At 41.8% G+C, this 144,179-nt stretch overlaps 1 protein-coding gene across 7 annotated transcripts; it reads right to left on the bottom strand.

Annotated features, from left to right (window-relative positions):
* Positions 1 to 45,332: 45,332 nt before the first annotated feature.
* Positions 45,333 to 130,638, bottom strand: CCDC85A (coiled-coil domain containing 85A). Of its 7 annotated transcripts, XM_054180045.1 has the most exons (6): positions 130,518 to 130,638; positions 129,786 to 130,288; positions 126,259 to 127,174; positions 63,133 to 63,209; positions 54,114 to 54,233; positions 45,333 to 47,317 (listed from the first exon to the last, which is right to left on the bottom strand). In XM_054180045.1, exons 2-6 carry the CDS (start codon positions 130,002 to 130,004, stop codon positions 47,228 to 47,230), a joined length of 1,422 nt encoding a protein of 473 aa, XP_054036020.1. In that variant the 5' UTR covers positions 130,005 to 130,288; positions 130,518 to 130,638; the 3' UTR covers positions 45,333 to 47,227. The 7 variants fall into 7 exon arrangements, with proteins under 7 accessions (XP_054036020.1, XP_054036021.1, XP_009900836.1 ...); XM_054180046.1 differs by lacking the exon at positions 54,114 to 54,233; XM_009902534.2 differs by lacking the exon at positions 130,518 to 130,638 and having other exon boundaries at positions 129,786 to 130,315.
* Positions 130,639 to 144,179: the final 13,541 nt, after the last annotated feature.

Below are 144,179 nucleotides of genomic sequence, written 5' to 3'. Positions count from 1 at the left end.
CACCCAGGTCACACTGGTCACCTACAAAACTTTCGGATGTGGCCTAAGTTTGGGCCATCTGACAGAAGAAGCAGCTCACCTACACAGTTCCGCTGTCCTCTGCGGCTGTGCTCAGATGTGGTAAGTTGTCCAGTTACTCAGTGGATCACAGATGCCAATTAAAGTCCAGAAAACACTCCCATTCCTCAAAAGTATAGTCAAAAATTAAAGAATAGCTTGTTGCATATCAGCAAGTAAACAGTGAGATGAATCCCCATGTATACATCCCCTCACACTGATAATGAGCTTTGCTATACAGCCTCCATGTGTTGCCTGAGCTGTGTTTGGGGCTACCACAAGCAGCATTTTGGGAATGTCTAAGGCACCTCTTTGCCCCTGGAGCTGAAAAGATTGTGTAGACAGCAATGCTATCCAGTACCAGTGGCAGCTGATGGAGGATCAGCTGTGAAAGATCTCACTCCCATGTGCAATACGAATGCATCGATCTGCCTGCTTGCTCAACACAGATATTTGTAAAACACCATTCTTGGTTGTGGTCAGGATTTTTTTTCTTTTTTTCCTTTTCATCATACAGATGTTCCTCAGTTTGTAAACAGTTCTGGAAAGCCATAAAAACGAGGAGGATTGGAAAAAAAGTTAATTGAAGATATTTGTTGCACCAGGGTAAGCGATAACACATCACTCTGGTGCATTGTCTCACGTGGAAATAACTAGGGAAGATTTATTGTGTACCCTCAAGAGTAGTGGAAGAAATAAAATCTGAAGCCGAAGGCTTTCCACTGAAAATACCCACATCTCTGCCTCTGTTCAAGAAGTCTTATGTTTTCTAATATTTGCAAGGAGGACAACAGCTTTCACCACACTAGAGACAGGACATTTCTGGTTTAAGGACATATGTGACCGTTTGACGCTGTGCCTTTAAGGAAGGGGCACACCGGCTAAATGTCTATAAAATATTTTGGTATTTTAAATGAATTTCATTGGCTGATTAAGGTCTTGGACCCAGGGGAGCTGGGACTTTCTCTTAGTTTCTCTTCCTTCGCTGTTCCTTTCGGCTGGACTGCTTCTGGGCTTCTGGCCAACTAAGATAAGATAATAACTAACTAACTCCCTGTGCATAGGCCTCTGTCTGCTGTGCTAACTCCCCTTTTTTCTCTTTTTCTACCTCTTTGGGGGAGAAGGGAGGTAGGGGGGTGAAGGGGGCACAGGGGGAAGCCCCCTCTGTTGGGGGGCTGGTTTCTGACTGTGTTTATTTGCTGTATATTTCTGTACACATTGTAAAATACCTGTATTTGTTGTGTTACATATAATCTGTTTCCTTGTAAAATATAGTCAAATTTCTCCGACTGGGTTTTAGCTGCAGTTTCTTTCTTAGTGGGGGAGGGAAAGCAGAGCTTTTTCCTTTCAACCCACCACAACATACTACACACCAGTGCTTCCATACAAGATGTGGGGAGTCCCACGTTTGCAATCACTCCTCACCCTGCCAGGGAGTGACTCCATTCCCCAGGTCTTCAGCAAAATCTTTGCCCCAGCACAGTCCTTTTCTCAGCAGCACCAAACTGATAAATAAGCAAACAAGAAGTGTGCCTTGTAATGAACCCATTATTGTTACTGTTCCAAAAGGTATACTGTGCCTAGTTCTGGCACTGCTCAAACACTGTAACAATCTTTTTATTGCAAATATTTCCCATACAGCTCTTCTTAGCAATTGATTTCTGGGAAAAAGAGAAGAAAAGAGAAGAAGGGGGAAAGGGGGAAAGAAAACAAAACTCTAACCTTAATGTCTTTTTATTGGAAGTCATGGCTAAACACATAAGACAGGAAGAAAACTAACCTTTGCAGACTGTGGACAAACTCTAAATGGTTTTGTTTAAAACCTAAACAGTTTTAATTACAAATATTGTTGCCAGTTTCATTAGGACAATCCATCTGCCTTCCATGACTTTCATCTAGATATCCAGAAATGGAAGAAATAAATATATGTTCCAGTGAACTGCAGAATTTCTGTGGAGCTTTTTTCACTTTATGCTGAGTTCCCTCTGAGCTCCTACCTCATCTATGCCAGAAAGGAAAGTAAGCTATGATACAATTTACTGCATTTCAAACACTGCCAAGCTTTGGGGTTAGTCTATGCTAAAAACCAGCTGTGAAATCTAGGTTTGTGTTTGAGCTTAAACATAAATGATTTACAGGGAGAGAGAGAGGAAGGTCTTTTCATCTCAGCATTTTATCTCAAGATTTCCTATCCCCTCAGCAGGAACAGCAACCTGCTAGATGAGATCAAAATCTTGTTTGGAAGCACTCAGATAAGAACAATCAACCACCATTTATTTTACAGACTTAAACTATGATAAATTACATTGTACCGCAACTCTCTATGGCTTAATATAAGCTTGACTACTTCCCCTACTGATTATAAGCCAAATCCTTCTGCTTTTGCCTTGCCAGGGACAGTTCAGAGTGCTCCAGGTCAAACAGTGTAATTCACCTCAGTAAAAGCAAGTCCCTCCAAAGTGGCACTGGCAAAGGCTGGGGAGGATTAAGGACCCATGCCTGGGCTCTGCCCTTGCACAAGTACTGGGGAGGGCTGCTTTCCTCATGTGTGATTTAGTTCACCAGTTCCCCAGGACACATACACTAAACACAGACTCATGCAGAAACAATATTTCCAGCTTTTCTCTGTAAGAATGTCCTGGGTTAACACAGCCTGCTCTCACAAGGCCCTCTACCCCAACACAGAAGGGAAAGTAACGCAGAAAAATGAATTCTGGGTTGTGATAAAGAGCTTTACTACAAAGGAGATAATACAATGCACAATTACATTAGCCTATTTGCAGAAAAGAGCAGCAAAATGCAGAAGAAGCAGCAGAAGCCAGCAACCTGTACTCCCTCTCTCAACCCACAGCAGAAAAGACCAACACCTCAACCCTGGAAACCAAAAGCAGCAACTGGGACAGGAAGCCTCTCATGTTACAATCTGAACTTCAAGCCCCATAATACTTTGCTCCAGACAGCATTTTGAAGATGGCAGCCTGGTATTGAATATCTGAACTTCAAGCACCATAATATTTTGCTCACCTCAGGACAAAGAGCCAGGGTAAGGGTAAGGGTTCCTTACCCTTTCATATTTATGTCTGTCCATGGAATTACTCAACCACAGAAAGGAAAAATTCCAGCATAAAGGGCGTACATAATGCTCCTCAAAGCTAGTGAGCAGAAGCTCATACAAATAGTCCTGCTTATCCTTCATGTAGAGTTCCATCCAGAAACTCACCACTGGCCTTGGACAGAGAATGAACTGACCTTTGAAGTCCTCTTCCCCTTCCTGGCCCAGGACAAACCCCAGCAGCAAGTAGAACAGCTTGCCAACAGCACTCCTGCTGAATCCATCTTCTGCAATTTTGTAAATTTCTGGTTTACTTCTGTTTTCAAACCCCTTCATCAGAAAGGCTTGCTAGCAGTTAATATGAAAATACAAGGCAAACAGATTGTTGGTGCAGAGTAAGCTCAACTACCAAAGTGCACAACCATGCAAATAAAACCTCATCACAATCCCTTGGTGGACCAAAAAACTAGCACTGATGGAGTTCAGCCATGATTCTGCAGAAGTGCCCTGTGGCTTTGTGTAAACCTAGGGGGCAGGGATTGCATGGGGGGTTGTGACTGGCCCCTTGTGATGATATGATGAGCTGGTTGGTGTCCATTCCATCAAGGCCAGCCTGCAGAGCAGCAATGCAGGTATCGCATCATGGGCCAGCCTCATGGTTTGCATTTTCTGGAACGAGTCTGCTCTGCTGCTGAATCCAGCCAGAGCACTGCCTCCAATGCATGTGTTGCTAGGTGTGTGGAGATCAAACAGTTTTTGTGATATGCACTGTAAAATTAGGTTACATCATCTGGTGCATTTGATCATCTCTCACTTGAAAACAGTTACAGCTTTCACAGACTGTGGTCTGTTCCTCAGCTGGGAATCACCAGCTTTCAGTGCTCTTCTCAAATAGAAAGTGCTATTTCCACAATCACAGGAATGACAAAGCAGCAGGAAAAGCAGAGCACTTGTACCTAAAATACAATCATCTGCAAGAAGAACAAGTATCAATGCACACACTGATTTCAGCCATAAAGATGATGTTCTTTGCTCCCCAGCACAGCCCTTCCCTCATGACAGCAAATGTCTAGCCCTCTCCAAGACCATCACTTCAAAGCCACACTTCCTGTGCAAACCACTGCATCACTTCTTAAAACCCCCCACATTACCTGCCGGCATCTCCAGAGGGTTAAAATCCATATAAAAGATGTGCTTCTTTGTATGTAATGCCCTAAAGCACTTACCAGGTCAGATATTCTCTTATCTTCTATGTGGAGGGCACTGACCCTCACAAGACTGGGAAAAAACCCAAATCACTCTAATCTTATTTTGTTGTGCCATTGGTTGTATCTACCTGAGCACATACATGCATTAAACACAAGGTTGGATTGGTTTTCTTAAGAAAGAGAAGTGCTGCAGGCAGTCTTTAAAATGACCGCTTGAACTGTGAGGAAAAAGTTGGCAGAGACATGGGAAGCTTGGCAGAGTGTGGCAGGTCAGAGCACTGCAAACAGATTTCCTTGAGACATCCTCTTTTCACTTGCAAAGGGAGAACGTTTCTGCTGAGAAATACAAGTGCAATCCAACTGGTCAGGAATAAGCAGCATCCCTTTCCCACTGCCACTTCAAGACAAAGACACAAAGTTGATATTTACTTCCATCAGATGTCGCAATACAAGCTCAGCGTGTGACACAGGGGCAGAGATCCCCTTTACATGCATATTGCCCTGGTTTCTGCTGTTTACAGTGCCCAAACATGCAGCTGACAGCAAGAGTTGCAGCACAGCAAATGGTGAGAGAACATGAGCAGAGGATGATCCAAAGCCACAGGAAACTCAGGGAAAATCTATGCTTCCTTCAATGTACATTGGGTACTCCAAAGTGGGTGTGCAAGTAACACCTTGGTGTAACCTAACCAGCACCATCACTCTAAAAAGATGGAATATTTCCTTTGCTCTCCATCTTAAGAGGCACCATATAGTATACAAAACAAAGTAGTCAAATGTTTATAAATCACCATCAATTTAACACTATCCAGCAGGGAATCCATGTTTGATTTGATGCAGTTTATAGTTTGCCTCATGCTTATTAAATATGAATAGAAATAAGTGTTCTTTATTTTCTGTTAGACAACATCCTTTCTAGAGACAATCTTCATCAACTGAGGCACAGTTTACCATATCTGATACCTCAGTATAGGACTAGATTTTGTGCTTGTTCAAGCTAATGTCTGTGTTGCTGGCAGGAGGGCAAGAGCCAGCTGGGGACCTACTCCCACCAGCCAAAGCAAAGTCTGCCTCGTGCCAGTTTACAAAGCAAACCAAAACTTCATCCACGTTTGCCATCATGAAACACCAATTCATGGAGAATTCAAAGCAGCCCAAAGAAAACTTTTCTCTCACCGAAGTATGCAATGTGAGCATGTACAGACAAGCCTTACAGAGCTTCCTCTGAAGCACCAGGTATGGCTGGTTCAGTCAGGGTTCTGAGGAGGAGGAAGTGCAAGTGGGAAGCACGCCAGAGTGGCTGCCATCAGAATCACCACATCGTCTTGTCACATGGGCTCAGAAACCACCCTGTCCTTTAGGCTGCTCGTTTGCTACGGAGAGGCTTCCCAGCTGCAACAGCATTGCTTTCAATGCACATTATATTCTACACAGTATTCAAGGTACAATGTAGAGGGCAGTTGTCCAAACCTAAGCACTCTCTCTGCCCAGTGCCTGTTAACAGAAGGGCACTCAGGTTAGGGTAAAACAAGACAAGACAAGAAATGGAAAAATCACCTGTAAGAACAAGAGGGAAATGGAGATTGATGTCAGAAATATGGAGATTCATTGTTTGGGGAAACAAAACCCCACTGTATAGTATTTTTCTTTTTTGCTTGTCAAAAATGTCAGGACCTTTTTTCTCCAAAGTGTTTTCCAAGAGTATTTTATTTAAAATTAAAAAAATATATATTTCCACAGACAATTCTTTAGAAAGTTCATCACACCTCGCCAGCAGAACTGATTGCTTATGTAATTAGCATTTCCCCCCCTCCTTTAGTGACTGCCAGCTGATTTTCTTACAAGTCTCATGCCATTTTCAATGTCCGTGCTGCAGGAAAGGCTTTGCAGAAGACCATAATCAACTATGAGGTATAAATCCAGGAGCAATCAGACTCTTTATTTAGCTGCTTTTGCAAAGCTGAGCTGAGCCCACTGCAGTTGAAGATGTCTTTTGAACATCCCAAAGCTTTAATAATCTGCCATCCTGACAGCCAGCATATAGTTCCTACTGTAGTGCTCAACAGGGTAGATTCTACCATAGGCTGTCAGCATAAGGGAAAAAGTTAGAAACATTTTTAAAAGGTTCATATTTGGCTGAAAAAATGTTGTTTGCTTAATGCATTTGATTTTGCATATCTGTGTGTGTCTAATGCATGTAACCTTCTGTTTTGAACTGCAAAAAAATAAAGCTGCTTTGAGAATGAAGTAAAAAAATGCCAACTGTCAGAACTCTCCTCTCAGAGAAAGGTTTATTTTCATAGTCTGTCACTATAATCAGATTAGTGTCTTCCTCTCACTGCACTATCCATACATTTTACCTTGACAGTAACAGTAGTCGTGATAACAACACAAGTCAGAAAGACATCAAAGACAGCTTGGTGGTACAGCACAGAGTCTGTCCCCAGCGTATGGCTGTGCCCATCTGCTGCAACTTCAAACTTCCCTGGGAACTCCCCAGGGAGTTGTGTCTGCGCTACCAAGGCACACAGATGCATTTCAAAAACCTGAGCTTCATCCTGAAGTACAAAATTTCAGGGTGTTTCCATAATCTCAAAGTTCTCACAGAGAATGACTTCAAACCATCCTGAGGAGAAAAACAATTAAAAACATTGCTTGCCCTAAAATGCTTAAGCTCCAGCAAGGACACCAGAAATAAATACATCAAGATTAGCCCTTTAAGTGGTGAGCTGCAGCTCCTCTTCCCTGCCAAAAGCTTCATAAAGGAAATTGGCTTTGTGGGACCAACACAAAATAATTTTGCTGAAAAGGGCCAAGCCAAAACATTTTTCAAACCACTTCTTAGGTAAACTTCAATAGGTAAGCTGCAAATATCACTGTCAAAAAGTGGGTGAAGCTCCACCAGACTGCCAGTAGTGACAGATTTGCCAGTTAAAAACTCTGGTCAAAGACTTGAGCATTCCTCAGGTGCAACAGTGCAAAATAGGCAAGATCATAATCAGATCACATCTGAAAACCAGCTAATACCCTTGAAAAGGTGGAAAAGAAGAAGCCACTTCTTTTTTTAGTATTTGGTTTTACTTAAAGGGCACTCTTAAAATAAAAAATTCTGTGCATTTCCCACATTCACTGATTATCCTTTGCCTTCGAGGGCAGCCAAGGTATCCAGTATCTGTTTATGCACCTTGGGGTAGCTGAAGCATATGAGTCAAAAGAAGCCTCTAAATTTATTTTCTTGTTTCCATGAGGATGCTCAGAGAGAAAAAAATTCATCCACTTAGTTATCTTATAAACACCCCACTACTATAGCAGCTGCTGGCATCCAGTCATCCTCACAGCATACCTCTGAGAGGTGAAATCCCTATGCACAAACCTGAGGCCAAGACAGGAGTTCAGACCAGAGAATGGATTAATTCCCCCAGCACAGGATCACCCTGCCTGCCAGGTGCAGGAGCCCATCTATTTCAGCAAGGCCTGTCCTGAGTTTTCAGAGTGCAAAGGCCTGTTGTTCATACTTGATTGCTACTTTTTTAGCACTCCGAGATACACTTTCCTCTCAAAAACATGTTCTATGAGGACACACCTTCAGTACAGTTTTGGGGCCCTCACTACAAGAAAGCCACTGAGGTCCTGGAGCAGGTCCCTTCACCCTGGTGAAGCATCTGAGAATAGGTCTTATAAGGAGCAGCTGAAGAAGTGGGAATGTTTAGTTTGGAGAAAAAGAGGCTGAGGGGAGACCTTCTCACTCTCTACAACTCCTTGAAAGGAGGTTGTAGTGAGGTGGATGTCTGTCTCTTCTCTCTAGCAAGAAGTGATAGGACAAGAGGAAATGGCCTCAAATTGCACCAAGGGAGGTCTAGGTTGGCTATTAGAAGAAACGTCTTCACTGAAAGGTTTAGCAAACACTGGTATAGGCTCCCCAGGAAGGTGAAGGGCCATGAATATCATCTACCTGGACTTCAGTAAAGCTTTTGACACTGTCTCCCACAGCATTCTCCTTAAGAAATTCATGGCACAAGGTTTGGATGAGCGCCCTCCGCACTGGATAAAAAATTGGCTGGATGGCTAGGTGCAAAGAGTGGGGGCAAATGGAGTTAGATCTGGCTAGCACCTAGTCACTAGTGGTGTCCCCCAGGGTTCAGTACTGGGGCCTATCCTCTTCAATATCTTTATTAATGATCTGCCTGAGGGAATTGAGTGCACCTTCAGTAAGTTTGCAAATGACACCAAACTTGATGGCTGTGTCAATCTGCTAGAGGGTAGGGAAGATTTACAACAGGATCTGGAGAGGTTAGACCAATGGGCCAAGGCTACCTGTATGAAGTTCAACAAGGCCAAGTGCCAGGTCCTCCACCTGGGTCACAACAACCCCAAGGTAAGCTACAGACTTGGGGATGGGTGGTTGGAAAGCTGCAACTTAAAGAGTGACCTGGGGGTATCAGCTGGCAGTCAACTACTTGCAGCCAACAATGTGCCCAGGTGGCCAGGAAAGCCAATGGCATCCTGGCTTGTATTAGGTACACTGTGGCCAGCAGGAACAGGGAAGTGGTCAGCCCTCTGAACTCAGGACTAATGAGGGTACATCTTGAGTACTGTGCTCTGTTCTGGGCCTGAAGCACATGACCTACGAGGGAGCTGGGGTTGTTCAGTGTGTAGAAGAGGAGGATGACAGAAGACCTCATCACTCTCTACAACTACATGAAGGGACATTGGAGCAAGAAAGGGGCCAGACTCTTCTCTTTAGTGTCAAGCCACAGGACCAGAGAAAATGGTTACAAGCTGCACCAGGGGAGGTTCAGGCTGGATATTAGGAAATACTTCTTCCTAGAAAGGATTATCAAACATTGGAACGGTTTGCCCAGGGCAGTGGTGGAGTCACCATCCCCGGAGGTGTTCAGGCAGCTTGTGGACCTGGTGCTTAGCAACATGGTTTAGTGTTGACCCTTCAGTGCTGGGTTGAGGGTTGGACTGGAGGATCTTTGATGTCTCTTTCAAACAGATATATTCTATGATTCTGGGATTGAATCAGCATCCCTGGAGGTGTTTAAAAGATGCATAGATGTGGTGCTAAGGTTCATGATTTAGCACCAGACTTGGTAAGAGTAAGATAAGGGTTGGATGAATAATCTTAAAAGGTCCTTTCCAAATGAAATGATGCTATGATTCTTTTAACAAAGACTATTGTATAGCAGAGCTTTCCTCCAATTCATCATTTTCACTGCCACTTGTGGGTTTACAAAACTCATACCACCTTTAAACAATCCCTTTGCCACCAGATCCTAAGAGCCTCAATTAATACTTGTCTCATCCCTTACTAAGTTCTTTTTAGCTTTTATAAAATGTAGACCTCCAGAAAATATTTTAGCTTAATGCCAGAATGGCTTGAACTCCAGTCTGGAGCCAGTGATTTCCAACGGCAGCTGGAGGAAGCTGGGAAGGAGATCAGCTGTCCCTGTACTGAAATGAAGCTAACAGAGGCAAAAGTGCAACTCTCTTTTAATCCAGTCTCCTTTCATCAGGGGTATTAAGGATTGATTTTCAAGCACTTATGCTCTTTTATTTAATCTTCCCTTACCTCCTGAGTGGTCCTAGAGCTGCTTCTCTGATTTAATAGGGTGCCTCACTAATAAGCTCAGGAACAGCTCTGGAGCACACCATTTTGGAAAGGCCATGCAAGGTGCTCCTCAGCCCTCTCCCAAAGCGCCTAATGCAATTGCTTCCCATTGCAATGCAATATCCACAGATTCATCTGCTACACACTCAGCAATCACACTTGCATCATCACCTGAAACCAGAGTACAAATCAACTTTCAGAGGGTGCAAGTCTGGGCACAGTGGTCCCATGCTTGGTCACTGCACTGGATGAGTGAGGACAGGCCACAGGCTTGGGGAGAATAAAGGGGCTAGGTTATCACCTAAAAGCTGGTGCCTGAAATGAAGCAGAATACAGAATTAACCAGGTTGGAAAATGCCTATCACCCAACACCATCTAATCAACTAAACCATGGCACTAAGTGCTTCATCCAGTCTCTTCCTAAACACCTCCAGTGACGGTGACTCCACCACCTCCCTGGGCAGCCCATTCCAACGGCCAATCACTCTTTCTGTGAAGAACTTCTTCCTAGCATCCAGCCTAAACCTCCTCTGGCACAGCTTGAGACTGTGTCTTCTTGTTCTGTTGGTGGTGGCCTGGGAGAAAAGGCCAACTCCCACTTGGCTACAACCTCCCTTCAGGTAGTTGTAGACAGCAATAAGGTCTCCTCTGAGCCTCCTCTTCTCCAGGTTAAACAACCCCAGCTCTCTCAGCCTCTCTCATAGGGCTGGTGCTCCAAACCCCTGCCCAGCTTTGTTGCCCTTCTCTGGACACATTCCAGCAACTCAACATCTTTCCTAAACTGAGGGGCCCAGAACTGGACACAGTACTCAAGGTGTGGCCTAACCAGTGCAGAGTACAGGGGCACAATGACTTCCTTGCTCCTGCTGGCCACACTGTTCCTGATACAGGGCAGGATGCTATTGGCCTTCTTGGCCACCTGGGCACACTGCTGGCTCATGTTTCACCTACTATCAACCAGTACCCCCAGGGCCCTTTCTGCCTGGCTGCTCTCCAGCCACTCTGATCCTGTAGTGCTGCATGGGGTTGTTGTGGCATAGAACCCAGCACTCAGATGTGTTAAATCTCATGCCATTGGACTCTGCCCATCAGTCCAGCCTGTCAAGGTCCCTCTGAAGAGCTCTCCTATCCTCTAACAGATCAGCACCTGCTCCCAGCTTGGTGTCATCTGCAAATTCACTGATGATGGACTCAATGCCCTCATCCAGATCATCAGTAAAGATATTGAACAGGATGGGGCCCAGCACTGATCCCTGGGGCACACCACTAGTGACTGGCTGGCAGATGGATGTGGCACCATTCACCGCCACTCTCTGGGATCAGCCCTCCACCCAGTTCCTAACCCAGCACAGAGTGCTGCTGTCCAAGCCACGAGCTGACAGCTTGGCCAGGAGTTTGCTGTGGGGGACGGTGTCAAAGGCCTTGCTGAAGTCCAGGTAGACTACATCCACAGCCTGCCCCACATCAACCAGGCAGGTCACCTGATCATAGAAGGAGATCAGGTTGGTGAGGCAGGACCTTTCCTTCCTGAATCCACGCTGGCTGGGCCTGATCCCTTGGCCATCCTGTAAGTGCTGTGTGACTGCACTCAAGATGACCTGTTCCATAATCTTGTCTGGCACTGAGGTCAGGCAGCTACTGGAGATCTTTGGCTGATGCTTTTATTTGTTGCTGTTGAGGGGTCTACCTGACCTTGCTGGGTATTTTTAGCTCTAATCTTTAGTTAGGCTGCAAGACTTCTCTGCACTCACATTGGGGCTCAGGAATGGGCTGCCCGAGGAGGTGGTGGGGTCGCAGTCGCTGGGGGTGTTCAGGGCGAGGCTTGACAGGATGCTTGGTTGCATGGTTTAGTTGATTAGGTGGTGTTGGATGATAGGTTGGACACGATGATCTTGAAGGTCTCTTCCAACCTGGTTTATTCTATTCTGTGCTATTCTATTCTATTCTATTTCCTGGAGACAAAGCTCTAGCCAAACCAGTAAATCTCATGTGCTGGTTTCTTGACTCTGGTATTACAAGCTGTCTCTTTTAACAGCTTCAGCAGGAGATCCCTTTGGGAAAAAAGTTGGAAGAGAAAGATGAAAAATGGCAATGTGGATTTTTGCAAGGGTAAAGAGCAGGAAGGCAGTGCTGTCCTGGCAGGGCAATGAGACACAGGAGAGCATCATAAGAGCCACAGAAAGTCATATGAGGTACATACTCACTATGTAGGCAGCTCAGGCTGTAAACCAGGTTTTATCCCAGTCCTCCTTCCATCCACCTAGCCTGGTTTTGGAAGTGCCTTGCTAATGGACACAAACTAGAGCTGGATTTGAAACTCTTTGCTCAGGAAAGGGAAACTCCTTTTTTCACAAGACAATGCAGTTGAGTTGGGGAGGGTCCCAGATGCTCCCCAAGTGAGACATCATCATACCTTCCACTAATGGGACCAACCAAAAATATTCATAAACCATAAAACAGCATAATATATACCCCCAAAAAATTTAGGTGGCTACAGAAATAGTGAGGACACGATAATTTAAGGAGGGTGTAGGTACATCTACACTCACTCAGTGCAGATTACCCTCAGCATTTGATTAGAGTGCATTATGGATAACTGGAAGAGAGCCTCACCCATAAGCAGTAAAATACATTTACCTAAGGGTTATGCTTCTACAAATCTTAGCACAAAACCCAACCAACCAACAAGCAAAACTTCCTGTGACTTACTGGCAGGCTCAAGATATGAGAAAACAGAAGACAAGTGAAGGCAAGCACCACAATAGTGTTTCCAAGTGTCAAATACTAAAAGAAGAAAATCTAATACTCTTGGGAAAAGGGTCGCAGGCTCTATGTTTTCTCCTAGCATGAAAAGTCCAGTTCTGGGCCCCTCAGTTTAGGAAAGATGTTGACTTGCTGGAGCGTGTCCAGAGAAGAGCAACAAGGTTGGTGAGGGGCTTGGAGCACAAGCCCTGTGAGGACAGATTGAGGGAGCTGGGGTTGCTTAGTCTGGAGAGGAGGAGACTCAGGGGTGACCTTATTGCTCTCTACAACTACCTGAAGGGGGGGTTGTAGTGAGGCAGAGGTTGGTCTCTTCTCCCAGGCAACCAGTACCCGAACAAGAGGGCACAGTCTCAGTCTGCATCAGGGGAGGTTTAGGCTGGAGGTTAGAAAGAAATTTTACACAGAGAGAGTGATTGCCCACTGGAATGGGCTGCCTGAGGAGGTGGTGGGGTCGCCGTCGCTAGGGGTGTTCAGGGTAAGGCTTGACAGGATGCTTGGTTGTATGGTGTAGTTGATTGGGTAGTGTTGGATGATAGGTTGGACACGATGATCTCGAAGGTCTCTTCCAACCTGGTTTATTCTATTCTATTCTATAACAGTATCTCAAGATAGAGTTCATACTGCTTGCGAGACAGATGGAAGACCTTTTGCAATTTTTTAAACTTTTCTCAGCAAAATCACTCTTTTACCAATAATTCCTTTTTTATTTTCCACTGGCATTTGTGTTCTGATGTAATATAGAAAAAGGATTTGTAGAAAATAAGAGAATACAGAGTTCTTTCAGAAGTAATCATGCCTCATTTGACTGGGCATTGCATCTCTGCAAAGTCTGCAGCAATGTTAACAATGAAACACCAAAGACACTCTTCAGCACCTCCCAAATATCTTCTACATGACTATCTCATTTAAGGCAACGTGTAACTGTTTTAGTAAATAAAGGTGCTAGGTAGTTGTGAAGCATGTCTGAATTCACTGAGTGTGAACATCCAGATCAGGGTTGTTCACATGCCAGCTCAAAAGCAAAAGGACAGAAACAGCCACTCAAGCCCTCCTTTCTACACAAAAGCAGTAAATCAAAACCAGTAAATAAGTCATGTGGCAGAAATCCACAGGCTGGGATGGAGTAATCTGTGCACATAGAAAAATAAATAAATAAATAAACTGACTAAACTAAACCAAACCTCCTCCATGTCAAGTTGATTTTCTTAAGTAGAAATGGAGATCAACAGTTAACTAAACCTAGAACCTAATTGCAGAAAAAAGCAATGGAAAAACTCTGGTTGCACTGCAATGTCTTTAGATGTGGGCCATCTACTGTGCTGTCTTGGCAGAATTAGTCATATTTACACTAGTGAAAATATCCACAGTTTGGCAAATACTCTTTTTTGTGCCCGTCACACCTTATCCCAGATACACTCTAGAAGTACCCTATACTTACCACAAAGCATGGCACTGAAATTATAGTCATTTAGGCAAATTATACCACCAACAGGGCATCTGGAACCCAGAATAACTTCCTTCTCCAGCTCCTTATCTATTCAGTGAAGCAATTCTCTCCCCACAAGTACACTATCATCTGCATTTTCACTCCTAGACATTTGAATAGAAACCAATGTCATTCTGCAATTCATCTGTCTATTGTATAGCTCATACACTGGTACTTTTATGAGTATTCAAAAGACAAGCACCTACAATTTATTAACAAGGATATTTTAGCCTGTGAAAAACAAGCTCTATAATCTCCACATAAAAATTCTGAAAGTTGGCACCTTAGTTGCTCCCAGATTTTTCGGTGACCTGATTTTATTATCAGGTGCTTGAAAACATCATCCTCACTGGTATTTAACTCCGAAGTGGAGCCATTAACTCAGCGCACAGCCAGCTTGTACACTTGGGACTGTACCTGGAACTAGAAGCAAAAGCTGGTCTCACACTAGTAAATCTAAGCAAGGTCTTGAGCTTCGGGAAACTTGATTAGACTGAGATAATTTCACAACAGACAAGGCCAAAAACGCATGATGTATAAATTCAAGCAGAGGGTAACGAAGAACTTAATTTTCAATCTACAAAAGGGAGTTTATTTCAAAAGCTAGTTGATAGTAATAGCAAAATCAGCACTTCAAACACTGAAGAGATGGAGGGAGGGGCTTTTTGGCATTTTACCCCCACTTTTTTGTTAGGTTTCAACATGTTGCCAAAATGTCTATACATTAAAATTTGGGAGAAACCAAATATAATTCAGTCTGTTGTAGTGTTTCACACATATATGCAGTATCACTTTATCTCTATTTGGGAAGAATGTAATTGTCCCTTTTTTTGCAACCCAACATTAAATTTTCACAGAAATTGTTTTCCTTCATGTGCACCACTAGAAACCATAATAGATTAGTTTTTTCTTCCTCTATTTCCATAAAGAGATTAAATGCAACCGTTGCTGGAATTTGTCTTACTTCTCTACAGAATTCTTATAGGAGACAACATTTTCACTAGACTTAATTAAAACTCATGTTAATAAGTTAAAATGTAGTGAAGCAAATATAGCAAATACTGAAAGAAAATATACATTACTTTTACTATATTGGCTAATACTATGTATTCATTATATATATTTATATTTAATATAAATAAGAGTGTGTGGTTATTAAGTGTTAAGTATATATACAATACACTTAACACACATATATATACATGTTTAAATGTAAGGAAATCGAACATAATTACTTTCTGAATTGCTGCTTTCCCTTACAGTAGGTAAAGAAATTAGTTACTGATTTATCGTACAGCTTAAGCCAATGTGTCAAGACTCCAAGCTTGTAAATAAGTATTTCTGAAGTCCCTGTGCTATCATTGCACACCCAGTGCAGCCTGTGCTGTGCTGTGCTCTGCTCAACCACTGATTATTCCTTGCAGCACTTTGAAGGCAATTAAATAAGATTTATTTAAGCCCCCTGAAATGTAAGGCCACACAGAAGTACCACAGATTATTAAAAATTCAAATTACTGCTGAAAATATAGTAAATTATTCCTGCTGAATGATATACCTGGTTTGATTGGGACATGCACAGAATCACTCCCTTCTCATAGTTTGGCCCAGTTTTCACCATGTGTACAACAAACATATTGACAGCTGCCTGGGCTGCAAACATATTTGCTTTTGAAGTCAGTATCTCATGAAGATACCATCTGCTCTGCAGTGAAGAGCAAACAGCACACAATAAACAGGTCTGGGATAACCAGGCAAGCTCCTTTCCTGTGCCTATTAGCTGCAGCTTGAATCACTCCTAGAAGCAATATTGTCCCTGCCTTTAAAACTTGGGGTTTGGAGTTAACAGGGTGTCAGGAAAAGCAATCACTCCTAGGTGTGTTTTGGCAGCTCACCCTCCTCTTCTTACCCAGGCAGAGAACTGCTTATGACTTTTCTTTTTTTGCAGTTGTTTGTGTGTGTTCTTGTCTTTCTCCAGGTTCACTCTCTCCACAATACAAAGATGTAATTTTCCCCACAACAAAGACAGAACTTGCATTTGCAGCAACCCATAGGAAGCCAGGTCTGGTTTAGACTTCAGTCCAGTTAAACACCGCAGGAAAACCTGGATTACATGGAACATGGCAAAACTGTCCTTTTTACCGTTTTGCTGAAGGGGCATCACCATCACGGTTTCTTAAGCTCATTCCAACTTCTGGCCTTCACATGGACCACTTACAAGCTAAAGCAAACATAGCCCCTCATATCTGGGTCTGAGCAAATCAAGTTGAGATATATATTACAAGTGTTGACAGAGGTGTGCTGTCAAGAACACCTATATTGTTTTAATGGACATAAAGGGGGAAATGTGCTGTAATAAATTCTACAAGTTAGGCTTTTGCACATCTAGATGGCCACTTCAGAAATTTAAGACCTCACCTTTAAAAGGCAAAACAACTAAGCTATAACTCACATTTATTTCACTCTTCCACTGTCCCATCAAAGACTTTCTCTTCCATAAACAACACTCTCTTCTTTTTTTCAAAAAGCTGTCAAGAATATAGGAAATTTTGCCTTACAGAAAAACACACGATCATTCCTTGGTGTCCTGAGATAAAATAGCAAATGTTTCAATCCAGACTGGGCTGCAGTAATTGCAGTTATGTAGATTATATTTACTGAGATTTCATCAAGGCAGGGAATGATTGATTTAGAAGAGAAAGGCTAAAGCTCCAGAAAGGATTCTGGAAGCTTTACCCACTTCAGCCTTTCCAAAACCATAATTTCGTGGTTACAGAGTGGAAACATGCAACATATTGTTTGACTAATTTCTGAGCACACTCCACTTTGGTTCATTGTTGCAGTTGTCATTTCTACACTTGTTTTTTTTTGTTCTCCAGGCAGAAGAGCACCTGAAACATTGACATTTCCAACGAGCAAAGTCACCTCTCTCTTGGACCATGCCCAGTGCTTTTCATTTCTGCAGCAGCCCATTTCTATTGACATTTGGTGTTGGTATTGAAAGGTGTTTTCTCACAACTCTGAGTACCCTCATTTCTCTGCAGAGGTTGTTCACAGAGTTTTACTAATGCAAAGCCAAACAAAGGCCAGAATGCAGTTCCTTCACTATAAACTTAGGAAGCAGAGAAACTTTGCAGTTCCTTCACCTTGGATGATTCAAGGAACGCTTCTGCTCCGCTCAGTTTAACCCCTGCAGGATTTTATTGTAGTGTGCTTCACAGGTTCATTCCTGTAAGACTGCAGACTCCTGTGAAACGCTGAGTGGGTACCTATTTCTCCTGACTTAATCCAGGGTCATGCATAACTTTATAGAGGAATTAAAGCTTTTTAAGACCCTAGCCCTTTGGGTCCAGTTTTGCCTTGGGTAATGCATTCTCTCAAAGAGTATATGGGCTTGTGCTTCCTCTACCAATCAATGCACTATAAAATACATGCTGAGAGCCAAGGTTTACAAAAAGTTACACTCGCGACCCCAGTCAGCCTCCCAGCATCGAAGCAGAGCCTTTCGGCAGCACTTCAGCTTCCTTTGTGCCTTTTGCCTGCAGAGTCGGCTCCTGTGGTGCCCTCAGCTGGAGGACAAAGCTAAGTCATTGCAGAGGGTTACAAACAAGCAGCTGATTACAGTGCACAATTAAGAAGCAGCGTGCAGGTCCCTGCAGATTGGTACACAGTGTAACCTTCCGTGGTCAAGAAGTCAAACAAAGTGAACAAGTTGGGAAGTTGGATTCTTGTCATCTGGGAAGCTCATGGCAAGCTGATTCCTTGTCTTTTGGGGAATGCATGCATATACATTTAGATGTAATTGCAAATGGCAAGCCTGTATGCCAACAAGAGGACAGCAAGCTAATCCACTTCAAGCATGTGAGCTTCAATCACCAGCCCAACCCAGTAAAATACCAACAACCTTATAAGCCTGGAAAGGTGATAAACTTTTCCACAAGGGTATAAGGCTGTTCCTTAGCTGCAAGTGTGACTTGCATATATTTGCTGGTTTTGAGACATCTGTCTTATAAATACAGCCCTTACAGCACGAGTCTGACGTGGCTTCCATTTACACTGAATTTGCAGCACTTTTCTCCTGAGATTAATGATATTCTAGTTTGGAGGAGCAAGCCTCAGCGTGAGTTTTCAGATTTATGCAGTTTAGGCATATCCTCTCAAAATTTTAGGTTACTACCTGAGATGGAGGCTTATCAGATTACAGCTCTATATGGTCAAATACAACCAACAAGAATAAAAGTGAAATGGTGAACACAAAGATCTCCTGAATGCAAACCCAAGCAGATATTCATTATACCTGCACACCATAGGTACTAAAACTGAGGCTGATGCTACAAACCTCACAGGATTTGTTTCTGTAAATAAAACCTGTGGTATTTTTAAGCTGAACAACCTTTAGCACCTTGATCCTGCCTCTGGGGATGATTATTTCCCTTCCAGAAGCCATCCTGAAGTGTAATTCACACAGAACCACTAAATGCTGAGGAAAATCATTGGAAAGAGCAGGCAGTCTTGCACCAAGTCTGCCTCAGGAGGTGAGCACCACTCTGCAAACCCCCTAGCTACTGCTGAGATTCATTGTAACCTACGATCTTTGCTCCATTTCTGCAAAGTTCTCATGCCAGGATCTAAACTTTGCTAGATTCATTGTATGTTCACTTAGACTATTCAGTGAATGAAGTCATATACAATTTTCCTTCTTCCTTGTGTCTTCAAGGGGTGATTTTCAAGGGTTTGATAAAGTCTGTGCTGACATCTGGGCCATCTGTTGCCAGATGCTTAAACCTGCAGAGTAACCCACAATTCAAACTTGAACTGGTGGGTTTGTGCAGTCTGACCAGAGGAAAAAAACTAAGGCACTTGAAAATACATCCATTCAACCTTCCTTTTCTGTCTCAGAGGAATAAAGCATTTTTCACTGAGGTTGCATTTCCCTCTTCCTGATGACTTCACTGGAGAAGAACTCTCGAAAAAAACCAGCTATGCCCACACAACATAATAGAGTTACTGCAACTCAAGTATCAAAAAGCTGATTTTCTCTTCATTTTATGGGTCTGAGTTGTTCTCTCATGTTTAAATACCCATATTGCATTATTAATTCACAAAGACTAGAAAAGCACTTGCAAACCCCCAGTCCCTGTGCTGGATGTAGGCAAGTCCTGCATGGGCATGATGTGCTGGCACCCTCTGGTTCAAATTGTACAAAGACGGTTATATAAAGTCAACCTTCAGATCTAACATCAATAAAAGAGGGATCAAAAACAAAAATCAGAAGATTTAGAATTGAAAGGTAAGATGAGGACACAGCACAGACTCAATCTGTAGCTGACCTCACACCCTCAAAACTGCTCAAGTTCTGACTGAAGCACATAAACCAGTCCAAATTTCTTTTCCTTCAGCTCCACTGGTAGCAGGGACTTTAATGCAGAGTAAAAAACTTCGGAACATATTAAAGCCACTAAAGTACCCCAGGGTGATGGAGATGTCCCCTTACATACTCTTTCCAGCAGTGCTGACAGCATTCCATGCCCATGGAAGGGATTTGGGCATAAAAGTAGCAGATCATAGAAGTGGCCAGCTGAGATATGCAACCCTACCAATTACTGTAGCTACATTGCTGCTGAGTTTGTCTAAAGGAAATACAGAATCAGAGAATGATTTTGGTTGGAAGGGACCTTGAAGATCATCTAGTTCTAACCACACTGCCATGGGTAGGGACACTTCCTACTAGACTAGGTTGCTCAAGGCCCCATCCAGCCTGCCCTTGAACACTTCCACAGCTGAAGCCTCCACAACTTCTCTAGGCAACCTGTTCTAGAGCCTCACCACCCTCATGATGGTATTTTCCTACTAATGACTAATCTAAATCTATCTTCTTCCAGTTTGAAACCCTGAGCCCTCATCCTGTCACTACATGCCTTTGTAAAAAGTCCCTCTCCAGCTCTCCTGTAGCCCCCCTTCAAATACTGGAAGACTGCTAGGTCTCACTGGAGCCTTCTCTCCTTCAGGCCGAATAACCACAACTCTCTCAGCCTGCCCCAGGAGAGCACTCAAACCCACTGTCCATATGACCAACCCCATTAATTCTTTCTTTTAATGGAAGCTGTAAATACTGCCTTTTGTGTTTTGTAAAAGTCATAACAATACACTCCTAACATGCATTTTTAAAATGTCTTTTATAATACCTAGGACCAGAAGTATACAGAAAGAATTTTAAAATGCAGAAACAGATGACCTGCTTGTTCTTGCCAAAATGCTGCTCCAAATTCCCCAAGAAATATATTTCCTCATAAAGCACAAGTGATATTTTTAATGAGTTTAAAATCCCATGAAAGCTCACAGACACACTTGTGCTTATGGACATAGGGCCCCATAACATCAGGGGAAAATCCAGGAAGATTTCAATGTATTTTTATGCTCCCAGCACTGTATGCAAAGTCCACAGCTTGTGTGGAGCCCCATTCTCACATCCTTATCCACAATGTGGCAAATCTGACACTAATGGGGTGTTTAAGTTACCACAGAAGCAAAAGCGCAACATCCCTAGCACATCTCCTTCCAGGGCAGAAATGAGATGTCATTTATAAACCAGAGACAAGCCCCCAGTACCTCACAGACCCAAGGGCAAGAGTGTTTCAGGAGCTGAACACAGGGATATGGCATCAAAAAGTAGTAACTTCTGGCTGCACAATTATAAGCTGCATCATTATGTATGTGCACAATGGAAGGAGAGGACAAGCTGAGGTCAATCAGAAAACTTTGATGCTGGCATTTCTTCACCTCCAAGTGTCTGACTTTGCAGCTTTAATAATATTCTTGTCATGAAGGGGGTTTTGTTTAATTTATATATAGAGTATGGGTTGCTGCCTATTGGCAGGCATCTGCAGTACTGGCTGGATGCAGTTTAAACTTTTCCCTCTGCTGAAAATACTTGCTTTAGCTAGAAAATAATTTCATTGCAAGTGTTACTTACACTGAATGAAATAAGAGCCTAATTTTGAGGCTATAATATGCCCAGGGATGACAGCAGCCTTTAATGTATCCATCAAAAGATACTAACTTGATCATAATTGAATTGGGAATGGTGCAGATGACCTTTCTTTCAAATTACCATCACAGACTTTTAATGGGCTTCTCAAAAGTTATTGTTATTAACATGAATATTATAGGAATGAATTCAGCTTGTTAAAGCCAGTAATCACAATGCTTAAACAAAACTGATAGCTTCAAATACTTTGCTGAGGTATCAAGAGTTTTCTTGTCCCTAAAGAAGGACTAGATTGAGACAAAGATATTGACTGAAAGAGCTAATGATAATGATATCAACAGAGTTAATCAATTGTTTTACTGAAAGTAATAGAGAGAGTGAATTGAAGTGGGGATATGAAGTTACTTTACAGCATGTCCTGTGGTTAATAGGCATAAGCTGATCTTATGCATCTTCCTCACCTGGTTTGCTCGTGACGGATATTAGCTGTGTGGTGCAGGGTACTGCCCTGTTACAGATGCTGTGAACCTGCAGCTGTCACCACGTGAGATCCTGCTGCCATGTATTATTGTTAATATCGGATTTGCAGGCAAGGTTACTAAGCAACACAAGGGGACAAATTCCTAAGCCACTGATAACCTCAATAAGTCAATATTTTTGAAAATGTTCCTTTTTATTCTTATTTCCGATTCAGGAGTGAATAAACTGTTCAGTCACTCAGGAGGAAGGATGAAAACTCAGTCATATCTAACTCCCTGCTAATTTGCTATTAATCTTTCAATGCTCCAACACACCTCAGCATCTTCTGTGCATGTATTTCACTTTTTTTGCTCACTGGAGGAAAAACTACAACAGTGGGTCCGGAAGATGTCTGCTTAATACACACAGGTGCAATACACACAACAGTGAGAAACACTTTCCTAATGATTTCCTCAACATGAGGAGAAACTTCTTTACAGTGAGGGTCATGTGATGGAGCACTGAAACAGGCTGCCCAGAAAGGCTGTGGAATCTCCTTCTCTGGAGACTTCCAAAACCCACCTGGATGCATTCCTGTGTGGACTACCGTAGGTAATCCTGCTTTTGGCAGCGGGGTTGGACTCGATCTCTGGAGGTCCCTTCCAACCTCTAACATTCTGTGATTCCCCTTAAAGCAAGTCTGAGTCCCAGGCTGAAGGGACCACCTTTAGGTTCAAGACAAGAGTTTGTGCTTTGTCATGTCCTGCTAAGAAAGAGGCTAGCTCTGATGCAGATTTTGTTATAATAGCCTCCCATTTCTCATAGTCCTAGTATAATTATCAGATCACTGCCTATCAGATCACTGTTATCAGATCCGTGATGCCTAAGCAAGAAGAGAGTCCTGACTGCCTGTCATGGTCCAATAGCTCTTTGTTCAATACTCTGCTTGATTTAGTATGTTAAATGCCATCCTGTGAGCTAAAGTACCATTTACAGAAATCAATGTATACCTAAGTTACTAAGTATGTGAAATTGGCTACAAACAGCAACAACATTCCTCCAGTGAGGATTCAAATCTTTTCTACTATGCTATAGTTTCCACCTATTATTGTAATTTCTTAAGTATAATTATATATAGATGGTGCTCAACTGAGTGTACAACCTTCTGTAATTCCTTTTTGTTTCCCCTGTAATTCTCATTTATTTTTTTCCTGCCCCATAAAGTCTAACTGCCAATAACATGAAATATCCACCCCATTTACAAAGAGAAAGCCATTATACCTAATTCCACAGATATATCAACCTAAATACCATATATTTTAACACTGGGCACTGGGAAAAGATACTTATCTGTGTACTATGCTATCTACACTGACTCAGGATATGCAATGGCTGCGTAATACACGTTACTAAAGATGCCAAAAGCTGTTAGAAATGGAGCGTATCAGGACGGATGAAGCACTATGCCAATAGCCATGTATTATCTGCCTGAGCATCCAGGCTTTCACCTGGCATTTGTCCAAACCCAGTAAAACTAATTACCATGAGATACTTTCTTACAAGTGGAAACACTGCGATTAGATACAATATGAGTGCTCCACACTGAGCCCCATGCATCAGGTGAATAAATAACTGATTTCCACCCCACCCCCCCGTGGAGAAAGTGGCTATTTGCTCCTGCTCGCTCCCACAGAGAGTCACAGCTCTCTTCTCTGGATCTGCTGTTCTCGGGAAACAGCAGCAGAGGGGATCTGCCTTGTACCACTACAAAAGAGACAACTGTCCCAGTGTTTTTACTGAAACACATACCTGAAGATCCCCTTTCATTATAGGCAATTTCTGGTTGCTTTTTTTAGATCATATTTTCACACATCCTTTGTAATGTTACCAGTGCTTGGTTTCATCTAGTCAAGTCCAGCATGCAGTCAGAAAATTTGCTGTTACAGAACATCCCAGACGCCTTCAACCCAGCATTTAGAATAGAATAAACCAGGTTGGAAGAGACCTTCGAGATCATCATGTCCAACCTATCATCCAATACCACCCAAACAACTAAACCATGGAACCAAGCATCCTGTCAAGCCTCGCCCTGAACACCCCCAGCGACGGCGACCCCACCACCTCCTCGGGCAGCCCATTCCAATGGGCAATCACTCTCTCTGTGTAAAAGCTTCATAATAATCATCTGTCCTCAGCAAGAGCCACTGGATTTCACATCGTAGTTGATCATACAGCTTACAGTCTTGCTGCAACTTGCTTTTGGCATGTGGCAGGGGGCCACTGGCATGACACAGGGTTCCTGACAGGGGGCAGAGGCATAAGCAAAACTTCTAAGCAGCACCAGTCCTTCCAGCCATCACCCTGGTCAGTCCAGCTACCACCATAGCTCATCATGGTCTCATGGCCAGAAGTGCATTGGCACCACAAAGCACTCTTGATATTTATCCTGATCCTCTGAAAAATTAGTGACAGAGGAAATGAAATACCAACAAGGAATAAGAGTCTTAGCTCAGGATGACACAAACAGGGAAGTTATTTGCTCAAGAGAGTAAAACTGTCTCTTGTGCTGCTGAAGATATTTTAGATGGCACCAAGAAACTATTTTCACCATGCCAGAGACACTCTTGTTGGTCTGTGACTACAGAAAACACATGAGGGGCAGTTCCTACACAACTCACATTTGCACTACCAAAACTGTAGTATGGCAGCTAAGTAGCTGCATCACTTTCAGTCTGCTGCCTCACCCTGGGCCTGAACTCAGCCTCCTGAATTTGGGCTGGGGCTACCCACTGCTTCCCACACATACCTGCACTCCTACGGCTTTTGGAGAAGTCATCATTCATTGCTGGAAAGACAGTTGGAAGTCCTGGTATGTTCAATTTATCAAGTTCTTTAAGCTATATGATAGTATTTACTGGAAGGTGTTGACCCAAGGAATTTCAGTTTTTCACTTATTTTCCTTAATCATTACCCACATCCTAAGGGTTCTGCACTCAGCCCTCCCAGGAACCCATCAGAGACATGTCCTCTTCTGTCACAACTAGCCCAGGAGTCAGTGGCTAGTAAAAGGCAAAAGCCATCAGTCAAATTAAATGACAGATTAATAGCAACATTTAGCAGAGGAGAAATATGAATGTCCTTCTCCTTGAATGAGAGACTCTGCATCTGAGAATGCGTATCTGGCTGTACTAAGAGGTGGGGGGGGTGAAATAAAGTTTGGTATAAGGAAGAACACACACAGAGGCTCTCAGGAATGAATTGACAGAGAAAGAATCTTTCCATGAGATTCTACAAAGAGCATTTCTTGCCTCACCTGCTGCTGTGCGGGTCACAAGAAGTCAGCTCAGAGTGCTCAGGCACAATTGAAGACATTTTCAATCACCAGTCTCCAAAGGAGTGCATGGGTTGCACTGCCATAGACACCTTCAGACCCCAGGGGCTCTGCTCAAGATCTGTCTCTTCTGCAAAGCTTCAACCATGTTCCCTTTCTCCCTCTGTATGATACAAACAGGGTTGCCTGAGCAGATGACTGCACCATTTTGGAGCACTTTTCCCACTGCTGTGGGCATTTCTGCTAGCTGTGAGTACTTGGGCTCAAGTTTTCACCAAAGTCATACGAATTTTGAAACAGTGACAATGCAGCCTTGGCCAAGGATTTCAACTGCATTCCCCACGCATTATGCTCGCGCTAAAAGGCACCTGCAAAGCATTTCTTTGTGATATTTACTTTACAAAATTAAAGCACAAGGAGAGAAAAAAAAGAAAAATCAGTTTCTCTCTGCTATTCCTCAATTTGTGTAAGCAGTCTATGGTAAATGTCAAACGCTAGTACATTACAAAAAGATCACACTGAAGAACTACCTCTTGAAGGCCAGAGCCCAAACTCCTCATCAGCCCCAAGACTGCTCTGATTTCACATCCAACACTCTACATTAGGATCATGTATAGTCATATTTAATTTAACCATCACAACTCCAGCAGCATTGGGAGTTAGAGGCTCCAAGAGCACGTATGCAGAGGATTCACCCTATGCTAAATTTTTGGCAGTGTGCCTCTGCTTCAGATAGCTCTGTCCGTGCTCAAAGGGGTAAACAGGGAAGACTGTGAGATCCAAGCTCATTAGAAGAGCAGGTGGGGATGTCTGCAGCTGAATAAGCAGGTTGCTTCGGGAATAACATGAAACAGATGTCCTGTCTTCACAATCCCTGAACATTTTCTGCAAATAAATTGCAAGTTCAGGGTTTAAGGCTGAGTCTGCCATTTATCTTTTAAGCAACTCCTCTGTTTTCTTCTTCCTGTTTTTTTTTCAAGGTAGCAAATCTTTTCTGCAAAAGAATTACTTTAGATGCTAGAGAGCAAAAAATGCTTTTTGATTGAGTGTGAGAAATGAAGTGACTCCTGCTAAAAGATTACACTAAAGTTTCAGGTAAAGAATACTGTGAGGTGCTCTGCACATGGTCAAATACAGGTATACATTCAAACCATGTCAAAGCTTATTGAAGAAAACCACATCCTTGGCTTTACTAAGGGGATTTCCCTTCAATACATTGTCTCAGCAACATTTAGTGTTCAGACTGGGAAGAGCGTGCATATGCTTGATATAGCTTGTGGTCTGTTATTTCAGCACAGTAATGTGCTTATTCCTTAAGAAGGACATCGAGACACTTGAACGTGTCCAGAGAAGGGCAACAAGGCTGGGGAGAGGCCTTGAGCACAAGCCCTATGAGGAGAGGCTGAGGGAGCTGGGATTGTTTAGCCTGGAGAAGAGAAGGATCAGGGGTGACCTCATTGCCCTCTACAACTACCTGAAAGGTGATTGTAGACAGGAAGGGGTTGGTCTCTTCTCCCAGGCAACCAGCACCAGAACAAGGGGACACAGTCTCAAGCTGTGCCAGGGGAGGTTTAGACTCGAGGTGAGGAAAAAGTTCTTCACTGAGCGAGTCATTCGTCATTGGAATGGGCTGCCCAGGGAGGTGGGGGAGTCACCGTCCCTGGAGCTGTTCAAGGGGAGATTGGACATGGCACTTGGTGCCATGGTCTAGTCATGAGGTCTGTGGAGACAGGTTGGACTTGATGATCCTTGGGGTCTCTTCCAACCTTGGTGATACTGTGATACTGAATGTCTGAAATACAAGAAGGGACACCAGTTCTGATTATATGCCCATGTCCTCGGAAATACTCAGGCAGATCTAGAACAATTTATAGTTACCAAAAACATTCTAAGCAAAAAGTTACTCAAAGCACATGTAAAATCATGATTTTACATTGAAAGACCAAAGCACTCAGCCTTCTGCAAACTGACAATGTTTTGTTTAGAGACATCACCCCAGCCTCTGCCAGAATGTAGCTACTGATCAGAAAGTCCCTACCACTCACCATCTAGAAGGGTCTCAATGGGCATCCTGGTCATTAGCTGCAATGCCTGCATGCACGATTGTTTTCTTGCATATGAATTAATCACACTGTATATTAGGGAGAGACCTGCTGAGCCCTTTAGTACATAAAGTATTTTTTAGATGTTATGAGAAAAGCTGGTTTGGAAATATGCAATTACATATCTATTTGTACACTTGTATTTATCGCTTCTCTTACTGTCAGTCTGCATCAAGCTAAAGAAAGACATAGGGTTCTGTTTACACAGATGGATGTTTGGAGTCATTATAGGCATGTTTACAAGAAAGCAACAGTATTATTCTTATGAAAGGCCATACATTTTTTAATCCATGTTACAGAGCAGCTGTTTGGCGTAAGTAGATTTTTCAAACTATTTTATACAGCATCTCGACTGTGATATACATCCCAGTTCAAAACCCAGGAACACAGAAAATCCATATTCAATCTAGGCCAGGAATAGAGTCAACAACCTCCAAACGATGTTGTGTGCTAAATCTCACCTATCTGCAATATCTCAGTCAGTCTGGAGCCCTAAGAAGCCCTTTGCAAGTCAATGTACCCAACCCTCTGTCTATCAATGTACATCCCCCGTGTAAACTAAGCATTAGTCTCCAAAAGAAATTAAATTTTTTGCTTTGCCCTTTATGGGAAGACACTTTTGCTTGAAGCCCTCTTCCAACTGACACAAAAAAATGCACCGAGTGGTACTTTACATACATAGAATAAACCAGGTTGGAAGAGACCTTCAAGATCATCGCGTCCAACCCATCAACCAATCCAACACCACCCAAACATCTAACCCACGGCACCAAGCACCCCATCAAGTCTTCTCCTGAAAACCTCCAATGATGGTGACTCCACCACCTCCCCAGGCAGCCCATTCCAATGGGCAATCACTCTTTCTGTATAGAACTTTTTCCTAACATCTAGCCTGAACCTCCCCTGGCGCAGCCTGAGACTGTGTCCTCTTGTTCTGGTACTGGCCACCTGGGAGAAGAGACCTGCACCCAGAGCTCTCCTTCCTCTCCATTGTTCATTCTCGATCTGCTTATAGACAACAGCATAAAGTGTCCAATCAGCTCTCAAAGTGAGACTTGCGCACTGAAGTTTGGGCTACAGCTTCAGTTTTGTTAACAAGTCAGACAAGAATCATTTCCACACACAGGGGTCTTCACTTTGTTAACATTATTAAAAGCAGGAGAATAACAGAATATGAATTTCACAGCCCTAACAGTCTTATGAAACTTGTGAAACACAACAGACAAACCAGTTTTGCTCAGGCACCCACGCACCATGCTAATAAAGGTTGATGCAAGGGCAGCAGACCCGAGTGCTAAATGGATAAAATGGCATCCCCAGCAGATTTTTTCCTCATTCATTATCAGTGCATTTTTAGTCACCACATAACCCTGTCCACCTCTCCCCATGGGGATATCAGTATCGAGTCATTTGTCAGCGGAATATTGTCACATTTTACAATATCACCCTTAAATACAAGAGGCTTCAACAGGGCAGTATTGGAGGTTATTGATTTTGAACCACTGATGCAGCAGAGAGCACCTCCCAGGCAGGAGAGATGCCCAAGGTCAGATGCCTTCTTAAAATAGACATTTGGCTACTAGGAGTTTCATTAAGTCCAATAAACCATCAGGTATTGACTGGTGGCACTATTTATAAATAATCAGCCTGTACAGTGCTGAGCCCTTTTTGATTTAATTAAATTTGTTTTCTCTTGTCAGTGTCAGGTATTTTGAGTTAGCAATACACTGTGACCTCTCTCATGCTAAAAATGAAAGTGTGCATAAATCCTGTCAGAAAGGCCCAGCAGGAGCAGCAGCTCCCGGAAATCTCATGTATCTATTTAGGTAACACAAACAAGATGTCAAATCTTTACAAAGCGTTAAGCTGCTAAACCAAGAACCAAGCCATCCATAAATGTTTGCATACCACAGAGCAAGAGCAAGCTCCTTCATTCAGCCTCCTCTAAATACATATTAAGCACAAGCAAAATTTGTGGGATTGCAGCAGTGACAAGTCACCCTGAATTAACGTATTCAGGAATTGAAGTTCTCTTTCTTTGCATGTTCTTCAAGGGAAAGAATGTCCCAAATGCAGTATCTCGTGCACAGGAGCTGCCATGTCTGTAGGTCCCACTGGAGGGTGCTCACCAGGGCCGAGCTTCAGCAGTCACTCAGCCCTGAGTTCCCTTCTCAACAAGAACATCCTGCTGTGCTCAAGACCAGATACTTTCCGGTTCAAAATTGCTTTCTCCTCCTTGTTCCAGAACTGGCAGGAGCTTTAGCTGCTGTAGGCTAGCAATAACTAATTAGTAATAACTAATTTTTAATTAATGGTCCTTTATTTCCTTATGTACTTAATTTATATTCTTCATGCTGCAGTGGCAGAGGTAGGGATCCCTCTTCCTCCTGCTTCGGAGGTAGTTTGATCACCTAACCTTTAAAATCTCCTGCACTATCCATAAATGGGGAAAAAGTGAAATCAAAACAAAAAAATACAGGAAGCATAAGCTTATCACTCCAGGCCATACTATATTTAGCAGTTCCCTGGTGTGCTGCTATGTTTCTAATTGCCATTGTCAGAATGTACGCGGGAGAGGGTGTTGCTGTGCTAGGAAGTAAGAGCCTTTCACACCGAGGTGTTAACTGCATGACAGTCATCCAAGCAGTTAACAGGAGCATGAACTGTCAGGGATACACACAGCACCTAGACCCTAAACCCTAAGGTATTGCTCTGCCATACTTGACGTGAGAGTTGGTTGGCTTTGTTTTTGAGCATGTGCACACCCACTTGCACAGCAAAGGGTGTCTTTTTGGTCCATGCATGCGTATTTGTATGTATCACATCACACTATTCTGATTTGCAAGCAAGCACTCTTCAGTGATGCAACATTTGTCATGAACAAAGGGGGTGCATAAAGACAGAGTTATTACAAGGGAAGATTAAAACTTTTGGGCTGATCTGTATTGATTTGATTTTTGCCATGCTGTCTGCCTGAGCATACATCTTCCCATTTCCACTCTGCTGCTGGGCAGGAGGTGGTGCGTGATTCGTCTGAGGCTACAGAGCGTGGCCTGCATATGTGCAGCAGAGAAACCACCACAGGCATCCTGGAGTGGTTATAAATTACAGACCTCTCACTAGGGGACCAGGCTGGAGCTAGGATCCAGCTTTCAGTGTGCCAAAGCTGAACACAGCTAAATTATATTCTCATCTGCATTACCAAACAGCCACTGTGGCAGAAGCAGTCTCCAGTAGGTCCTCACCACGTGGCCAAAGTCACCTTGTGTGGCCACATGCAGAAACCACAGAGGGGCAGTGCTGCAGGAGGGGGGGCCTGTTTGTCTTCTGCCATGCTCAGATCAGTTTTAGGCCTTATACAAGTGCCTATTCACAGGAAAAAGCCAAAATCACCTTGGGAAGAAAAACACAAGGGTTGCACAATGCAAGTGCCAAGAGGGAGAACTGACACCTCCATACTTTGCAGCTACAGTTGCTGCCATGATGCCTTTGCCACTGCACCAGCACAGAAGTCTGTCTCTTTGCAACTCAGTAAAACTAATAATCCAGGAGCATCTCTGTGTGACCAGCCAGTTTCCACCTCTCCTTACAAACTGAAAAGCAGCAGATTACTTGAAAGCAGAAAGCAAACACATCCACATCACCTTTTCAAGCTTGTTAGCATTTGCCAAGCATTATTTCAACCCTAACATTATAGATGTTTAACAGGTCCATGCTGAAAGTCTTTGAACCCTGCAATCAATACAACTGAGCCACTGCACAAAATTCACCATTGATCTGTATTTTACTTCATCAAATGTTAATTTCACAAGGTTTAAAATGGGTCTGCTTAAAATTGTTTAACAACCTGTGGTTGCATCATCAGCCGTACTAAGGAAGGAAAAGTCAGTACAAAGATGGGAACAGGCTGGTACTAGGTTATGTCCTCAGCTTGTGCATCACATAGGGGCAGGGCAGTGGAGTCATCTTCTCTGGCTGCTGCTGCCTGAGCTCAGCTGTGGTTCAAGCAGAGACTCTTTAAAATTCTTCAAACTCAAATACAAATATTTTTTAAAACATACCAGCTTCTCTGAAGCAAGGAGGCACAAGTGCTGCAGCATGTGCCATAAAGACCACATAATCCTGACGTGGACTAAGCCAGATTTGTAGCTGTATTAATGCACATACTCAGCAAATTAAAAATCAGTTCTGCTTTTGGCTCCTCTTTTTTGATCCACTGAGTAAAGTGTGAAACAGAACATCTTGATTCCTGCTACACCAGGATGGCTGAGAGCATCTATCAAGCCGTTGGCACACAGGCAACACTCTGCATGGGATAAACTATGAGGGCTGAGACCAAACCATCACTCTCTTACCACTATTAAAAAAAAATGTTATTTATCTTCTAGACAAGTTTAGTATTTTAGTGCAAATGGTTTTACATAGTAGTATTTCCTCATTTTGATGGCCTTGGGTCACCAGCCTCTGTATTTTTACTTTCAGAGCCAACAGCTAGCAATGGAGAAAAATGTTGTACATTCATTACAGGGATGGGGGGGGGAAATGTTCCACATCAACATAATTCCTTTGTGCTCTGGTTAAAGGTTGGAGTTTCCTCTTTATTCTTGTCTCCTGTAATTTATTAAGCCCTCTGCCACAATAAAATTAATAGCAAGTCTTGGAGTAGGTCAAAAGCTATTTATGCAAACAACTGATATATTGCACAAACCATCAGATAAGAATCAGCACTCTTTAAAATTAAAATTTATATATCTTTAAAGCATGTCATTTGATGAGGTACTCTGCTGCTAACCACTTGCAGATGCATTGGGCAGTCAGCCCTAGGCAGAAACCTCCTTGCTGCCCCCCTATCTGGGAGCTGCTTTACAAATGGAATGTTTTGGAAATTACTACCCACTTTTGGTTGTGCTGAGTACCAAGTTGCAAGGCCAGCAAATCAGGGCTCTGACAACGCCAGGGTGTACTGCTGCCTCAGTGCAGCACTGAAGCCTTTGGAGGAAACATTTCAGTCTAAGAAAGGGGTGTTAGAATATTAGGCCAAGGTTACAGCCCAGAATTAACAGCTCTGCTGTTCACAAGGCAAAGAATTAGACATCACAAAACCCACACTGGTTTTCCACTGGTGCTACTTATCACAAAGGTGTGAACTGTCCAATACAGAAGTCACCCATGGAGAGTTTTTGAGGTGTTAGACTCCAGTCACTACTCATTCCCTCTGTGAACAAATAGGCACTGGTAAATTGGAAGGGAAAACTTTTTTCCTTGCTACAAGATCCATGGCCAGGAGGGGGACACATGAACATGCAGAGGGCTGTATTGCACACAGTGACCAAAACTAACCGGCAATTACATCAAAAGCAGTTTCAGAGTAGCCACTAAAGTAGCATTAGAGGAGGTGTTCAGGAAATTATCTATTTTTTTTTCTCTCTGTTCCCTAGTTTTGCTTTGAGCAGAGGAGCCCCACTGATGACAGAGTCTGGGAACTGTCCTTTTGACTTAGCTAAAACATCATACAATGTAACATTTTTATTGTCACTCTCTGCAGAATAAATGGTATTTCTCTGTCAGACTGAAATTCATACCCAAAATAAACAGATAAAAGGAGTGGTGAGTTGTCTGGTCACAGATCAGCATGGTTTTGCAAAGCCCCATAGCCTCTGCCAATTTGCTTGGCACAGCCACCAAGCCAACTGCAGCATCAGAGGGAGAAAGGAGAACTGAAATCAGTTTTCATTTGCAAAGTTTTATTCCTCTGAGCATCAACAAAATGCAGATGGTCTTTTCTCTGACAGAAGACCATTCTGCACCTGGAAAACTCAAGTCAGGAAGAGAGACCAGAAGGTAAAGGGGAGAAATCCATTTGTACAAGCACTTTGCAAACTGAGCCATACCCCTTTAATCAGCAGTGAATGCTCCTGTGCACAGCAGGAATGTGTGCAAATTAAATGTTTCTCAAACAAATGAAGACATTTCTTCATGTAAATATTTTGTACTGGCTTATACAAGAACAAAGCAAAACAAAACACCTGCACAGAAAAACCCAAATAACTGTTGGAATTCTTAAAATCAAGGCGAAAGGTGTTAATAATAATGGTGTTAATAGGAAGGAATAGGGTTGCAGTCAGAAGCATGTTGGAGGGGCCTTCCCCCAGGACTGGAGTTCAAAGAGCAGTATTTTTCTGAGCAGTGTTCCCAAGACCACCAGGCACTCACACATATCTACCAATAGTACCACAGACAATGACCCCACATCACATCCTAAGATAAACGCAATGCTAGAACCAAATACACCAAGTGTGTGTTTTAGCACCAGGCTCCACAAACCCACTGTAAACCCTGTAGAGACTTACCTGTTTCTACCAGTGGTTTGGAAGGAGCCATCACTAGGCATGTTTACAGGGTTACACTTCACGGTGTGAACACATCCCATCTGATAGAATCGCCCCTAACAAGAAGTTTAGCTATAACCAGTGTATCACAAATTGACATGAAATGAATTTAAATTCCCATGAGCTGAGGAACACCTTGTCCAGGATGGTGCCTTATTTGCATAAAACTATGCCTGTTTGATTTCCACTCTCTCATCAAGCTGTCCTGAGCTGCATAAATTAGTAACACGGGGGTGAACAGGGAGATACCTGACAGATCCTGTAAATTCCCTGAAGCCCTTAAAGAAATCTAAGCTTCAAAACGAGGAAAACTTGTTTTTAAACTCCTTTATGGTGATTTTTAATAGCAAAATACAGGTCACTGCACTTCAGCCAGTAGATTTGTTGTTGTTGCCACAAGATAGATGTATTTTGTTGCAATTCAACTAGAGTTGTGTAGCTTGTCAAGTACCACAGCCTTATCACTTTGATAAAAAAAAATTAAAAACTAATTGTTCTACTAAGCTCTACCTAGTTACTAGTAAGAGCAAAACCACCAGCAAAGTACAACCATTTTTGATCACAACTAGATATCTACTATTTCTGGACCAGCTTTTCCTAAGAGGTACAGAGAGGAAAAAAATCCACTTACAGTTGTGGTATATCAAACAGCATTAGTTCAGGAGCTTACCTAGTGCTTTTTATTTATTTATTTATTTATCTTTTATTGGAAGATCTTAGTCACTTGCTTTCAACACACATCATTTTTACCACAGTTACAGTTTTACGATCTCTGGTTCCCTCACTCGGCCTTAAGCCATTCCCAGCAGCCACTGATGATGGCAATTCACCATTAGTCACAAATTACAGACACGTTTCCACCAACTGCGGTAACCATTGCTGCAAGATAAACACTGCTTCAGGTGTTCTCACCATAAGAAAGGACTTGCAAGGTTAAATTTAATATTAAAGCTTTTTAATTACTAAATTTTACAATTTGCATATAGAATAGAATAGAACAGACCAGGTTGGAAGAGACCTTCAAGATCATCGCGTCCAACCTATCACTCAACCCACCTAATCAATTAAACCATGCAACCAAGCACCCTATCAAGTCTCCTATAATTAACTTACTTCTTGGCACATTACCACAGACACCAAAAAATGCATCATCATTTTGAGATAATTTTCCAGTCTTTTTTTATACCCACGAAATCCCAGTTAACAGGACTGTGTCTGTAAAACATTAAGGGAATCAAGTCCTTTCTTTTAAGTGAATATCCATCCAGCTAAACTGGCACTACCTTTCCTGGTGAGTTTAAATATTGTACAGATCACTCAGGTAATTGAAAACAGACTAAAATAAATGGGTTTGTGTGCAGTTATAGTTCAGCAAAAACTCCAGCCTTGCAGTCATATACCCTTTGGGCATATTTATTTCTCTGTAAAGAATGAAATCTTACAGGACACATCTGCACAGAGACCGAGACAGAGCATTATTTTGGACTGGCTATGCAGTTCTCTTCTAGTTCTATCCCTTAATTTATGTAATTTTAGCTCCTCTCATTCAGGCCACCAGAATTCAGAGCCTAACAATGTCTGAAATAGGAATTACAAGTGTGGTTAACAGGCGGTTTAGTCAGAAACCTTTAGAGAACATAGTTAATTTCTCCTCAAAGTAAGAAACATGAATTTGCCTCATAATTCCTCCCCATCCAAACAAATAGCATGGGGTTTTGATTTACAGGCTTTGCTGTTTGCATAGTTTCTATAATGATAAAAAAACTAAAATGCAGCAAATATGACTTAGAATATATTCTTTTTAACTGCTGCACTCAAAATGTTTTCCTCACTCTGATACCAATAGCTGCTGAGCACACACAGTATCACAGCATAACCAAGGTTGGAAGAGACCCCAAGGATCATCAAGTCCAACCTGTCCCAACAGACCTCACAACTAGACCATGGCACCAAGTGCCATGTCTAATCTCCCCTTGAACACCTCCAGGGACAGCGACTCCACCACCTCCCTGGGCAGCCCATTCCAATGACGAATGACTCGCTCAGTGAAGAACTTTTTCCTCACCTCGAGTCTAAACCTCCCCTGGCACAGCTTGAGACTGTGTCCCCTTGTTCTGGTGCTGGTTGCCTGGGAGAAGAGACCAACCCCTTCCTGTCTACAACCACCTTTCAGGTAGTTGTAGAGGGCAATGAGGTCACCCCTGATCCTTCTCTTCTCCAGGCTAAACAATCCCAGCTCCCTCAGCCTCTCCTCACAGGGCTTGTGCTCAAGGCCTCTCCCCAGCCTTGTTGCCCTTCTCTGGACACGTTCAAGTGTCTCGATGTCCTTCTTAAACTGAGGGGCCCAAAACTGGACACAGTACTCAAGGTGCGGCCTAACCAATGCAGAGTCCAGGGGCACAATGACCTCCCTGCTCCTGCTGGCCACACTATTCCTAATACAGGGCAGGATGCCATTGGCCCTCTTGGCCACCTGGGCACACTGCTGGCTCATGTTTAGGCACCTGTCAATCAGCACCCCCAGGTCCCTCTCCGTTTGGGAGCTCTCCAGCCACTCTGACCCCAGCCTGTAGCTCTGCATGGGGTTGCCGTGGCCAAAGTGCAGCACCCGGCAGTAAGTACACAGTAAGTGGAGGAACATGTAGATGTTCCTGGCCAAGGAAGCAGTCATTTCTGTGACACAAAGAGTCACAGAAAATCTCCAGACTCAACCCAGTATTTTCCCCTTCAGACTTGCACAGCTCAGCTAGCAGAGGGAGAGGGCTGTGCCCTCACATGCCCAAAGTTAGAGAGGTCTCAGTACCTTCCAAATCCAAAGACCAACTTGGGGAAATGCTTGCAAAGGAGGATGGTTTTGGGAAGGAGGATCTGGCTTTTTGCCCATGGCATAGGCTGGGCACTGCAGACCTTGTCTGTGAGGGACGGGGAGGTAGTTCAGCCCCCTTGGGAAATGCAGAACTTGTAGTAGACACTCCATACACCCCTTAGCATGAAAATTCAGTGAGACATTTTATATTTATCATGAGTACCTGTTCTGTCTGTGGGTGCCAGGACATCAGCTGCGCTCTGAGGGGAGGCAGAAGCTGCCCACTGCCAGGCACTGCCAGTTCCGGCTGGTTCCAGCTGGTTCTAAAAGGTTCCGGCAGCCCCACACCATGGAGCTCCCTCAGTTTCACTTGAGGCACCTCATGGGAAATGGGCTTGAGAACAGACGAAATGGCACCCAGCAGCAAGGGTGAGGGAAAACATCATGAGAAAGAGCCCCATGAGGGCAGAGGCAACCCTCCTGGCCTTGCTGTCCCCTCCAGTTCTGACACACACAAGAGACAAAACACAGCAGCATGGCCAGATCAGAGCTGGCACTCAGGGGATGTCCTGTGGTGACAGGCAATAAAACAGAGTTACCAGCCATGCAGATGTCCTGACATGATCCCAAAATCACAAAATCTTCACCCCACAGCAAGAGTCCCCAGGGTCTGCTAAGTGGCTCCCTGGGATGGAGGTGAGGGCAGGAACAAGCCCCTAAGTCACTTCAACAACAGCACAGAACTGAAACAGAGAGGAAACTTTTAACTGACACTGCTGAAGGATGCTGAGCATTAATTATTTCATCAAGATCAAAGATAAAATCTTATCTGCACTATCTCAGCACCTCTCAGTAGCAGACCAGATCATTCAATGCTATCAAAAGCCATCTTCTCTCTATTGTTCCTTCTTCCTGCTAAGGCAGGGATATTAGCAGGGAAAAAGTCAAGTATGTACCTTTTATGTGAGAAAAGGAAGAGCTTCAAAGGGCCAAGGGAAGCTACTCAGTCTGAAGTAACCACCTTTTTTGGTGTGGGCTTTTTTTTTTCCTGTTAGTTTGGGTTTGGTTTTTTTGTTATTGTTGTTGAGGCAGTCACTTATCTTATCTAGGGCTGAGGGAGTCTTCACCTCTACTTAGCGCTGGTGAGACACCCAAGTGCTGGGTCCAGTTTTGGGCTCCCCAGATGGACCTGAACATACTGCAATGAACCAAGGGAGGCCACTAGGATGGCTAAGGGCTGGAGCACAAGGCTGTGTCTCTTCCCAGAGGTGCCCAGTGAAAGGATGAGAGACAAGTGGAAAATTGTCTGGGCATATATTAGAAATACTTTTTCACAATGAGGATGATTGAATAGGTTCAAACACAGAGCAACACTGAAGTTGATAAGGGGTGACCAAGGCACAGGGAGAAAACCCTGCACATCTGGTATGATCTATCCTAAGAGACTGGTCTGTACAGCTCCCTGCTGGCACGTGCCACAGGCAACAGTTTCCCCTGCAGATGATTGCAGGCCACTCCTATCCTGTTTACTTGTTAGGAATTGTTTCAGCATGTTTTTCAAAGTCTGATTAAATTGTGGCAACAGCTTGTGTGTTCACAAGTGGCTTGTCAAGGTCCTCAGGTGCCTGACCCATTTTCTCTGCTGTCATGGGTAGTCAGGCCCCAATGTGTCATCACTGGGCAGACCTGCTCCAGCAGACAGCTTAATTGCAGCCACATGCTATTGGGGTCAACCCAGAATTTAGATCCTGAACTCCAGGTAGCATATGGCATAATTTATGATTACAGAGATACTGGTGCCTTCCTGCCTTTCTTCCTTGTCTACCCAGTTATGTACACATCTGCAAAACACATATGGGGCAGCCCTTTCCAAGCAGGTGAAGGATGGTGGCAGTTCTACTTTGCCACATTGAGCCTTCAGTCTGGGGATAAGCTGGCCAAGTTTTCCCTGTGGGATGCAGCAAGGGTGCACCTGAGCTATTGGGACTGCTGGCCCTTCCTAATGGTCTGTGGTACTTTTACATACAGAGTAAATATCTTCCTGTAGAGGAAAAGGAAAAAAAACACCAAACAACAACAACAGGAATGTGCTAATTATGTTGCTCTGTTCTTCCAGTGAAGCCATCTCTGAGTATACCACCTTCTACATCTATTTAATTTTTCCCCTGATGTTATTAATAGGATTCATGGAGCCAAGGTTTAATCATCCATCATTATTTCACCTTTTATCCCCACTTTGAAAGCTATTAGTAAACCAAGATGAACATTTAAAAAAAAAATCTAGATATAATTAATTTCTAAATGGCAAAATCTTTGGTTTTGTTAAACGAATTATTTATTTACTGTGATTAAATGAAGAAGTTTTGGAGTCCTTAGCTACAGGTTACCTCATCTGGACACGAAGTGCTCTACCTCTCCGCAGGAAGCAGACCATTCCAAAGGAGCATGGTTTACTTTGAAATCACCCATTTTGGTGCCACCAAATGGCAAGACATAAATAACCAGTTTGGTTACAGACCTTTTTGCTTTGGGTTCTCCTTTTAACTGTTTGGTACCACTATCCTGATCAGGAAAGCTAAGAATCTCTACTGGGAAACTTACTAAGAGAAATCCACTGTCTTTTGATCATGATAGCAGAGAACAGATTTTGCATTGTTATGAAGAGCTATTATCCATCTTTTTTTTTTTTTCCTTCCCTTTTTTCCCCTTAAAGTGTTTTCAGCATTAAAAGGCATCTAAGAAATGGAGTCATTCCAGCCCTAGAGAACTGTTGGCCATGTAAAACTGCCGGCAGTACTGTCAGCAAGGTGCAGTGCCCTGGCACATAAGGGTAATACTATGTGTACCAACAGACTACTGCTCCTGCAGGAAGCTGATGGACAGGGTGCCCAAAGGCAGCTAAGCAACAGCAGAGGGGATCATGGTTCAGTGAGACAGGAACTGAACTACAAAGCCTACAATTTAGAGGCCTCCACACTATTTATGATATCTTTTTCCCTTGGAGAGAAGATTTCATCCCATGCTGTGGAAGATTTGTCTTTCTAGACAGCACCATTCAGAGGAGGCAGCCTCCAAGGAGCAGTTTTTGTACTGAATGCATACTCAAAGCTTGATGTAAAGGGAAGCTAAAACAAAGCAATCACCAGGACCTGCTACACAACAGTAAGCAGTAGCCTTCAGTCACAGACATTTCCTTGTCCATCTTTTCTCCACTTCCTACAAACTTGCCCACATATACCTGTAAGTTCATCATCATATTTGAAAGTTCATCATCACTCCCCTTTTCTACTGAGCCGTACGACCACCTGACCTGGGTGTCCAAGTGTGGAAGGTGGTTAACCAAGTCTGAAAAGAACTTGCTTCTAGCATTTAGCATCACAATTTCCTCCTGCCATTTGGGTTTTATTAGTCCATGGCTACCAATGTTAATATTCAGCTAAGTCATTCTCAGACACCACTTGTGTGCTGCAGAAAAAAAGGACAGGAGAAGGATAAGACCTACGGGCAGCACAAAGTGAGAGTGGCCGAGTGATGCAGCCAAGCCCCAGGAGAGTCGGTGCAACACTCCAAGCCAAAAGGATGCTGTAAAATGGCCATAACATAAAAACTAAAAACCAAGAGGAAGTGTGAAAGTCACAACAGGAAGAAAAGAATGCATTGCTTTAACATCAGCATAAGGTGAGGACATACAAGAATGTTGGTAAAGAAGGCTTTAAAATCTGTTTCATAATCTGCTGTGGTTGAAGGAAAGGCCTTATGCAAGACATCATTCATCTTGTACTTAATTACAAGGACATGCTGGGTTCCCAGCCTAAAGCAAGGGGTTAATTCTCCAATTATTTCACAGGATTAGAAGTACATTTTTCTTCCCCAGAAAATGTAGCATTATTGTGAAGCCCATCTAGACATGCTATTTCATAATTAATACTAAATAAAAAGTGAATTCTCTCCTTTGTCTAAATAGTTTGCTTCAGCTCAGTTAGGAGCAGCAATTAGCAAGACAGCCTCCCTGAACATATTTGATCAGCTACAGGGTTTCCTGCTGTGTATCAGAAGAACAAACCTGATTTCACACAATCCACAGGGTTTATGCTGGCTGGATGTGCTATAAATGAAAATTATCTCTTTTTTCCCCCCAAGGTCCTTGTTTATATGCTTGTGGGGGTTTTGTGGAGAGACATGCGTGTACCTAATTTAGCAGTTTTGTTGATTTACGCTTCTGCTCTTTAACCAGTTCCCTTTGTAGCATTTGCTGTTTGTCGTTTGGTGAAGGAATTGGGACCGGTTATCATTTGTGCTATAGGTCCATTTTATTAGCAGGAGTAGAGGAACAGTTCCCATGGAAACGTTCCTGTGTTTCATGCTGTGCTTTTCCTGGGATTTTCAAGATTGTGTAGGGTGGGCTCTAAGGTGCTCTGGGGCTTTCTAATGGGCATATACAGCAGTCTGTGAACACTTGCCCTTCAGGAGGGAGAAAAAAGCAATGCGTGTTTAGACTATGTATTGATGTTTGGGACAATTCCCATCACTCTGACAACAATCAGATCCTCTTATGAAAGGCCCCCTAAAACCCACGAGGGTGCTTTCATTTTACTTGCTGACCTTTACACTCAAGCCATGAGTGATGATACAGTTTGAGAGGACTCTCAGTATCACAGTATAACTAAGGTTGGGAGAGAGCCCAAGGATCATCAAGTCCAACCTGTCCCAACAGACCTCACGACTAGACCATGGCACCAAGTGCCTCGTCCAATCTCCCCTTGAACACCTCCAGGGACAGTGACTCCACCACCTCCCTGGGCAGCCCATTCCAATGACGAATGACTCACTCAGTGAAGAACTTTTTCCTCACCTCGAGCCTAAACCTCCCCTGGCACAGCTTGAGTCTGTGTCCTCTTGTTCTGACCCAGTGCACTCATCTGCGCCATGATGACCTTCAAAGCTTCTTGAAAAGCTATAAACATGCTATCAACCCCCTCCTGCTCTATAGCTGAGGTGTTCAGGGCCCAGGGAACTACTGCTCATGGGACAAGCCTGTCCCCTAGCATTTATCAAGAACAACAGAAAAGAAAATCACACGTGGAGCCATTAAATCACCTTCTTTCTCACATAGCCTTTCTCTCAGGCCTCTGTGATGCCCATACACACAGGTGAGGTGCACAGCAAAGGGGTGTTGTAGGACTAGTCACCTGAACACTGCAGAAGATTCACCTGCAGCCTGGATGCTGGCATGACAGGCTCCCATCCCCCTTTTCTTTGTTCACTCTTTCCAGAGTCTGGGGATAGGCTTCCAATGTTACTTTTTCCTTTGTTTTTTTCATCTGAAGACATATGTAAGTTATTTCAAAAATATACTTCAGCCTGTTCACCAAAGAAGCTGAGCCGTGGCCATAGCCACCTCATATGCAACTGAAGAATAATTGTCATGTTCTAACAAACATATTAAATACTTTGTTATTTTGGCATTTCTTCATGAACCAAGTATTTAGGAAGCTGTTTCAAATGTAATTATGTAATGAGCCTCCTGCAGTCCTTCTCCACAAGCCAGCAGCAATAAAAGAACCACTAACACTCAGACAAGGGTGGATCTACCCAGAGCCTGGCTCCAGCATGGACAGCAAAGATATCATACCAGTATCAGAAGAAGCTACGACTTTACTGATTTTTCATCATCCCACAAGAACAGTTATCAGTTTTCTAAGTGTCTGAACTTGCTCAGTTAAGAAAGATTCAAGTACAGTTTATGTCTCTGATCCATGCTATCTTTTGAATTTTTAAAATACAGAACCATAAGATGGCAGAGTTGGGAAGGGACCTCCAGAGATCATCTAGTCCAACCTGCCTGTCAAAGCACAATCACCTAGGGCACAGGAACATGTCTCTAGAGAAGGAGTCTCCACAACCTCTCTGGGCAGCCTGTTCCAGTGCTCCAGCACCCTCACAGTAAAGAAGTTTCTCATCATGTTGAAATGGAACTTCCTGGTTTTGTCGATTGCTGCTACAGGGCACCAGTGGAAACAGACTGGCCCCTTCCTCTTGACACCCACCCTTCAGGTATTTGTAAACATTAATAAGATTCCCTCACAGTCTTCTCTTTTCCAAGCTGAAGAGTTTCAGGTCTCTCAGCCCCTCCTCATCAGACAGATGCTCCAGTCCCTTCATCATTCTCATAGCCCTCTGTTGGACTCTAGTGTTTCCCTGTCCCTCTTGAACTGGGAAGCCCAAAACTGGACAATACTCCAATGTTGTCTCACTAGGGCAGAGTAGAGGGCAAGGAGAACCATCTGCTTTCTTGGCCACAAGAGCACACTGCTATCCCATGGATAAGTTATTGTCCAACAAGGGCCCAAGGGTCCTTTTCCACGGAGATGCTTTCCAGCAGGTCAACCCCTAACCTGTACTGGTGCATAAGATTATTCATCCCTAGATGCAAGACACTACACTTATTCTTGTAGAACCTCATTACGTTCCCTTTCGCCCAGCTCTCCAGTTCATCCAGATCTTCCTGGATAGCTGCACAGCCTTCCACTGTGTCAGCCACTCCTCCCAGTTTAGTATCATCAGCACACTTTCTGAGGATACACTATATCCCCTTATCCAGGTCATTGGTGAAGATACTGAACAAGACTGGACCCAGCACTGGCCCCTGGGGAATGCTGCTAGCTACAGGCCTCCAACTAGACTGCACCATTGGCCATGACCCTCTGAGCTCTGTTGTTTAGCCAGTTCTCAAACCATCTCACCATCCACTCTTCTAACTCATACTTCCTGAGCTTACCTATGAGGATGCTACGGCGCAGTGTCAAAAGCTTTGCTAAAATCAAGGCTTGCTCTCTCTGCATTTGCCCCTTCTATGCTTTCTACACCATCACAGAAGGCTATCAGATTAGTCAAAAATTAATTCCCTTTGGTAAATCCATACTGGCTACTCCTGATGACCTCTAGAATGAGCTGCTCTATCAACTTTCCAGGGTTATGTAAGAATATTTAAAACTTTTTTTCATTCACACTAGGATTTTTGGATTGCCTGACCTTCCAAAGTCAGCAGGAGTGCCCAGGACCACCCCACATAGTCCTACTAAACCTCAAGTGGACACTTGCCTTTTTGTAACAACTAAAGTTTGTTTTCCACGTTGAAAATCTCATCTACACCATGCCATTTCTGGGATAAATAAAATAACATGAAAAGTCTGGGAACACCAAGGAGAAGGAGAGTGGTTCTCTTTTTTTTAATCTTTCTCTTTTTTTAATTAAAAAAAAAAATTAAAACAGAAGAAAAGTCATTGCTAGCAAAAAGATTACTTTCTCTCTCTTCCTTTTGCAATTTTTCATTCCCAATATTGCATGTATCAGCAGCGACTTGCCAGCCTGGGGCCTGACTGCTTGTACTAGAAAGCACCACAACCAGCAAATGCCTGTTTGATTACATAATGTAGAACCTGTATCTATTAAACCCAGGCAGAGCTGCTATCAAGTCAGCTGTTCTTACCTTCAGATTTTTAGATAAGCAGAGTTGCAGAGCTAGTTGACAGCTTGGAAATGTTCATTGCTGGGATCCTTGTGTTCATGGTTCACTTAAGCCTGGAAAACACAAGTGTGAAGCTGTATCATATATCTGGCAGCTGCATTTGCTAGTCTGTCCTGCAGGAATTCACAATAAAGGGAAATCTCATCAAGATTATTCCCCTCCTTTTTTTCTGTATCAAACTGGTGAGATCAGTATAAAGAATTCGCATCACCCTGGGACTTACTTCAGAAATGAATAAAGAATTAAACACACGAGTGTCCTGGCAAGAGTGATGTCTGTTGAGGGGGTACCCAACAGAAACTCAAGAGGGCGTGGTGTTTGAGAAGGTCAGGCAGCATAAAGGAGCATGGGGCCAGGTGTCATCCCCATGCTACTGAGGCTGTTTGGGCTGGCTCTGCTCAAAATGTTAAAAAGGGCATGCTGGCTTTGTGCCATGCTCAAAAACATGTCCATCAACTGCAACCTTTGGGGAGCAGGCTCTGCTGAAACCATGCACTTGCTGAAAAGCAAACTGCCACTCTATACCTTCTGACCCTTCAGCAAAGCAGCTTTTCTTCACCCTAGAATGTAATATCCACTGACTACATCTGCTGCCCAAGTGCTACTTAAAATTCACTCAGACAGTGAATTTTAGAGCTCGTTCATAGTCAGCTCAGACGCTTGGGACAGCCCCATAACAACATGTACAGATTTTCAGCCAAAGAAGAATTATGCTAAAACTAAACCAACTGAATGAGAAATCCATGACACTTGGTGCAATTACAGTTTGCTGAAAAACACCTAACCATGTGGGCAGAGAGCAAGACAGATGAGATGAAGGTCCATCACTACCACAGCAAATTTGATTCATTAGCACTGAGATATATCAGCAGGCTACAGGACCCCTCATGAGCTCTGAGCCTCTTCTGCACACAATGTCCACTTTTCTCCTCTTAATAAGCTGTATTTTAGGAGCCCCCAAAGGATTTATTAGTTTCAAGACACTGATAGCACTAAGTGGTTTTTTCCCAGAAAAATTAGTGCAAGTTTTCTGCTCACTGGCACAGCCAGCAAGGCAGCCTTCTGCTGCACTTTCCCTTGACACAAGCAGCCCACAAGGAAGGCCAGACCCAGCTGGGGACAGGAAGTCACCACCACACAGCAGGACACAACCAGCCTCCCCCAGCACCATGAACATCTCTGCATCGCTTACCTGAGCAAAATGGCTCCAAAAGCTCCATGCCTCTTGCTTCAAAGCTGCACGATGCTAAAAGGGAAGAGGAAGAGCCCCACACAGGTGCCCCAGCACAGTTGAGGACATAACATGTCACACCTGGGGCACACAGCTGGTGCCAAACTGGAGCTGCCTCATTCAGCATAAAAGACAATAAAATCCACCTGTTTGAGCATTTTAATGACACCTGGAGAGAAAGCAAACAAACTCCCACAACCTCAGCTAGTTTCTCCACCAAGCAGGGAACATTTCAAACAGCAACTTCAAAACAAAATGCGTGCAAGCTCAAGCAGCTCATGGCTTCGGCCATTAAAGGAAAGCAAACAAGGGAGAGATGTTATAATTTATTACCGTTATTAAGATGAACACAGACACCTGATACCCAATCTTGTATGCAGAACTGTAAAAAAATAGTTTTAATACAGTATCAAAATTTACACAAGTGTACTGTCAAAAGACCGGTGTCCCTCAAATTAGCCTTGCACATACATATTGCAGGCACAAGTACATGTTTTACAGCTTTTCATACATTTATATAGATAGATAGGAATATAACAATTGAAGTTTAACTAGGCAAACAATATGATGAGAGAAAACAACATGTAAAATAGCAGACAACTGTCTGGGTTATAGCTAAGAAATTATGCCAGAGTGCAGCATTCCAGAAGGAAGGCCAGATTCTGCATTTCCAACTCAAAGAGACAAAGTGAACTGGAGTTTTTGCCTGAGAAAGCAATGCTGGATCAGAGGCCTTATATTGGAAGATACCAAGTCAAAATAACAGCAGAAAACAATATAACTGCTGCTGCAACTTAACACACTTTTTCTGAAGACACTTAGCAGATTTACATCATACTTCTATATAACGAAAGATTGTACAGCAACCAAGCTACATTCCACTGCAAATAGCCCATGAATACAGCATGTTGCAAGCTCAGAGAAAACTTTGGCTCAAATCTTAGTAACCAAGAACAAACCAGAACCCAGGAATTGTTGCATTCCTATTTTTCTTTCCAAACTTTTATTAGTCCTCTTGATTTTTAGCTAAAGGTAAAAAGTTAAGCAACAGCATTCATTCACAAGCCTGTTGCACATTCATACATGAAACTATCATTTCTTTTAGAGATACACAAAATACCTATCATTGCAATTCAATACACACAACTAGTATCATACATATAGATAAAAATAAACTAAGCACATCTAGGGCGCTGTCTGGTCAAATCTCAGGCAATCTGAACAAGAGCTTTCTGTCCCAGAATAATGAAATACACGTTCTGAGTATAATAAAACCTTCTTCTTTGAAAGAATGCTACAGTGGCAAGCTTTTTTATAATGCACTGCAGTCTTTTAGATCCTTATAGATTTCTGTTAAATAAACCAGCATGTCTCTAAATTAAACAGTAGAAAGTAATGTCCTGATAATTGGAAAATACTCTTCTAAACAAAACTCTGATGGAAATTCTAACTTGAGACCTGTGATAGTGACATCTAAGTGCTCTGTTCATGAGAGGGCTGTGAACATCGTACACATCTTCAGAAGACGTGCAAAGTGAATCGAAAAGAGTTATCTTTACTTTCATTTAGAAAGAAATTGTGTTTCACTACAAGGACTGTAGTTATGCTACACTACTGGCTGGATAGGAGACTGTATAATCTTTGAGCACCTCCAAAGGCAGGTATTCTACTAAAGCGAAAAGATAATCTGGAAATCGCCTAAGCACCATTAACCAGTATTTTACAGACTGAAATGTGAGCTACTAACGAGTGGCTTTCTCGAAACTGCAGAGACCAAAGGCACAGTTTATCAGCGTCTCTCCAGCCTGGTGAAAAACCTCCAACAAATCCAGTGAAAAATTCCTTCAGACTTACTTGAGATTCACTGTAACTGATCAAAATGAAACTTATTTCATGTAACTCCTGAAGATTCCCAATTATCTTTTTAGTCAGGATGGAAATCCCTCAGTGCTTCTAAATGAGGTGTGTTGGAATGATGATGCAGTGGCAGCGCTTCAGTAGCCAGTACACCAGATCAGCAGTATTCGGGGGACCCTGACAACATGGCTCCTCCTAAAGACCTTTGTGCAGAATCTCTACTAGTTCCCAACAAAGTCTTCTGTAGTGCAAACAGACACCTTGCCATCAACTGGGAAGTTGCTGTGGACACAGTCAGTTCTTTGTCTCTCATCAGCAGTTCAAATTCTTTCTCTTCAGAGAGACTTGCTCAGGCCCTTTTACATAGGTCCTTTATACTGATTTCCTGACAAATGTTGTCTAATTCCAGGGCACGATCCGGCAGCATCTCCAAGTTTCCTCCACACAACCTAAATGGAAGGATGGAAAAAGATCTCATTATCACCAGTTAAGATGTACTGGATTTCATATAGTCATGCATCTGGCAATGCCACGCATTCATTACACAGATCATGCAGCACAGGTAAGGACAAACAGGAGGGACACACAACAGAAGAGAACATTTCTAAACGGATACAGCATTCCTTCTGACACAGAAAGCACATGCTTCTAGGAAAAATGATTAAAAACAGAGACAAATGAACTAGCACGTGCATCACTAGGATATTTTATGCTTCAGATACAAGACTAAGGGCATTTACAGGCCTCAGCTGAAGCTTCATTCAACTACTTTCCAAACCACATCTCTTGCAGAACACGATTCAGAAGAATGAAGCTCAGTCCAGAGAAGTCTAAACATTTCCAGATTAAAAAGCACAAAGCAGTTCTCTTCTTTTTCAAAGAATTTACTTGTTCTCTTAAAATCAAGCAAGGCTTTAAAAGAGTTTATTTCATTTGTTCTTCCTTGAGGTGAGAAGAATTGTACATGGAGACACTGTTCTATACATTCCTGTGTGTTTTGTTCAACCAAGGTGAAATCTGCAATTTAGTAGAAGTTAGCAGTTTTTTTCTCAGTGTAGACTACACATTATAAAGGTGTCCTTCCTCACACTCAGATTTACTCCCACTCATGACTGCATTACATCCATGTTACAAAGTATGGAATTACAAATGCAGAGAAGTTATACCCCAAACAGCCTGGGTAAGTGTTTTACAATAATTTATATAAAGATTGACAATGATAAGAAGAAGAATCGGTAGCTTGTGTTGTATCACCAGGTGGGGCCACCAGAAACAAGACTGGCCATTACCACCATACTGTATATTGCAATTTAAGATTATTTCTGTTTAATAATAATCAAGTAGAAACCAGCTAAAGTTTAACTGCTACTAAACCACTCATAATCTCTGGACTAACCGGGATACAACTATCAAGAAAGATAAAAAAAAAACATTTTCCACTGTCATTATTTATTATTTGCATTTTAACAGTGTTAAAGCCCAGGAATGAACACATATTGCATTAGCTGGAACTGAATCAATACAAAGCAGCTGGGAAGTCAACATCCTGAAAAGACAGTTCCTACAGCTGGTGAACAAAGGTTCTACAGATACTTTTTGCAAGAGATGGAAAAATAACACAGGAGCTCTGAGCCTTTGCTGAAAACAACCTAAGTATAGGAATGAAAAACTGCAATGCTCCAAGATTTGAAGTAATACAACTACAGCCTTACTACCTGGGACAAACAAATTAACATCCTTTAAAGGAAACTCTCTTCAATACTAATGGTTGGATATAAGCCAAACTCTGCAAACTTTCCATGTGACCAGAGTCTTGCAGCCTGAAATCAGAACATAGAAAAACTGTTTTCTGTATTGTGAAACACTATGCTATAGTGAAAGCATGAAAACGTGTTTTCAGTGAAACCTCTCCAGAAGGCTGGATTTGATGAGACAGGCATTTCTTTCCAACATTTGGTAGCTGATTTACCTAGCTTTATATTAGCAAAAATAAAAGCCTCTTGAATAGCTTTTGTGAGAAGGCATTATTGTACATATATAGATGCCTTACAACAATTTTTTGAATCAATAAACATTAGACAATATTTACAAAGCAGCTACTGCTGACACAATAACAAACTAAAAGGTGACACATTCAAAGTCCTTTATTTCCAGCTGAACAAATGACCCTTGGTTACTTGAAAGGCACAAACACACATGAGACAGGCCTGGAAAGCTGAGATGCTAAGTAGAATTGACAAAGTGCAGTCAAAAGGAATACTCTTGTCATTTTTATGGGTGGATAAATCTTTATCAGCAACCACTTTTGCTTGTGGATACAGTACAATAGATACCTGGATCTTGAAGGCATCACAATAACTTTATTTGCCTCCTTTTCAGGAAAGGCATGACAATAATCTGATTTACCTCCTTTTCAGAAACACAGGATGATATAGGCTAAATTTCTGCAGATTTATCACCAGACTCTCTTTTTCTGCTGGCATATGTACAGTTCTTTGCACAAACATAGCTGTACATATTGCTGCCTTCAATGCACTTATTTTTGGTCTTCTGCATTGTATATGTATTTTGTATTTGCATGTAAGGTTGTTTTCTTCTCAGTTCAGTAGTTCAACATGGACTAATAGTAGTTCAAGCAGCACTAATAATGGAAGTACTGCGCATTCCCAAACATGTTTTAAATAGTTACAACAGAGCAAAAAGCCCAGTATCAAAAACTCCACTCAAAATTTCAGTGGTAATCTTGACTGAATAAAGGACAGCTATGAGGTTCACGGTACAGTCATAATGATTCACTTCAAGCTCAATTCCAACACACCAGAGTGAAAGGATGGAGAAATCCTCCCGCTGGGAGGCAAGCAAAAACCTGCACCCCACAAGAGCAGCTACGTCACCAGACAGCTGTGGCAGTATTCAAGGCCCATAGTCCTTCATATGTGGCATGAAATAACTGTGATCTCTGGGCTCCTTGACCCCCTCTTGCCCAGCCATTCCATCAATCCCATATGACATATCCCATTTTCCTTTTGGCTCCCAGCTCAATTGAGTGTGCTGCAGCCCTGTGAAGAAAACTTACTGAGAGCCTGAGGAAATTCAAGAAGAAACCACTCCAGATTTAATCCGAAGATTCCCGTGCTTTGAAATTACCTCCATATTCAGTAATTACATGATAAACTACTTCTAATTCTGCTGCTACATTCTCCTTAGACAACACAAGTGTATGAATAGAAAGCAAAACCATTCCCAAATGTATTGATGAGGTGGTACCAATATCGTATATACATCCTGAGAAGAGAACTCCCCTATCTGTTACCTTAATAAAATATCGACATGATCATACAACACCATAAAACTCCTACAATATGACTTATACATCCAAAATGCATTTCAGTATCAAGATTATATATCAAAATTACAGAACCCAAAATGAAACTTGTCATCATTCCACAGGCAAAACAACGCCACGTCAAAAGTTTCATGTAAAACACCCACAGCACATAAAGCTGCACCAAAGCTGTGAACTACAAACTGGAAGGACTGCAACGAAAATGCAAAAGAAAAGAAACCTTGTAATTATCACAAATCCACTGCACTTTCAACATGGATTAGATGAATGTAAGAAAAAAATAAAACCAGAAAGGAAATAATCGGCTATTTTAAAAGTATAATAATACATCAATCGTGAAATCAGACAGAGATTATAAAAGACAGAAGAAAAGGCAGAATTTCAATGCTAGCAAACAAAAGAGCTTTGAATGGGAACAAAAAGAAAAAAGCAGCATACAACTGTATAGTTGGAATTGATAATGTCAAATTTAGTATATTAGCATTTTAGAAGTGGAATTACTTGCATCACGGCAACTTTTATGAATTACTATTAAATATGTATTAGTTAGAAACTGCTACCTTATCCATAAACTGCAAAGGAATAGTACAGGCAGGAAAATACAGTGTCATTGTACAGCTAGGGAAACTGAGGCTACCAGACTTCATACTTGCCAAAGTTTCCTCTTCTGAAGGATACATTTGGGTCGGCTGAGTCATACAGTATTTCGTCCAGATATATTATCACACATAGATTTTTCTGATCAATACTAACCAATGTTAAAATTATAATGTTCGTAATAGAAGAGTAATTGTATTACAGAAACAATAATTGACTTAATTCTCATAGAAAATCTTCAAGGGCATATTGTCAGCATTTAAACAAAAAATACTTTGCATCTTTGCAGGTGTTTCCAGGCTCAACAGGGAGTACAAAATTAAACACCTTAAATTTACATTGCACATTTCTCCAGCCACAGCTTTTTCTATCTCACTAAGGTAGTGGCAAGAGCCTTTAAGAGTAAGAGTCTTTAATAGCCTGATGATTTATATTTTCCTAAGCTTCCAAGACAAGAGTATTAAAATATATACATATATATATATATAAAAAGCATATTTATTTAACAGATTTGTTTTGCATCCACAAAGAATAGTAGTAGTATGTTTATGGGCATACATATATAACTGACCAATTGCATTTAAGGCTAATTAAATTGATCACAGTGCTCCAGATTTCAGGGCAGGAGGGAACATTAAATTTTCTTGCCTGACCTCCTGGGTACCACGGAACACTCACTTTGCTGCAGCAACTCCTATACTTACCCTCAGACTTTGTCTTCGATTAAAACACACCTCATTTTAATTAGTAGAGAGCACTGTGGAGCTTCCAGTAGGTGACACTGAACTCAGGACAGAAAAACTCAGTGCAAGTTTTGCAGGCAAGCCTGTGTCCTTGGGTAAGCAGGCAGTCAGACTAGATAATGATCATTATTTCATAAATACAAACCCTGGTCTGCAAAGCAAACCCACCCTGCTATTGGAAATAACTGTTTAGATAACCCTAGTGACACCACTTGCACATGGGGAATTATCCCCTAATTGATGGCAGGGTGGGGAGAATCACCAAGGGGAGACACACAGTGCAATTCCTTCTTTCAGCCACCCCATATGACAGGTCAGGTCATGGAAGAACCTTTCTCAGAGCAACCTCATGGCAGACTTCTGCTCTGTCTTTCACCACTGTCTTCACCACTGATTCACAGGCAATTTGGTTTTGTGGGTTCTTTTCATTTCCCCATTATTTAGGAAAAACACAGCCCTATTTTTAGGAGTGACCTTCCTCTGTTTTCTTATGATCTGTCTCTTCAAAATACATTCCTGCTCCTCAGATTCCTTGCTGTGCAGGAGATTGCACTAATAATGAGGGTTTGTTACAAAGTCTGTTCCTTTTTTGCAGGAATTCCAAACCAAATCTGTGAAGAAAAGCAGGCTCCTTCTTTGGCTTGTTCTTCCTCCTGAATGTGATTCTGCTAAATGATGCAAGTGGGAGCTCTGCATTCCCCAAAAAGGCAGGATCAAACCCATACACTTCACTGTGGGAAACAGCAGGGTCTCCTCCCTGGCTGGGAGCTGGGGAAGGCTGGGCAGCCTGCTACCTAAGAGCTCACTTCCCATTTCAAGTATGAAAGCATCATTTATATCTATTTCTGCCTACTGCAATGCCTCCTAGCAAACTAAATGCTGAGCTTTCACAGCGTATTGAACTAAATTCTGTATATCTCTTATCAATCCATTCCAGCAACCGAAGTATCAGACATTGTTCAAATATTTCATTTACACCAACCAGCTCAAATATTTCAACCAGTTAAATGCTCCATTCAGGGAAGTGTCTTTTCCAATGGGTACTTTAGAAGAACTACAAAATCTTTTAAAAAAAATATAATTACCCATGATCTCTTCACACAATTACCTAGCATAGGTAGGCAGCAGGAGGTGAAATACATGGAAGAATCACACAGGACCTTGAGCACTGGTGCTCCTCAGCAGCCAGGAACAAAGGTTCACTATATTTCTCCCGTACAAGGGTGAGGCCAGCATACACACAGGCAGAGTGCTTTTGATGAGGATGTGGTCAGGGGTGGCCATTACAGAAGGGACCTGCAATTGCATGCACATGGAGATGGGCTCAAGCCTTCCCTGCTTCAAATGCCAAGGTGGCAGCAGTGAAGCAATGCAAACAGGTTTTATGTTACCAGGAAGGGATTTGATTGCTGTTATTTGTGTACAGTTCACTTGCATAAACCTATCTCCACAGGCTTCATGGAGGATAAGTCAACGCCACCCAACCACGTAGAAGATAATCACCTTGTGCATAACCTGAGATGTCCAGGCAGGTCACAGGACTACTGAGCTCTTACTGTGCATTTCCACAAAGCTCAAAACCCAAGCAAATGTCTACAAAAGTCTTTCTATTTCTCCTCTGAAGGAGTCCAAACATACTCCCTGCAAGTAACCAGCACGTCCCTGCAACACCTGTAGAGGTGGGGAATAACACTCATTTAACCAAATTAATATTAAGGCAGTTTAGTTAGTGAATGGAGTACAGGAGAGAAGATGTGCACAAAGCAGCAGAAAAATAATCATGTCAAAGAAACACAGAGTCCCTGCTCTCTGCTCGGGTCACCATCAGTCTTCAATGCTTTCCAGAGAAGCACAAACACAGCTTGACACCCATACTTCAGTGGGACAGCAAACTCAGCCACACTTGTTGATTCAGATCATTTGATAAACCACTGCATCTTGTAACAGCTTTTTGAGTGCCATTAATTGCCACAGTTTCACTGTTAGCATAGGTAAGAACTTGCAAATTTACCCCTCTAATTGCTTATGTCAATGGCTGCTTATCAATGCACCAGAGGTCTTTGCAATCCGACCCTGACCTCAGAGGAAATCATATCTGCTCTCAAAGAAGTTTCAATACTGATCTTGGGAACATGATTCATGGTCTTCAGCCCAAAGTTCTGATATTTTTAGTATGCACATTTGCTTTATTGTTGCATTAAAGTGTTTCTTTCTGCATGGGTTACAGGAATCCATTATATTCCACCGGGGAACAAATATGCATCCTAGATGAAGCATAAAGACTTCCTTATTCAGAAAAGCACCACTTTCAGCTTAAAAAAATAAATGTATAATTGATTTGAAGAGCAGCTACCGCTGGCATCATCCCCACTGTAAGGGCCAGATCCCTGCTCCAAGAAACACACAGTCCACAGATGCAATGAGTGACACACAGAAAAACAATCCCACTCATGACAGCAACATCCCAGTGGTGCCCACAGGAATGTTGCTTGGGACGATACAACATGTGTTGAGTAACAGACATGATGTTTTGCATGGACTGCACCAGAGCAGCATTACCTTCAGAGCATTTACCACTGAGTCAGACTGCTGAGAGGCTGAGCCATGTCCACTGATGCTAGCTGGCTCGTTTGCAGAGCAGTAACTCCCCTCCGCCCCTCCTGGCATCCTAATGGGATCCTTCGCAAAAAATTAAAAACTATTTAATAAAGAAAAGGGTTGGCAGCTATTTAAAACAAATGTCAATTATTTCTTGTTCTTTTTAAAGAGGCTGAGAAGCACTGAAGGTGTGTTTTACTCTGAAGTTCCCCATCTTTGTGTAGCACAGTAACCAAGATCCACTTGAGGCAGCTCAAGTGCGACTGTTGAGTGTCACTGGCCCTCAAGTGTGTCTCTCTGGAAAATCAGGACATAGCAAAAAAATTTCCTGTGTAGGTACACTGCCTTACAAAACTGCCGTGAGGTTCAGAGAGATGATTTCAACTCCAGAGGAAGGTTTTGAGAACGTCTAATTTTATACCAGTAATTCTGGAGGTTGTTCCGTCAACAAAACTCACATTTCTAAACACTGTTGCAAGGTTTGCAAGACAAGCTTAGCCACAGCCAGCCAGGGAAGGAGCCAACACCTCCAAGCAGCTAGCTCACACCTTCCCTGCCCCTGACTGCTCCACGGCAAGGGCGTGTTCCCCTGCTTGCCTATGAAATGTCAATTTATACCCAACAGTGACAACCTCAGGGGCTTTTTCCTTCCACTGAACACCTGGAAGGGTTCTTCAGGACACTGCCAAACAAACGCAAGCTCCCTAACTTCTTACAGCTCAATAACCTCAAACTTTGCAGTACATAAAGCATCTCCTGGAGTGACTGCAGTGCCAAGGTAACCTGAGCAAGCAGCCTGCTTTGGAGGAGTGCTAAAAATACCCCTGCTGCATTCGTGGACAGCAATATGATAGCTGCAGCGATAAAGACAGCCCAAGTAGATGCTTCCGAGGTGCTTTCAACTTGACCCACTCTCTACTGTCATTCTTCATGCAGAATTTTGTGGGTTTTGTAAAAAAATCCTGTGAAATATAAAGAATAACTTTATACTAACTTCTACTTCACCAAGTAAGGAACATTCAAGAAACATTAAGAAATAATGCAGCAGCAATTCCTGATGGAATGTGTAGGGAATGCATTTCTGAAGGGAAAATGATGACAGTGGAAGGAGCCTCTGATCAGAAGCACTGCCCCTGCTGAGCACGTACATAGCACTTTGCAGTCTTTTTAGGGGTGTCTATAATGTACATGACAGGAAAGATGAAGGTAGGTATGGGAGGAAAAGGGCAGAGAGAGATGACGTAAGGCTGAACTTCACAGACCTAGTCTGTCTGAAAATGTTTAATAAGTACCACAGTCCAAATTAAGTTGGTATGCTGTATGTGACTTCACCAGGATATACCCAGGCTTTTGTAACCAGCAGTGTCAAAGGGGCACATCACAAAGATAACCTGCATAATACACAATATGTTAGACTCAATCCCAGAAATCATCTGCAGGACTGATCCTCACATATTCCAAAACACCCTGAAAATGGGGGGGGGGGGGGGGAGGGGGGAAGGAATGCTGCATATACTAAGCCCACAAAAAAGGTACCTTGAATATGAATATAAAACCTAGTGTGGACCACAACAGTGGGCACTAATTGGTCTCATAACTACACTGGCAAATCCAGCACACACTGAGGGCAGCATGCAGTGTATCATCCTAAAGGTTTTCCACAACAATGACTATTACCAATTTGCTGTGAGGTGTGGAGGTAGGTTCGGACTTATTTTCCTTTCTGAAGGATTTATAGGTCTGTTAGTGACTGGACAGACTTACTGCTATACTTTGGGAAAGGAAATGAAAAAGGAAGGGGTAGTAAAGCAGATTGGAGCAATTCTGGTTTAGGATAAACTCCCTCGGTCACTTTTGAATTTTTGTAAGTCAGAGTATTCTGACTTCAGGGCCAGCAAAGATTTTGATCAGTTTTGAATGGTAAATACAAATACTGCTATAAAGAGGCTGGGAAGATTAGTACAGATTGTGCAATTAAATCCTCCTGAATATGAGAAAATCTGAAAGTCCTGTGAATTGTGAATTGTGCCACTGTCAGAATGCAGGCCTTCCTCCAGGTGGCTGCCCTCCACAGCCTCCTCTGTGCCATACGCAGCACATGTTTGTCACTTCATGAGAATAAGAAATTTATTGTGATCACACCACTTTAAGCAGACAGCATTCTCAACACAGACCTGCAGGAGACTAAAAATTGGTAATTCCCCCACAGACATCCTTCTGCCTCCTCCATCTCTCCATGATAAGAGACATAGCTTTTCTCAAAAAATAAGGCAGGTTTTGCAGCCCTGAAGCCCCATCCTCCAGCTCAGGGACTTCTTGTCTCTGGTAAGGCCACTATGAAGGAAGTTTATGTTAGTGGATGATGGGGATGGGACCAGCCTGAACACGTGTCTCCTGCTCCTCGGCAAGTCCTGTGAGCACTTCCAATTGCATTACAAGTTTGCATTCAGGAGGCAGTAAAGGAAAACAAGAGGAAAAGGCACTTCGTCAAAGTGGCAGTGGCTGAAAACAAGGTGCCTCAGGAGACTAGAATAGTATGTTTTTCAGATCTACCTTCACAGCTGCTGCTTGCCAGTGGGGAGCATGGCAATGTTCAACCTTCCACCAAAACTTGACCTGAGTTTCCTTGCACTCAGTCCTTCTTTGCCACTGTTCAACTCATATTACAACTAGATCCTGTGCAGGATCTTAAGCACAAGCACAAAAGCAAAAGCCTGTTCCCTTCCTCCTCTTACCTAGCTCCACACACAGAACTTGCATTCACATTCAGCCACCCAAAGTAGGCATTCCATATATCCCCACATTTTGGACAGATGTTTTAATTTATTTTCCAGGAACAAAGCTGGGGAATTGGACCAAATCAAACAGAAAAGATTAAATTGATGGCTCCCTAGTGCTTAAATTTATAATAACTTTAATGATCTTGAGTAATTTTGAACAAACAGTGCTGCACAATATCAACATCTGAGAAATAAATTACTTTTTTGCTCATCCTATGCTGCCAACCTTCCCTACTGCCTCTTCCCAGTCCTTGTGCCCAAGCAACAGGACGGTTTGCATATTGCCTCCTCTGAGTATAGCATGTATTCTGTGTGGATTATACTGCTGCAGAAAGCTCACTCTCTGAAGCAGGTAAAACCCACTTAATATCCTATATACATTTCACCACAACCATAAGAGTGTGCAGTCACTAACTGCAGGTCTATCTTCTGTTGAAAGTACATCTACAAAATATCTAATGCCAACAAGCAACTCTAGGGAATAGAAAGAATAGGAAATATGACTCAACTCCCTAGTATCACATAACAAAAAATTAGATGAATGGAAATTCAGCATCTCCCTTCCACTGACTGCAAAATGTTAAGGACACTTAGACCATTATCCTATAGTGCCAGAGGCAAATCCTGTACTGTTCCCTGGTCATAGAGAGAATAAAGACCCCTGTGTAAGAGTATTCTGTAATTGACAGAACTGATCACGTGCCTTTCTACTTGAGCCAGTAGAAAATATTAGTTTTTCAATCAATATTGCTGATAAGGATAGTCATGAATGAAAGCCACTGTAGTGCAAAGTACATAGAACAGCTGAAGTCGGGGGCAGTTTGTCTGCCAGTCCCTTTGGAGAAAGCATGCCGCTCGCTGCCTGATGCACCAGTTCCCTGCGGGACACAGGAATAGCTGAGAAGGGAAAAACAAGAGTCCATCTCTGCCCCAAGGATGCTTGCTGTCACCTCACCAAAGCTTCTGAGAGAACATGATTTTCCTGTCCACTGGGCACTGCTCTGTTCGCTTGCCATCGGAGACCAAACTCAGCAAATGCACAGGACCTCACTCTCTAGCAGCCTTTTATCCCAGAGGCAAGTGGTTTACTGGGGACTGTATCCTTCCTGCTGGGCAACTGCCATGCCAGTTCAATCACTATCTGATTTTCAAAGCTGTCTTCTGATTTCCCCAGCCCTCAATTTTCCCAGTAGCTTCAAGAAAACATAGTCTGGTTTTGTCACCTTGTTTCAAACAGGCAGGAGAAAGGAAAAGCAGCATTAAACTTCACTGTGTTGCACTGCTGGATTAATAACACATTAAACAACTGCACCAATTTTTCAGGAAATATTTCTGTCCATTAAAACACACAATTTTAAAATGCTGCAGCTGCTGCTACAATTCCTGTTTTCAAAGACCTCAGCAGCAATCCCTACATACTGCTGCTGAAATCACCATAGCATACTTGAAACACACTCGGCATATTTGATCGATGGTCAAAACCATTGCTTGTTACACACCTTCAGAAACAACCATTTTCAGTAGACCCTTCATATGCCTCTTTTGCTAATGAACCTGTAAGATAAAAAGGGCCCTGGGCTGCAGCACCTCCAAATCCTGGAACACCACCACTATCTAAAACCTAGAAAATTAAGTGTACTCTGATAGAAATTCTTGAATACAAAGTAACTTAACACTTTCAGAAATTACACTGGGGAGAGGAAAACAAAAAAAACAAACCCAAAACCAACCACCAAACCCAAAGCTGTCCTCTCTGAATTGCTGCTCTTTTGGTACACTTGAATTTGTATCTTGTGTGGATTATAATGCTGCAGAAAGCTCACTGTCTGAGGCAGGTAAAACCCACTTCACATCCTATGTACATCAAGCTCATAAGGTCTTGCCTTAGGACACTCTGAGACAAAAGACTGAGCAGAACCTCAGCTTGTTGTAAACCTAAGTTACCTCATTAATAACCTATTAATTTAAATCCAGGATGAGAACATATAAAATAACTGGGTGGGTGGATGCTGTTGGTTTAATTTCAGCAAATATTTGCTTACATGATTAGGTAACATAGGCATGTTCAATGGGGTTTAATTACATTCTGTTTGAAGGATTCCCACTCTATTCTTCTACATGCTATGGAAGGCAGGATATAAACATTACTGGACTGTGAGTGACACAGGTTGTACAAAATAAAAATTCTAATCAAACAGTTCCCATCCTATAATTAAATTTATAACTAAAACCATGCCATGCAGAGGGAAAATAAAAAGTGCAGATCTCAGGAAAAAAAAAAAAAAAAAGGTTTTTGAAAGCTATGTAAATGAGTTTAAATAAAATGTGATAATTTAACAGAAGAGGGAAGAATGAAGGAAATGGAAAGTGTTGGAAGTGTTTAAAAATAAACTAGTGTGTGCCTAAGGGTCATGCCTGCCATTTCACACTTACCAGGACTGGAAAAGGCAAGCAGGAATGCAAAAAATTGCCTGAAGCGACAGTGAGATTGAAAGAGAAGCAACAAAAAGAGATGGAAAAGGAACAATACACTTGTAAAAGAAAGAATGAGGAAATGGAGGCAGAAAAGCCCACCTGAGAGGGAGCAGAAGGGCTGAAGTTCAGCCCTGCACCACACCTGCCTCATGGCTTTTGTGCTGCACGCTGTGGAAGTCAGGAGCTCTGTTCCCTGTAGCCAGCCTCTGACCCCTTCAACCTGTGCAGTTTATTGGCTCACAAAGCAGCATCCCGGCAATACTTCCTTTCCCCTTCATTAAAAGGTAAAGCTAAATTACAAGGACAAAGAGAAGGAGGAAATGTCTGACAATTCTCCATCTTGGCCTCTTGCTCCCTATTCCCATGAAACAAATAAAACTGAAACAATTTAAATTGGGTGGCTTGCCAAGTGTATCTTTTGCAAATGCATCTCTGTCATTATGTGACAGATGTCTGCATTTCCATAACATTTCAGCTGAGCTTACCAGACTTGAAACACTACTCCTAAAAAAAATCAGGTATCTCTTCAGTTAATTGACATGTGGATGCCAGATCCTGATCTTGCTTCCCCCAGCATAAGGCACAGAGAGTAGTTACATACCACATCAAGCCTGGGAGGACATTCCTGTTTTCTGTTAGCTGAAGTAACTCACTGACAAACCTGTCACAGCCCAGGAACTGGCATCTGAATCCATAGTTTGGTCCCTACACATCTTTTTAATTATTGCTGAGTATCTTCATTACAATATGCACTGACACCATCTTCTGGCTAGAGCACTATCATGGTTTGGGTTTATATGTTAGCAGCAAAACTCATTTCAGTTTCACTTCATTTTGAGGCAGCAGAAGGCATCAGTAGCACCAGAGCTTTCCTGACCCAGCCCCACAGAAGGACTCTGGTCTGAAACTCATCCAGCCAAACAGGAATGTTCTCACTCAAATCCTTTTGCCTCTAAGCACTGCCATAACACACTCTTACCTACACAAGAGTTTGAGAAGCACCAGCACAAGCTGCACACTTCTTTTCTCAGGCACAGCTGGCAGAGTCTGGCATTCTCAACAGAAAAGCCAGCTGCATGCCATAGATCTTGGAGAGTATCTGCTTTCCTGCACAAAAGTACTATTTGTGGTCCAAAACTGAAAGGCTCTGGATCCTATCTTTTTACCTGTTATCTGAGGGAAGAAAAATAAGAAAAACTACAAAAGAAAGAGCAGCTAATTGCAGGTCTCACCAGCACAGCAAACATACCCATCTGTGGCTTCTCATAACTCTTCAATCCACTACTGTGCTACTAATCACCATCAGACCCACTGTACAGTACAGAAGAGACATTAACAGGCTTAAGTGAATCTGCTCATTTTTATACCTTTCCTATCACCTGATCAAACTAAAATATTGACTCAGTGGTGGCACTGCATTTCCCTTGACAAAGAAACCCTTCAGTACAGCAGAGTGAACTAAAACCCAGATTCCATTTGAACAGTGATAGCAGCACTTAAAAGCATTTGGTCTGGAAATATTCTTGCCACTAAATATTAATAAAACCTTTAAAATAGAGGCCTGCAGGGTTTGGGAAAGAAACTAATATGTGTGGAGTGAGACAAGCAAAACAAAAGAAATTGGAGAAGAACCACACCTAAGTGACAGATGAAAGAAGTGATTTATCTTCTGAAGAGGGTGTCAACAAACACACCACTGCACTTTCATGAGTGACACATAAGCAGCAAAGGGGGAAAGAAAGGATAGAGAGGAAAGAGGAGAAAAGCATGGTAGGAGGAGTGTAAAAAGCCTTAGAAAGGAAAGCAAAGGACTCATTGACCGCTATAGCAGAGGCATCACACTCAAGAGAGCAAGTCAACACCCCTCTCCTACCAAGTGCAGCCCCGCTACTCCCAAAACTCCCATGATCCAGTTTGTCATTAAAGAGGTGCAAAGCAAAAAGCAAATGGCACTCTTGTACTGAAGCAGTGGTGACATTTTAAGGCACAACACTATAACTGACTAAGAGCTGTATCACAAATCTTCATCAGTTGTGGAGCTCATTGTATATTTTCAGTTGCTCTGTCAAAAGCATGTAACACCCAACAACATCCTATTCCTCCCATCAAATGGAATCAAGCCAGTGTCACGAACTTATGTATTTCCAGCCTCCATCCTGGTCTTTGTGACAGGGCCTGATCACCACTGATAGCATGTTCAAGGTGTTACTCACAGTTATAAATCCCCAAAATGAACTCATGCAGACAATATACCAAGGTAATCAAATGCAAAGTCAGAATAAGCTTGATGTCTCCATTTCCTTCCTCTTCCCCGGGAAATTACTTTCTTCAGGAGGAAAGGTGAATAAGATACACCAGGAAATTCAAACCCCTGTCACTCAACTCAAACCCCAAATAAAGTACATGGCCACTTCTAAAAATTTTGCCCACAAAAAAATTTCTGCACAATTTATCCTCTAGTCTTGTTCCAGACCCAAGATAAACAACAATATTTTTTCAGGCAGGTTTGTTAACATTTGCCCTCAACACTGTGCTTGACAAGAAAATTACAGTCTTTGTCACTTGAGTATCAACTTCTGTCTTTACTATTGAAGACTGTATAGATGTTAGTGGACAGTTATGTAACCATTCTTGCTGTCCTTCCTTTCCAGATGAAACCATTAGCCTACAAAGAAGTTACATGAATTGCTCAAGATCACCTAATAAGTCAAGAGCTAAACAAGAGATAGAGAGGCCCTTCCAACTGTCATATTATAGGTGTGTGTGTGGGGGGGGGGGGGGTATTTTAAAAATCATGTTTTACTTAAAACCTGCCTTAAGAAATGAAATTGTTAACCTGGGGCTGAGACCTTCTAGCTAATCTTGGCTTACACAAATGAATAAATTTTTAGCCGGTGGCTTTTACTTGTTACTACATTTCACTGCTATCTTGGATTTTACATTCAAACAGCAGTACTGTACGTTCAATAAAAATCACTTTCCTACATGAAGACCACTGTCTTCATTTAAACCAGTGTCTGATTTAAATAAAATGCAACTGCAGAGGGCAACTTAATTTAGAGACTTGATGAATTTTTCTAAGGCTTACTTAATGCAATATAGTAGAGATATGTGTTGTTATAGATGTGTATATATAACAATTACAAGTGTCTTTGGTTCGTTCTCAATGAACTTCAATTTTTTTCATTCCCATAAGCATATATTGGGAAAATCTTTAATTTCATATCTGCTTATTTATTCTACATGTTTTCAGTTTTGCTTTTACATAGCTAATGTATACCTCACAAAAAAATATAATCCAATTATTATCATGTAAAACATTTGCATCTTTAGAGCACAATATTTTGGGTGACTATAAAAAGTACTTGATAACAAGGAAGTTTTTGGAATAAAAACACTGTAAAAAGTCAGTTCACTGCAACTTTGAACCCTTTAATTAATTATTAGTAATGGCTTCCAGTGAATTTTTGTTAGGCATGGTACCAACACCTGCAAAGAAGAAAAATTAATGAAAGCATTGTTGTAGTCTTAAACAAATACTTCACTCAATTATGAGCTAGATGAACAAACAGATGTGAATGCATTTGATTATCCAAATAATCAGCCTGACTGTTTAGATGCAGTAATGTCAAATGACAATTAATACTGGTTTTATCTCAAGTATGAAGATTCGAGTGTTGCTGTCTAGCTTCTGGCTCCTGTTCCCACCAACAGAAGTCACCCACCTGGGGCAGCATGCGATTTTCCTCCTCCAGCTGTCTTACTCTTGCCTCCAGCTGCCTAACATAGGACAAGGTTGATTCTAAAAATCAAAAAGAAAAAAAACTCATATTATCCACAGAGATTGGTTTGTGTTTACTAATGTTAGATCCTGTGCCACATTCTCACGTGTACTCACAGCAGATTGCCTCTCTCAAATGCCCAACAAGCATTCAGCTCTGCTCCTCTCAAAGGTAGTGCAATTAACACCAATACTAGAATTAATCCAAGTGCCTGGTGCTTTTGATTCTAAATGGATGCACATTAAGGTGGTCCCTTCCCAGACACAAACTATTTTACAGAAAGGCAACACAGAGTTGAGTTCTTCCAATCCATCCACTGACTGCTGCGAGCTTGTACAACATTTTGGAAATACTCAACAAGAGTAATGTGTTTCCACACCAAATCACCACTAAAACACTCAGAAAGAAAACACAGTCTCTTTCAGGAAGATGCAATCAAAGAGGCTCTTCCACACACTCCAGCAGAGGTCTAGTGGCACACATACAGCTTCCTCCTACAAGCCATGATCTTGCACGCAGCGAAAACAGCAGTTTGCTACAATAGAGGGTCAAGCTCTGCTCCTGCTAGGCACATGTGGTCATGGCTGGAGCCTGTGCTGGAAACCAAATCTGTCAGCCCAGGGCCCCAAGAGTGTTTGGAGCCTGGCTAATGGCACAATAGCCTTGCTCATAGCGCATACTCCTCACTCCATGCTTGTCAGGGCAGTACCATACTAGAACATGCTGCTTTGCTACATAGACTTGGATAAAAAGCAAGTCCACTTTATTCACAAGGAACCTTACTGACCTTCATCAGATAATTTGCTTGACTACAGAGAATATGAGTCCCTCCTAGTCTGCTCTGTTCCCAAGAACTTAACATAAGAAGAGTAGAACCATCACCCATCCCTAAAAGCATCCAAGACCATTATCATCACACATTTTTGGGTCACACAGAGTTTCTGCTATTAAAGTCCTCTATCTAGGAGAAATATATCCCTGAGAAAGTAGCACATGACTGTAACATTAAACATATCTTCTCAGTGCAAAAACACTGCTGTGACTCTCATACCTCCTTCTGTGTAGATGGGAGTTCACCACGTAATCACTCCCGACTCAATGATCTACACTGAATGTCAGTTCCAGTATCATATTTGTACTCATACTACCATGCAATTAGTAAAAGTATCTCTCTGATGATTAATGGTATAGAATCTGTGACGATCAGGGCAGTACTGTCAAGCTGCACTGGCAATTGGTTTAAACTGAGAGATGAATTTGTGCAGTAGTTTCCTCTGAAACCTAATCACCATGCCAGCCTGTCCATAAAATAAAGGTGATGGGAAATGAGGTATCACTTACTGCTCTTATGAGATTGCAATAGGGTAAAATATGCATGCACAGATAGTGCACAGGAATCTACACTACATGTAATGAATGAAGGCAGCATACAGTAATTTGTCAAAAATAATTAATACACAGTAAGACACTGGTTTCAAAGTAGCATAGTACAATAAAAGGGAAAGAGGTAATGTGAGGTTCTGCATGCTCTGCTGCATAACGATTTTCATAGCTAGTGATGGGTGCACCTCTGGAGAGTCACTAAGCCTAGCTCAGATGAGCACTTAGAAGATGAACAGCTTATTCAATTAACTTATGTACAGCAGCGTTCCTCCCACCAAATCAGCTTCCTTCCCAGCATCAGCACTTCTGGGAGGAGATGCAGGAGCTCCCTCATTGTTACAGCCATCAGCATAGGCAACAGCTTCAAACATCTCTCTTCTCTCTGTTTTCTATGTAAGGCAGTTTCTGTGGAGTCACCTTTTCAGGGAGACTGAAGTAAGTGCTTTCTTTGGCACTAGCCATCTCTAAATTAATTGGTTACAAGTCCACTGCTATGTTGCCCTGGGCTCAACTAAATGATCCAGTCCAACTTCCCAGCTGTACCCACCAGCCCACTTCATGCAAGTTCCCTTCTGTTCAACTCAGTTTTCTGTAATTTCCTGGTTTACCATTTACCAGCTCCTCATACAATGTGTAGTTCTTAGCAACATCTCTCTCCGTTTTGTTTCTTCATGTTGGGAGTACGGAGCTGAGATCTCTATTGCTTCAAATCACACCACTCTACTGTCAGTTCACAACTTCCCAATGCCAGTTCAGATGAGTTGAGGATTTGGTCTGAATTCTTTGTCTGTTAACCCTTCTAAAGTGTGAAACAGTTATTTAAATCTCCTTTTGTAATCTGATTAGAATGGAAAATTAGGTCATCTACCAAAGGCTTGATCTAGCAAATCCTTATTTATGTGAGTCTTCTTGGCACATAGACTAGATGCATATATATTTCAGTATCTGTTAATATATTTATACTGTGATGCTATGAGCTTAAAGGAGAAAAGCCAGTCAAGGACATAAAAGACAGAAGAACTGAAAATACATGAAGTGAAGCAGTTATAAAACTTAAAAAAAAAGAAAAACCTAAAACCCACACCACAGCCCAAACCAACCAACCAAAAAAAACATGTATCTTCAAAGTATTTGTGAAAAGGCCTAGATGATGCACCTATTCTTCACCAGGTTGGAGGCCAATAAAGAGCAAATCTTCAAATTCCATCCAGAAAACAGTTACTTGACATCACTCCCATTGTCATGCCAGGCTAATTTTCACAAGACAATTAAGCAATTTAAAATGGAAACAGAATGAACTGATGATAAAAATACTTCAGCTTCACTGTCTGAGCTGGAAACAAATGTCTCCCAAAGGGAAAGCAGTACAGAAACTTAGCATCACTTCCATAACATTACTGCTGTCTTATAATAAAGGATTTAATAAGATGCTAAAATGCGTCAGGCACCAACCTCTAATATACTGTGATACTATGAACTCCTCTGAAACATAACTTACACAAACAAGATGAGCTCTCACTGATGTCACTAGTCATAAAACTGTTTTGTGTTTTATCCCTCCCCAAACAGATTTATCTCACATTGCTCCTTTTCATAGAGCTGCAAGTAACACAGCAAAGCCCTCCCTTATTTGCAAACATAAACTTGAGTTATAGACTGCTAACAGATAAACTTCCAAACACAAATCCACCAAGCCTCCTCTGCAGAGAATACAACCAGGGTAAAAGCAGCATCTGTATTAAACATGATATACATCAACTACTATGGTCTGAGCAATAGCTCAGAAACTATTGACTATGTTGAGATCAAACACATACTCAAATAAATACAGAGAAACAATTAATTTGGACCTACATCTAAATAAGATCTGACCACAGAGACATGACACCGCAGCAGCCAAACTACCAGTTTCATCACCTTTGGGCCCTTTGGTTATATTATTTCTGCTCCTTCCCATCTTCCTTCCCAAACTGAGCTACCAAATGAGCTACTTGTGCTCTTAGCATCATTGAAAATGTAGTCACTGTGTGGTACTTCACTCCAGAATGGAAACCAATATATTTTTTTCTAAATTATTAGAGACAGCAATATCTTGCTTTTGGGGACATTTGATGGCAATCTGCCTTTCCTCCAAATCCAGCACTCTTACATGTTATTAAAGAATATCAGTATTTACATAGTTGATCACTTTTTCTTTTGACATCCACACTCTTGAAGTTAATAGATATTTTGGGGGTTATGCCAAGCTTTATCAGACATATTGTTGCCAAAGGCATACCTATGCCTTAGCTTTATCCACTTGTGTAACTGCACCTGATCTCAGTCACTGAAGTAATTCTCAAAGTTCTTCAAGCTACATCATCCTCTGTTATTTTAGAATGGTTGAGGATGTCACATTAAATTCCAACACTTTTTTGCTGGGTTTGTTCTTCTGCAGACTAGAGGGTTACAATTCACAGGCAACTCTGGGATTGCACCAGAGAACTTCTTAAAGACTGAGGTTCTCTACCCACCTATTAGCTCCCTGCAAAGCAGTTTGCTTAGAACCCCACAGGAAGCAAAAACTCAATGGTTCAGCCTACACTTCTACTTGTTCAAGCAGGCTTGAGTAGCAAGTAGAATATGGGCAGTGGAAAGGGATCTTACCTAATGACCAGAGGAGTACTTGAGGTTAAAGAAAAGAAAGAGGTGCAACACCTCTAGCACTGATATCTATTGAGAAAGTAATACACAAAAAGTGCTTTCACTCAATGAGTAAAATTCCATTTTTCTGTATTTTTAAATAAATAAATAAATAGTCCAAATTATAATAGCTGCCTGCAGAAACTGAGCATAGGGATTCCACAGACCTCCTTTTGACTAACTTTGAAGGACTCATTCATCAATGTAGAAGATGCTACTTGCTCCACGGAAGTTAAAAGAAAAATGTAAACTCTTTTAACTTCATAGAGAAGTGGTAACAGAGTAGATGAGCAAAGCAGACATCTCAGGGGAAGTAGAGCAAAATCCTCCAAGACAAAAACACTTTGAAAGCTCAAGGTACTATGTGAAAACAGTTAATACTGTTTGACTTGATTTGTCACCATTAACTTATAGCCAGGATGGAAGAGGCCACACTGGACAAAAGGCTGCCCTGAAGTAGCTCCTTACATCCTCAAAGCTAGAAAATGGAAAAATACAATTTCATGATAATGCAAACCTCACCTCAGTTCTGTTAACGTCAACATTTTCTGCTTCCACTGGCTCAGCTCTATTTGGTATTCAGGTTCCTAAAGGAGGTCACCAGAATCTGGAGAGTTGTCACATCCCCATATGCGTATTTTAAACACTTAAGATATAAATGAAGGAAACTGAAAATAATTTACCGCAGTAAAGAATTTAGCACTTTATGTGTAGTGTTATTTTGATACATGGCAATGAAGGTTTGGTTAAGGTATATTCAAGTTCAGTGAGGAAAGTTGTTTGTTCTGCAGCTCTTCCTGCACTGTGCTGGCAGGAATACAATTGCATATCAAACTGGATTTTGGTCATTCAAATCCACACCCAGCATCCCACGATGAAATCTAAATAATCTTTCCATAAATGGAATATGAAAAACAAAGCTGTGCAAGGGCTACTTTAAACCCTCCTGTAATTAACTGACAGCTCCATATGTTTATGAAAGTGTCCCTTTGCTAACTGGGGAGCAGATTCAATGACATGCAAAATATCTCCCTGTCCTAGAATTCCTAGTCATCTGATTTAATTATTTCAATATTAATATTCATGACTAAGACACGATATTACTGCAATCCATCCCCTTCCAGCTACCTTGTTTGAATATAAGAAAAAACCCACACTCATGGATTTGCACTAACACAAATTTACACTACCTGCATCTCTAAACTGGTGAAGCTGCTCAGCATTTACACTGGCAGTGTCCAGACTCCCAGCAGCAGTATAGGATGATGTCCAAAGGCCATTTTTAGCCTTGTCTTCTACAATTTGCTATTATGGTTGCACATCTTACATAACGCTCCTATTGAGGAAGTGCTGGAGAGCTTATTAGAGTGCAGCTGAATTCCCCTGTAACACAGCAACTTTAAGATTACTGCTATTATGTAGACAGAAAGACAACTGCCCAAGGCAAAATTTTATTAAGGTCCCAAGAATGTTTAGGAGCGATTTAGCACTAAGACACCTATTCTCTGAAAGTTTGGGGAGAGCAAACACCATGGCATTAGCGTTAAGAGAGGGTCTGCATTTCTTGCCTGGAATTCTCCCACCTCAAGCTGAGATTTCCTGTGATTACAGATCCAGCACTTCATAACTTCTCCCTGTAGGGTTGAACTAGATTATTTCCAGAGGTCCCTTCCAACCCCTACCATTCTATGATTCTATGATAATTAACTAAGTTTAGCTAGTTCACTGAATAGTTCAAAACTGAATCCTAGAAAAGGAAAAAGCTCACATATGCTAATTCAAATATCCCCTGCCACTTCATTTTCTTTCCCTGGAAACGTATGCCAGGCTTCCCTTTTCATCACACATTACACACAGGCGTGCTAATTACCTTATCTCTGTAATCAGACACTTTTAGAACAGATTTTCTATTAAAATTGTGGTTTCTCAGTTGCAGCAGCTTTTAAAATTGTCTATTTATTATAAGAAAAAGTACTTCTTGTTGTCTTGAGGCAGCCATAGCACTGCCTTTAATGATTCATTGGTGCTCTCTGACTCAGATTGCCAGCGTTCGCTTTTGTCTGGATTTAAGGGCCACTTTGACGCTATGGATTTTGTAGATATAGTCACAGAATCAACCAGGTTGGAAGAGACCTCCAAGATCAAGTCCAACGGATCACCCAATCCTATCTAATCAACTAGACCATGGCACTAAGTGCCTCATCCAGTCTCTTCTGAAAACATCTCTAGGAATGTTGACCCCACCACCTCCCTGGACAGCCCACTCCAATGGCCAATCACTCTTTCTATGAATAATTTCTAATATCCAGCCTAAACTTCCCCCTGCACAGCTTGAGACTGTGTCTTCTTGTTCTGTTCCTGTTGCCTAGGAGAAGAGATCAATCCCCACCTGGCTACAACCACCCTTCAGGTAGTTGTAAACAGCAAAAAGGTCTCACCTGAGCTTCCTCCTCTCCAGACTAAACAACCCCAGCTCCCTCAGCTGCTCCTCATAGGGCTTGTGTTCCAGACCCCTCACCAGCTTTGTTGCCCTTCTCTGGACATGTTCCAGCAACTTAACATCTTTCCTAAACTGAGGGGCCCAGAACTGGACACAGGACTCAAGATGCAACCTAAGCAGTGCTGAGTACAGGGGCACAATGACCTCCCTGCTCCTGCTGGCCACACTATTCCTGATACAGGCCAGGATGCCATTTGCCTTCTTGGCCACCTGGGCACACTGCTGGCTAATGTTCAGCCTACTATCAACCACTACCCCCAGGTCCCTTTCCACCTGGCCGCTCTCCAGCCACTCTGACCCAAGCCTCTAGCACTGCATGGGGTTGTTGTGGCCAATGTGTAGAACCTGGCACTTAGACTTAGGCTGACTAGGCTGCCATGCACATGCTTCCCCATGGTGAAGCGCAGACATCACTCTGCTGCGGCAGCGCCCAGAGCTTTCACCCTTGCAGGGGTCACCCAAGAAATGCCTGCAGTCACCCAAATGCTGCCTGTACAAAACTTACTAAAAATATAGGGTTGGCTTCCACATAAGAATTTTAATGATTTAGGTTGGCATTTCTGGGGGTTTTGTTGGATGTTTAGCTTCAGGGCACGACCAAATTCCCAGCTGAATTCAATGAAACAGATTCGATTACAAGAATACCTAAAAATGCTATCAGTTGTCAGATGAGGTAAGCTTTTGTTTCCTATGAAAGCTATTCTTAAGCCTCCTGCTACCAGACAGATAATGCTGTCATGCTAATGGTCTGCTGTAACACTGAGGTTGGTTTGTTTGGGGGTTTTGGACGCTGGAGGTGACAAGAGCAAAGCTTTTCTTGCTGGCCTGTTTGATACCCTGATAGCTCCACTTCAGCCTGTGCTAAATGCATTAGCCACATTATCGATGAAAACTGAGAAAATCAAACCTCTTACACTACTGCTAAAACCTTCTCCACTGGCTGTTAGCTTGTTCTGGTATTGATTCTGTGTGCTTTATGATTGGCAAAATCTTTATTTGCTCCACTTACTTAACTGCTTGGGTTTGTCCCTATGCCACTACACTCTCATTTCCTCATTGGGAGTGTCTCCTAATCCCAGACTGGAAGTGCCAGCAGCAGGAGATGAGTTCAGTTGGCTCTTGGGCAAAATCAAGTGAAAGACTGGAAAATACAAGGTTGAGAATCCGGTTAGGGCTAGGGTTTTGCCTAAGGAAGGGAGGAAGGTAAATGAGGGCACTGGCTCAGAGAGATAAATAAGGGGCTGTATGGTGGGGGGAGAGTGTTCACTACCGGTACATAGAAAGAAATGCATGGAAACAAACATTTTGACCTAACACCAGTGCCTCCTGATCACACTGACTTGCATCTGTTAAGTGGCCTCTTGATGGAAAGGCCCTGAGTCCCCTGCAAATATGCAGCCAGTGTGAAACCACGCACACCTATGCGGCCCCATGCAACCAGAGCCACCTCCATCTTCTCTCAGTTCTACCATGAGCACAGTAAATGACAATTTGCCATGGAACAAAAGGGGGCAGAGGGCTAGGAGGAAATACATAAAGCTTCCCAGCAACAGCAATATTATTGCAAAAAGCAGAGGACCCATGTGAAAAACTGACCAAGAAGCTGAATACAGGCACTAAAAGTCATCCCAGCAACCTCCCACAGAATCCCACACCTTTCTTATCATGTAGAATTTCATAGCCTCCAATCATCAGATGTTGAAGAAACATAGTGTAGAGAAGTTGAAACTTTTAGTATTTGTACCCCAAGCTCTAGTTAATAACTATATTGGCTTCCACTTGGAAGACTGCAACAGACCGAACCAGAAAACTACATGTTCAGGAATTCTCAATCAGATAAAACCTAAGAATCATTTTAATGCTCTTTTATTACCTCACTAGGAGGCAATAACTCCTCCTGTAAACTCCCTTTTCATGGGTTACTGTTTGTGTGATTTAAAACCAAATTCAAATAATATTCCTGAGACAGCAGAAATAGAAGCCTTCATGTTACTGAAGCCACTGAATAGCACATACACTTTTTCTACAACTACAAAATAGATACCAAAACTCACAACACAGATCAAATGCATGAGTATGTGGAGAAATAATCATCCCACACTCTTCCTCTTTGGTAAGGTATATGTTTGTGCAAGTTCACATTCTGGGTTTATGTAGAGCAAGTTTGGATGAAGAGGTAAAGGCTGGGAAAGATAATAATAATAACAATAATAATAACCAGGTTGGAAGAGACCTTCAAGATCACTGTGTCAGTTGTGTATACTATTAAATACACTGGACACCACAGACTGCAAGTGTATGGCAGAAGATTCCATCCTACTGTCTACTGGCTGCAGACCACGGAATTTGTGTCAGGGAGTCCTTTCATGACCTTTATATCTCCTACCTCATTGAGGCCTCCAGCAACATTGTTTCACCTAGGGGAACCTGTGTGATCACAGCTTCAAGAGATCCTTGGGCAGCAGGCAGTGCCCTGAGAGCAAGAGGGGCAGTAAGGCCACTCTCTCAGGCTCTGTTTCTAGCTCCTTTGCTCATTTCTGATTCTGCCATCGCTTTGTTTTTACAACAGAAGCATCCCAGAGTGAAATACAGTGTGAAGACAGTAAAGCAAAGCCTTGTGTAAGACCTGCCAGAAAGCCAGCATGGTGACGGCATCTCTCATGTGCAGAACAATAACGGCACACCTGGCCTTCAGGGGAAAGTATCTAATAGAATAGAATAGAATTAACCAGGTTGGAAGAGACCTTTGAGATCATCGAGTCCAACCTATCATCCAACACTATCTAATCAACTAAACCATGGCACCAAGCACCCCATCCAGTCTCTTCCTAAACACTTACAGTGATGGTGACTGCACCATCTCCCCAGGCAGTCCATTCCAATGGCCAATCACTCCTTCTGTGAAGAACTTCTTCCTAACATCCAGCCTAAACCTCCCCTGTCACAGCTTGAGACTGTGTCCTCTTCTTCTGGTGCTGGTTGCCTGGGAGAAGAGACCAAACCCCACCTGGCTACAACCTCCCTTCAGGTAGTTGTAGGACAGCAATAAGGTCTTCTCTGAGCCCTCTCTTCTCCAGGCTAAGCAACCCCAGCTCCTTCAGCTGCTCCTCATAGGGCTTCTCCTCCAAACCCCTCACTAGCTTTTGTTGCCCTTCTCTGGACGTGTTCCAGCAACTCAACATCTTTCCTAAACTGAGGGGCCCAGAACTGGACACAGTACTCAAGGTGTGGCCTAACCAGTGCTGAGTACAGGGGCACAATGACTTCCCTGCTCCTGCTGGCCACACTATACCTGATACAGGCCAGGATGCCATTTGCCTTTTTGGCCACCTGGGCACATTACTGGCTCATGTTCAGCCTACTGTATCAAACCAAGAAGACAATAAAATTCAACTCAGCTGCTGTCTCAGGAGTACAGGAAAAGCCACTGAAAGGGTCAGGAGTCTTTTGCATGAGCCAGCAGTGCCCTTGTGGCCAAGAAGGCAAATTGTTTCCTTGGGTGCATGAATAGTGTGGCCATTGGGTCAAGGAAGATTCTCCTCCCTCTCTGTTCTGCCCTGGTGAGACCACATCTAGATTTGTGGGCTTCCCAGTTCAAGAGGGACAGGGAACTACTGGAGAGAGTCTAACAGAAGGCTACAAGGATGATTATGGAACTGGAGCATCTTTCTTAAGAGAAAGAGACTTGGGAGACCTGAGGCTCTTTAGTCTGGAAAACAGAAGACTGAGAGGGGAGCCCTTAGGATGCTACTGCCTGTCCTACTGGTAGCCTCTCCACTGATGTGGCTTTTTACCATATCAGTAAAACTAATCCTTGTGTTTTAATATGATGTGATTGTCTTCCTAAGTAAAGAGGTTAATGAAGTGCTTTTTCTTCACTTCCAAAACATTTAGGAGAAAGATTCAAGTATATCTCCAAGCAGCCCTAAATAAAGGGAAGTAAGTCTTCTGTAGAATTACTCACACATCTTTATTGCTAACATGGCCATCAAACACTCAGCAAGGCCGTTTCTGAATCCACATGTCTCACTCTGAGCTGTCTCTTAAACACATGAAATGATGCCAGAACTGTTGGCTGCCCCTGACCCTTCTACTTTTCTGTTTCAAGTACCATTTAATTCAACAGGGATGAAATCCATCCCATATAGGAAGTACTTTAGAGCCTGAAAACAGTCAATAAACAGTTACAATAATTCTACAAGTCTTTAAATCATCTGCATTTCTGTAATCAGTAGTATATACTATTTTGTGCAGTTGCACTAGGGGCTTCAACATTCAGACAAAGCTTAGAATGACTCACAGAAAAGTCAAACTTGAGAGCCCTCACAGCTGCTTATCTACCCCACTGGAACAAAACAAGTATTTTAAACAAGGTCTCTTCTGTTTATTTCCTGGTTACTTCACTAATGGGAAAGCAATTTACGTATTTCCTCTCCCTAAACATACAAATAATGGAGAAAGGCTTCGGTTACAAAAGGCTGTTGGAAACTGTCATGTCCTTAATGCTGAGATTTACACAGAGCAATTCACTACTAATCCCACCCCAGCACATGGCAAGGGGCTGCATGACCTCCCGAGGACCCTTTCCTGCCCTTTTCAGCATCAGCTCCCTCATATGCTTCACAATGCACACAGAATAATGAGCCACACCTCAAAAATCAAGAGTGCACGTTTGTGCACACATGTGCAGATGAGCTGAGAGTCCTCTCATTGACTACCTGTCTCAGAGTTATTAGGATTTCATTCTGGTCACATTCTGAAGGCGTCTTTTATAGGATTCTAAGAAGTAAAAACTTGCTCCTTCAGCATCAAAGAGACAGAAGAGAGATTTTTGCCCTTTTGCAGAGCATTTCCTGAGTACAGTCACAGTGACTGTATCTGATTAATACCAATACTGAAACTGAAATACAACAGTGTCGTGAAATAGAATAAATTCTAGAAAAATAAAAAATACAGACATCTTACTCTCCCAGCAGCTGCAAACTAGGACTGTATCTCTTGAGACTTTCTAGAATGAAAACAAAATACCATAATTATTCCCAGAGTTCTAAGCAATAGAAGATGGACATGACTATAGCTACAAACTGAAGGAAAACAACTAAAATAGTTAGAGGAGAACTACAAAACAGATTACAGCACATACACATCACCACTGTAAGTCATGTTAAAAAGGCAAAAAAATCAGACTACCTACTATTTTATTACACAGGGATGATCTTAGATACCACAGAGCTGAGAGCAAGGAGGGTAGAATAAGCATATAGGGGTTCTGTCAGAGTAGCTGCTGTAACAAAATACAGACACATCCTGAAATTTCTCAAGAAAATTGATAAATAAAGACAATCTCCGAGGTTTAAGGCTAGAAAAATGCCATTAAGCCAACGCAGTCTGGCTTCCTGCCCTGTGGAGACAAAAGAATCTTGATAATAATTCCAGGAATGCCTGGTTTCCTTTGTGCTCCTGGAAATGCAGCAGTAAAGAGAAAGCTGTGGACTAATTCACATACAATTTTGGGAAAAAAAGGAAGAATTAGACCAAAACTAAGTTTATGTACAACATTCTTTGTGTGACTGTGGACAGATACATAGGATCTGCAGTAATAAATAATTGCAGATTGGTTTTATTCTCCATTTCTGTGGGGCTTGTGGAGACTGACAATCCATTCCAATCCATCTGCATTACTTCCTACCATTCACCAGGACAAACCTGCTTACATGTTCACCTATGGAAAGAGCAGGAGAAAACCTGTGTCACTGATCACTTTGTTTATACCACATAAGGAAGGAAACCCATCCACCCCATCTGGCAAGCTCACACCAGAGGATGATCCACAATGCTTGCTCCATCCACCTGCTTCTATGGGGTTACTGGAGTAGATACCATAGCACCAAGATTTGCTAGGCTACAGTTAAGTGTTACCAAAGTCCCAAAATGTGCCAAGAAATCTTATACAGAAGATGGGTCCCAGGAACCCACTGGCATTTCCTAGATGGGTGACAGTTATATGGCCTCCACTGGAACTTACCAGAGAATTGTCTTTGGCTAGACCATTGCTCACAAACTCAAAAGAAATTTCCAGTCTTAGCAAAGACAAAAAAATGTCAGAGTGTGGGATTGGAGAGTGCAGGAATCTCCTTTCCTCCCATTCTTCTAATAGCAGCAATTACGACATACTGACTCCATGAACAGTTGACACACAAAATAACTCCTTTCTGGAAACATGCCAGGAGCTCAGGAAAATTATAAGTTTGCCTTTCCTGTAGCATAAACACATTTCAATGAAGCTCCACGACAACAGCAGCAGCAGTAGAATTACCAGGCAGAGCAGCAGAATTATCAGGCAGAGCAGCTGCTAAGTTCTACATGGCTCTGCCACCAGTCACCAACACAGCCAGGCCAGCCGGCACTTTCCAAGGAAAACAGCGTTTACACAGGCAACTGACATAACCTTTTCTTGAGAACTCAGAATACAACACTGCTGGGAACTGAACTCTTCCAGTGAGTAGTAAGTTCTATCATTTCTCATCCAACAAACAGAATTTGGTAGACCAAAGCACTCGAGCAGCAAATGGAGCTAAAAGAGTAGTGATGAGAACTGCCTGCTTTGGTTTGGGCTTGGTTGGTTTGCTTGTTTTGGGGTCATTTTGGTGTTTTTTTCCCCCACTACAAACAAACAGAAGCAAAAAGAAAGGCATTGAACATATCTCTAACCACATCATGGACTGGAAAGTGGCAATGAGCGGTCTCCCATTCCCACACTTGGTTGCTACAAGCAGGTCTGTGGATAAAGTCATTCCACTTCCATGACTCACAATATTCCTAGGTTTTATTTTCACTCTTTGTTAAGGGAATGCCTGCAGAGGCAGCAGAAATAGTTGGATGAGTTTTGTTGAGAATATTTGTTATACTGACACCAGAGGCCTGGCTCCATAGTCAGCATGCAGGAACAATTTACACTGCCTAGGACAGCAAAAAAAGTGCCACAGCTGAATGTGTGGTGACCAGAGAAGGTTAAAGGCCATGGGCTTTTTCTGGTTTGAACGAAGTACCTCCTGTAGTAAATGACACAAGGATGCTCTGAAGGGTTAACTTCACTGAACAGAGCACCAAGCTGGCATTTGATACTGGAGATGGCAAGAAGGATTTGGTTTCTGTGCTCCACACAAAGGGAGTTATCTGCTCTCACAACAGCCAGAGCAAGCTCTTGATAGCACTGTTTTGGTTTAGTTTTCTCTAACTCAAGTTGCTCTAAGAGGCACACTCTCACTTCCTCAGGAACAGCCACACTCCTGGGAACCCTGACTCCAAGGGCTACTTCCCATGACCACAAGGAAAAGAAAAGCCTAAATTCAACAGCAGTTTTATACCAGGCTCACCCAGGTGTACAGCTTTGATAACCATGCTGGAGCCTGTAAGTAAAAAAGAATTACAGCTGTCTGGCTAACCTTTCAATGGAATATTTAGCTTTGTAACCTAAACATCAAGGGCATTATCTAAATGTCACCTAAACCGGCCTGAGTGCTGTTGCAGTTGAGGGCACCATTTTCAGCTGATGGAGAAGAGGCCGAAAACGCAGTAACACTGTCTCCTCTAAGACTGATCTGCCCCTGAGCTGCACTTTGTTTTTCACCTCACACAAAAACATAAGCTATGGCCACCAAATACACTGATGATCTTGTGACCAGGACACTGTTCCAGGGCAATAAATGATCAAAGACTACTCTTTTCTTTCAGACTAGTCAGTGAACAGAGACCAATTCTCCTTACAAGAAAAACACCAATAATGAAAAGAGCCTTTTGTCACCTTCCAGATTTACTTGTTGATTACCACCATTAACGAGGACATTTTATGTTTTAATAAAAATGCTGACACTTTTGTTAAGCACAAACATGCAAGTCATTGCTCTGTCTTAGAAGAATGCAAGATTAAAGGGTGAGGTCTCAAAAGGATTGGATCTTTGGGGTTAGAAAAAGACTACAAGATAGATTCACACCTGACTTTGAAGCTTTCAGAATGGAAGAGAAAAAGTAGGAAGCAAAGTCAGAGAAAGAAAACTTGACCTCAATTTGAACTAACAGTTGAAACAAATTTCCTATGGTGGAAGACAGGGGAAAGCAAACCTGTGTGGAAAAGTAAAATTGGAGGAAGTCAGAGGAATAATTCATAAACTGATTTTCAGAAAATTGTGTTATCTTTACTGCCTTGTTCTTGAACACAATGTTTCTTAGTCACACAAAGAAATTCTGTAAATCTAAGAAGTGAGTTTTTCTTCTAGGCACTTTTCTTTAAGTTACCCATTATCTCTAAAGGAAGTCCACAATCTCCTGCACATCAAAGCATTTGCCAACTGAACACGTTAAATGTTGGCAATAGCCAATTTTGTTTCGGGCACACTTGCTGTGCTATGTCAATTCCTACTTTTCTTTACTAGCTCTTGTCAAAGTCCAAGTAATATCCATGGCTGGTGCCACCTGGCTTTTTTTTACCAATTAAGAACCATAAAATATATACAGTAAAGTAAGTTGAAAGCCTTGTATGACTGCAAGTTTGTTAAGTACCACACTTACTGCAACAATAGTTGCAAGACTACCACAAATTACATTTTCTTCTATTTTATTGAAAACATTTGTGTTAGTACTTAAGATATTTAACAATTCCAGTCAGCAGGGTCAAAGCCAGAAGTCGGTAACTCTTCTATCGTAACTGTGTTCTCAACATAACGCACAAAAGCTGAAAACAGGACAACTCACCATACACACATACTGCTTTAAGATGCAAATCAGTCTTCCTAATCATTAATCAGAGAGACATCACTGTTTAGAAGTGCAGCACACTGATCTCAGAGACTTGTGATCTCACTTTCAATGTCAAAAACACTCAGGAAGTTACAAAATGCTTTTCCCACAAATGCAGGGCTAAAATTCATCCCTTGCTCAACCTATTTACATCCTCTCTTATCTTCACGTTTGTGGTAGATTGAGAGAGGGCTTAGCTCTCCCTCCTCCACAGAGTAAGAAACCACAGCTAACCCAGTCAAAGAGCAAAGCTATATATTTACAAGCATATATGGAAAGCAGGTTATATATAACACAATATATACAGGTATTTACAATATATACACAGATATATACAGCAAAGAGAAATAACACAACAAAAATCCCTCCCCGAGGAGGGATCCCCTCCCTGTAACTCCCTCTCTCCCCCCCTACCTCCCTTTTTTCCCAAAAAGGGGTTAGAGAGAAAGAAAGGCAAGTTATTAAGGGAAAGAGTTGTTAGTAAGCTTCAAAAGCCCATGCAGGATTAGTGTTTGCTTATCTGAGGGCCAACTCCAGCAGTTCACGAAGAAGCAGGCAGGGAGAACAGGCTGAAACCCAAACTCCCCCAACTCCCAAACCAAACTGAACTGAGAGAAAAAAATTACAACTGCTTTATAGTTTAAAGTTGCATTTTATCCATCCACCAATGAAATTCGTTTAGAATATCAGAATGTTTTTGTTCTAGTACCGAAAACATTTAGCCAGATTGTCCCAGCACTGTTTGTTCTTAAAGGCACAGCCTCAAACGGTCACAATGTTGTAAGAACATTCAGTCAAATCTGCTGATTCAAATTTACAGGAAAATGGGTATTTGTGCATAGGATTCATGTTTGGAATACATCATGGAGAAGACAAGTTTTCACAGATTGTGAAGTAAATGCTGATACTCTGAGGAAATGACTGCAAGTCATTAATTATTGCTCGGGGACCATATCTGGGGATATTTTACATGTCACCAAAAAGCTTTCCCATGTGGTAAAGGATAATTTCCCATACTGTATATAGTCACTCTCCTCAAACTAAATTCCTTCCCCTGTTGAATTAATGGATCAAACTCATCCAGCTTACAGTTCATTTAGTGCATTGGATAGATCATGTGGCAAGCCAAAGTCACTTTGATCCTAAAAAAAAAAAAGAAAGGGAAGACTGTTGAATCAGCAGTGTCATACACTAGATTAAATTTGCCACTAATCCAATCAGATGCACCACTTACTTTGTCCTACATGTTAAGCACACACCCCTCCAGTCTATTAAAGACCACATATTTCATTAAATAGTACTGGTTCATAATTCCCATTTAATGTCTCAGCACAAATTAAAAGGGAGTTTAAATTCCACTTCCCATTGCTGATGAGTATCTTTGTGATCAGCTGCTTTGCCACCCCTGGCAGGGTGTATTGCCACTAATGGCTTCCGCTTTTATGGAGCAGTAAAATGGGTCATATAACTATGGAGATGACTGATACCAGAGCAGACATGAGCTAAGATGCAGTGCAACCAGGAACAAAACATGGGTCTGGCTAAGCTCAGTGCTCAGCCGGGCACAAGTGATGCCAAGCTAGAAAGGAAGGAGCCATCCTGTGCTGCAACACACAAGTAGGTGAACACAACACAACCAGCAAAGGGGTGCAGGACTGGTTGTATTCCTGGGCAGAGCATGATGGATGAACAGTGCATTTACGGACTTCTGATATTTCCTATGTATACTGATACACGCACTTAAGCTGAGCTGTGGCAACCTCTCCCTTCGGCTCAGCAATTCAGCTGCATGCTGGCTGCTCTGTGTGGCAACCCTGTCTATAACCTGATGGGTCAGCTAAGCCCCAGAGGAAGCATGACCCACCACTTGGACTCACCCTCACCTACTGCCCAGTTCTAAAAAAAGCTTCACAGTGCAAGTTGCAGCCTCAGAGCAGGGCTGGGCAGCTCTCCCAGAACAATTCCTTTTCCTTTGCCAGCACCCTGGGATCAATATTATTGGATTGGTGTACATTTTTGTCATGCTGGGGAGTTATTTTCCCAAACACGAGGCATTACCAGTCAATTGTTAAGTTTACATTTTCACCAGTAATTGCCTTTCATCTGCTGCTCTTTCTGCTGCAGACTTTAAGAGACCTTACACATTTCTGTCTAAGAACTGAGTCTTAACAGAGCATGGCAAGTTGCTTCACACTACAATTAAGCCTTTCTGGCCCTGTGAACAACAGTATAAAAGTTAATCAAGTGTAAACAAAATTAGGGATGTTGCTACGCAAAACACCCAGGTTTTATAAGTCTTGTTTCTAAACTGTAAGATTACTTCACATCTGTCATTCATTTGTTCTAGTTTTGCTGTGAAAAGATTGCAGAGAAATTATGTTTATTTGAAATGTCACCTTCAGCAATCTTCATGCCAAGTTTAAGCTCAAGCCATATGAAACTGAAATTTTGTTGAATGAATGATGAGTGTGACTGAATTGCCATTTTCATAATGTAATAGCACATAATCAAAGGTAAGGTTGCTCTCTCCAGGAGTACTCTGTCTAGTAAAATATCTGTTCCATGGTAACAAGATAGATTAATTACTGTTTCCTGACAATAAAGTGACTTTTATACCGTTTTTGCTCATTACATTAGAACAAATATTGTGTGTACGTTTTTAAACATGATTTCTCTCTTCAGGAACACAATCATAACTAGCAAACCCTTGAGTTCTTTCTCAGTTTTTACCCTCTGTTCACTTGGATAAACTCTCACAACAGTCTTTAGATTTTACCCCATTTTCACTATTGTTATTGCCTGGCAATTTCTGAGACTGAGACTTAACAAGTGGGTATTCTGTTTGCATTGCAGCTTCCTGACATCTTCATATCACCCATCAATGTAACTATTGTCTTGGACACACCAACAAAAATACCCAAAACCCCATGGAAAGCAGCAAGAGTGGACACATGCCTCCACGCCCCCAAAATCTTGTTTCCTCTACTTCTTGTCAAACACATCTCTTATATTTGACATGTTTATCAGCTGGATAAATACACACATTGTCAAATTTCACACTCAGAAGCATAATTTGGACCCTGGGGCAGAAATTCACGTTGTTTATTTTCACAGCTGGTGAACCTGATCAGGACAAATATGCTTTGTAAAAAGGCAATGAGGTCGAGACCAGATGAATGAAGATTTAAGATTTATTTAAGCATTTTTTCTTTAGATAATAAAAATACAAAAAAACCCACCCAACATTCAAATGAAGTTAGATCCTGTTGCAAAGAAAAGTCAGGGGGCAGATTGCAAAAAAGTGGAACAAAATTAATTTTCAAGGGCATCACTTTTTGAATGCTTATATAACTATACTTAACTTCTAAAAAATACATGCCATTTAATATTAGTATGCTGCAGATCTTGTATTTGCTGAGAGAACACCCCTACTGCCAATTCCCACTAATTAATTCAGCATTTTCCAAACATATTGGAGGATGAAATGCTTGACACTAAACACAGAGCATTATGAAGGTCTGCATATTAGGAATAGTGTGGCCAGCAGGAGCAGGGAGGTCATTGTGCCCCTGGACTCTGCATTGGTTAGGCCACACCTTGAGTCCTGTGTCCAGTTCTGGGCCCCTCAGATTAAGAAGGACATCGAGACACTTGAAGGTGTCCAGAGAAGGGCAACAAGGCTGGGGAGAGGCCTTGAGCACAAACCCTATGAGGAGAGGCTGAGGGAGCTGGGATTGTTTAGCCTGGAGAAGAGAAGGATCAGGGGTGACCTCATTGCCCTCTACAACTACCTGAAAGGTGGTTGTAGACAGGAAGGGGTTGGTCTCTTCTCCCAGGCAACCAGCACCAGAACAAGGGGACACAGTCTCAAGCTGTGCCAGGGGAGGTTTAGACTCGAGGTGAGGAAAAAGTTCTTCACTGAGCGAGTCATTCGTCATTGGAATGTGCTGCCCAGGGAGGTGGTGGAGTCGCCGTCCCTGGAGGTGTTCAAGGGGAGATTGGACGTGGCACTTGGTGCCATGGTCTAGTTGTGAGGTCTGTTGGGACAGGTTGGACTTGATGATCCTTGGGGTCTCTTCCAACCTTGGTTATACTGTGATACTGTGATAAGATGTTCCTTCATGCCAACCTCAGTCCCACAAGATGCAGTACCAAGAGGGACAGTGAATACAAGAGTGCTTACAGATATGTAACATACATGTAGACTTCAGTATTTCTATCCCAGTGTTTTCACAACACTTTTCCACCAACATGCTTCTCTTACATGCAGAGCTTGCCATATAGCTGTAAATTTAGGACACCCAAGGCTGAATGAATTATTTCAGTAGAACTAACATAATTTGAATCAAGACCAATTTAAAGAGCTCCTTCGCATACCTTTTTATTCTGAAGGCTTCATTTTGCTGTTGTTTTTTTTTTCAGATGAATACTAGTATAAAGAGGGGATGCATTTGGCCATAAGGTGGTTTGACACTTCTGTTATCTGTCTGACCTGTTACTTGTACTTCAACCACGTTGACTGTTCCTCTGCATCTTCCTTTGTAGTTTGCTATTGACCCTAGTAGTTTCTGAGAGACTGAAGTTCTGCCCAGCTCAGAAGTTCAGGCTTGAAAAATCATGTCACTGAGCACTGGGCACACACACTGTTCTAGCACTAATGTCCACAAGTATAGCAAGGGAATTTTCATCAATCAACCTCACATATATACCATGCCTGTTTTGTTACAGGAGCAAGTAATAACCCTTTCAAACAGGAGCTCCATGAACTTGTTGCACTTGGTGTCATACAGTGTGGAAGGAATAAAAGGAGAATAAAGTCATGAAGGACCTCCTTTACTGCAATTCAAGGGATTGGTAATGTGTGCCCAGCCTCACTGCATGCCCCTCTGACCCACAATCACCGTGCAGGCACAAGGACCCAGAACAGATCCTCCACTCTGAATACTCCTTCCCAAATTGGAATTTACCATATTTATTCCTGGTGTCTCTTCCCACATCCAGAAAGAAAATACCTAGTTACTCAGTTCATTTCAAAGATAATTCACTCACTGACTGACTTCCATGGGAACGAAGTCCTTATGGCATTTTCTTTGAAGGGTTCCAATTCTGAAAGTGTCCTAATGGTAATGAACATTACGATAGGTATGTTCACAACACGTATTTCCTGTACTAAAACAGCTCAATGTCTCCATCTTAAAGAGTCATTATGGGAAGTTGTATAGGTAAGATTATTAATGTGCAGAGGCTGAGTGAAAATTTGGTCCCAAAGCTGTTTACTTGATTTATTTAATGCAAGTAGGTGTGAAAAAAAGTGATTTTCACTAAAAATACAGGACAAGCTCTGTATTCTTTATTCTCTCTCTGGTTTCTGTGTCACAAAATCACAAAAGCTCTCTAAAATCCCTTTCAGAAAACCATAAAAAGCTTCTTTAAATTACAGCAGATGTGAAGGCAGTGACTGAAATGATTGGACACTGTCCACAAAGTCATCCTAGACAATGTGCTGTTGGTTGAGCATTTGGTTGCAGCTGCACCAAAATTGTCAACCATCTGCAAATAAGCCTTGCCCACAGCCACTGGGCTTCCCACAAACAGGAACACAGTGGGGTCACAGCTCTTCCTGCAGGTTTGGACCTGACATACTTGCCCTTGAAGCTCCAAGTGATGCCTTTTAAGAGAGACACACGTGTGCCTATCACAGTGGGCCTCTGCCACCTACATGTGCCTATGGTTTCAAGTTAAACTAAATTTAGACATCTAGAGCAGGATGTAGGTGCAACTCAGGCCACTATACCCAAAACTGTACTCTTTTCTCTAAATGGACTGGGTCTTGGACTCCCCAGTATATGTTTTACACAACAGCCTGTTTTCTGTAGGCCTGATGCAGCATGTTCATTGCTTTTCTCTGTGGTTCTTCCCCCTATGATAATGCCTGCATTTAACTTACTGAAAGCATAACTGCTTGAATTTCATTTCAAGTTATATAGATAGCAGACAAAATATGTACATGTATTTGCATTTTCCCATACAAGAATGATTCATAATTGCAGCAGGCACTAGAAGAGGAGCTCCAGCTTGTGTCACTGAAGTGATAGGAGAGTCAGCCCCAAGAACCGACCATAAACTGCACCACAAACTGTCACTAGCATCAGGAGGCTGAGACACAGCTTGCTTCAGACATCACAGGACCTCTTCACATAGGACCTCTTCAGTTCTCTCTGAGGCAACCACTTCAGTAAAAGGGACTGTCTTGCTCTACATGTTTGCATACTGCCTGTTCCAAGCAGAGCTGCAATACTGCCAGGTCTGATATACAGACAGCAACCAAGCCACATGTCACTGAGGCAAATTCCCTAAGAGCGAGCCCATTGCAACTAGCCAAAACTGAACAGCCTGGCCTTGGCTGGCAGCCAACCTGTGTCTCTGCTGAAGCTAACAGTAACTCTTCCACTTCTGTAATGCTTAGCCCAATGGATATATTTAAAGTGTAAATGCTGTATATACCCACTGTAAATGCTGACAGTGATTTGTTGTTTAATAAATTATGGGTCTGACTTTCAACAGCAGTCAGGTGCCAGCTCTTTTCCTACTGAAGGCACTAGGAAAAATCTCTCTTGACTTCAGTAGTCAGATGAAGACTCAAGGTTTTAAAAATTCTTAACTTCATGGAGATGTAAAAGGTCACAAGCAAAATGAGTATATAAAATGTAAACCGCTTAAACAATTCTTTGCATTTACATCAGACAATTTTGCTGTTCACAGATATTTCACATCAAAGTCATAACAGATGTGAAAGCCAAAAGGAACAAGAGAGAGAGAATTGAGTTTCATGACTCTACTGTTCCTTAAATCCAGGTAAAACACATAATGGTCTTGCCCAGAACTACTGTACATGACAGTACCTTTTCAGAAAAGGTAGCTATATGTTGTGGCAACAACATGTAAAGTTTACATGATATGAATAATTATGAAGAGATCAATAGATACCTTAAATAAGTTTCATGAAAATAATGTCACATACATATTTTTAAAACCTTAATCAAAAGTAGAGTAAATAATAAAATCCTTGCAGGAAATATTTTTTACTGTCACAGAAGAATCTATCAGTTCCATTTACAGCAGTAACTACCATATATCCAGAGTTTCTACAGGGCAACTTAAAGCAGCTGTTTTGTTAAATCTAAGGATCAGAACTCCTATCTTGTTTATGCTGAGCTCTTTTTACTAAGATCTGATCCTGCACATGCATTCAAAGTTGGCATTAAGAGTACAAAGGCTTAGTCAGGTATCAAGAGTTCACAGAATGGAAGAGACTGGAAGGGACCTCTGGAGATCATCTACTCTAACCCCCTGGCTAACACAGGTATGCATAGAGCAGGTTGCAGTGGAACACATCCAAGTCTCCAGAGAAGGAGACTCCACAACCTCTGTGGGTGGCCTGTTTCAGTGCTCCAGCACACTCACAAGAAAGAAGTTTCTCCTCAAGTTCCAGCAAAACCTCCTGTGTTCTAGTTTATACCCACTACCCCTTCTCCACAGACCCGCTATCCAGCAGCTCAGCCCCTAACTTGTACTGGCGCATGGGGTTATTTGTCCTCAGATGGAGAATGCTGCACTTACCTTTCTGTGAATTCCATGAGGTTCACCTCTACCCAATTCTGCAGCCTGTCCTAGTCTCACTGAATGGCAGCACAGGCTGAGAGTGTGGCAACCACTCTTCCTAGTTCAATATAAACAGCAAACTTGCTGAGAGTACACCCTGTTCCTTCATCCAAGTCATTAATCAATACATTAGAACAAGACTGCTCCCAGTACTGACTCAATCCACTTCACTACCCACTCATCAAACCCCCAATTCCTAGGCTTACCTATAAGGATGCTATGGGAGACAGCATCACAAGTTTTAGTCAAGGTGAATAACATCTCCTGCCCTCCCCCACATCTACCCAGCTGGTCACACCATCATAGATGACTATCAGATTGGTCAAGCATGACTTTCCCTTCATGAATCCATGCTGACTACTCCAGATAATCTTTTTGTACACGTGCCTAAAGATGACCTCCAGAATGAGATGTAACATCACCTTTCCAGAGATGGAGGGGGGACTGACTGGCCTTTTCTGGGTCAAAGGAAAAAGCTCACAGGAAAAAGCCTACATCCTTGAGAAATTCCAGTTTATTTCAAAACTATCTCACATCCACTCACCAGCATATGTAATCCTCAGCACACAGACAGTTAGGTACCCCCAAGAAGCTAGATAATACTTAGATAATACCTAGATAATACTACATAATACTTGGGTTAATGAAAACAGTATTTCAAAAAGAATCATAGAATCATTGCACAGAATTCTTTTGGTTAGAAAAGATCATCAAGCCCAACCATTAACTTAATACCATCATGGCCTCAATCATGTCCTCAAGTGACAGGAATACACTTTTTTTTTAACAATTTCACAGATGGTGACTCCACCACTTCCCTGGGCAGTCTGTTCAAATGCCTGACCATGCTTTCAGTAAAGAAATTTTTTCTGCTATCCAATCTAAACCTTCTCTAGCACAATTTGAAGTCATTTCCTCTTGCTCTGTCACCTGATACTAGGGAAAAGACAACAATACCCACCTCCCTACAGCTTCCTTTCAGGGAGCTGAAGAGAGCAATACAATCTCCTCTTCTCCAGACAAAACAACCCCATTTCCCTCAGCCACTCCTCACAGACTTGTTCCCTAGACCTGTCACCAGCTTTTTTGCCTTTCTCTGGACACACTCCACCAACTCAGTGTCCTTCTTGTAGTGAGAGGCCCAAAACTGAACACAGTATTCAAGGTGCAGCCCCACCTGTGCCAAGTACAAGGCCACAATCACTTCCCTACTCCTGATGGCCACACTGTTCCTGACAGAGGCCAGGACGCTATTGGCCTTTTTGGCCACCTGAGTATATTGCTGGCTCATGTTCAGATGGCTATCAACCAGCACATCCAGGTCCTTTTCTGCTGGGCAACTTCCCCACCACTCCTCACCAAGCCTGTAGCATTGCCTGGGGTTGTTGTGACCCAAGTGCAGGACCTGGCTCTTGGCCTTGTTAAACCTCATACAGCTGACCTTGTCCCATTAATTCTGCCTATTCAGATACCTCTGCAGAGCCTTCCTACCTTCAAGCAGATCAACACTCTCACCCAATATGGTGTGAAGTACCAGTGAGAAGAGCAGCCTCTGTCAGGCTCCCAAATCCTTTCAACACTTAAAAGAATAGAAGTCAGCATCTGTAATTCACACAGAACTAAAAGGCCTTCCTTGTCCACAAGGCAAAGGTAACAATGCTAAGAATCTAATAAATCTTTATTACTAAAATAACTTCTTGCATGATGTTCTACAAAGTTACTGGGTGAATGAGATTAAAATGCAGTGAGACACTTGCTGACTTAGAGTTACTTGGGTACAACAGCTCTCAGCAACTGCTGCCTCCTGCATGTCATGACACCAGGCTACATTACAAAATACAGTGGGGAAGGGATGATATCAGAAATCAAACACAGCTTTCAAGTGTACAACTTGGACAGATGTCTCTGAATTTCAGATGTTATTCTTCAGACCAGAACACAGAGCATTTCCTACCTGTAACTGCATTCTCAGCTGAGATTTTCAATCACAGTATTGCTATTCCATCATCCTTCCCTACTGCTGTCCTACACAGAGATGAATTCAGAAAAGACACTTCTGAGGAGATCACATAAGCCAAAGAGCAGTTAATGGAATAACTTCCCTGCCAGGATATCAGAGATGTCACACAGCAGATTTCCCCTCAGAGTCAATGTTTTAATGCTTGAGTTGCAAACCTCTAGAAATTAGACTCCAAGAGAGTAATTTTCACATTCCCATGGCTAAGGTGTTACTCTAAAGAGAGATCTATTACCTGAGGTAAGACTAAAGATATTGTTTCAGCACAAGTAAGTTCAATGAAGAATGTATATGTATTTAGGAGACCCATTTATTCCATGTAGTTATATTTCTCCCTGATCTTCCACTTCTTTTCATGCAATTATATTTAGAACTAATAGGATTTAGGATTATATTTAGAATGACATAATTGAAACTGTAGAGCTGTATCCATCTTTTTAAGATGCTTTCTAAACTAATTTCCTCAAAGATTTCTCAGCCATCTGAACTAGAGTTGGATTTTTTTTTTCCTCCCATTTTGCAATTTTACAGATATTTAAAGAAAAATGCATAAACAAAATTCAGCTTTAAAAAGTGCCTGCTAATAACAACTGTTTGCTTAAGGGTATTTGAACAGACAGTGAAGTAAGAGATTGCTTACATCAGCAAACAGAATCCATTTATAAAAACTAGTCTTATAAACCACCACAGATAAATCTACAGGAAATCAATGTCCCTGGTTTCTATTAGGAAGTGGTAATGAATTATTCCTTATCCAAGAAATAAAATAAGCTTCTTTCCTGCCCCTAATGTAAAATTCTGAAGGCTACATCCGAAGCCCTTAACAGTCAGTGAGGCTCCTCGCCGACATCTGAGGGCTTCGGATGACACCCTTCACCTCTCCTTAATCTTGTCAACAAATTCTATTGTATCCTTCAGAGAAAATCCCATCATTGTTTTAAGTATGTCTAATCCATACGGACAAAGCTTTAATGAGTTTCTAAATTTATATCTTAAGAGATAAAAGCAATATAAATTAAATCCTGTGACCCAGAATCTCTTCCAAAGCACACTCATCTTTTCATGGCCATCCTGCACTCTCCCGTGGTGAAATCTCCAGATCAGGCTTCTCACATACATGAGCTAATAGGCAGAAGACAGAAAATAACTCTTACCCTACACAGAAATATGGTTGTCACCATATCCCCCAAAACACTTGTCACCTCAGAGATGCTACCAGCCTACAGATGTGTCTCTGACAGCATGACATCATTTCTAGATGAGGAAATACTAGGTTTAGTAATAATGAGAACTCAAATAAATGCGGGATGCAGTAGGCCCCTGGGAACAGCAAAAGAATTCTTGATTATTACTGCCAGTCCCTTGGGTAGTCTAATAAAGGGCAGGATATTGTACATTGTAAACTGAAAGAGAAAATTCATAAAAACTTGTCTTCCAGTTAGTTTGGTTATGACTTGGCAGTTCTGTAATTTAAAAGAATCGAACAGCACTTCCCATGCAGATTGTATCAACCCAAGAACAACAATATCCTAGTCTGTTACCTGGGGTTTATTAAACTTCAAGCAAAATGACAACGGAAAGCACATATCAATCTTTCACTTGTTTCTACTCAAGAACTTAAAATTCCTTCAAATGACCCAATTTAGAATAGAATAGAATAGAATAGAATAGAATAGAATAGAATAGAATAGAATAGAATAGAATAGAATAAACCAGGTTGGAAGAGACCTTCGAGATCATCGTGTCCAACCTATCATCCAACACTACCTAATCGACTAAACCATGCAACCAAGCATCCTGTCAAGCCTCACCCTGAACATCCCCAGCAACGGCGACCCCACCACCTCCTCAGGCAGCCCATTCCAGTGGGCAATCACTCTCTCTGTGTAAAACTTCCTCCTAACCTCCAGCCTAAACCTCCCCTGACGCAGCCTGAGACTGTGCCCTCTTGTTCTGGTACTGGTTGCCTGGAAGAAGAGATGAACCTCCGCCTCACTACAACCCCCCTTCAGGTAGTTGTAGAGAGCAATAAGGTCACCCCTGAGTCTCCTCCTCTCCAGACTAAGCAACCCCAGCTCCCTCAATCTCTCCTCATTTCATGTCCTACAGCAAACTGCACAGCAAAATCATTTACTTAGGACCTTTTTATTTAATTTTTCATCTAAATTTATTCACTTTAAACAAAATAAACCACAGCTGGTAATAAGCTGAGGACATGGAAGGTAAATGGATGAATTCATGAGAAAAGGAAGGAATTTACTCTTAGTCATGCATGCAGAATGCACAGGAAAATCACCATGATAATTATTATTGCTGCCTGGTGTAGTACTCTTTGCATCCCTTGCTTCTCTTACTGTTTATCTAGTTTGTATAGAGGCTTTGTGGGAAGGACAATATTCCCCTGTGTTTTCGCATTGCTAGGCACATTTGGGATGCTGTTGCAATCTAGCCCAATGAACCTACATGACTGATGGCAGACACAGCAGGGAGGGCCATAACAGAAAGCAGCAGAAGCACAGCAACCAACGTCTGCTGCAGCAGATGAAAAGTAGAAACCACCTTACTTCATCTTCTCTGTTCTTGCTTTTAAGGCTTGACCCAGAATAAGCTGTGACAACATCACAAAAAGATAGAATAGCAGAGGGCAGAGGACAAGAAGGTGTAACCTGAGGTTTTTGAATCTTAATGGTGATAAAATAGTTCCTACTGATATTTTTACCTTCTCCCACCTGATGCCAGGCAGTATCCTAGCTCATCTATAGCCTATACAGGAGAGGTGCTAGGCACACAACAATACAAGGTGCTCCCCATCACATCACTGCTGTAAAGAATTGAGGGGAGGGAGCATGTAAAACTCCAACCCAAATACCCCTGGTGGTGTGTACCTCTTCCTTTTTGGTCCTACATCTTCTGTCTTGCTTGATCCTGCTGAACATGTGATGCATTTTCTCTTATTTGTTGATACTGTTGGAGGGCTTCTCCCCCATCTTTGTTTCATATTTATACCTATTCGATCTCATTCCTAAATGTTCAGCCGCATTTTCATACAGAAATGTGTGTATGTCTAGCTCTAGAATTTAACCCATATGGTGTCATTTCTGTACATACAGCCTAAACAAAGTTTCTACCTTGTTACAACCATCCACTTGCACTAAAACAATCTACGGTATTTCATACTCACAGACATCAAAAGTCACAGGATGACCTCACTTTGCAAGCCAAAGGATGTTTACAAGCTGTATCTATACTGCAAATAGAGGTAAGCTCTTCAGGGCAGGCTCCCCACCAAACAAGAACATGTCTGTTAACTCAAGTGATCTATTAAAAAAAACAAAAAACAAGCAAAACAAAACAAAAATGGCAAATAATTGATGGAATAGGACTGAAGTATGAAATGAATCTATTCAGCATAAAAAGGTAAATACGGTGTTTAAGGACAAATCAAGCTGTTGTTTCAGCAGCACTGGAATTGCCACACTGAAGTCAGACTAGTCTCTTGGAGCTTAGTTCAACACACTGCAAAGTAACAGGCAAACTCCCATCACAGGCAAACACTGGCTATTTGCCCCTTTTTGCAGGACACACCCTGTTCTTCAGTAGATGAGAGTTAAATGGTTTTGTAATTATTGTGGGACAGTTTGTTCCAGTCAATTATGACAACACTGAATATCCCCAATTCCACATTTCAGTCTTCTTTCAGTTCTTTTAAGTATCAGCTCTTCTGGTTGTAAATGTTATTTATATATTTAAATCACATGCTCGTTTCTTTCATTGATTTTGTATCTCCTATTGTACTTCATAGAGCATCCCTACATCTTCTAGAAGCAAAACAAAGCTTCACTCAGTCATCTGCAGTTAATCATTGATTACCTATTTTCAGTTTTTTTTCTCCTCCTCAGAGATGAGAAAGTCTTGTCCAACTGTCCTTCAATTAATACTTTTTTTGTCCAAGACAGATGGCCAGAGCTTCACTTACTATTTAGAATAAAGCTCATACAAAATGTACATACAATAACTTGCTCCCTGTAGCATTCACAACCTCACATAACCCAACATCAGCTGTGCCTTTTCTAACAGGGCATAGGACCTTCTCTCAGTTGCCAGTATTGATAGCACCATCACTTCAGTGCTAGGAAAAGCACTGTAGTTATTTCACATTTCCATTAAAGTTATCTCAGTACAATGATCATACTGGGGTCACAGACAGTGGCTGATGTGCTCTTTAGCCTCAAAAATCCAGGTAACAGGGAATGATTCAGTGGCATCCCCCAGGGATCAGTGCTGGGCCCCATCCTCTTCAACATCTTCATTGATGATATGGATGAGGGGGTTGAGTCAGTCATCAGCAAGTTTGCAGATGACACCAAGTTGGGAACAGATGTTAGTCAGTTAGAGGGTAGAAAGGCTCTGCAGAGGGACCTCGACCGACTGGACAGATGGGCAGAGTCCAATGGCATGGCATTTAACAAGTCCAAGTGCCAGGTGCTGCACTTTGGCCACGGCAACCCCATGCAGAGCTACAGGCTGGGGTCAGAGTGGCTGGAGAGCTGCCAGACAGAGAGGGACCTGGGGATGCTGATTGACACCCGCCTAAACATGAGCCAGCAGTGTGCCCAGGTGGCCAAGAGGGCCCATGGCATCCTGGCCTGTATTAGGAATAGTGTGGCCAGCAGGAGCAGGGAGGTCATTGTGCCCCTGGACTCTGCATTGGTTAGGCCACACCTTGAGTCCTGTGTCCAGTTCTGGGCCCCTCAGTTTAAGAAGGACATCGAGACACTTGAACGTGTCCAGAGAAGGGCAACAAGGCTGGGGAGAGGCCTTGAGCACAAACCCTATGAGGAGAGGCTGAGGGAGCTGGGATTGTTTAGCCTGGAGAAGAGAAGGATCAGGGGTGACCTCATTGCCCTCTACAACTACCTGAAAGGTGACTGTAGACAGGAAGGGGTTGGTCTCTTCTCCCAGGCAACCAGCACCAGAACAAGGGGACACAGTCTCAAGCTGTGCCAGGGGAGGTTTAGACTCGAGGTGAGGAGAAAGTTCTTCACTGAGCGAGTCGTTCGTCATTGGAATGGGCTGCCCAGGGAGGGGGTGGAGTCGCTGTCCCTTGAGATGTTTAAGGGGAGATTGGACATGGCACTTGGTGCCATGGTCTAGTCGTGAGGTCTGTTGGGACAGGTTGGCCTTGATGATCCTTGGGGTCTCTTCCAACCTTAGTTATACTGTGATACTGTGATTCACTGCCCCAAGCAAAGACTTAGATAAAAATGGAAGAGGGTTGCCAGCACTAGATAACGAGGCAGAATATCTTGGTTTTAAATATTTAGGTTGATACAATATGATGATTTTACATCAAATTCTAGTGGAATTGGACAAATTTACAACACTCAAGCAATTTGACCTTGAATAAGTTTGTTTCCCTGCGCATCCTAAGTTTGTTTTTTTTGAGGCATGACTCATCTATTAAGCAAACACTGTCCACAGTGTGTTTTCACTCCCAAAGACATTTTAATCTTTTTCTAAAAAAGTGACAGAAAGACAAATATTTGAGACCTCTTCTGTAAAAAATCTTTGCCCAATTGCTACTTCACTGGGATTTTCTTCCTGTACTCACTCGCTCATCTTGGTTGGGAATTCTGCAGATGCTTCCTTCGCTCTCTTTCAAATGTCACTGTCTCTTTGTCTCCTAACCATTATTTAAAGACAGTTTTTCTTGCTTGGTTAAAAGGACATTTTGAAGGTATAGCAGCAGTCTAACATTTCAGTTCCAGTCCTATACTGTGTCAATTTAACCTCATCACTTTCCTCAAAGCCCTTTCATTTTTCCTGTTTAAGAACCTACAGACATGTGGGAGTAGTCATCTAAAAGCAGAAAGAAGTGACATGTGGCATAAGTTTAGAGCAAGCTAAGAAAAAAATACCAAGCAAAAGGTAAGGTTTTTCACTAGAGATAACACTGTTAAATATAGCACTCAAGTGTCCCAAATACAACAGCAGTACTTCCTGCATGGATGAATACACTATAAAGATCTGATTTTCAGTTGGCAGTCTCATCAAGCACAGGCAAGGAGCAGTGTTTCTCTTCAGCTAGAAATGTGAGAACTTTCTATAGTTTCACAGTCAAGCTCAGAAATAAAAAAGCAACTAATCACCAGAAACACATCCTCAGGAACACAAAAGCAGCTCCCATTCACCCACAAGATCAACACTTGGTCAACAGCAAAAGGCTGGATGTTAGGAAGTTCTATACAGAGAGAGTGATTGCCCATTGGAATGGGCTGCCTGGGGAGGTGGTGGAGTCACCATCATTGGAGGTGTTCAGGAGGAGACTTGATAGGGTGCTTGGTGCCATGGGTTAGTTGATGAGGTGGGTTGGATTAGTTGATGGGTTGGACGCGATGATCTTGAAGGTCTCTTCCAACCTGGTCTATTCTATTCTATTCTATTAAATATTCTCTATGTGAATTTGTAGGTATTTCTTTCCCTGCTTGCTCTTACGCTGGTACAGTAAAAGCCAAGGACTCTATGGAACAGATGTCAGCTGGGAAACCTACTATTGCAGATCACAAGCCAGCCCTATATTAGTGAACAGTAAAATGTTGAAGAATGCATTTAAAGGAGAGTTAGTCTATGTAGATAAAAAGCTATTTCCGTCCTTTTCTCTAACCTGAAATGTTCCAAAATGAGAGTAATGTCCATCCTGTCAGCAAGGGTATATAGCAGTTCAAGTACCCATACCTGTTGGGACTTACTTTCAGGTGCAAATCAAATGCAGAGTAATAAAGATGCTATTCTAATAGATGAGTCAGGCTGTTTAACCTCACTACAGTATTTGCATCATGCCTTCACCTGTTATAGAGGTAATAGATAACTGGTCTTCTCATACAGACCTCTGTGAAGTCCAAGCTCCAGTTGAAAGAGGCTCAGATATAAGAAATGCTTCTAGCCCACAAGCTGTAAAAGCCATTCTATTCTATTGTAACCTACCTTCTTCACTGAAATTTTCTTTTATTGTTCAAAGCATATACTGAAAGCTGCCACCTTTTAGCAAGCTGTAAACTCCTAAGAAACAAAACTTAAAATTACTGGTTTTAACGTACAAGTGCAGTATGACATAAAAGCAGAGGCAGATAAAAATCCATGCAAAAATTAAACACAGCTTATTCTTTCTGCAACTCTATATACAGCTTGCATTTCTTCCCATACCTTCAGGAAGGGCCAGGAGACAGGCTATTTATCAGAAAACCATCAAGCTGGAATTTCAACTCAGGCTGAAAAAAATCCCAGCTGAGCTGCTTACTTGTAAATGAAAGAACCCATGAAATACGCTATGTAGCTTGATTTCCTCAGCTTTGAACTCCAAATCTGAATGGTCAAACCCAGAGAACTATCTGCAGTTCACTTCATCTTATTTCTAATGTTCTGCCGCAGCTTCAGTTGCCTTTGGGTTTGCTATCAGGCTTTCCTTGTGCATCAGACTATAAAACACGCATGTGGCCCTGCTTAAGCTGTCAGCTCACTAAAGAGCATGCATTCAAAACTACTGAGAAACCCACAAAACTACATTTTTTGCACATGCAGAAAAAGCAAGATTCAGAGACCAACTACCCACACAAGGTGCCACAGTAATGGAATTAAGTGGTGAAAAAAAAGTGCATTATTAAAAAGGCCCATGTTATACACATGGAATTCCTCAAAAGAAAGGTGGTCTGCTCTCAGATGCAGGTCAAGGCAGCTATGCTTTTCACTGCAGTGAGAGTTACAGATATATAATGCCTCACAGTGTAACCAGATCTACTGTATAGAACACGCCATCAGTGAAGAAGGGCAGTGAACTGCTGGAGCAGATCCAGAGGAAGGTCACAACGATCAGAGGGCTGGAGGACTTCCCCTTTGGGGACAGGCTGAGAGAGTTGGGGTTGTTCAGCCTGGAGAAAAGGCGGCTCTGGGGAGACCTTACAGCAGTCTTTCAGCATGTGAAAGAGGCCTGCATGAAAGCTGGGGAGGGACTTTTCACAAGAGCTCACAGTGGTAGGACAACAGGGATCGGTGTCCCTGACAGTGTCAGGAGGGTTCAGAACTAGATGATCTTCAAGATCCCTTCCAACCCAAACCATTCTATGAATCTATAAATCTGTATGTCTGTCATGGATTACATAAAATATACTGGTTGAGCTTACCAGTTAAAATAGACATTTTTTATTTTATTAAGCAGTGAAGTCAGGGTATGGAAGGAAGATGTAAAAGGAAAAAATATGCATCACTGGGATGGCCCCTATCCAAATCTTTGCAGCTTTCAGAAGAGCTGTCATTGTTTGATGTAGTGTATGAGACAGCTTGAAGATAAGAAAATCCAAGCCAAATTCTCCATCAGGCAGAAGTGTGTTGTACTGTGCCACCTTAATCTGGCTATAGAGTTGGCTTCTCATTCCTTAAAATGTTGAACTTCTGTATGGTAATTTGGATCACCAATAAAGGCAAGTACCTATTCCCTACAGCTGCAGGGGCCTGGTAGGATACAGTCACATTCAGAAAGTTCTTCTCCTATTACAACTAAAGGAAATGAGATTCAATTTTCACTGCTCCTTTGGCAGAAATAATTTTCTTTTCTCTTCATTACAGTATCTCTGCATTTGTTTAAACTCTTTTGGGAAGAAAAGAGAAAGTGAAAGCAGCAAGATGTATTAAGATATATTAAAAAGTACACAAAGAAAATCTCTATTTCCCACCTATTATTAATTAAGATTAAACTAGCTCCTGTAGTCAGACCCCTTACCTAACCACAGAATGGCAAAGTGTAAAAAAAGCTGTGAGATAAGAATTGGCCTCAAGAAAAACCATTATCATCATTCCCTTTTCACCTCAAAACCTTAAACATATTCAGTCTTGATTTTACTGCCTGGGCAAGTGACAGGTTTCAAAAAATTGTGTCAGCACCAAGACTACTTGCATTGCAAGATATTTTTGGGCACTTTCCTTCTGATCTATCCTTTCTGACATGATATCCAGCACATCACAAAAGCTTAGTATCACCGCGGCATTCAGCATCTGATGTTGCAGCAGCTACCAGGTTATGTGATTGAACGTCTCTCCCCAAGTAATCCCTACAGACTGGCACTCTGCATAAGAATTTGATTTTTTAAACAGAACACCAATCTTCTAGTCTCCAACACAGGATATGTTGCCAGGTTCTACACACTCAGCATAACTCAAAGCAGGCCTGATATGAATTTCAACCAGCAGATTAAAGCTGTTGTTCTCTGGCAACCTCTATTTACCTTCCAAATTGCTACTATTTATGTCTTCTACCTTGACAAAAATCACCTTCAGCACATCCCAATGCTTCCTAGCTTTTCCCCTTTTCTTGGCTCTGGTACAGTATCTTCAAAACTTGACACCAAATGTGCTGATTGTTTTAACTACTCATTGCATTATGCATAAGGAATACTGCCTATAAACTGTATCTTGCACTTCTTCACTACCCTTCTGCCCTTCAGAGGCCTTTAGGACTCCTGCTGACGCTGCCTACCTAGGAAACCTCAGCTCTGGGAAAGGACTTTATTTTAATTTTCTAAGGAAAATATGCAAGGAAAAAAAAATGTTCCATCAAACCAAATTACTCACTAGGCAGGCAAATGTTTTTGGCTGCTGCAAGTACATAAACTGTATTTCTGTTCCCTCCAGATTAAGAACCAAAACTTCTATGCTACATCATGTGTCAGCCTCAGTGGGAGCAGAGGTCATTTGACTTTGCACAATAATGGTGTTGTTATATGATAGATCACAGAATCATTCAGGTTGGAAAAGACCCTCGAGATCATCAGGTCCAACCATTACCCTGATCTACCAAGTTTACCACTAAGCTGTATCACCAAGCACCACACCTAAATGATCTTTAAATACATCCAGGGATGGTGACTCAACCATCTCCCTGGGCAGCCTGTTCCAATGCTTGACTATTCTTTCAGTGAAAATTTTTTCCTAACGTCTATCATAAACCTACCCTGGTGCAGCTTGAGGCCATTCCCTCTTGTTCTGTCACTAATTACCTGCGAGAAGACCAGTACTTACCTCTCTTGTCCTTTCAGGTAGTTGTAGAGGGGGATAAAGTCTCCCCTCAGCTTCCTCTTCCTCAAAGCAAACAGTCCCAGTTCCCTTAGTCACTCTTCATAAGACTCATTCTGTAGGCCCTTCACCAGCTTAGTTGCTCTTCCTTGCAACCGCTCCAATGTCTCAATGGCTTCTTGTACTGAGGCGCCCAAAATTGAACACAGCACTCAGGGTGTGGCCTTACCAATGCCGAGTATAAAGGGTCAATCACTCCCCTACTCCTACTGGTCACACTATCTCTGACACAAGCCAGAATGCCATTGGCTTTCTTTGCTACCTGGGTACACTGCTGGCTCATATTCAGCTGCTTGTCTATTAGGAAACCTCAGGTTCCTTCCTGCCAGACAACTTTCCAGCCACACTTCCCCAAGCCTGTAGCACTAAATGGGATTGGTTGCTGTGGCCCAAGTGCAGGACCCAGCACTTGGCCTTGTTGAAGCACCTACCACTGACCTCAGCCCAGTGATCCAATCTGGCTAAGAGCCTCCCTACCCTTAAGAAGAGCAACACTCCCACTTAACTTGGTGTCCTGTGCAAATTTACTTATGGTGCACTCAAACTCCTCATCAAAATCATTTATAAAGACATTAAACAGAAGTGGTCCCAACAGTGAGCCTTGAGGAACACCGCTGGATTTAACTCCATTGGCCACCATTCTTTGGGCCCGGCCATCCAGACAGTGCTTTATGCAGTAGAGCATATGCTCATCCAAGCCACAACCAGCCAGGCTTTTTCCCATGAGAATTCCATTTGTTATTCAAAATTTGGTTTAGATTTCAAATATAAGACAAGCACTTATTCCTCTTACTGTAGTTTTGCAAATCCTTTGTCATTCAACAAGGGAGAAGCTAAATTGAAGCATACTGTGTAAAGTGGACACATGACAAAGTGTAATACATCTGCAGGTAGGCATCAAATCCAAATTCTGCCTTGGGATACAAGTGTTGAGATCATAAAGTAGGAGTGTAACGCTCAAAGCTGCCTGAACTGGCAGAACCAGGAGCTGGAATGATACCTGTGCCTTTTGGAAATACAGCACTTCCTATGATCCAATGCACAGCTCCTGTCAACGTCCCTTCCCTGCTCTCACAGGCTTCTGAAGATGAGGCTACTAGTCCTTCACTGTTTTCTATTCCAGAATCACTTCTTATTCCTTGTTGTCCAACAATGTTTTCAGCTTTCTAGAAGTTTTAATTCCACTAGTTATTTATAATACAAAAAGTAACACTTTTTATGCATATGCTGTTCTTGGCCATGTGTGTTTTTAACCCCTTTTCTACCTACGTGGCCTGTGGAACCATGGTGGAGTCACCATCACTGGAGGTCTTTGAGAAAAGATTGGATTTGGCACTTTGCATTGCTTCGCTGATGTCATGGGATGTGATTTTTGTTTTGCTGAAATGTCCAAAAAAGGGACATTTTTACTGGCATTGAAATACACAGCATCTTTCTTGTCTCAGATATAAAGTAAGCCTAACTTGCCATCTGTTAAATATGTCACATCTAACACTTCTTGCAAGAGACAGCTAGTTTGATAATCACCCATCTAGACCCTGATAGAGTGATCATGGCATCCTGTCTAAAGGATAGTAACAAATTTTAGTATTTCTTCTGTTAACAACCATAAGGTATTTTAAACTTCTTTTGAGATTCAGAATCATGCAAAATTCCCCCTGTTATTCATAATGGCAATAAATAAAGCTTATTATTGTTGATATTATTATTAATATTATTATTGTTGTTGTTATTATTCTGTTGTAAAGAAAGTGAGAAGTACACCACGGAGACAGAAGAGAATCTGAAATTGTACTTGCAAAATAGAGACAGCAAAGCCAAAGCCGGGTGGTTCAGGAGCAGTTCATAGCTTTGGACACCCTGAACGATGAGGCAGAACATCTATAGAAAATGAGTGAAGCCTATAGCAGGGGAACAGTAAACAGATCTCAAATTTGGTCAGGTTTGTTCTGTATGTCCACACCGTAGCATACGGTATCTGTACAGCCAAGCTGGGATCATTTCTAAGAGCTACTCAAGAGCTCACAGAGGTTTGGCTGCTAGGTAAGACAAAACTGGTTTGGGTTCAAGATACATTTCTCTAATATAAAAAGATTTTTCCATAACAGAAGTTTGATGACTTGACATTCTAGAAGCCAGTAATTTAACATCATTGTTTTATAACTACACTGAGCATAAAGCCTAGTCCTTGAAAACAAATCCATGTCTACTGCAACAGCAACACTCATTCACTTTTTTCCTGTTCTTCAAAGGATGAAGACTGAGATGCCAACAGCCCTTTATGGAAACTGCCTCTTTCATATCTACAGTTATTCATCAAACAGTAAAGCCAGAAAGAAATGTGAAGTCCAAATGCTGATCATTCTGATAAATCAAAACTGACAGATAACAAAACAGGCATGTGTAGGAAGAATAACCACAGTTCATTTTTATAAAACAGAATATTCACTGGTTTGTTGCACTGGAGGGCTTGGTATCTGGAATGTGTAGCAATCAGCTGTGAGCAGCTCAGTCAGGAGGCACCACAGCTGTTCACATGGAATTAGAGTAAGGGGGATTACAGCCACTTGACAGTTATTTACCAGCCATGAAAGGCAGAAATCTGCCTTATATATTTTAAAATTCTTTAGTACTGTTTTTTTTTTTTTTTTTGAAGATGTGTAGAGAAACGTAAGTGAAACAGCATTTCAAGAGAGAAAACAGGTCAAAAACCAGAGTTTTTCCCCAGAATGGGGATGATCTCTTCTTGACATACTCCTGGACCATTTCCATCCTCAGCAGGCATTTTTGCTTATAATTACATCTATTTTATCTTGCAAGCATAGAACACTGAAGAGTGGCAGGGACCAGGGGCAAAGAGACAACATAGACAAAAGACAGTTGTGATAAAGAGAATAAACAGGAGCAGTGATGAGAGAAGAGAAAGGGACTTGTAGCAGAGGGCACACGGGGCTGTCCTTGCTTAGAAGCACACAGCAGCATTGTACAGCTGTTTCTGTCAAGAAGGGAATGATAATACATTCCACCAGAGATGTTTGCAGAGAGCCTTGGAAAAACTGTAAAGCTTTTGGTCTTCTGGACTTCAAATAATAAGTAGAGAGAATCTCAGCTTGAGATTGCAACCTTTCTCCTCACAGCATTTCTGACTGACTCAAAAGAGAATGTTTTTTTCTATCACGAACAAACTTGTGTCCTTTCCAGAGGTTAAAAGCCCAGGTAACAACCCAGACTGACCCTGCTCAACTTACAAATGCTGAGAAGAGCCTTGCTTGCAAAAGCACAGCTTCTTTCCTTTTAAATAAATATAGAACTAAATGAAACACTGAGTCATTGCTTTTGTTAGGTAAGACACTGCTGAGCCTTTCTGTCACACTGGAATCACACAAGAGATGAAGTATAAAGGAGGACTATGAAACAACCTCTGAAGAGTCATCAGCTCACCTGATCTCTGTAGGGCAAGGACCAAAACTCCTAAGGACCTGAAAAATGTCATATAAGTTCAAAGTGTTACTGAGACTTTCAGAGCATATACCTTACACTGCCTAGTCCCATGGAGTTACCAAGCACAGTCAATGCTGATGTTTCCACCAGTAGACATGTATAAGCCAGAAGCATGACACTGTTCAGCAGCTGAGCTGTTCTTTACTCTCCACCATGTGCTGCTCACTGACAGGATCCATTGCATGTCATCAGCTCATTTTATATATTCAAAATCCCCTCAGTGCAAGAGTCAAACCCCAATCTTGTTTGCATCAGAACTCCCAAAACTGTGACACTGGGTGCTTGTTTTCCTGACAGTTACCACCATACCACAGCCATCAGAAGATTCCTCTAACATACTTCTCCCCCTCCATCTTCTGCTGGATGGATTCTCCTCTCAGTCACCTAGTTTTATCTAATCCTTTGCCTAAACATGTTATTCTCCCCAGAAGGTAAAGAGTAAAATCAGGTGCATAACTCAGAACTGAAAATTGGCCTCCTTGAGCAAACCCTAATGTGGACATTTCACACTGCCCAGTCTCCCAATGTCAAACTGAGGCCTGTCAGCCAAGATGGGGTCACAACAACCCCATGCAGTGCTACAGGCTGGGGTCAGAGTGGTTGGAAAGAGGCCAGGCAGAAAGGGACCTGGGGGTACTGGTTGATAGAAGGCTGAACATGAGTCAGCAGTGTGTCCAGGTGGACAAGAAAGCCAATGGCATCCTGGCCTGTATCAGGAAAAGTGTAGCCAGCAGGAGCAGGGAAGTCATTGTGCCCCTGTACTCAGCATTGGTTAGGCCACACCTTGAGTCCTGTGTCCAGTTCTGGGCCAGTTCAGTTCAGTTTAGGAAAGATGTTGAGTTGCTGGAATGAGTCCAGAGAAGTGCAACAAGGCTGGTGGGAGGCCTCGAGCACAAGCCCTACTAGGAGAGGCTGAGGGAGCTGGGGTTGCTTAGCCTGGAGAAGAGGAGGCTCAGAGAAGACCTTATTGCTCTCTACAACTACCTGAAGGGAGGTTGTAGACAGGTGGGGGTTGGTCTCTTCTCCCAGGCAACCAGCACCAGAACAAAAGGACACAGTCTCGAGCTGCACCAGGGGAAGTTTAGGCTTGAGGTGATGTTGTAGTTTGAGCTGGGTGCCCCCCTGGTGCATTCACTTCCTGTGTCCAGAAGTCCAGCCCAGAGGGATGGACACAGGAAATTGTGTATTTCCTACCATAATTCTTTGCACCACTATAAGATCCAGTGCGGAGTCTGGCACTTCCTCTTTCCTTCCCTCTCCGAGACTTGGTAACTGGGGGAGAGATCTCCCGGCCATGGGCCTGACTGGGCCCAAGGCCACAGGGGGATGGGCAGTCTCAGGCCTGGCCAGCTGAGACTAGCCCAGCAGAGGGAGGGGGAAGAAGGAGCCCTGGGGGTTTTGCATGCACCCTCAGGTGGGGATGGGATCTTTCTTTGTCACTGCGCTTTGGGTTTTCTGTAACATTCACCGCTTTCTATTTAAACTTTCATCACTTTTGCAATCCGTTTGTCTGAGTCGTTATTTCTGCCTGTGGTGGGGAGGGGACCTGCCCCAACCCATTACATTTTTGGCGCCCAACGTGGGGCGCCAATAAAAAAAAGTGTGTGGTGGTTTGAAAGGAAAGGCTCTGCTTTCCCTCCCCCACTGAGAAAGAGACCACGGCTAAGCCCAGTCGGAGAAATGAGAGTATATTTTACAAGGAAACAGATTCTATGTAACACAACAAATACAGGTATTCTATAATATATACAGGAATATACAGCAAATGAACTCAACCAGAAACCAGACCCCCCGACAGAGGGGGCTTCCCCCTGTGCCCCCTTCACCCCCCTACCTCCCTTCTCCCCCAAAAGAGGTAGAAGAAGAGACGAGGACAGTTAACAGGGCAGGAAAAGAATAAAGGCCTTGCACAGGGAGTTAGTATCTTATCTTAGTTGGCCAGAATCCCAGAAGCAGATCCAGCCGAGAGGGACAGTGAAGGAAGGAAGACTGAGAGAAAGTTCCCAACTCCCCTGGGTCCAATCTCTCCTCCCACAATCCTACCAATGAAATTCGTTTAGAAAACCAAAATATTTTACAAACATTTAGCCAGTGTGCCCCTTCCTTAAAGGCACAGCGTCAAACGGCCACAGGTGAGAAGAAAGTTCTTCACAGAGTTGTTAGCCATTGGAATGGGCTGCCCAGAGAGGTGATGGAGTCATCGGCCCTGGAGGTGTTCAAGAGGGGATTGGACGTGGCACTTAGTGCCATGGTCTAGTAGTCATGAGGTCTTGGGTGAAAGGTTGGACTTGATAATCTTTGAGGTCTTTTCCAACCTTATTGATTCTGATTCTAAGATGGCCCATCAGCTGCTGGGGGTAACACAGGACCACATGGAGAGGGATGATCTATACAGTTAAGCTTAAGTCAATTCCCTGAGGGCTTTAAAGAGTAGGACAAGTAACTTGATAGGGAACCAGAATAAGTGAGTTATAAACATCTTTTGCAGGATAAACTGCTGCTAGATAAGGCTTCTAAAACATCTCCTGAGGAAAGGGAGGGTTTTCTTACAGAAAGTAAAATTGTAAAATGCCTTGTATTTTTAGTTTGTATTTTTTAAAATGTTTATCAATCATATAGAATAGAATAGAATAGAATTAACCAGGTTGGAAGAGACCTTCGAGATCATCATGTCCAACCTATCATCCAACACTACCCAATCAACTAAACCATGCAACCAAGCATCCTGTCAAGCCTCACCCTGAACATCCCCAGCAATGGCGACCCCACCACCTCCTCAGGCAGCCCATTCCAGTGGGCAATCACTCTCTCTGTGTAAAACTTCCTCCTAACCTCCAGCCTAAACCTCCCCTGACACAGCCTGAGACTGTGTCCTCTTGTTCTGGTACTGGTTGCCTGGGAGAAGAGACCAACCTCCGCCTCACTACAACCCCCCTTCAGGTAGTTGTAGAGAGCAATAAGGTCACCCCTGAGTCTCCTCCTCTCCAGACTAAGCAACCCCAGCTCCCTCAATCTCTCCTCACAGGGCTTGTGCTCCAAGCCCCTCACCAACCTTGTTGCCCTTTTCTGGACACGCTCCAGCAAGTCAACATCCTTCCTAAACTGAGGGGCCCAGAACTGGACACAGTACTCAAGGTGCGGCCTAACCAGTGCAGTGTACAGGGGCAGAATACATAAGAATATATAAGACTCTAAAGGGTTACAAACAAGAGATAACATGAATAATCCACTGAAAATTCTGCATTTTGGTATATATAGTTTTGAAGGTAATAAATCATCAATCACCAGCATAGGACCACCGCATCCATTCCACACATGAAGCAGCACTTTAGCATGTTACATTTAGCTGTGTTTTATTAAACTGACTGCAGTCTCTGGCCAGCTAGTAGAAGCAGAAGAGGTTTTCATATTTTATACCTCAGAGCTCAAAAGAATTCAAAAAGTCTCACCTTCATTTATCTACATGGTTTGTAGAAAATTACTTAACCATTTTGACTGCTGCACTACAGGGCAAGCATGCAGTTAGTTTGAAGGCAAAAAGTTCAAGCCTGCATATCTCTGGCATAACAACCATTGCATAGATAGATGCAAAAGTTAATTTAGTTTTCATGCAGTCAGGTAGATTCTGTTTGCTCATTTGTAGTGAGGTTTTCCTTTTTTTGGGTTGGTTTTTTTTTCTGCATTTCAGTGAATTAGTCTATATAAACATAGAAGAATAGCCACAGGCAAACTATATGGCCATATTCCATTCCTCTAGAAATCAATGGCAATATTTCTGCAAGAGGATCAAACCATGCACAATAAAATTTCTCATTCAAAATAATTTCTTTTTTCCACCAAAAATTATATTAAAGCAATTTAAGCATTTCCAAATCCCTCTGTCCCTTCTCCCCAAAGATTTAGGGAAAGGTTTGACCACCAAGAATGAAACACATGTTGCCAGGAAAATAAACCAAAAAGCAAATTCTTGTGTGACCAGTTCTTTGCAGAAAGATAAACTTCCTCTCTCCTCCTGGCATCCCATTTTCAATCTCTCTCCTCTGTGTGTGTAAGAAATAACAGAGTTTTTACTTGTATATGGACTCCTCTTCTTTTTTACAACTTTAACAAAAGAGGTAACTGAAAAAGAATATTCTGCTTTTTTTCCCATTCAAGACACTGAAGGATCAGAACATCTAATGTTAAGATGCATGCAACAGATTCTCAGAGTTCTGCCAATTTATCCTTAGGATTCCAGGCTTATTGTTTCAACATGTCTGTTACTATGATGAATACAGGGTCACAGCACTGGGATCAAAAATGCTCATCACACTGACAGAAGCCCCCAAAGCACATCCAAGGCAACCTCCTTGGCTTTTTTAAATCTGAGACATTAAGAAACCTGAAGTTGTCAAAATAAAAGTCTTTGATAATTTAGAAAGACTTTCTCATCTATACAGAGTTACAAAGCCTTGCATCTCCCATAAATTCCTATTCACTTGTCCTTTAACTCTGCACCACTAGATATGTCCTGCTCATACAGCTTTCCTCATATTCCTGTTCACAGCCAACTGTCAGTAACAGGAGCCAACATAAGTCTTCCTGCTAGTTTCGACCTCACCAAAAGTGAGGACAGGAATAACTACAGCACAGTAGACCCTCATCCAAAGGCTGCACACTCCTGTACTTCTCTCTCTCCACAACTTCAACAACCATCACCATTGCATTTTCTCACCTAGTTCTGTCTTCCTAAAAAACCAGTGAAATACTACATGCAATTCCTTAAGAGGACTTAGTGACTGAAATTTGCATTTCCTCAAGAACAGTTATCTAATCAGTATATATTACCCATTTAGCAAGGAAACGCTGCTGGTCCGTAGCTGTCACCAATGTCAAAAGGAAACTAGCAAAATATTAGTCCAATCTCCAGAAATGTAATCATACAGCTCAAGTGCTACTCATACATAGTTCTTCTTTTGAAGCATTAGATACAGCCTAGTGCACAGCAATGATTTCTTGCAGACTTTCATAATACTAATTTATTGCAAAGAGTAGGTCTAATTTCCTGCCCTCAGTTCAGTAATAGATAGACAACACTTTTATTAATTCTGCTTTCTCTTTTACAGTTGAATCTTGGCCAGGCTGTAGGTCTGAATATTGAGCTTATTTGTACAGCTACAATACAACCTGCACATTACCAAACCATGTACCCTCTTGTCCTTGACCTATCCTTTAGAAACAGATTGAGAGTTTCCCATAAATAGGTTTACCTCATATCTGGAGTTTCATACAAAAATCATATATACAGTGTGGGAGGAAGGGGCGTGTGTGAATAGCCCGTGTCTATATATTTTCCTGAGAAGTACGTGCTACCAAACAATGAAACTGGAAATATAAAAGTAGGCTCTGAAATATTTCAACTTTTTACCAAACAATGACTGTGGGATGACAGTCTTCAGGTACTTCTATTGAATTACTCTTGTCTCTGCCTCAGACGGAGCTTACACTGCTTTGAAACAGAAAGGTAATTTAGTGTTACTTCGGTGCAACTAAAAATAAGTAAACAAAATCTATTTCTCTTCTCAGTGACCTCCAGAGAATTTTTTTGATTCCCCAGTGCCTTTGGTTCATATTGAATTAATCAGAATTACCATTTAGACATATGGAGAGATTCAAGGTACTTAAGGCTCTAGTTAGAAACAATCGTAAGGCTAAAACTGAGCATTACAAATTATTCAAGAAAGCTTCAATTCTACTACCTCTGTAAGACTACTGAGCAATATTTACTGATAATCTTCAAAACAAAACAAACCTCCTAATATGCCAAATGTACCAACATGTATAGTTTACTATGTTAGTTATATGATGCCTTCTATCTATGTAACATATTATTAGACGATCATCAAACAATGCACAGCAGCCTTTGCAACTGACGTTATTTCTGGGTTTACTTTAATCCAATGTGATAACAGGTACACAGATGGAAAGTCCTGTATGTGCTGTTGAGTGAACATTTTCTATTTGATTTTAACTGGACAGTGGCCCCCACAAATTAATGAACACTAACCTGCATGGACACACATAAAGAGAACCATCATATTCCCCTGCCATTCAGTTAACCCAAGGGTTTTTTCAAAGTGCTGAAGCACTGGCACCTATGGGAACTTCACACTGCCATAAACTTCATGCAGTCCTATTCATCAGACAGCTCTGTCATTCAAATAGCTGCCAGACAAGGACTAACAAGAGGGACCAGGAGGAGTTCCTACATCCCTGTCTCACTTTGAATAATACACCATCCACTGTCAAAAATGACTAAAGAAAAACCAAACATTTTAGGAGAGTCCTATCTTTTTAGTCACTGGCAGATTTGCAGTGACATGTTTCAGCACTGGGTGAAAGTCACCCTTCATGAGAACAGGAACAATGCTGTTGCAGCTACAGAAACTGTCAGGTCTGGATGTGCGCGCAAGTTTATCCGACCAGCTGTATTATACAGAGGTAGAAAACACATGCACTCCTCTTTTAACAAAACACAAAAGAAATTAAACCTGTTTCTTACTCCACAGCACCCAAGGTTATAAGAGGCAACAAAATATAACCCACATAGAACGCATTAAGGACAACACTGATCTTTTGCATGGACAGACAGTACTCTCACACCTAACTCTCCTCCAGGTTTGCTCTATGGAAGAAAACAAAGCCAGGCCATTCTTCTTCTCAAGGACTCTGTTCAACAAAAGCTATTACTTCGATCTACATAACCTCTCCTTTGCGATGCCAAAGCATAGTTTCTAAAGCTAGATTTGATTAAAGTTTACCAACACAGTCTGAACTTTAAGCATGCATTGGTCTCTCTGAAACATGCAGTTTCTTGTACTGCCAAGTTTAATGAAGAATATTTGCCCTTTGAAAGGCAGTGTCCTCAAATCAGTGAATGCTGCTCTTGTACTTAAATGAGGAGGAGCACACAGGAAAGCTTACAGAAGACAACAGCATCACTTCAGCATGCTAGCTTAGAGATGTTTGTAAATTACCATAATTCAGGGCCAAACATACGAAGTTAAATACATTGAAACTGCAACTTCAATGCATTAAGCTGCTGCAGCCAAACCAATCTACTAAGCTATTTTTCACAGTAACAGACATTGTCCCTGCCTTGATGTATCATTCTGACTATACTTACATGCACATCACTGAGCTTTTAAGCAGCTCTGCAATGCTGAAAGAGCAATGTAGGGAAAGCCATTTGAATCTCAAATGCTGAAAATCTTTTTAGATCCTTTCCCACTACTGGACTCAATCTCCTTTGCCACTCCTGCCACATTGCTGAATCTGTCCAATTTCATCATTGACTCTTCAATCAAATCCCACCATCTTAAAGTAGGTGCAATGGATCTTGCACTTTGAAGACAGATAGCTAACATTAATTTAAGAACATATATTGTTGCAGCAACAAAAGATGATTTAGTTATTTAATAGTAAAATAGAATCCGAATAATTGGATTACCTCCATTCCTGCCTGCAGAGTCTAAACTGCAGTTGTAAAAGGCTGCAAGAGATCATCTCTGCCCCAAATAACTGATGAGGATACCGGGACTGCAGTATTTAACCTCACATTAGAATTTTAGTTGGCCTTCCAATGACAACCACTTTTCAACAGCAACAATAAAGGGACTCACAGTAATGACTTTCACAAATCTTTAAGAATAATTCAATTAAAACTCGATAGAAAACTAATTTTGCTTTCTCCTTTTTAAACAAGAAAGCTCAGATTTGGTAGCAGAGTTCAACTAACACAGGCTTCTCACCAATGTCATGGCAGCAATTATTTCATAATGAAATATTTCTACTTTCCAATATGCTGAGAAAGAATCCTGCTTTACATAAAGCTCTGGTAGAAGAATAGAACATATATAAAAAGAAATTTCTATTTCTACACTATCAACTAGTAGGACTGGTAAAGCAGCTACAGTCAAGTCTCTCCATCCTCAACCACACGAGAAGACTTGCAGTAGGCACTTTCAAGTGCTGGAGACACCAAAAGCCATGAGGAGTTCAGAGATGCTATGTCAGTAAAAGTCCTGAGCACCCACCATGAATCAAGCAGGATCAACACTACCACAATAGCAGCAATAGCATGACTGGCAGATACTGTAATAAATCTCCTATTTTTTCAGTATGAGGGGGCAGAATATCAACCTGGTACCCATGACATACTAAAAATCTGCAAAGTCATTAAAAAAACCAAACAAACACAAAACAAACAACAGATTTCAATAGTTATTTTTAACACCCACCAAAAAAGTGACATAGAAGGGGTCATTACAACACTTCCTGCCATTGCAAGTTTAGAAATGCTGGAGCTCTGGTTGCCCCTATAATCTAATTCTACTTTCCCACACTTCTGAAAGCCACATGCCTAAACAAAAGCAGTATCAAACCCTAAATTATTTTATTAGCTGGATCAGGATCTCCAATACGACAGCACAGCAAGTCATTCTGTTTTCAGAAGCAGCAAGACTACACTACATGCATCTGCACGCACATATTTCTGTAACACAGTACACAAGGGACTGGAAGAGGTAAGTAGTCATTTGCTCTAGCAAGAAGTGTTTCAGAGGTTGATTATTCCAACCTGCCCGTGTTCCTCTAAGGCATGCTATGGTATTTTTTGGCAGCTTGTCTTTCAAAGATTGTCCATTTCTGCTCTGACATACACTCAAGCTGCTGGCTCCTGGATAACACAGCTGCTGGGAAGCAACAGAGCAGAGGAAGACCCCATCACCAGTCTGGCATTAGATATGTGATGCTCATCTTGACATTTCAGCAAGAGAGCTGCTCGGGACCAGCACCAGGACCAGCGTGCTTGAGCTGAGAGGCACTCCATTTGGGTTTCTTTTGGGGGCTTTTCAGAGCAGGAGGACCTCAGCAGACAGTGAGGACCAGCAGGGTCATCTTCTTGCATGCCTGCTCAAAAGGGTGACGTTAGCCACAGCAAATTTAAACATGGAGAGCTGAGCCGCACGGCCACCACTTTGGCAAGAGAGCTGTCTCCTCGCTCGATTGCAGCTAGCGGCACGTGCTGCGGCATGTCTTCACCAGCAGGAGGGAGGTGCTGAGTCACGTGGGCTCATTCCTGAATTGTTCTCCAGTCAGGTCCCGTGGCCAGGGATAGGGATGGTGGTGACTTGCCTCAAAGCTCTTTTGAAAAGATCCGTGTCGACCCAGACTGAGGTTGAACTAAAGCAGGCATGAGTCCAGGCTACTGGCTGCAGAGAGTGCAGGATTCTGTGTCTACTGACTCTCAGTAGTATCCAAAGAGTTTGACTAAAAGTACTGGTTTGGTTCCTTAAAAATATCTGGGCATTGTTTTGATAGACTGTGCTATTTTTTATGCACGTATCACTATTATATTTCTTACTGCTCTCTTTGAATTTCTAACTACTTGCTGTTCATTTTTCTTATTTGGGGTTCACAGTTTCATTTCTTGACCTACATCCAGTAAAAGTTTACAAAGACAAAACCGCGCAGATATAAAATTGGTTAAATGCCTCAGGAATGTTTTTACAGGAGAAAGTTATATGGCTCTGCAGAAAATTTTACAAGCAAAGATATTTAGACAAGCGCTACATCCGAATCCGCACCATATGTTTCCATACTTCAGCATGAAAGACAAAGTGCCTGTAAAATGAAAAGCAATGGACGTTTTCCAAAAGTTACTTCTCTGAGAACTTAAAAATATGCACTTATTTCAAGTATCACATGATCAGTCCAATCTAATTAGGAAGGAGATAATTGAAACACTAACAGGTCGCTGAATCATGCTCAGGACACACAACCTAGTGTTTGTTCTAGTTTAGAAATAAGACTAAAATAGGAACAGTACCAATGTCTCTTTAATCTCTGCACACATTTGAAACATTAAATTGCACTCAGACTACATTTCATCATGAGAAGTGCCATTAAAACCTCACTACTTAGCATGGCAGGAAGCTGCTGTAATTGCAGTAACCTCCTACTCGTAACAAGGATTGTTCCCGTAGTCCTGTCATCGCGCATCACCGACTGGAAATGTTTAGGCTGTCATTTTTGAATGTCAAAGCCTGATTCCCCACCAAGCATACATTACTAGAGAGCTCTAAAATTCTGGACTGAATTCTGATCAGAGCAATCTATACACATTTTTAGAAAAGACTCTGCTCCAGCTATCATGTACATGAAAACACCATCTTTTGTCAGACAGAGAGAACATTCACCCCATCTTCCCTCAGAATCAGCTACTGCTTCACAAGGCTTCAAAATAACCATTTCAGACTGCAGGATTTGAGAGGTGGCAGCAGCAACCACCTACCTGCTAGAAATGAGTCCAGAGACATTCAGGAAAAAAAAAAAAAAAATCTCAAAACACACAAGTTCACCCAGTTCCTCTCTTCCATATCTGCCAAGTCACACAGATGTTCAGACAAATTTATCATGGAGATTTGTATCTGCTAAGCACCACTTCCCCTCTTCCCTGGCATATTCACCAGATGTCACACTACTGAATAAGGGCCAAACGATCATCTTGACAACATACTATGTTCTCATTTTTTTTAGTATATAGAAGCTCTCATTTTCAAATTTTATTCTGAAAGAGATGAATATTAGAGGTTAATATTCAAACATTACTTCCTCCAAGCTCAAGAGAAATGTATTCCCTTGGGGGGAAAAAAAAAATCAAGTAAGGTAAGCAGAAGACCCACACAGATACACAAGGAACTCTTAAGTAAAACTCAGCAATAAAAAGGAGGTTTACAGTATGTGGGAAAAAGAATTAGTCAATTGGGAGGATTACAGAGATATAGCCAGAGAATGTAGAGATGCAACAAGGACGGCTAAGGCCCTCCTGGAACTGAATCTTGCCAGGGGGGTGAAAGAGAACAAGAGGTTTCTTTCAAATACATCAATGATAAAAGGAAGAGCAGGCAAAAGGTGGGCCCACTAATGAATGATATGGGAGATGTGGTTACTGATGATGCAGAGATGGCAGAGTGGCTGAATGCCTTCTTTGTCTCAGTCTTTACTCTTAAGACCAGCCCTCAGGAACCTCAGTCGCTAGAAGCAAGGGAGCAGAACTGGAGAGATGTGGACCTTCCACTGGTCAGTCAGGACCACATTAGAGATCTCTTACACCAACTGAAGACAAACAAGTCCATGGGCCCTGATGGGGAGCATCCACAAATGCTGAGAGAGCTGGCTGATACCGTTGCTGAACCTCTCTCCATCCTCTTTGAAAAGTCATAGAGAACAGGAGAGGTGCCTGATGACTGGAAGAAAGCAAATGTCACTCCATTCTTCAAAAAAGGATGAAGGATGACCCAGGCAACTACAGACCAGTCAGCCTCACCTCCATCCCTGGAAAGATGATGGAGCAGCTGGTCCTAGAGGTTATCTCTAACCACATGGAAGACAAGAATGTTATCAGGAGTAGGCAACATGGATTTACCAAGGGATAAATGCCTGACTAATCTGATAGCCTTCTATGAAACCATGACCAAATGGGTAGATGAGGGAAGAGCAGTGGATGTCATATACCTTGACTTCAGGAAGGCTTTTGACGCCGTTTCCCGTAGCATTCTCATAGCAAAGCTCAAGAAATGCAGCATAGACGGCTGGTCTGTGAGGTGAATTGAAATCTGGCTTGACAACAGAGTTCAGAGGGTTGTCATCAGTGGGACAGAGTCAGTTTGGAGGCCTGTGGCCAGTGGTGTTCCCCAGGGATCAGTACTGGGTCCACTTTTGTTCAATGTCTTTATCAACGACCTGGATGAGGGGATTGAGAGTATCCTCAGCAAGTTTGCTGATGATATAAAAGGGACGGGGTTGGCTGACACCCATCAGGCTGTGCAGCCATCCAACGTCACCTGGACAGGCTGGAGAGCTGGGTGCAGGCAAACCTCATGAAGTTTAATAAGGACAAGTGCAGGGTCCTACATCTGGGGAGGAATAACAACAGGCACCAGTACAGGTTAGGGGCTGCCTTGCTGGAAAGCAGCTCCACAGAGAAAGACCCTGGAGAGCTGGCAGACAGCAAGTTCTCCATGGAACAACAATGTGCCCTTGTGGCCAAGAGAGCCAATGGTATTCTGGGATGCATCAAGAAGGGTGTGTCCAGAAAGTCTAGGGAAGTTCTTCTACCTCTCTACTCTGCTCTGGTGAGAACACACCTGGAATACTGTGTCCAGTTTGGGGCTCCCCAGTTCAAGAAACAGAACTGCTGGAGAGAATCCAATGGAGAGCCATGAGGATGATTAAGGGACTTGAGCACCTCCCCTGTGAAGGGAGACTGAGATCCTGGGGCTATTTAGTCTTGAGAAGAGAAGACTGAGAGGGGAATATCATCAATGTGAACAAATATCTGATGGGTGGGTGCCAAGTGGATGGGGCCAAGCTCTTTTCAGTGGTGCACAGTAATAAGATGATGAACAATGGGTTCAAACTTGAACACAGAAGATTTCACCTCAACATGAGGAGAAACTTCTTTACAGTGAGGGTGACAAAGTACTGGAACAGGCTGCACAGGGAGGTTGTGGAGTCTCCTCCTCTAGAGACTTTCAAAGCCCACCTGGATGCATTCCTGTGCAGAAGACCCTAAGTGATCCTGCTTTGGCAGGGGAATTGGACCCAATGATCTCTTGAGGTCCCTTCTAAACTCTAATATACTGCGATACTGTATAATGCTCCCTTTGATTGTACCAGTTAGCAACCTGAAATATTCGGCTGATAACTGAACATGCCTCCAGTTCATACCAGAGTCTTGAGTTCACAAATTAAGCTAACTACAGCTACACACCTATTCTGCAACATTAAAAACAGACCCCATGAAACAAGACAGAAAAATGCAGCTTATTCCAGTAAAGCTATCAAAGCACTTCAGGTCTGCATTCAATGTAAATTGCTTCACGTGCCAAGACACTTTTAAGCACTCTTGTAAATGGAAACTGCATATTAACATCTTCCAACATGCCAGCTGCACACACAAACAAAATTTAAAATACCTTTGTTCCCCACTGACATAGTTAGCATAACTCAGGAAATTCACAAAAGAAGGAAGTGCTGCCTTAAAAGTTGATTTTGAAAGGAAGCACATTGACAATGTTTCTATCAAGCTATTCATTAATAAAGGTGTTTTCTAGGCACATACGTAACCTCTGCCCCAGTTTTCACACCACACTCAAAACTGACTAAGAGAAAAGCTGGCAGAAAAGTAGTATGATGCAATGCAATAACCAGTAGCTATCACTCAGGAAACCTGAATTTAAGGTTAAGGTGGTGGCTAATTAATCCTCTTTTTAATTAACTCCTGGACTTCCACAGATTTGCAGCTGACTTGAGCTCTGAATTGGATATACATTTGAATTGCTGAAGGGATGGTGTTTACATGGAGAAGAGAACTAGGCCTGTGACTCGCAGGTCAAAGAGCTACTTCTGACTTACATCATCACATGAAAGAAATCTATATTTAGTGAACTATGTTTCTTTACACATGTAACAACGTCTCTGGCTGTGGCTAAAATAGAGAATGTTCTCATCTTTATGCTCTCTGGATTCTTGATCAGGCTTCTGGAGCAGTGAAGAAACTGTCTCTCAAAGAATCTTTCTCGCTGTGTTTTACCAGATATGATGGGACATAAATTTAGCATTTAGTAAGCACTAGCTGGATGAGTAAACCAACTGGGTTATTCATCATTTAACTAGCACAGCTATTCACATTCCTGCAGCACCCAAATACTACTGTGATGCATAAAAACACAGAGCAGTGATACTCAGTGTTTAGAATTAGAGTGCTCCTGGTTCCCTGAGAAACAGCATTTCTTAACAAACAACAGAAATATTGTCTGGATCTTTCTCACTCTGGGAAGTGAAAATTGACTAAGCACTTTCATCTTCCATTACAGATCCTTCCCCACGACCTTCAAGAGCCTTATGCTTCCTGTGCAAGTACTTCTGAGAAGCACTGCAAAGAACAAATCAATTACAATATAACAAAATTTTGGGAGTATTAAAAGCACTTCAGTCAACACTGTTTCTCCTGCAACGAGGACAGTGAATATCCAAAACACCCATGATAGGTTTAAGTGACATGCAGGATTAACATCTAATATCAATTTACTGAAAACTAGATCTGCTAAGTGCACCTCTACCAAACACAAAGCAGAGAGCCAAGGTTTGCTACGTTTGAAGTATAGATCTTTTCATATTGATAAATTTAACAGACATTTTGATCTCAAAGCAAACAAATTATCTCTTCTTCAAACATTCCTCGGTAATCCTTCAAAGATCTGTTTTCCAAACTGGTATCAGAATCAACTCTGTTGATTTTGTTAGTTGAAAAGGTAAAAAATAAAATAAAAACACCATCAAGCTACAGAGGTGGAATAGAATACATCGTCCAGGAAATTGACTCAGCTCCAGTGCCCAAAAAACACATTCCCAGGTGGCACTTGGTTAAGTGTTGACTTGTCATTTAAGTATGATACACCTCATTTAATTTGGATTGTTGTAGAGTTCTCATGAAAAAGAGTCAAGCAAGTCCTTTAGTGCTGCATCTCTTTTTGGACTTCTCCAAGTATCTTTTAAATATTCCACAGGTCTACAGCCAGATGTTCTTGCACTGTTGTGACCAACACAAGGAGTTATTGCTACCGACTCATACTTGACAAACCCAGGATTACAGAGTGACTTCAGAGAATAAACTCTGAGATCCGAGCTTCCAAGACAGTCTGATCAGTCACTTCCATGCTGTCATGCAATTCAATAATGCACTATTAGCATGCTGAATACAAGTTTTCAGTACAGGTTAAGAAATATTTCATAGAAAAGGTAAAATATGTGAATCTCAATCCCTCAATACTGAAATTAAGATTATTTTCATCTTTTGTCCTCCTAGTTCTCAAAATATTTGTACAGTCTACGGTTGCAAGTGGTCAAAATGTGGCATTCTGCATTATTGATTGGACTGTAGAACAGCTGTCAAGTTCCAACAACAGGAATAAAAAATTCTTATTAGCATCTATACATAGAGGAGATGTAGATTTGGGCATTTTATGCTGTTTAATTAATGTTGGTATTGGTGGTTAGAGAGATGGCTAGGAAAAAAAATACAAGCATTGCTGGAACACCTTGCTTTCAAGTTTTCTTTATGTGCTTAATGATATTGCAAAACCCTACAACTCCAGATTTAACTTTAGGTCACAAAAAAATTCGACCAGACACAAACAACCCAGCTGAATCACAGTAACAGATAAGTGACTTCATTCAGGACACGGCAAGAGCATAGATATTTAAGGATCTTTTTTCTGTCTGGGCATCCAACTTCAATGCAAGTCAGATGCCAACAAGAAGTGAAGTGCTGAAGTACTGCAAAGGATCTAGGCCAGTTTTCCTGTTCTACCTCATAGCATTCATATATATGTGCATTCAGTTGCCAGCAGTGAAATGTTTTCTTTCTCTTATAATCAAACAGTATTTTTAAGGACACATCTTAATATTATTGGTAATGTTTTCAGATCACAAAAATCATACCATGGATTTTTAATGGCGTTACAATTCATTTGCTGTAAAACAAAAATAGACTTAGAAAACAGGAGATGCATTGTCACCTATCAATGTTTTACTCAGGGCTTGCCTTAACTTCACATAAATATGAGCTACATAGTGATGTATCAGCACTGAAATTGTTGTAAAATGCATAAGTTTGGGTTTTTTTTTTTAATCCAGTTACAAGTACATGCTCCAGAACCCTATAGCCAGCATCGATCAAAGCAGATTTTCACAATTCACAGGAACTTATAAAGATGCAGTGAAAGATACCTGGTGAATTGAGGACAGACATTTGAAGTAGGTGTCTCATTACTCACAGAGTGCCACATGGCTCCCCGTGCTTTTTCAGCTATGACATATCTTTTACTTCGGACGTTGCTTGAACGCTACTGTGATTAGTCTAAATAACCCCTTCAAATTATTACACAGACTTTTACAAATCAGTGTTACAATTCTTGTTACCATTTTCTGCCTCTCTAGCCTGACATAATATTTGTAATAATTCAGCTCAAAGTTCAGACAAATCATGCAAATAAAAAGAATCCTATACTTGAAGCACACAGGCGCAAACCTGCTGGTTCCTTCTTCTCCCCAAACAGAAACAATGCAGATATGCCAAAAATTTAATAGCAAAACTAACAAGTTGAACTAGTTGTTATTCACAGCCTTCATATAAGTGTTCATCTTTTTAAACAGCTTAGCTCAGGAGAGCAGCTTTTCCATTCACAACCACTAAAGTTGCAAACATTTTCCTGCTGTGTACCAAGTGGACAAATCACGGACAAAGCTCAAGCCACTACTCATCTCTGTATATCTTGCAGAATTAAATGCACTAATAAGATTTACAAAAACATTACATGTGCACTTTAATATATATCCTTCCCCACCTATATTATACTTCTACAATTAATTTTCTCTGATTACTGTCACTACCAGTGTATCTGGCTGTCTTTCAGTCCCACTGTCCACGGCCTCCTCCAGGCTAATCTTTCCATTTTCTCATTTAGTTTATGACACCGTCAGAAAATTCCATCATAAATGTTCAGATTTCAAAAGAATAATTTGAAATAGCATGAAGAGGGGGTAAAAAGGTGGATTTTTCTCCTCATCTACCCAAATACGCTTTTATATTTCTTGACTGCAAGTGCCACAGAGATTATAGAAGATTCTTAATTCATGTATATAGAGGAATCAAAGAACATTACGAAAACCCTTTACATTTCTTCAAGTTTTCATTAACAGTGAAAACTATTATTAAGTCCTTGAGGGTTATTACAAGCCACAGCTAGAGAGCGAGTATGTGAAAAAAATTGCATCCACATACAAAGGAATAATGACAGATTAATCACCCTACAGAAACTGACATATTGGATCAAACCTAAGCAATTAGCATTTTATCTTTATTATGTTTTGGAGTTTCCTTTGGGTTTTGTTTGTTGTTTTGCAGGGGGTTTTGTGAGTTTGGATGGTTTTTTCCTTCCCCAACAGGGATCAGAATCAGCTGGTTTAGATAGAGGTGCATAAAAACTTTTGCCATGAACACCAATGGAACAACATCCCAGAGCGAAGTTCATTCTCAGTTTCTATTACTTAGAAGCTAATATTCCTCTTAGACTAAATGAATCAGCTCTCTTCTCTCAAACACCCACATATTTATCTATTATCTTTCATTTTGTATTTTTCAGTGGAACACCTGGTACTTCTGAGGACTTAAACCACCACTGGGCTCCATGTCACTTCACAGCAGTGAGGGTTTGTGTAAATCTGCTCACATGGCTTAGAGTTGAGTCACAGCTGAGCATCCTATGACAACACTTCTTCAAATCCCATTTCCTTTTTTCTTTACTAAGGCTTAATTCCGCAGTTATCTTCAAGCAGACAAGAACACTGGTGGTTACACAGTGGACTCTTCTACAGATTCAAGTATAAAGTGTGGTAAATCCAATCATACCACAAGTAGTATGCAATTTGGTTTTAATCTTCCCACAAGTATGGATGTGGCATATTAAGGTGGACATCCCTCTGCAGTAAGCAACAGTCAAAGCTCAGCGTTTCAATCCTAGCTGATTCTTGTCACAGAACTCAAGAAGCACATGAAGACAAGATTTATATCAAGATCATGACTTGAAGATGATTCTCACTGCTCTCTCATTAACTATATATCTGTGTGTATGACAATGAGACCAAGATAAATTGTGCTTCAGTTTACTGATTAAGATGTGACTTGCTAGCTCAGAAGCCAATGGATTTTCTTTGCTAGTCATTTTCTCATGTATACAAATTTTCACTATGCTTCATTAAATACCCTGCAATTTGGAATGCCTCACTGTCCTTGACTCCTGTCAACACCTAAGTACTATGTGTGAATGTAATGGGTTGGGGCAGGTCCCCTCCCCACCACAGGCAGAAATAATGACTCAGGCAAACGGATTGCAAAAGTGATGAAAGTTTAAATAGAAAGCAGTGAATGTTACAGAAAACCCAAAGCGCAGTGACAAAGAAAGATCCCATCCCCACCTGAGGGTGCATGCAAAACCCCCAGGGCTCCTTCTTCCCCCTCCCTCTGCTGGGCTAGTCTCAGCTGGCCAGGCCTGAGACTGCCCATCCCCCTGTGGCCTTGGGCCTAATCAGGCCCATGGCCGGGAGATCTCTCCCCCAGTTACCAAGTCTCGGAGAGGGAAGGAAAGAGAGAGTGCCAGACTCCGCACTGGATCTTATAGTGGTGCAAAGAATTATGGTAGGAAATACACAATTTCCTGTGTCCATCCCTCTGGGCTGGACTTCTGGACACAGGAAGTGAATGCACCAGGGGGGCACCCAGCTCAAACTACAACAGTGAATGATAGCACAAAATTTTAACCTCACACTATACCAACTGCTGCACTCTTCCCTAATTGTTAACCCATTTATCTCCAATCCCTGCACAACGAGCAGCAACTCTCCATTAACAGCTTCCTAACAAAGTTAAAAGATAAACATAATTTAAAAAAAACAATAAAAATATTCTATTAATAGACAGAAAAGAAAGGACACCCTTTAACACACATAGTATGCCCTACAATTCTGAAGTTCTTAAGTAGCATTTACCAGGAGGTATTACAGTATTCTAACTCTCCATTATAACTGCCAGAGTTCACAGAATTTGACAATTTAATCACTGTAATATGTTTTAAAAATATATTTTACTATTATAAAATCATAACACTCTAACTCAGAAAGATGAGCAAAAGACTGCTACGTGAGGTCCTGCCCTCAGGTTAAAAGTATTCTCTCCAAACAAGGACTCAGTCAAGGCTTTAATGTTATAAAAATAAACTAAAACCCTACCCACATATTTCACACAGATAACACTAACAGCCATGCAAGCTCCTGATGAGCTCTCAGAGGTAAATGCAAATGCCTTGCATCTTGACCCAATCACCACAACAAACAAACTAGCTCTTCTATTGTCTTCAGTACACACCAAAACAAGCTCCCACTCACTAATCAGAATATACATTATTTTAAAAAACATGGAAAATTAAATAAAAAAAACAAATCAGTTCATCAGTGTCCCACTGGTAAAGTCAGGGGATACACACAAGCATTGGCTTGCAGGGTGTTTGTCAAGACGTTGTCAGTAACAGCACCATAATTTATTGTTGGCCTTTCCCTTCTGGAGGTCTGTGGTCAAATGTCACTGAAATTCAAACAGACACTCAAAACAAGAGATATGGCCATACATCTCAAATTAATCAGCCAGCACAGCTGTTATCCTCCACATCATGCTACTTAAATGCTTGGAAGACAAAGGCACTATTCAGGGTGGTTACTGCATGGGGTGTTACCAACACTTCCGTGTAACTGGGGATGATTTAACTGACTCAGTGGCAGCGACACCAACTCTCTCCCATCTTCTTAGCACACACTCACATTCATCATAGACTGACACAGACCTTGTTCTAAAAGGTACATGGTACACTGGTGACGATTTAAAGATAACGTAATTTCCCTATGCTTCCAGCAAAGGAGACTGAATGAGCATCAAATTCTTCAAAACAAAGTACTTTGTGTAGCAGGATGTGCAACTCAAGGGGAAAAGTATGAAACTTCAAAGTAGTGACATCAGAGAGTGCTATGTATCATACATGGCTGTGAGGTAGTCACAGTCCTGTAACAAAACAGGTTGTTCAGCTGAATCTTTCCTGTACTTCCCAGTGTGATATGTCATGCCACTGCTTAGCAAGCAGACAGGGACAGACACAAACCTGTGCTATCAGCACCAGTCTGTTTGCCACTGATCATCTGCCAGTTTTTCAATAATTGGAGTGCTGGAACATCAATATAATTGTTTGAAACTAGGCAAGTTTCCTCACATGGAGAGGCATTGCTCTTCCCATTAGTGCATCAGTAGTTTTGTGGGAAGGGTGACTCCCCGCCTTGCAAACCAAAGTTGCTTTTGTCAGTGTCGTGAGCTTAAACTTCTCCCCAAAGCCCTAAAGCATGCATTTCTAGTAGGTCCATTGTTTTGATATTACAAGCCACATTTTCACCTCGATGAATTACTTTACAAAAATGAGTGTGGTAATAAATGAAGCATGCTCTACGCACATACATATTCACACATAATGCCCAGTTCTCTTACAGTGTGTAATACCTACAGCTAATTTACAAGGGTGATGTAAAGTATTGCACACTGCTATTAATGACAGACAAGTTATTTCCATTTCAACTTTACGACACACAACACGTAAGCAAACCTACACTGAATCACAACAGTGCACTATTTGGCCAGCAGGACATGAGCTATTTCCACAGAGAAGATACCAGTTAAATCTGTAACGCTATTGTACGCGTTTTCTCTCTGACTTCAGAGTCATACTGTAGTTCCCGCTTTTGGCTCAGCACACTATTTTCTGATTTTTTCTTATAAGTAGTATATTTATAGCAGAAATTGTTCCGAATTTAAGGCAAGTCTGTTTAGTCTACAAATACCTTTGCCCAAGCAGAGGTGCTGTTGCATTTGCTCTCTAAGAATCCTCACACCTCCAGCAGCAGATATTGTCAGTTAGCAGTTTCACTTCTCTTCATTAATAACCTCAGCAGGAAGTGAAAAGAGTCTATGAAAGCTTTCTTATACTTTCCATACACACAAAAGTTAAATAATGGATCAGACTCAACAATATTAAAGCTCTTTTCCAACCAAAACAATTCCATGATAAAAATTAAAGCCCAGAGTATAATAAAGAACTTCTCAAAATAGAAAGTTTAAAGCATGCTGCTTAAAATAAAAAACACCACTTAGAATGAAATGTGAAATTCTGAAAGCATATTAACTTACATAGAGACACTCAAAGTCATGTTTGTGTCAGAGCTAAACTGTCAAGTATTATTCTGTGTTGCACAAATGTTCTTTTTAAAATGTTTTGGTTTTTTTTTTACTGCTGATATTTTCTAATTTCAGCAATCTTTTTATCCCAAATACTACAGTGCTTATTACCCAGAACTTTTATGTGTGATCACAGCAAAAGATTGTCATTATGCTTTGTTTCATTAGAGTCTTTAAAATTAAATACACATGGTTTTAATTAACAAACATCAGGACAAATTTCACTCCCCGCATCCCATTTTCTGTCACTCCAAAGTCTAAGGACAGCTGTTTCAGAAAATATCTTGGAGAAGTCTGAAGTTTTGAGGATTTTCTTTAAGCTTTATAAATCCTGTAAGTGGAAGCTGACATGTCATACAAGAAAAAAAATATCAAGATTGAACCTTTGAGCATAGAACATGAGAAAAACTATGAAAGGATGTTATCTCCTTATCCTTTATTCCTTCAGCTGTGCCTATGGCCCAAAGACAGCTTCAGAGTGAAGCAACATACCTCATGACAGCTTAAAATTTGCATGAAGCCCAATTATTAATGCATATACTATGGCCTGTAAAGCAGACTAGAGATACACATTATATTTACAAGAGCATTGTAACATTGTATCGCAACTGCTTTAACTTTAGCTTAAGAGTTTGTCAGAAACCCAGAAATGTTCTGCCTCCATTCCCCATATCTTTACAGACAAAGTTCTGCTACGATAACTGTACACTGAATAAATACATTTCTTTCCTGTGGTCACACAAGTCATCACAAGCCCAGAACTTCAGGTAAATGGAAGCACTTAGCAGTATATGGAAGCTCCTGTTTCATCAGGAACAGCTTGGCTGTTCACAGACATGCTTTCCAATTCAAAACAGCAATTACAGGTTAACAGCAGAGTTCTTTTTAGAATGAGTTTTGACATGCAGAGGGATTCCTTTTCCTCTCAGACCTAAGAGTCCAGTTAAGACCACAGTAGATAGGACAGACGTGTACCAAGTGTGGTAAATTCTGATCACCCAATTAATACATTACTTTTATTCCTTCATTTACAAAAGAGTTAAAAGATGTTAATCTTAGATATTCATCACTGAGGATCACAAACACTTCAATTTTTGCTGTTCAATCCACAAGTACTGCAATACAATTACAAAATAATCACCCAGATGTGCATAGCTAAATATACTCCTAAATTTGAAAACTGGGTTCCATCAGCATGACATAATATACTTACTACATGATTTTAGGATAATAATCAAAAACAGCATCCTTTTGTACTGCTCACTGAAGTTCAGAGCCAGGTTTCCACACCATTTTCTAACTCCTGTTTTCAGTTTCAACATTGCTTACAACAAGCCTCAAAAGATCAGGATTTTCATTACAGCTCAATTCACAGTTCCCCATCTCAGGTATGCACAGAACAGGCAAATTAAGACCAAGTATGTTCCTGAAGTTTAAGACCTCTTCCTCAGAGCAAAGCTGTCAGGAGTTTTAAAGCTGTCAAGATGTCAGAATTAAACCTCATGCTTGCATCAAATTATGTAAATATGGAAGAGAGGCTTGACAACTTACTGGTGAGAGAAGTCCTCTGAAAAAGTGATTATATAAGGCATAGAACAGTCAAAGCTCAGATTAAAGTCAGTAAACAGAGTTCTAAATCACCAGATGGCCTCTCCAGCGTCTTGTGGCTTGAGTTAAAATTGTAGATAGCTGAAATAATCTGCACAAAGGACACCAGTCAACTTAGTTTAAAGCAACAGCTGGTTTCACTGCACTGTTAGTAACATGGCTGAGTACTTAACAAGACTATTTGGACACAAAAAAGAGATGTCAGAAAGCCCACTATGTTGGGTGAAGAAGAAATGCTATCTTTGTGTCCATGTGAGTTTTAAAAATAAATACTTAAAACCTTGGATCACCTTTCTACATAACCAATTACTGGACTGATGAACATCCTGAGTGCAAGCAAGAAAGCCACTTTCAGGAAGTTGGATTCCATGCTTCATGCTACTTACAGAAAGTATGGAACAGAGAAAGAAATATGGGATTTAATGGGAGCCTTTTAAACCAACTTGTATAACTTGTGTATGACACATCTTCACATAGCTGTCATACACTCACCTTAACAATCATTTTTAAATCATTAAAAAGAGAAGCCTCTACACTTACCACCCCGGGACTCGCCAGCCCTGTCAAATACATACATTTCACCAAAAGCAATCTGGATTCACCCCTACAGAGCGTGTTAAATTAACTGAAGGCTTTCTGCAAGTTAATCGCAACAGGTAAATGGACCAATGTGAGAGAATGATGAGATAAATGATGAGGACAGCAGCCAGCACTGAGCTCACTGTCTCCTCCATCTCAAAAGCAGATCCAACAACAAATGGTCAGCTCCATCTATGTCACTGCAACTTCTCACAGCTGGTTATAAAATGGAAACACATCAACTCCATCCAAGACAATTCACTACGGCAAAATCCTCACTTTCTTCAGAGCTTAACTTCAAATCTAGGTGCCAAGGTCTGAGAAATAGGTTTTCAGCTATGATACTAATATCCTTCATGAAAACATCTCAAAGCACATCAAAGACACAAAATGGAGTAGACTGTAGAAATTCTGCTGCAAAAAGTCTAGAAAATGTTATTTAAAATGTTATTTACCAGGATGCTTGAACTTCATTTTTAATAATTTCAGTTTTATTCATTTCAGTACTGTTGTAAGCACTTGTCTTTCAAAACACCAAAAAACCTTCAATTGTGACTATGCCAAAGTAATTATTTTCACTCAGTGAGGACACAGAGCTCTTACAAGCCCAGCAGGTTTACTGGGTATCTTTCTAAAATGCAATAATAACAACACAAAATGTGAAAACAACAAAACAACAACAAAAACAACCCCACAATACTTTATATCTTTGTTAATTTTTCATTTGTTGTATTTGAACAGATGCAAACTCAAGGCTCCAAAAAGCTTCAGGAGCTATGAGATTCAGTTATATTTGGCCTGGCTCTTCATCAGGGGTCTTTTCCAGAGTTTATGGAAAAGGATACAGCTTCCATGAATAAACAAGAGAATTTAAAAATCTATAAAGCTACAGTGTAGGTTAGGACGGTGGGAATTTAATTGGAGACATTCCCCTCTATTTTGTTGACTCAAATATATACACAATTCCTCTCTGATGTCAAAAGAAATCTATCTAGGGACAAATACTTAACACCTAACAACCACAAAGCAGGATTAACGCCAAGAGCTGCTTCTTGACATCTTACACCAATATTCAAGATGCGCTTTTCCTCCACTTTGTTAATCCACCCAACACCCCCTGAATGAACAAAGAGGTGTATTCCGGTTCATTCACTTGCTAAAGAAGTAACACTGAGACCAGACTTGTTACCTCTCATTTCACATAAAACATTATTCTTTTTCCAGTAACAGCTGAAATAGTACTGAAACTACCTTTCAAAGTGAGTTTTCACTGAAGTATTGACCCACCATTCATTCCATTGTATATACTCCTGTGGTGAGGTGATAGGTCATCTGTTACTTGTCTCCTGAGGGTACCTTCTCTGCTGCCTCCACTAAGATGTTTGAGATGCTCTGGGCTCCCTCCATAGTGTTGTTTAAGATGCTCAGGGCTTGTACCCCTCACTTTGTGGAGATGTTCTGTACTTCCACTCGGTGTGTGCTTTTGAAGATGATCTGGGCTGCCACTGCAGTGCTTTTGATGCTCAGGGCTACTGCCAGGCCTCTGCTTTTGAAAGTGTTCAGGGCTACTACTCAAAACATGCTTTGGGATAGTTTCTGGACTGCTGCTGCTGTGCTTCTGCTGTTCAGGTGCTTTGACAATGGTTTTGTGATGTTCCAGACTTGGTCCTTTCAGATGGTGATCGGGACTGCCAGAACTCCGAGGCTTCTGCAGGTGCTCGGGGCTGATACTCCTGTGTTTCTGATGCTCAGGGCTCCCTTCACCCCGAGGTTTTTGAAGATGTTCTGGACTAGTACTTGGATGGTGCTTATGATGGTCTGGACTGTCTGTACTTCCTGTGCTAGAAGTGCTACTCCCATCACCAACATCTCTTATGTAAGTACTGGTGGTGGTTAACTGGCACAGGCTGATTTGGCTGTCAATAGAGCTCCGGCTTCCTGCCCCACCACTTTTCTCCTCATCTAGCAGCACACACAATTCCTTGAGCTCCAGGTTTTCTTTAACCACTTCTTCTTGTCTCACCTCCAGTTCTTTCAGCTTCTGTAAGTATAAGGCAACCTCTTTGTGCATAACACTAGCACTGTATCTGCCCAGTCTCTGCCATTCACGGGACACCTTCTTGCCTTTCTGCCTGTCGTCATCCAGAAAACAGCAAAGGTCTCTCAATTCTTGGTTATCTTCTTGCAGCTTTTGGTTGATATCCTTTAAAAGAAAGATAATTATAACAGAAAAGTGTCTAAAAGAATTAACATTATACCATTACCCTTACACAAGCCAGTGAACAGCACTGATACAAACCCATCATCTAAACACTCCAGTGAGACAAATAATTTTGTGTGTAGACTGTGCATATTATAACAGTATCATGCTTCAGACAAAGCTGCTGTCCAGCAAAAAGGGACAATAATGTAGAGCTAATCTTGGAAGGCTAGAAGACAAATTTCTGATATGGGATAAAAGTTTCAGGTGCTTAATTAATACTATGTATCCTAAATACCAGAATAACTTCGCTCCCAAACTGGGTAAAGGTCATAAACTCTGTCATGATGATCTCACTCCCTTGAGAAATATTCACCTGTGAGTTCCTGCTGCATAAAACTACAAGGTACATCAGAAACTGGAACCTCATTAAAATAGTTAATTATTCACATTTATACCCTCTATTCCCTAAAGCATATTCAGATACAAAAATGAACATTTTAGAGATATTAAATTTTTTTTGTTTCAGATATGCATAAAAGAACCTTGTCAGTCATCACTGAATCAGAATTGCTTCAACCACTCTAAAATTAAATAAACGTCTTTAATAGATTTTTGTACTTCTAACCAAATGAAGTACAATTCCATGTCATTCTCTAAGTGAGTAGCAGACTGAAGCAAATGCTCTAAAGCAAAACATTAAAGCTATTACTATAGCACAACAACACGCTAAAGAAAACATTTCCAGTATTTTATCCTCCTACTTACAAGAAACTGGTTTGTGACCACATTCATCTTTCTTCCATCTAAATATTCATTCCTTCTTATGTATGATATTAGAAGTAGAGATTAGCCACAACTGTTAAACGTTTAGCCTGATGGAAAGGCCATTTCAGCACTGTTCCTTAAGAAAAGGAACCTTTTGTAACTCTACAGGATATTTGCGTGCGTGCAGGTGTTTGTCTGATCTCTGCCTCACAATTACTTTGAGCTTGACCAATTTCAACCCATATTTGACAAAAGAAAAAAAAATCTCAACGAGGCTACAAGGTATCCTTAAAAATCCGTGCTGGTGAGAGAGATTTACAATGAATTCATGGTGGAATAAAAAAGCTGTGGAAGCCCACAGAGACAGGAGCAGGAGGAACCCATCCACCAAAACCAGGCACAGTTAGTCATTCTTACTCATGGATCAGGTATTCCACACAGGACAAAGGAGGAAGATGGCCAGATAACAATGTAGGACTCAAAACCTCCTTCTCCCAAATTCCTTTTTAAAGTTCCAGCTGAGGCATCTAAACAAAAGGTGGAAGTTAATCATCACTTAAGGAGTTCAGAATTGAGGGAGGAATTTATCGTTTCTTCCTACACATTTTGGCGTGTTTTGTTACTTATCTGGAAGACTCGTAAATCTGTGTGATGTTGCAAGACCTCTGCACAGAACTGGGAGAAATATGCTACTGTAATTTAACTTACATTTAAAACATACAACTTTATTTTTACTAAACTCCTATCGTGGATAAGCCTTTTTTACCCCCAGACATTAAATACAGTCAAAGAGCAAGGGGAGACACACACTGATACTTTTAACATCAGGAAAACTTGGGAGACAGGAAGAGTCTTCCCTGATATGCTATTTATTCTATGTCACACTATTATTAAAGACATTTTCTCAGTAATTTAGTTGTTTTAAACCATTCTACAAGGGAAGAACTCTCTTCTAATGTACTCTCCAGTAAGAATTCAAAGGCCTGTGCCACATCTGTCTCTCCTTTCCTCCAGCCTCACCTCACCTATAAACAGTGTCCATTCCCAATGTCCCAAGACAGAAAATGTGTTGTGGAGATGCCTACTTCAAGATAACATGTACATGCTACATCAAGGTAGCTATCTGCAGTCACACTAGCTTCCCAGTCCTCAGAACTGGGAAGGAAACATCAGAGAGTAAGCGTCAATTAAGTTCACTTAAGAAAGGATAAGTCATTACAGACTTGGTGTGTCCCGACCGTAGACTGCAGATGTGTACTATCAAAAAAATGGTTTGGTCTGAGATACATTATCAGATGTCATTTTTGGATAACTAAACTAAAGATCGGTTCTGATCGTCCCAAAACTGAGCCCATGGGTTTGCCATCTCCTGCCACACACTGCATTCTGACCATGACCACTCTCTCCAGTGTTGTCAGTCTCTCCAGACTGCCTGACAGATGAGAAAGTCATCTTAAAATAGTGACAGAAACCTGCATAATCTACACAAAACCTTCTGCATGCCTACAGATCTCCACACTAATCTTTCACATGCATTTCAGCAAGGTTCATTTAACCTTACTGCAAAACAATGAAGTCTAACACAAAAGTGACAAGGCCTAAGTGTTTTATCAACCCGAAGCATGCTGAGGTAGAGAATACCACAGCCTGTCGTATAGTTGGCCATCTCTTAACTGGACACTGCGATCAAACGCTATTTACTGCAGTCGGTGTTCACTTTTCATGCGATTCGCGGCAACGGCTCCTCCCAGACCATCCACCTGATGAAATAGCTCCCGGCGGGATGCGCTGGGGACGCGGAGACACGGCAGAAACTTCAGGGCTCCCACCCTGCCCACCCCGCTACCTTCAAGCCGCGGATCTCGCCAAGGTGGAGCTGGAGACGGCGGTTGACCTCCCGGATGAGGTTGCTATGATCCAGCATCGCGCTCATCTTCTCGGCCTCGGCGCGGCGGAGGCTGCGGATCAGCTCCTCCTTGCTCCACTTCAGCAGCTCCTCGTCCGACACCTTGGACAAGTCATCAGCTGGCACTGCCCCGCAACTTTCCGCCGCCACTTTCGACATGGTAGCGGCCCGGCAGCCCGGGGACACCCACGGAAACAACACCCCTCCAAAGGGCTACAGCCTTCCCCGGGGGCCGCCCCACAGCCTCGGCTGGGGAATGGGCCCCGCGGGCAGATGCTTCGGGAGGATAAGAATGTCCTCAGCTCCAGCAGCCTGGGCTCGAGGAAAGGGGTTATGAGGAAAATCACTTCTGGCCTCAGGCAGCGGATCCAGGAAAAAAGGAGGAAGAGGAGGAGGAAAGGGTGTGGAGGAAGCCAAGCCACAGTCTAGGGATCAAACTTTCCCTGTCGAGAAGGAAATTAAAAAAAAAAAAAAATATATTCTAAGACAAAGGAAAGCCAGACAAGCTGGGCTCTTTCAACAGGTCAGCGGCAGCAGCGTGCGCCTTTTCCCTGCTGCTGTGCCAGGGCTACCCGCCGCTGGAAGGGGTGCCTCTCACGGTAACCGACGCCCCTCGGCTGAGGGCTGCAGGCTCGCCGAGCGCGCAGGATGCGAAGTACCGAGCCAACGCACCATAGCGGAGGAAGGGAGGGTGCGTGGGTGGGTCGTGCCGGGATGCCGGCCGGCGTCCCGGCTCCGCCGCAGGGGATGACCAAGGCGGGGGCTGCCGGCGCCACTGGCGGGCGCGGGGCGGCTCGCGGCTTTTCACCGGGGAGCGCGCCACGTGCGGCCCGGCGCGGGCGGAGCGGCAGGGGGGAAGGAGGGCGGCGCTGTCCCCGCGCGGCTAGCGGGCGCCACCTGTCGGGCTCTGCCCGACAATACGGTGGGGGCTGACCCCGGGGCGAGCGCGGGCGGGAGGGGGCTCGGCTAGCCGCCGCCGGTGTTGGGGGATGCTCGGAGGGAGCCCGGAGGGAGGGAGGGGCCCCTCACCTGAGAGGAGCACCACGGCGGACCCCAGCCCCACGTCCTCATCCTTTCAGTGAGCAGCTTTACATTTAGAAATAACGGTACAAGCACATCTACGTCATCCCCATCTGAGATGTGGACGCACTGGCAGGGGTCGCATTACATCACCAAAAGCCGGCGCCGCCTCAGCCTTCACCAGCTTTCTTTGACAGTGGGAATACTGAAGCCTTCCAGAGCTGTTATTAGACAGCACTAGATGCGGTTCCTTAATGCAGCACTTCACTGAAGCTGGAGGCCACACGCCATGAAATGAGCTCCCTGCAGGAACTGAGCTTGGGATATTAATATTTCTTCCTTGAGAATATTCCATTGCAGTGTTGCAGGAAGCATTAGGTTTTCCAATTTGCTCAAAGATACAAAGACTCTACATAAATCTGCCTTGCAGATTATTTGAAAATGAAATTTGATGATCTATTCCTGCTGCTTACAACGAAAGGTAATATGATACATCTCAGTGGCAGCAGAAGTGGAGGAACAGAAATTGTTTGGTGAATAATTGGGTGAATACCCATTCTTCAATAACCCCATTCTCCTGAACAATCCCCTGCAAGCAGAGCAGGCTGCCTCACTTAGCAGGCCCTCACTACCTTCAGTTCTGTATTTTTGTCATTACTTAGCATTAAAGAGTTTTGATTCTTGATGGGAACACTTGAAGTACTTCATACCAGCACTGTCAGATCAAGAGGTTGCAGCCCCACAATCGGGATTGGCTCTGTAGAAGGCAGCTGCAAAAGACGTGCCCTGCCTGCCCATCCCACTGTCACTGTCCCAGATGGCTCCCTTGGCAACTTGCTGCCTCAGGCCACTCTTTGCCTGTCTGCTGTAAGACCAACTAAGGCCACAGGACCAAACTAGCTAAGGGGTTTGGTTTCTGCTCTGGTCCTATTTCAAATTTGCTACAAGTATGGTTACATCAAACACTATTCCTTTCCATGAAGTATCAGATGTCACCTGATCACAATAAAAGTTCTCCTGTTCTCATGCATTTGGGTTACACTTGTCATTCTCACAATTCCAAAGAACTGTGTATTTTCCTATTCAGAGAGGTTCTTTCAGCTGATCCTTTTTTCACATACTTCCCGTTTCCCAGTGACCTGCCAGGCCCTCTGATTTCATCCATCTGGGCCCCAGCAAGGGCAGTCCCAGAAGCCCATACCAGCTCTTTCCCTTAACAGTCACTTGCCAAAGTCCCAGCTGGGGAATCATATCTGAGCTGCTGACATAGGTACAGACTGCTCCTCAGGACACAGGAGTATTGCCCACCACCCCGATGACAAATGACCTTTGTCGTCACAAAGTAAAGTGCAAGAGGATGGGCACATCTGCTGAGCTGCAATATGGACCCTGAAGTTCATCACTGTCAACAGCAGTTACAACAAAGCACAGAGCTTTGTCACCGTGAAATTCCACTTCTTGATCAGTACTGAGTATTGTATGAAAATTTGTTTTCTCTGAAAACACTCCTATCACTCTCTTAAATCCTCTGATTTTTTTTTTCCACTGTAAAGAACAAAGCTTGAGATAAAAGCATCTGACCAGCCAAAGCAAAAATACAGTAAAAGGCCATGAAAAGGAGCTGTCATCTTTTATGACCAAATTTATTCCATTTTAATGCAACTTTAAAAGAACAGCATGGGGAGAAGGCAGCAATAAGTAAAAGTTTTTCTTATTCTAATTCAGCAGTATGTTGCTTAAAAGGTCATAAGATAAGTTCAAATGTATTTCCATGAAATAAACTGAAAAATATCTGAAAATTTTTAATCTAAAAACTTCAGGAAAGAACATCCACTTGACTCAACCAAACATTAGCAGCATTTCTCAGGAGCAGTACTTCATCTCTTTTGATCATGGGGTGCCATAGAAAGCATGGATCTGAAATGAACAGCTTCAAGTAACATGTTCCCTATCAATGTGAAACACCTCCACATGTGTGTCCTCAGGAGGCACAGCTTTATTCCATAGACCTTAGAAGGAGAAGATGGCCATTAGAAATAGTTTAATTAAGTCAAACTTCAAAAGTTTTGAACAAATGTGGCTCTAATGATGGAACTAAAAATGTCTCAAGTGAAACTAATCTGGAACGCTTCTATAAGGAGAGGATCTAATTTCACATTCACTCATGCTTGTGTAACAAGATCAAAAGTGGGAAATGTGACATAATTATTCCTGTCTCCTGGCAATTTTCAAACTTCGCTTTCAGACAATCCACCTTTTTTCTCAAATGATGAGCAATTCCCTGTACCTGGAGTGTTACCATCAGTGGTGATAAAAACAATTGCCCAGAAACAAACACTTCATTTTCCACATTAAAGTTGGTTTTTAAATATTTTTTTTCCAGTACTATTTTACTCCCTTGAATAATTTCCCTTCAGGAGCTGAAGTGTAGACACCAGGCAAATGAGTGTGGGGACTGCAGTGCTGAGATCACTGCTTCTCTTGTTCAATGGCCAGGAGGATGACAGTCCCACTCCCTTTCAACTCTTCCACACTGAGCACAAAACACTAGCAACAACATGGACCAACATCCAATTAAATCTCCATAGCTGACCATGGTTTGCCAGCTTGGTAACTTGTTCACTGATGTGTCCTGCTCACCCCTGGATATGCAGATACATACTGCTGCTGGCAAATTGTCTTGCAAATCCTTGAGGGTTAGCTCTGGCTTTTCATTGTCACTTGCAGACTATCCAGTGCTTTAAATCTCTGGGTGCACTCTCTAAGCATTATTATAACTAATAATCATTATGCAATGATTTCAAAAACACTTGTGGACATTTCCAGTGAGGCCCTAAAGCTGTTCAATATATGTCTGCCAAAAAATGTGTCACAGCCAATGAATACTTTCATAGCAGTCATTTTACACAAGGATGGCTCAACTGTTTTTGTTCTGACTTTCCAAAAATACTTTTGAGAAGAGTAGTTCAAATTCTAAAATGTCATTCCCAAATTGGAAGGAAGTGGAAAGGACTTTAAAAATTAAAGGTTCAAATAATTTTAGTTATAGTTGTTTCTAGATGTTGTACCCATCATTCTTGTGCCTGTAGCTGACATCCAACACATCACGCACCCTGACTGCTCTCTCATCTGAGCCTGTTAGTTCTCTGATGGATCACGCAGCCCAGGGCAGAGCTCTACACCTTCCCATCTCTAACAAAAAATGATGACTCCCTCTCTTTGCCTTCCCATCCCATACTTAATAAAAAGCCTCTATCCATCCATGGCAGTACCCCAGTCACGCAAGCTATCCCACCGTATCTCCATGATCCCAGTGCAATCATAGCCCTGCAGCTGTGCTGATTTCCCAGAAAAGTGGTAGAGCTTCCCCTGAAATGCTATCTTTTTGCCACCTTCTTGTTTAGGTACACATCCTTCACTCTGATGTTTCTCATCCACATCACCCTGCATTCCTTGCTTGCCTGTCTGATCTACTATTTCCTCACTTTTCTGTTTGTTTTCAGCTCTCCTGACCATACCTAGGTTAAAGTTCTCCTCACCAGGTTTGCCAGCATATTGGCAAAAATACTTTTGCTTGATTGGCTCAGGGAGATCCCATCTCTTTCTAACAGTCCTTGATACTCAAAGAGGGTCAAATGAACCAAATCCCTACTGTCAACACCAGCTGTGCCAGCTCATTGACCACAGGATCCACTCCTCCTCAAGCCCTTTTGCCACTAGAGGAGTTTTCACTCTCCAACCTGACAAGCACAGAGCCTGGCTGCCTGACTTTCATTCACATTATCAGTATAAACTCATCTGTTCACATAAGAATATTTTACAATACAATACAAAATAACTTTCCCTAACAGAGTCTCATACAGCATTCATAGAGTGTTAGCACAAATAAAAATTAATAGGCTGATCCTAGGCAGTCCATATAATATTTTCTACTTCTGCATACCCACTTCTATCACAGAAGGGATGTTATGGACAATACCATCTAGCTAAAGCTGGCTGGAAACAAAATCCTTCATTATAGACACCTTGGTATTTACAACACTTACAGATGGAATCCTTGTCTTTTGGTCCTCCCTTCAGTAAAAGTAAAGAGCCAATTGTGAACAAGCCCAAATTTTCTATGTTCACAAGCCAGTGTGAATGATACTCACATTCTCTGGCTTTAACCCATTGCTTAGGAATGATTTATTTAATTGTATCTCTCAATCAATCTGTAAGAGGCATAGATACTCCAGCACACTTTTCACCTTTAAATGAGATTAAAGAGAGCACATTATGGGAAAAGAAAAGGGACTCAAAATATCAGTCAATTTTCCAAAGCTCTCATTTCCACATACCCCTGGCATTTCAGAAGGTTTCTCACCATTCTCTCCTTTGACAGGGTTCCATTTGTAAATTCATTCCCAAGTAGTGCTGGCCACCAAACACTGCACCACAGTAAAGCTGATGCACCAGTAACAGCTGCAGAAAGTGGAAGATGAGTGGAAATAGCAGAGACCCCTAGCACAAGGCTGGCTCCATGAGGGCATACTGTGTGTCTCTTTCAGCTTTATTGCAACCTAGATGACAAACAATTCCACAAATACAGCTTCCAGTGCAACTACAACCATTTTTTAAAACTAGACAATATGTAGTTTTCTCAGTTCAGAGGTTTTTGATAGAGAATAAAGGTTTGTGTATTCCCAACTATGAGAAAATGTAAGAGGAATCTGGAGAAAAAAAAAAAAAAAAAAAGAGAGAGAGGAAAAACAAATCTCAGCTTGAGTTAATCATTGGGCTTTTTAAAACTTCAAGAAGGTTCAACTTTAAACCTTTCAATTAATTATTTATGATAATTAGCTTCTATTTATTCTCTAAGAGAACAAAACCAAACCGAAGACTTACAAAACAAAACAAAACAAAACCAAAAATACCTAACCATTTTTCCTTCTTGAAGACACTGATCTCCTTTTTTCAAAATTAAGAATTTCTCATGAACCCATTTGCTGTGAACTTCTTCCTACTGCCACCTACCCATTTCCCATGATCTAGCTATCATGCAACCCTACGGTGAGCCGAATCAGCTTCAGAAGTAAAAAAACTCAACCACTTAAAAATAATGATGGGTTTTCTGGTGGATAATGGTTCACTGCAAGGGAGGTGAAGGAAACATGCAACCTCAGGGAAGGAGGCAGAGCAAGACCATTCCTGTTTGTGGCAGTCTGCATTTAGTGCAGATTAAACTCATCATGACAGTAAGACCCACCAAAGATACCCCAGACAAGAGCAGTAGGGAGCAATTAACACTTCCTGGTTGAGTTTATGGGGTTGCTGGCTCAGTTAGACTTGTAGATTTGTCTTGGTATCTAAAATAGAACAAAAAATCCTGAAAGATCATTCAATCTGGAAAACTGACTGAGGACTTTCGTGGCCCTTCCTCTGGGACAAACCTGGGATTCCCCAGGTTATGGATTAAAGGAATTGAATACATAGAATAAACCAGGTTGGAAGAGACCTTCAAGATCATCGTGTCCAACCCATCAACCAATCCAACACCACCCAAACAACTAACCCACGGCACCAAGCACCCCATCAAGTCTTCTCCTGAAAACCTCCAATGATGGTGACTCCACCACCTCCCCAGGCAGCCCATTCCAATGGGCAATCACTCTCTCTGTATAGAACTTTTTCCTAACATCTAGCCTGAACCTCCCCTGGCGCAGCCTGAGACTGTGTCCTCTTGTCCTGGTACTGGTACTGGCACTCACGGGAGGTGCAAGGGAAAAGGCACTGACGCTCAAACTGACTCAGAAATTGCTTTTGCAGGTCTTGGCCAATGCTCCTAACCCCATTTGTTAATCTCAATGAGGTATATGTAAAGGAACATTCTTTTTAACTGCTAAAGGTTAAATGAGTGGTTAGATGAGTGATCCATAGAGACTAAATAAAATATCAAAACAGGCACCTTTCCAAGTCAGCAGAAAACACACCTGAAACAATAATTTAAGGGCATCCAAAGATGTGTGAATGAAAATTTTAATTAGAACATTTTTATGGGTTGAGCTTGACAGAGCTTGGCAGCTTTTCTGCACAGCTCATACTTTGTTCTTTCTGGGATACAACATAGATGCATAACAAGAGCGTCTGTGAGTTTGCTTTAATTGTACTCCTGTTCATCACTTGGGTAACAATGGACTCCAATTTGTGTTCATATTTGATTAGTGAGTTAATAAGTGGTCAGGTGCTTCTTTGCACTATTGTGGATGGAAGTGAAGTAGATGACTAGATAAATGTGGTGGGAAGTGATAAAAGGTGCATGCCCTACAGGATAATAATCCTCTGCTTCCTCCAACTCTGTAACAGTGACAAATACTGGCACAGTATCTAGAGACATGATGATGGAGATCTGCTGTCCTCCCCCAAGACTCCAACTTAACTGTAATAAAGTATTGCTTTAAGCATGTACAACATACTTCAGCACAAACACTGGAATGAGATGAAGGTAGAACAAATCCTTGGGAAAAACATGTCAGAGTTTTGGAAATTAAGTAATACAATGCCAGGAAGACAGGCACCATTGTCTCAAAGGATCAGTGTAGAAATATCCCTTGCCCTGATGGATGCTGAATACTTCACATGAGTCTACCACCATCACCACCACCCCACCCAGAACCACCTCCCTATTCCTTCCCCTTTCTTTTTTACCATGTTTACGCTCTGGTATCATGAAAGAAAATTGACACATATTGACTGCAGTAGAGGATTCCTTGAAAACTATACAAAAACCAGTGCATTTTTGTAAAGTTGCATGTGCTAATTTAACACTAATCTACAACAAAAGTATATGAGACAGATCTCCAATGGTTTGTAACACTATTTTTCATTTAGAATCATCTTCAAAATATTTAATCATTTGCCTACCCACTCATTCTGGCTGCCACATGACTGCATGCTGGCCTTTTATACCCACCTCTTTCCTTGCTAGGATGGTATTTTGTAGAATCTGCAATTTCAAAACATGAGTTTCAAATTCAGTTGTTGTCTGCAGGAAGGTGGGCTTTTGTGAAATTGTTGGTTATTTATCCATCACTTAGCCCTTTCCCAGAGACACTAGCAGCCTGTCACCAAAAGCCAGTTTCTCCCCATCTCTTGCTGCTTCACAGTGGCAGCTTCAACGGTAGAGCTCAGCAGGAAACAATTCCAGGAATTTCCAATTTATTTTGACTTCAAATTCTGAAGGGTTCATGTTTTTTACCAGGATTACCTATCTACAAAGAAGAAAAATAAGACTCTTTTGAAGATTTCTCTAGAGTCAGTTTAAATACTAGACTAGCTTAAAAATATAAACAAACCCATTCTTAATCAGCCAAGCATTGCTTCTCAAGTACAAAATCAGAAACCAAATAATGAAAGCAAAGCATAAAACCAAGAAACTCAGACTGACAACATTCATATGTTAGTCCAGATCATTCTCATTTCCCCAGTGCAACTCTGAATTCATCTTCTTAAAACTAATGGCCAGATCACAGCATCCAGATTTCTGATTTTCATAGCAGAACAGTTAATTTCCAAAAGGGTATTTTTCAGAGTTAACTTGCAATGTTACACTGCCAGCCCAAAATCCATGTTTCATCTGAGGAGTTCTTTGTTCTGCATAGCTCTTGCTACAAGACAAAATTCCAAGACAACAACCCTTCAACTTTTACCTAATAAAAAGCAGCAAGAGTAACACAACCTCTCTAGCACATGTGGCTGTGATAACTTTCACTTTCTTTGTACCAACCATAGCTTGGATAATTCCTGCTTCCTTCTCCCTGTTCTTTAGAACAGCACACTTTCCCCCCACTCTTTTTTATTTAAAAGAAAGAAAACACCAACCACAAAACAACCAAAACATAACCTTCAATGTTTGAGATCCTATGTAGTGTTAAGAGCTTATCTAACAGAAAGCACTACTTCCTCTTGAATACACTCCTTGTGTTGTTACAGCAGTTTAAAATCATTGCAGTATTTGTTAGAGTACCTATTACACATCAGATCAAACCCTTAACCTCCAGTTCACTGGTAATTCCTCACAGTGATCTGCTGCAATATGCTGGTAATATGGATGAAGAAGCTGATATTCAGAGTCCTTTGGGCTTATTACAAATATTGGTTTAGTCTCATTTTGTCCAAAGTAACACAGGACAGCAGACTTAAAAAAAAACCAACCAAACAAACAAACAACCAAACATATTATTCACAGATTATTTCTTATGAGAAATAAACAAGAAAAGTTGTTGGAGAAGAAAGAAGAGTTAATGATGTCAGTGAAACTATCACAATGCCAAGTGAAGTTGCAAACAAACTGTAAGTAAGGCAGTATTATACAGACATTGGCTTCATATCAGTTAGAAATTATGTGAGTGTAGTATTTGATCAAACCTTACAATAATACCACTAGTTCTAGCAGTTCTATCTTCAGACCTCAGGCCATGGAATGTAAAACCTTTCAGCTGGAGCTGTAGAACTACAAACTGAGAAAACTGTCCTTAATACAGTACATAAATAGAAGACAACCCTCCTGGAACTGACAAGATATACCTTAGACCACTGATTCCCGCAAAGTGCAGGGGAAGGGGCAGAACTAGTTAAATAACACTCTCCTGTTTAATTTTAACACTCTCCTCTCATTTTTCACTGTAAAGCTACACACGCGTTAAACTACTGAATGAATAAAGAACAGTAAAAAAGGAGCGAAAATCAGACAGAAGGACTATAAGGTTTGCAATGAGAAGAGAATAAAATGTAACATTAAAGAGACAAGAATTCTAAGAAGAGTATTAGTGAGAATTATGTTCAACAGTTACAAACCCAGTAACATAACCTGAAAAGATTATGAAGTCCATGATAGTAAAACCAAACCCCCTACCTCAAAGTGCCTGGGCAGATGACTGTTATGAAAACCTTAAGGAAATCAGGCATTGAGCTGTAACGTGTACCATGGCAAAATATTTAAGTCCTCGAAGGAAGGGTAGTCCTTCTGCAAGTACAGAATTATAGAATGGTTTGAGTTGTAAAGTACCTTAAAGATCATGTAGTTCCAACACCCCTGCCATGGGCAGGGACACCTCCTACTAGACCAAGTTGCTCAAGGCCCCATCCAACATGCCTTTGATCATTTCCAGGCTTGGAGCCCCCACAACTTCTCTTGGCAGCCTGTTTCAGTGTCTCACCGCCCTTACAATGAAGAATTTCCTATTAATGTCTAATCTAAATCTGTCTTTTTCCAATTTGAAGCAATTCTCCCTCAACCAGTTACTACATGCCTTTATGAAAAGTCCCTCTCCAGCTATCCTGCCTTCAAATACCAGAAGGCTGCTATAAGGTCTCCCCAGAGCATTTTCCTCTCCAAGCTGATCAACTCCAACTCTCTCAGCCTTTCTTCACTGGAGAAGTGCTTCAGCTCTCTGATCATCTTCATGGCCCTCCTCTGGACTCTAACAGCTCTTATGTTGGAGGATCCAGAACTGAATACAGTACTCCAGCTGGGATTTCATGAAGGTATGCCTCTACCTGGGCAGCAATAGGGAGATGTGTGTGAAATGGTTGAAAGAAGAATGACATCCTGTCCTAAATGACAGCAGCCTTTAGGAGTGGAGGCCACAGGGTTTGTAGAAACTGCAAGGGAGAAAAGATGACTGCCTTTTCTCATATCAGTTCACTCAGTCTGGTTGAAGTGATTGTTTAGTTGGTATAGTGATGCTGAAGATGGCCTGGTCAATGACACTGTGCATTGTCTTGGACTTCTCTAATAGTATTTTGGCTGCTCGCAGCAGGTGAAATCAGATAAAACCTCTCCAAAGTGCACCATTGCTGAAATGTGCAAATGGCTCATGCATCCCATGATCTCAGGCATCTCACTTGCTTCCATCTCACTGCTGAAAACATCTTAGCTCAATACCATGCTCTGATTCAGATGTGTTCAAATGACATATTGGCTTCCAACTATACTGTCAGTTCAGCAAACAGTGATCAACTTAATATTTATCATCATGTCATGCAATAATACTTTGATATTATTCATTGGTTTGGGGATGAAAGGTACATATATATGTACATATTAATGCGTGCAATACCATACTTGAAAGGAAGCTATACCTTAACTGGAAAGTCAGCTCACAGGGTCATATAATGAACAGTGATCTCCACATACAACTTTCCTCTGCAACTTTTATCTCCATGAACACACTGTTTAGTCATTCCACTGATTCCTCTCAGCAGGAAAAATCCATTAAATATTTAATTAGGCCATGTTCAATATATTAGGTAAATTAACTATTCTATCTAGCGTTAGCTTAACATTACGTGCCGTATCACAACATTCTGTATAATGCAGCATTGCAATGATACCCATATTATTGGAGCTGTTGTTCTATTTGCTTATGAACAGTAAAAGCAAATAGAAACTGAGCACTCAAATCAGGGTTTCTAATCTAAGCGTACTCCTTTTGGCTATTATTATTTAATCAATCCAAGAAGAGATGCAACAACTCTGAAAACTGCTGGTGCTCTAATAGGTAGACACTGAAGTGGGAAGGTGGGGGGTGTTTGTTTGGGGGTTTAAGTGGAGCAGGAATTCAGTAGTGAAAACCTCTGTGTGTGGCTTGTGTAGCCACAGGCATGACAGACCACAGTGAAAATTTAACCTGAATGAAACAGAGGTAAATCAGAGAGGGGAGCAACTCAGAGATTTATAGAAACAAGTACAGCCTAAGTATAGTACAAACCATTGCTTCAGAACTGCCAGCAAAATCTTGCTGACCTCAGCCAATTACCTGCAATTAGGTATGACATAGACTGTAACATTTAGAAAATACAGGGAGAGGAAAGAAAAGAGATTCAAATTGCTGTACATTTTGTCGCAGCTGAGGTATGACGATTGTCAAGGGCAAGTGCTTCTGAGGATAAACTGATAGGCTGCAGTTGAAACAATTGAATTGAATAGAATTAACCAGGTTGGGAAAGACCTTCAAGATCATTGAGTTCAACCTATCATCCAACACCATCTAATCAACTAAACCATGGCACCAAGTGCCCCATCCAGTCTCTTCTTAAACACCTCCAGTGACGGTGACTCCACCACCTCCCTGGGCAGCCCATTCCAATGGCCCATCACTCATTCTGTGAAGAACTTCTTCCTAATATCTAGCCTAAACCTCCCCTAGAGCAGCTTGAGTCTGTGTCCTCTTGTTCTGGTGCTGGTTGCCTGAGAAAAGAGACCAAACCCCACACAGAAATATTAGAGCCCCCCCAAAAAACCCTGATTGTCAAGGGACAAGTGTTTGCTCTGTTTGTAACACTAGATAAACAATGTGCACGAGGCATGATCACCGTGTAGGGAATTCTTCCAACTGCAGCACTACATGAAATAAAAGATCTAATTCATAAACTTGATTTCTTAGGCTGACACAGCAAACATTTGTCAGAGGTTAAATAAAAGATTTTAACTTCCTAATATATGAAGATAGGGACAATTGTGTTCAGTCCTACAAAGTCTGAGGAACTGGGGATAAGATGCCACAGCATAAGACTCCAGAACTAAGAGAAAGCTATGATCAAAAAAGGGGACAAATCACAATGTTTTGTTGTTAGAACTCAGCACTGTGGAAAGAGACAGTTGTAAGGTGGTTTAGAACATTTGTCCCAAAGCTCACTGCATTCAGCAGGTGACTTTTCATTATTTAACAAGGAATACTGGATTGATACCCTGCTTATTCCTGATCTCTTATTAGATGCAGGCTACCAATTGCACAGAAAAACTGACAGGAAAAAAATAATAGAAAAGACAAATAGCTAATAAAAAAAGGGGGGGAGGGGGAGGGGAGAAATCACATCTCCTTTTTTTCTCTTGTCAGCTGGAATCCCCTTACAATTCAGCAACATGAGTGGTAAGTACTTCCTTACGCTACCAAAAAAGCAGAGCTGTTAAAGAGAATTCTGCAAGTCATTCATGCATCAGAAAATCCCAGCTGCTTTTTTGTGGGGGATTTTTAAGCCAGGACTGGGAAGGGGGGTGTTTTATAATCACTAAACCCAAAGTATTTGTTAAAAAATGCAGAACACAGAGCCTTGTTGCAAGCAGATGTGGGAAGATTTGCCAGCTGCCCAATTACTGGTTTGGAAATAAAGCAGATTCTGGAACTAGATCATCCACAACTTTGCACAAATCCAGAAAGTCCCTGATCTTTCCAGGATGTGGGGGGAAGCAGTTTGGACCAAACTGAAAGGAAAACCTCCCAAAGGGTTTCTCCCAAGAGGATCATATGTTGATGCTTCCCTCAAAAGCACTTATTTCTAAATAAATAAATAAATAAATCAGGTTGAATAGAAACTGTTATTTTCTATACATCTTCCTGAACTACAAGCAAGAATAAATGACAAGGTCATCAAGTTTTGTCATTACAGACATAGAAGGAACAAGGAACAAACTGCAACCAGACAATGTTAAAGATACTGTTGTTTTAAAGCCAACTCCCTGTCTTGAAAGGGTGACAGAAACATGCAGGCCTCAAAGGGAAACTGAGAATCTTCTCATCTTTGTGCTGTAATCTTCTTGTTTCTAGTCTTTCAAGACCATAGATTACTGTTTAGCACTGTGACACAGCCTTCTGTAGAAATACCATCACTAGTCCATGCTGAATGTCCTCTTGCCTAGATTTGGACAAGGATAATTTTAGGGGAGAGGGAAGCTCATCAAATGCACATGTTCATGTAGAGCAAATACAAAAAGATTTATGTATCAATTCCCATAAACAAGCCAGGCTCTTTATTTGTGAATGTGGTTACTGCAGCTGCTCCCTTCCCCAGAATTCTGAGGACAGAATTTCACCTGAGATTATATTCTCTAAGTGTGCATCTCAATACTCAAATTAAAATGTACAAGAACTAATTAAACCTAGGGGATAGCAATAGTAATGATAGTAACCATAATCTACAGTAATAATATGAATTTTAAAATCAATGCTTGAGCATGCCATATGATTAGAATTCACATTTCCATTATCCTCCTTTCTGACCATTTACAAAATGCTTACTTCTTTACACATGCTTCTTTCCTATAGAATTAGGAAGGATTCTCTACAACTTCTAATAAAGTCATTATGAAGTTTCTCAACCTTTCCCATACACTCAAGGAGAAATCACATCTGCTCTTATTCTCCCCAATATCCTTCCTTTTTAGTTGATTTCCACAGATCCCTTTTAAAATAATTTCTTTTTCTTGATCTTTGCTCTTGCACAGGGGATTCTGTGAAGTAGCATCAATCCTACAACAGTTATTCCACACCAAAACCA

This window comes from Dryobates pubescens, chromosome 3 (assembly GCF_014839835.1).
Source record: "Dryobates pubescens isolate bDryPub1 chromosome 3, bDryPub1.pri, whole genome shotgun sequence".
NCBI classification, from domain to species: domain Eukaryota; kingdom Metazoa; phylum Chordata; class Aves; order Piciformes; family Picidae; genus Dryobates; species Dryobates pubescens.
Note: the sequence above shows the minus strand (reverse complement) of the source record. Positions and strands in the feature narration are given on the sequence as shown.

Bases quoted from the DNA above. Each gene is read 5' to 3' on its own strand.
- CCDC85A (XM_054180045.1), bottom strand. From the start codon at position 130,004: ATGTCGAAAGTGGCGGCGGAAAGTTGCGGGGCAGTGCCAGCTGATGAC. The intron at 127,175-129,785 runs GTAGCGGGGTGG...TTTCTTTTAAAG, and splicing joins GCGAGATCCGCGGCTTGAAG to GATATCAACCAAAAGCTGCA. The intron at 54,234-63,132 runs GTGGGTGACTTC...TTTTTTGCGAAG, and splicing joins AAAATCGCATGCTGCCCCAG to GATCCCATTAGGATGCCAGG.